Source organism: Theropithecus gelada, chromosome 4 (assembly GCF_003255815.1).
Source record: "Theropithecus gelada isolate Dixy chromosome 4, Tgel_1.0, whole genome shotgun sequence".
Classification (NCBI taxonomy): Eukaryota; Metazoa; Chordata; class Mammalia; order Primates; family Cercopithecidae; genus Theropithecus; species Theropithecus gelada.
The window spans coordinates 1,993,223-2,137,401 of NC_037671.1; the positions used below are offsets into that span (position 1 = coordinate 1,993,223).

Consider the following 144,179-nt stretch of genomic DNA (forward strand, 5'->3'; position numbering starts at 1 on the left):
CTAAGCCTCCGTTGCTAAAGGATCTGATCAGACAACACACCTAGATCAGACTGCACAGTCCTGACCCCACGTCTAGAAGGTACATAGACCAGGGAGTTCCAGACTTTCCTGTACAGAGGAATCACCTGGACATCACCTTAAGTCTCAGCTGATCTGGAATCGAGTATGAGATTTCCTACTTATAAAATGTTGCTGTTGGCACTGATGCTGCTGGTCTTCAGATCCCACTTTTGGTGGCAAGAACACAGACCAGGATTCCTAGGCTGTGCATCAGCCTCGCCTGTGGGCTTGTTAAAAAGCAATTTCTGGACTCCGTGCCCAACATTCTGACACAGGGGACCTGTGGAGAGGCCTGAGTGTTCTGTAACAAGCCCACAGCAAACCTGGTGCTCAGCCACATTTGATATCACTGAGATCAGTAGTTGGAGGATGCCCAGGATGGGGAGGGGTCTCAGATCCACATTTAAGTATTGCTTTCTTCTGTTTTTTATTTTTTATTTTTTATTTTTAAGGAGGATGTGTTTCTTTAATTATAAGACAGGATGCTGAGAAATAAATGTCATTTTCCCTACCATGGGGTATGGCCAGATAGAAGATTTAGGAAGTGGCTCACAGCTCAGCATGATAAAAAAATAGCTGAATGCTGCTCTCTGAAACTACTCCCCAGAATGATTTCACATTCATTCCTTAGAGCAAACAATTGCTTGCAAATTTCTCTAATTTAAACATAAAGGAGTGTACACATTGGTATTAGTATTCATTTTATTTTGGGGAAGGGCACTGAATTAGTCCGTTTTCACACTGCTGATAAAGACATACCCGAGACTGGGGGAAAAAAAGAGGTTTAATTGGACTTATAGTTACATATGGCTGAGAAGGCCTCAAAATCATGGCAGTAGGTGAAAGGCACTTCCTTTTTTTCTTTTTTCTTTTTCCTTTTTTTTTTTTTACATGGAGTCTCACTCTGTTGGCCCAGGCTGGAGTGCAGTGGCATGATCTCGGCTCACTGCGAGCTCCACCTCTCAGGTTCATGCCATTCTCCTGCCTCAGCCTCCTAGTAGCTGGGACTACAGGCACCTGCCACCACGCCCGGCTAATTTTTTGTATTTTTAGTAGAGACGGGGTTTCACCATGTTAGCCAGGGTGGTCTCGATCTCCTGACCTCGTGATCCGCCCACCTCGGCCTCCCAAAGTGCTGGGATTATAGGCATGAGCCACTGTGCCCGGCCAAAAGGCACTTCTTACATGGTAGTGGCAAGAGAAAATGAGGAAGAAGCAAAAGTGGAAGCCCCTGATGAACCCATTGGATCTCATGAGACTTACTCACTATCATGAGAATAGCATGGGAAAGACCGGCCCCGATGATTCAATTACCTCCCACAACACATGGGAATTCTGGGAGATACAATTCAAATTGAGATTTGGGTGGGGACACAGCCAAACCACATTAGGCACAAAACCAGGTTTGAGGCTACACAGCCAGGAACATAATCCACAGCCACCCTAATTCAGATCTCTCGTAGAAACCACTGCCCCTGCTCCTGGGCACAGATGCTACTACTTATACCTCTGATACCCTGGTGGTGGACACCGGGCCCTGTGGCGAGGACTGCTCTCACCGCTGCTCCTGAGAACTGCTTTACCATCTTTACCAAAATGTAGTCTTCACTGTCCCAGCCTCTCTGTGTCATCTCGTCCTGGTTAGAAGCCCACGTGTGGTCATCTAAATTATGCAGCCATAGCCTCTTGCAGTGTTTAGGTGCAATAATGTTGGAGAAAGTGAATTTTTCTCTTTTGTAGAAGGAGGTAGTCCTTGCTTTCTAATAAGACTCTTCAACTTAGAGAGTTCGGGTGCTGGAGGTAGAGGGGTGAGGGATGGAAAAACAATGACAAATTTCAATTCCTAGAATCATGATCTGAGCCTAGAACTTTATCTAGTACATTGCAGGAACCTGGGTTTGGTTAAGTGTATAATAAATGACATAGTTCAACTTATTCCCTTGATAGTATTTTGTTCTGTTGTTCTATCTGCACATGCTCCTAGGAAGAGTATCTATACATTCACCAGTTTTAATGTGCCTGTCCCACAAAACCCTAAAAAACCATCCTAATTTAGATGCCGTGCTGATAACCGTACTGTTTGTAGCAGACCCAGTGACATGGTATAAATGCTCATCTTTTGCTTGACTGTTACTAGTCTGGGATGAGATAAAATAGAGGTTTACTTGCATAGTTCACTCACAATTTTTATATGTATATTACTGTGGGTTGCTAACTAACAGTCCACAGACCAGTGCTAGCCCACAAACTATACTTTGAGAGTAGCATTGGTATAGATGTACTTGTATTCCAGCATCTACCTTTGTGTCAAATTAATAGCAGGAATTAATCAGTAGTGAATGGGGATTCCATTTCCAGTAATAGGGTGAACTAGGTGTTAAGGCTGCCTCTTCCACCAAAAAAACTAAAAAAGAGATGAAATGTGAAAATCACCCAAGAGTATAGAAATATAAAAAAGGGAATAATCTTTTTGGTCAAAATATAAATGTGGGCAGGATTTAGAAAAAGAGAAGTTGCTTTTATCTTGAGGGCATTTACCAAATCTTGAAAAATCTTAGCTTTGGTTTTCTCAGCTTCATATGGTATAATGCATAGGAAATAATTCTCAGAACTTGTTTGTGTAGGGAGTATACGAGGAGACACTTTCATGTACCCCATAAAATCTGGGAAACAAAAGATGTGTTTCCTCCGAGTAAGAAACGAAAATCTGTTTCATCCCCCAACACAAGAGTATTCTAAAGAAATTTGTCTTTGATCCAGCAAAAACTGTTTTTGAGAATTTATAACCACCAGCCAGCACTCCTGCAGATTTTTTGCCCAAACTAGCTTTACCATTTTGGGCCAAAATAACTTCAAAGCATGATTTTGATTAATAATTGTCCTGGATTAGCAGTGATTCATAAATTGGAAGAAGGAAACAAAAATCTCTATAGGAATGCATATTTAACCCATATGTCAAAGAATTTGCCCAAATAATTCTGCAAGGAAAAAGCTGCTCAGAGCATGAACTATATAAAGTACAATTGGAGAAAAGTCAGTCTGATTGAGAACTAGTGGAAACAATAGATAAGAGGTTCATAAAGCTTTGATATTTGAATTATGAAACAACGTAACCAGTATTACATTTAAAATAATTATGAGCTGGGCATGGTGGCTCACATCTGTAATCCCAGCACTTTGGGAGGCCGAGGCAGGTGGATCACCTGAGGTCAGGAGTTCGAGACCACCCTGACCAACATGGGGAAACCCCGTCTCTACTAAAAATACAAAATTAGCCGGGTGTGGTGGCTCACGTCCGTAATCCCAGCTACTTGGGAGGCTGAGGCAGGAGAATCACTTGGGAAGCAGAGGTTGCGGTGAGCTGAGATTGTACCACTGCACTCCAGCCTGGGCAACAAGAGCTAAACTCTGTCTCAAAATAATAATAATAATTATTATTATGACAAGTTTGAAAACGCCTACAGAATGTATTAACCTAAAAATGACCTGTTTTTCAAAAGAACTGAATTTAGTTTTTAGGAAGTAAAATTAACCTTGATTTTAAATTTTTAATTTAGTTGAATTAAAAATTTTAAAAATCATAGTCTATTGACTTTTGCTTTGGACCATGATGGAATAACAAGGACCAGATTTACTCTCATGCCTTAAGCACAACAAACTCAAAATAATATATGAGTGGCTATTTAGCTATGTACTCAGATACAAGACAGCAGGTATCCCAGAGACTGTGATCTCTGGGAGAAGGGGAATGGAAGAGGTAAGGTTTACAGTTGTCCACCTACCTTCCTGGACAGAGTTTCCGAGGCACAGTGCAGAGAGGCAGAGCCCTAACCAGGAGGTTCACTGAGGTGAGGAGACAGAGTTGTGAATCTGGAGACTCTAGGACATCCGGAATATGCAAGATGAAGGCACATGGAAAAGACAGCTGATGATAAAAAGCACTATAAGTCTGCAGGAGGTACCCCTCAAGTCTTCAGTTAATCAGCATATTGTATAAGGGAACTACCCAAGGACAGGGAAAGAATTATCCAAAATGACTTAAGAGAATAGTACCCAGTGATATACAGGGTTGGAAATAATGCCCGTTCCCACTAACCAGACTGGAAAACCTCATAATTTGTTGAGCATTGGATAGAGTATTCTGAAGGGTCTAATGTCAGCAGTGGTAAATAATTAGCCTTGGACTAAACACTTCTTGTTTTTTTGCTAACAGATATTAAAAGTAAGACCTAAAATGATCAAACAGCTCCTGAATAACTTAATTTGTCCCAGTAAAAATAAAAAGCTTGGCTGGGTGCGGTGGTTCATGCCTGTAATCCCAGCACTTTGGGAGGCCAAGGTGGGCAGATCACCTGAGGTCGGGAGTTCAAGACCAGCCTGACCAACATGGAGAAACCCCATCTCTACTAAAAATACAAAATTAACTGGGTATGGTGGCGCATGCCTATAATCCCAGCTACTCGGGAGGCTGAGGCAGGATAACTGCTTGAACCCGGGAGGCAGAGGTTGCAGTGAGCTGAGATCATGCCATTGTGCTCCAGTGTTGGCAACAAGAGCAAAACTCCATCTCAAAAAAAATAGATAAATAAAAGTAAAAATAAAAATAAAATAAAAAGTTCAAGAATACTTATAGAATGCAAAAATATCTGGCACCTAACCTGGTAAAGTCATAATGTCTGGCATTAAATAAAAACAATCACCAGGCATATAATAAAAACAAGAAAATACAACTCATAAGGCAGAGAAAACAATCAATCTAAAGTTACCTAGAACTGACATAGATGTTAGAATTAGCAGGCAATAACATAAAACAGTTATTGTAAATGTATTCTGTATGTTCAAAACATTACACAGAGACATGAAAGATATATAAAAGGTCAAAATCAAACTTCCAAAGATGAAAATGTCAGACATAAAATACACTGGATGTGAGATGAGATTAATGGTAAACTTTATGTTGTAGATTAAACAATGACTTTGAAGACATATAAATAGAAACTTCCTAGGCTGGGCGCGGTGGCTAAAGCCTGAAATCCTAGCACTTTGGGAGGCTGAGGTGGGTGGATCACTTGAGGTTAGGAGTTCAAGACCAGCCTGGCCAACATGGTGAAACCCCATCTCTACTAAAAAAAAAATACAAAAATTAGCCGGGCGTGGTGGTGGGTGCTTATAATCCCAGCTACTTGGGAGGCTGAGGCAGGAGAATTACTTGAACCTGGGGGGCGGACGTTGCAGTGAGTTGAGATCGTACCACTTCATTCCAGCCTGGACGAAAGAGTGAAACTCCATCAAAAAAAAAAAAAAAAGAAAAAGAAAAAGAAAAGAAAAGAAAAGAAATAGAAACTTTCCAAAATTACAAAAAAAGCAAGACAGTGGAGGAAATAGAAGTATAAAGTAAAACGTTTCTGTATCTTTCTGAAATTAAATTAGTAGAAATCTTAGTTTCTGATAAGACAAAATGTATATGGTAAGTCCTACAGCAACTACTAAAAAACTGATAATGAAAAATCAATAAAGGAAGTAATGTATTACAGTAGGAGGTATCCACTTAACACATGCATAATCAGTAAAGATGTAAAAGAGGAACAAATAAGCATGAGATGCATAGAAAAGAAAAAGTAAAATTGCAGACAAAATCAACCGTATCAATGTTAAACCATATCAATCAACATTAAATGGAAATGGAATGTACAATCCAATCAAAAGGCAAAGATTGTTACACCAGTTAAAAAGAATGAGGTTAAACTATATGCGTCTACAGCAGACGTACTTGAGATTCAAGTTACAAATAAGTTAAAATTTTAAAGGTGAAAAAAAGATATGTCAACAGAAACCATGAAAAAGCTAAAGAGCCACAGTAATATCAGATAAGATAGTCTTTATAAAATGCAAGTAGAGATACACAGGGACTTGTAATGATAAATGTGTCAATCCATCAGAAAAAAATAACAATTATAAATGCACCTAATAACAGAGCACCAAAATAGATGAGCCCCCAACTGACAAATGAAGAGAAAAATACACAATACAACAATAGTTGGGGACTTCAATACTACATTTTTTTGATTGTTTGTTTGTTTAATGAGAGAGGGTCTCACTCTGTCACCCAGGCTGGAGTGCAGTGGTATGGTCATAGTTCATTGCAGCCTCGATCTCCTGGGCTCAAGTAATCCTACCTCAGTCTCCTGAGTAGCTGGGGCTACAGGCATGTGGCACCATGCCTGGAAAATTTTTTAAATGTTTAGTAGGGACAAGGTCTGGCTGTGTTGTCCAGGTTGGATTACTACACTTTAAATAAGGGATACTACAACTAAATTGTAAGAGGGCTCAAGTTTCAAATTAAGAACCTGCTGCAACAAAGTAGAACAACAACAACAAAAAGAATAACCAAACCACATTGGTGGGGATAACTGGGGGGGTCAACATACCTGGGACATCCGGATATGGCTAGGAACAAAGAAGAAGGATGGGTACTACCAGTATCAGCCATTTGGTGCATGCCACCATGGTCGTCAGTGGAGCAGCTTTCAACATTGATGCACCCAATAGCCATCACTGCTTTGGACCTTCCAGAGATGAAGACGCTGTTGTGCTACCTTGGGATTAGGGACACTACCTATCCCAACTATGTGAACATCCCACACCTGGGAGCCACAGCTGCTCCATGCATGCTTACACCTCAGACACTCTAAACACAGCAAGCTAAGCTGCATCTAGAACCTCAGTGTCACTGTCCCTCTACACATGCCTGTCCTCCAGACCACAGCTCCTGGGCCACTGCAGGCACCCAATCATTAAACACCAGAACTACTGTTGCTGTGGGCTAGCATGTGTCCTGAGATTGGCTGCTCTGTGAGAGCCTACACTGTGGACACCAGAGCCACCACTGAAGCAGGCAGGTCTATGCCCTCTTCCTTGAATAGTGGCAGCTTTGCAGAGCCTGAGCTCTGTACCCTGCCTGTGTGTACTCCACAAGCACCCAGACCAATGACACTTGGAGCCACTGCCTCAATGGGAGTATTTGCACCCTGGACCCTGGCTCCCTGGCTGCTCTACAAATACATGTGCCTTGCACACAGTTACTAATACAGCAGTGGAGGCACCAGAACTCCAGACACCAGTGCTGTCACCAACCCCAAAACTGGAGACATAGTCATTGTATGCATGATAGCATTCTAGACTGTGGCTCCATGGCTGCTCCACAGGTGCTGTACATCAGACACTGATGGCACCCCCACTGCAAGTATGCTCATGAGCCAGACCCAGTCAGTGCCAAGAGGGATTCCCTTGGTCATGACTTGCATTAAGAAGAAAAAGAGTTCAGGAGAATCATAGTAGCCTTAGCCACAGAAGACCCCAACAGCCCTCACTACAGCTGTGGGCACCCATAGCTTGGCCACTGAAAAACCCTGCAATTCTTGTCAACACAGACCTCAGCTGACAAAGCTGCATGGATGCTATGTTGCTTTGCCCTCACTGGAGCCATGGCTGCTGCACCCTGCCCAACCCATGCCCTCACAACTCACCTGTAGGTAAAGGTCTTTCCCCACTGAAACTAGCCCATAAATTCTGGAAGGGGTGGCTACCCCCCTAAATGTGCGTACATCAATGCAAGGTAACAAGGAACATGAAAAATCAAGGAAACATGACATTTCCAAAGGAACACAATAATGTTCCAGTAACTGACTGCCTAGAAATGGAGATCTAAAAATTACCTGAAAAATAATTCAAAATATTTACATTAAGAAACTTAGTAAGTTATCAGGGAACACAAATAGACAGCTTGATGATGTATGGATACAGGAAATCAATCCATGAACAAAACAAGAAGATCAAAAGTTAGCTATGAATCACTTAAAAACAAACTGAAATTCTAGGGCTTGAGAATACAATGAATGAAATGAAAGACTGCAATAGATACCTTCAGTAGCAGACTGGATGAAGAAGAAGAAAGAATCTGTAAACTCAAAGACAGGTCATTTGAAAATACTTAGAGGACACAAAAGAAAAAATAATTAAAATAAGTGAAGAAAGCTTATGATACTTAGTTCTGTCACCATTGAGAGAGCTAACTTTTGCATTACAAGATTTTCAGGAGGAAAGGGGAGAGAGAAAGGGACAGAGAACTTATTTTAAAAGGCTGAAAACTCCCCAGGTTGGGAGAAAGATATGAACATCTAGGTACATGAAACTGAAGTCTTCAATCAGGCTTAACCCAAAGACTTCCTCAAGACATAATATGATCAATGTATAACAATTAAAGTTCAAAAGAGAAGTTTAAAAGTAGCAAGAGGAAAGAGATTTCTCAACAGCCCATAAGGCCATCACTAGACTTTTCAGGAGAAGCCATCTTCCAGGAGAGATTGGGGTAATATATTCGAAGTACTGAAAGAGAGAGAGAGAGAGAAAGCCACCTGTTAACCAAAAATACTTTAACTAGCAAAGCTGCTTTTCAGAAATGTGAGAGAGATAAACAGTTCCTCAGAAAAAAGCTGAGAGAGTTTATCATCACTAGACCAGCCTTACAAGAAATGCTACGTGGAGTTTTTTAAGCTGTAATGGAAGGATACTGATAAGTAACATGAAAACATATAAAAGTATAAAACTCACTGGTAAAAGTATGTATACAGTCAAATTCAGAAAACTGTAATAGTGTGTAAGTCACTTACATCTTTAGTATAAAGGTTAAAAGACAATATTGTTAAAAATAAGTATAGCTAAAATAATTTTTAATGGATACGGAATATTAAAAGATATAAATTGTGGCATAAAAACCATAAATTGTGGTGAGGGAGAATAAAAGTGTAGGTTTTTATGCAGTCAAAGTGAAGTTGTTACCAGCTAAAAATAGACTGTTAAAACTATAAGATGCTAGTTTAAGTTTTATTGTAACCACAAAGGAAAAACTCTATATTAGATGCACAAAAAAGAAAGGAATGAAAGCACATCACTGGAAACAATTACTTAATCAAAAAGAAAAAATAATAGTAGAAGAAAAGAAAATGTTCTACAAAACAGCTAAAAAACAAATCCACAAAATGACAATAGGAAGATCTTACTATAAATAATTACTTTGAATGTAAATGGTTAAATTTCACAATTAAAAGACATGAACTGACTGAATAAATTTTTTTAGAAAGAAACCCCAAACACTCTACCAAAACACTATTAAAACTGAAAAAACAATCAGTGAAGTTGCAGGATACAAAATCAGCATACAAAAATTAATGGTACTTTTATATGCTTACCAAAAACTGTCTGAAAAAGAAATCAAGAAAACAATCTCAGTTATAACAGTGTCAAAAAGAATAAATTACTTAGGAATAAATTTGATCAAGGAGCTGAAAAATCTGTACACTGAAAACCATAACATAATTGGAAAAAAAGAACCATAATTGGGGGGAAAAAAAAAGTCGTCAAATTGCCTCTGTTTGCAAATCACAAGATCTTACATGTAGAAACCCAAACACTGCACCAAAATACTGTCGGAACTGTTAAAAAAAAAAAAAAAATCAGTGAAGTTGCAGGATACAAATTTGGCTTACAAAAATTAGTAGTACTTTTATATGCTTATAAAAAACTATCTGAAAAAGAAATCAAGAAAACAATCTCAGTTATAACAGTATCAAAAAGAATAAATTATTTAGGAATAAATTTAATCAAGGAGCTGAAAAATCTGCACACTGAAAGCCATAACGGTGATGAAAAAAAATTGAAGATGCCACAAATAAATGGAAAGATATCCTTGTTCTTAGATCAGAAGAATCAATATTTCCAAAATGTCCATACTACCCAAAGCAATCAACAGATTTAATGTAACCCCTATCAAAATTGCAATGGGATTTTTAACTGAATTAGACAGTCTCAAAATTTGTATGGAACCACAAAAGAACTGCAATAGCTAAAGCAATCTTCAACAAGAACAAAGCTGGAAGCATCACACTTCCTGATTTAACATGATATTACACAGCTATAGTAATGAAAAGAGTATGGTACTGGCATAAAAACAGTGCGTAGAATAATGGAATAGAACAGAAATCTCAGAAAGAAATCCATGTATATACAATTAACTAGTCTTTGAAAAGTTGTCAAGAATATATAATAGGGAAAGGATACTCTCTTACATATATAGTGATGGAAAAACTGGATATCCATATGGAAAAAAATAAAACTGCATTCTGATCTTAATTAGACAAATCAACTGATCTTAATCAGCAAAATCAACTCCAAATAGATTAAAGATTTAAATGTAAGACCTAAAACGACAAAACTTGTGGAAGAAAGCAGGTGAAAAGCTCCAAGACATTGGCCTTGGCAATGATTTTTGGGGGGGTATAACCCCAAAGACATATGCCAAAAAAGCAAAATTAAACACGTGAGACTACATTAAACTATAAAGTTTTTGCACAGCAACACAACAATCAACAAAATGAAAAGGCAAACCACAGAATGAGAGAAAATATTTGCAAACCTTATATTCAATAATGGGTTAATGCGTAAAGTCTATAGAACTCATAGAACTTAATAGTAAAAAACAGATAACCCAGTTCAAAAATGGGCAAAAGACCTGAATAGATATTTTTTCAAAAAAGACATACAAATGGCCAAGAAGTATATGAAAAGGTGCTCAACATCATTAATCATCAGAGAACTGCACATCAAAACTGCATTGACATATCACCTCACATCAGTAAGAATAACCATTATCAAAAAGACGAGATAATCAGTGTTGGTAAACTGTGGAGAAAGGGAACCCTTATACATGGTTGGTGGGAATGTGATTTGGTAAAGACATAATGGAATACAATATAGATGTTCTTCAAAAAAGTTAAAACATAACTACCATATGATCCAGTAATCCTACTTCTGGGCATATATAAAAAAATGAAATCAGTTAAGAAATTTCTGTACCCCCATAATAATTGCAGCACTATTCACAATGGCCAAGATACAGAAACAAAGTAAGTGTTTATTGATTGATGGATGGATAAAGACATTGTCATACACACACACACACACACACACACACACACACACACACACGAATATTATTCAGACATAAAAAGGAAGGAAATACTGCCATTTGTAATAACATAGATAAACCTGAAGGACATTATGCTAAGTGAAATAAGTCAAACACAGAAAGAAACATACTGTACGATCTCCTTTGTATGTGTAATCTATAAAGTGGAATTCAGAGAAACAGAGGTAGAAACAGTCAATTGAATTAACTTTGACCTGAGGCTGCCTGTGTACCTAAGTTAGTAGATAAACAAATCAAAACCTAAGTTAGGAGTATAACTGTTAGCTGGGGTTCACCCAATCACAAGCAGCCAACTCATCACACCATACCCAAAAAGGCAAATGCCTAGCTGTAGCCAATCAGATGATTTTTCTTCTTCTGTGTCTGGCATATAAAAGCTTACTGCGCACACTCCTGGGTGGAGCTTTCTGACCCTTTCCTGGTTCTGAGTGCTGCCAAATTTGTAAATCATTTTTTGCTCAAATAAAGTCTTCTAAATTTAGTTTGTTTAAAGTTAGTTTTTGTTTTTTGTTTGTTTGTTTTTTAGTGATTACTAGGAGTCATGGGTAGGGGAAATGGGGAGATGTTGGTAAAAGGTTACTAACTTGCAGTTATAAGGTGAATAAGTTCTGGAAACCTAATGTACAGTGTGAAAGAAAAATAAATCTCAGGTCCCCAAAATCACTAAGCCACAGTGATTTGGGCTTACAACAGGATGGCGACTGTTGGTATACTTGAAATTTACTAAGAGAATAGATCTTAAGTATTCTCACCACATACAAAAACATTAACTATGTGTCATAGATATGTTAATTAGTTTGATTGTGGTAATCATTTCACTATATGTATTTTAAAAATCATGTTGTACAACTTGAATATATATAATTCCTATTTGTCAATTATACTTCAATAAAGCTAGGGAAAAATAAAATACTTAAAAATAAATGTAATAGAAGTACAAAATTTATACTACAAGAAAACCGTCAATATATTTACAGAAATCAAAGAACTAAATAAATGAAAAGATGTTCTATTTTTATGGATCAGAAGACAATATTATTAAGATGGCAATATATCAAAATTGGTCTACAGATTCAATTCAGTTCTATCAAAATCCCAGCTGACTGCTTTGCAGGAACTGACAAGATGATATTAAAATTATATGGAAATTCAGGGAACTACAAAAGTTACAACACTTCTGACAAAGAACAGAGTTTGAGGAACTACATTTCCTCATGGCAAAACGTACTACAAAGCTGCAATAATCAATACAGAGTGATACTGACATAAAGATAGACATACAGATCAGTAGAATAGAGAGGCTAGAAATAAAAGTTTATAATTATGGTCAATTAAATTTCAAAAATACTGCCAAGGCAATTCAATGAGGGAAAGAAAAATCTTTTCAAGAAATTGTACACAACTCAACAGCAATAAAACAAACAACCTAATTCAAAACTGGACAAAGGACCTGAATAGACATCTTTCCAAAGAAGACATACAAATGACCAACATGTATATGAGATGGTGCTGAATGTAATCAGAAAAATGCAAATCAAAATCGCAATGACATGTTGCCTTGCACCTGTCAGAATGGTTATTATCAAAAAGGTAAGAGGTAATAAGTGTTAATGAGGGTGTGAGGAAAGGGAATCCTTATACATGGTTGGTGGGAGTGTAAATTGGTACCAGCGTTATAGAAAACAGTATGATCTTTCCTCAAAAAATTAAAATGGCCTTTCCTTAAAAAATTAAAAACAGAACTGCCAGTATATGACCCAGCAGTTTTACTTCTGGGCATGTATCCAAAGAAAATGAAATCAATATCTCAAAGAAATATTTGCACCCCTATGTTTATTACAGTATTATTTCCTGAAAATAATTAAAGGGTCTGTCAATTGATGAATGGGTAAAAAAAAATGTGTTTTACTCTGTTTTATGGTACTGTAACACAATATCACAGACTGGGTAATTTATAATGAACAGAAATGTATTTTCTCTGAGTTCAGGAGGCTATGGATCCAAGATCAAGGCATTGGCTACTGGTGAGAACCTTCTTGCTGCATCATCACATGACTGAAGGTAGAAGGGCAAGTACAGAGAACACACTCCTGGAAGCCCTTTCATAAAGGCATTAAACCCACCCCCAAGGGTGGAACCCTCATGATCTAATCACCTCTTAAAAGTCTCACCTCCTAATAATATTACAATGGCAATTAAATTTCAACATGCAGCTGGGTGTGGTGCCTTACTCCTGTAATCCCAGCATTTTGGGAGGCTGAGGTGGGAGGATTGCTTGAGTCTAGGAGTTCAAGACCAGCCTGGGCGACATAGTGAGACCCCATCTCTGAAGTATATATATATATACTTCAACCCATGTTGAAATATAAATGGTTTGAAACAACATGGGTTTTGGAGGGGACAAAAATTCAAACCATAGCAATGTGGTGTGTATGTATACACACACACACACACACACAAAATGGAATAATAGTCACAGAAAAAGGAAATACTGACATTTGCAACAACATGGGTGAAGCTGGGGGATATTATACTAAGTGAAATAAGCCAGATAGAGAAAGACAAATATTATATAGTCTCATATTTGCAATCTAAAACAAGTGAAACTCATAGAAGCAGAGGCAGAATGGCAGTTAGCAGGGGTTTGAGTAGGAAAAATGGGGAGATGTTGGTCAAAGGGTGCAAACTCTCAGTTATATGATGAGCAAGTTCTAGAAATCTAATGTTCACTATGGGCAGTAATGGATTTGTTAATTTGATTGCAATCATAATCACACAATGTATATGTGTATTAAATCATCACAATGTATGCCAAGAATAACTTTAATTAAATGTTTTTAAAAATGAAATGGCCAATGCTTTTTTAAAAAAGAAGTTGTGTTGATGTAACTGTATATCCACAGGCAAAAGAATGAAGTTTGACCCTACCTCATATCATATACATAAATTATTTAGCATAGACCAAAGACCTAAATATAAATGCTAAAACTATACAACTTACAAACAAAAATGTATGCAAAAACCTTCATGACCTCGGATTAAGCAATGTGTTTTTAAATATGACACCAAAACACAAGTAACAATAAATCAGACAGACAAATTGGATATCAACAAAGTTTAAAACTCTGTGTTCCAAAGAACACAATCAAAAAAGTAAAAATACTACCCTCAGGCTAGGAGAAAGTATATATAAATCTTATATGTGAGAAAGAATTAGTATATAGTACACATAAAAAACTCTTTCAAGTCAAAAATTAAAAGACAAATAATACAAGTAAAACATGAACAAAGGGCTGAATAGATACTTCTCCACAAGAGATATAAAGATGGCTAACAAGAATATGAAAAGATGATTGGCACTATTAATACAGGGAAATGCAAATTAAACCACAATGATATACCACTGCACAGTCACTGGAATAGCTAGAATAAATAAGACAGATATCAATAAGCAGTGGTGAGGATGTGGAGAAATTGGAACTCTTGGACACTGCTGGTAAGAATTTAAAATGCTGCAGCCTCTTAAAGTTCTGGAAGTTCCTCAGAGTTTGAATATAGAGTTACTATTTGACCTAGCAATTCCATTCCTAGATGTATACCCAAAGAAATGAAAACAGATGTCCATGCAAAAATTTGTACATAATGTTCAAGCAGCATTATTCTCAGTGGCTGAAAAGTGGAAACAATACAAATGCCCATGAACAAATGAATGAATAAAATGTGGTCAATCTATGGAATGGAATATTTGACCATAAAAAGAAATGCAGTACTAATCAATGCGGCAACATTATGCCATGTGAAAGATGCCAATCACAAAAGACTATCCGTTATATTATTCCATTTATATGAAATGTGTATAAGAAATAAATTTGTAGCCAGGCACGGTGGCTCACGTCTGTAATCCCAGCACTTTGGGAGGCCGAGGTGAGCAGATCACGAGGTCAGGAGATCGAGACCATCCTGGCTAACACGGTGAAACCCTGTCTCTACTAAAAACACACAAAAAAATTAGCCGGACATGGTGGTGGGCACCTGTAGTCCCAGCTACTCGGGAGACTGAGGCAGGAGAATGGTGTGAGCCCGGGAGGCAGAGCTTGCAGTGAGGCGAGATCGCACCACTGCACTCTAGCCTGGGTGACAGAGCGAGACTCTGTCGCAAAAAAAATTAAAAATAAATAAAAATAGACAAATAAATGAATAAATTTGTAGGGACAGAAAGTAGATTAGTGGTTGCCTAGGACTGAGGAAATGTTGGAGGGAAATGGGGATGACTGGGAATAAATGTGCATGGGTGATGAAAATGTTCTAAAAATAATTTTGGAGTGATGAACATGTTCTACAATTGATTGTGGTGATAGCTGCACTATGAATATGCTAAAAACCATTGAGTTTAACTGGTTGAATAATATATGAATTCTATCTTAATGAAACTGTTCTAATGAAAAGTGATGGCTCACTTGAAATAAAGTCAACATGCCAGAGCTGCCATGGCAGATTGTGGAGAAAGAGACCAAAAGGCTCAGAGCAGTGAGCATGCTGGCATAGATAGACACACTCTATAAAACTGGATCATGCACTGTGTTTATTTGGAAGGGCCCAAAGGAAACGCCGTTTATCAGGCAACAAGTAATGAGCAGGTGAATGGGGTATTAACCTAATTTTGTCCTTTATGGGCTGGAGCTGACTCTATGAGATGATATTGGAGAACTTGGTGCCCTAGCAACAATGGACGGTAGGATCCCAGAAAGCCAGAGGCCAGCTGGCAGCAAGGCAGAATCAAAATGGACAAAATTTCCGAAATAGTGAGTAATGTTAGAATGAAAGCCAGGAAATGCTGACTGCAAGGGATTTAGGGAAATTACTAAGACTATGGTGTTTCTAGTTGGGCAGCTTATAAGACTATTGTTTAATATTAGAATCAATAGATGAAAAATAGATAAGCTGAAGTCTGAGATTAATTGCTTCAATAGAAGTTTCAAATCCCTTGCCCAGTTTCCAGACATGAACCAGTTCTTAGATCCAGAATCCATTCATTGAAGGAGAGTCACGTCCCTGATGAAGTATCTGCAACACCATGACAAGTGTGTACAGTAGACATTCCCTACACCCTTCCCTAAAGGGATCAATGGCCACTTACTCAGGTATCAATACACTGATAAAGGCAAATGCCCAGATATTTTTAGGTCTATTGGATACAGGGTCCAATTTGACACTGATACTTGGGGAACCAAAGCACCTTCATGAACTTCCATTAGAGGAGAGGCACATGGGGAAAGGAAAATAATTTCCCGTCTCAGGTCCGCCCCTATCTCAGTAGATTCTCTGTGTCCACACATCCGCTTGGTGGTTATTTTTCTGGTTTCCAAATATGTAATTGATGGATTTATTTTGTACATTAGTTATTTCACTCACACCTTCGTCATTTCACCTGTGGGGTAAAGGATTTGTTGTAAGAAAGGCCAAGTGGATGCACCTGAGAGAACTTCTAATATCAACCAAAATAGAAATTTTAAAATAATGTAGTATTAGAGGGGCAATGAAATAAACTAACGTCACTCAAAGACATAAAAGATGCAGGGGTTGTGGTTTCATCATCAACTATTGAATTCGCCACTCCAGTTCTAGCAAAACTTGGATGGATGATAACAGATGACAGTGGATTAATGAAAATGTAACCTATAATTAGCCCCAACTTCAGTAGCTGTGCTGAATGTGATATGTTAAAAAAAAAAAAAAAAAAAAAAAGCAGATTTGTAGTTTTGATATATAAGGCTATTGATCTGCCTAAATGCATTCTTTTAAATACCTATAAAAAGGAGGGCCAGAAGTGAGTTATATTCACAGAGGACAAATAATAATACATTTAAAAATATATTTTATTTTTTATTTTCAATTTTTGTGGGTACATAATAGCTGCATATATTTATGGAGTACGTGAGATGTTTTGATACAGGCATGCAATGTGAAATCAGCACATCATGGAGAATGGGGTATCAAGCATTTATCCTTTGAGTTACAGACAATTCAATTACACTATTTTAAAACGTGCAATTATATTGACTATATTCCCCCTGTTGTGCTATCAAATAGTAGGTCTTATTCTTCTAATTTTTTTTTTTTTTTTCATCCATTAACCATCCCCTCCTTCCCTTCAGCCCCCCACTACCATTCCCAGCCCCTCTGGTAACTATTCTTCTACTCTTTATGTCCATTAGTTCAATTTTTGTTGTTGTTGTTTGAGACAGAGTTTCGCTCTTGTTGCCAAGGCTGGAGTGCAGTGGCGCAATCTCACAATAACTCACCACTGTCATAAGAACAGCACCCAGGGGGATGGTGTTAAATCAAGAGAAGCCATCCCCATGATCCAATCATCTTCCACCAGGCCCCACCTCCAATATTAAGGATTACAATTGAACATGGGATTTTGGTGGAGATGCAGATCCAAACCATATTATTCCACCTCTGGCATCTCCCAAATCTCATGTCCTTCTCATACTGCAAAATACAGTCATGCCTTCCCAACAGTCCCTCAAAGTCTTAACTCATTTCAGCATTAATTCAAAAGTCCAAAGTCTCACCTGAGACAAGGCAAGTCTCTCCCACCTGTGAGCTTATAAAATAAAAATGTAGTTAGTTACTTCCAACATACATTGGGGGTACAGGAGTTGGGTAAATACTCCCCTTCCAAAAGTGAGAAATTGGCCAAAAGAAAGGGGCTACAGGACCCATGCAAGTCTGAAACCCAGAAGGGTAGTCATTAGATCTTAAAGCTTCAGAATAGTCTCCTTTGACTCCGTATCTCATATCCAGGGCACATTGGTGCAAGGGGTGGACTCCCAGGGCCTTGGGCAGCTCGGCCTCTGGGACTTTGCAGGGTAGAGCCACTGTTGCTGTTTTCACGGGCTGGCATTGAGTGCCTGTGGCTTTTCCAGGTGTATAGTGCAAGCTGTCATTGGCAGATCTACCATCCTGGGATCCGGAGGACAATGGCCCTCTTCTCACAGCTCCACTAGGCAGTACACTAGAGGGGATTTCTATGTGAGAACTTCAACCCCAAATTTCCCCTCCACACTGCCCTAGTAGAGGTTCTCTAAGAAGGCTCTGCCCTTGCAGCTGGCTTCTGCCTGGACATCCAGGCTTTCCCACACATACTCTGAAATCTAGGTGGAAGCTCCCAAGCCTCAATTCTTTGCACCCTGTGCACCTACAGGCTTAATTTAACACAACATAGAGCCACCAAGGCTTACAGCTTGCACCCTTTGGAGCAGTAGCCTGAGCTGTATGTGGGGCCCTTTGAGCTGAAGCTGGAGCTGAGCAGCTGGGATTTGGAGAGCGGTTTCCTGAGGCTGTGCAGGGCAGCAGGATCCTGAGCCTGGCCCAGGAAACCATTCTTCCCTCCTAGGCCTTTGGGTCTGTGATGGGAGAGGCTCCCCCGAGGTATTTGAAATTCCTTCAAGTTGTTTTTCCCTTTTTCTTGACTATCAACATTTTGCTCCTTGTTACTTGCAGTTTTCTGCAGTTAGCTCGAATTCCTCTCTAGAAAATGGGTTTTTCTTTCTATAACATGGCCAGGCTGCAAATTCTCCAAACTTTTACATTCTGCTTCCCTTTTAAATATAACTTCCAGTTTCTGGTCATATCTTTACTCACAAATATTAGCATAGGCTACCAGAAGCAGCCAGGCCACTTCTTGAATGCTTTGCTGCTTAGAAATTTCTTCTGCCAGATACCCTAAATCGTCACTCTCAAGTTCAGAGTTCCACAGATTCCTAGGGCAGGGGCACAATGTATCCAACCTCTTTGCTAACACATAATGAAAGTGACCTTCACTCCAGGTCCCAATAAGTCCCTCATCTCCATCTGAGACCTCCTTAGCCTGGACTTCATTGTCCATATCACTATCAGTATTTTGGTTACAACAATTTAACAAATCTCTAAGAAATTCCAAACTTTCCCTCATCTTCCTGTCTTCTGACCCCTCTGCACTCTTCCAACCTCTGTCTGTTACCCAATTCCACTGCTGCTTCCATATTTTCAGGTATCTTTCTAGCAATGCCTCACTCCTCTGTACCAATGTTCTGTATTATTCTGTTCTTCCACTGCTATAAAGAAATACCCAAGACTGGTTAATTTATGAAGAAAAGAGGTTGAATTGGCTCATAGTCCCACAGGCTGTACAGGAAGCATAGCGGCATCTGATTCTGGGAAGGCCTGAGGGAACTTTTACTCATGGAAGAATGCAAAGTAGAAGCAAGCATCTACATAGCAGGAGTAGGACCAAGGCAAGTGGGTGGTCTGGGGAGGTGCTACACACTTTTAAGCAACCAGATTTCAGAAGAACTCACTATCATGAGAACAGAACTAAGAGGATGGTGCTGAATTATTCATGAAGGATCCATCCTCATGATCCAATCATCTCCCAGCAGGCCCCACCTCCAACACTGAGGATTACAGTGGAACATGAACTTTGGGTGGGGACACAGAAATGGAAACCATATTAACCCCTTTATCATTGTATAGTGACTTTGTCTCTTCTTATGTTTTTGTATCAAAATCATTACTCCTCTTTTTTTCTGGTTTCCATTGGCATGGAATATCTTTTTCCAACCCTTTACTTTCAGTCTATATGTGTCTTTATAGGTGAAGTGTGTTTCTTGTAGGCAACAGATTGATGGGTCTTGTTTTTTTGATTCATTCAGTCAGTCTGCATCTTTTGATTGGAGAGTTTAGTCCATTTCCATTCAATGTGTTATTGATAAGTAAAGACTTACTCCTGCCTTGTTATTTATTTATTTTCTGGTTATTGTGTGGTCTTCTTCTTTTCTTCCTGTCTTTCTTTAGGGAAGGTAATTTTCTCTGGTGATATGATTTGGGTTTTGCTTTTTATTTTTTAAGTATCCAGTGTATGTTTTTTCGGTTTGAAGTTACCATGAAGATTACAAACGCTACTCTATAACCCATTATTTTAACATGATAACATTGTTTGCATTAACAAACAAAAAGAAAACTAATAAAAACTCTACATCTTAACTTCATCCCCCCACTTTTTAATTTTTTGTTGTTTCTAATTTTATCTGATTTTACTATGTCTTGAAAAGTTGTTGTAGTTATTATTTTTGATTGGTTTATTATTTATTCTTTCTACTTACACACCACAGTTACAATGTTATCATACTTTGGGTTTTTCTGTGTACTTACTCTTAACAGTGAGTTTTGTACCTTTAGATGATTTCTTGTTGCTCATTAATATCCTTTTCTTTCTGACCAAAGTACTATCTTAAGCATTTCTTATGGGACCAGTCCAGTGTTGATGAAATCCCTCAGCTTTAGTTTGTCCGGGAAAGTCTTTATTTATTCTTCATGTTTGAAGGATATTTTTGCTGGATATACTACTCTAGGGTAAAAGGTTTTTTCCCTTCAGCACTTAAACATATGTCATGTCACTCTCTCCTAGTTTGTAAGGTTTCCACTGAAAAATATGCTGCCAGATGTACTGGAGCTCCATTGTATGTTATCTGTTTCTTTTCTCTTGCTGCTTTTAGGATCCTTTCTTTACCCTTGACCTTTGGGAGTTTGATTAGTAAATGTCTTGAGGTAATCTTTGGGTTAAATTGACCTGGTGTTCTATAACTTTCTTGTACTTGGATATAGATATCTTTCTCTAGATTTAGGAAGTTCTGTGTTATTATCCCTTTCAATAAACTTTCTATTCCTATCTCTTTCTCTATCTCCTCTTTAAGGCCAATAACTCCTAGATTTGCCCTTAAGAAGCTGTTTTCTAGATCCCATAGGTATGCATCATTGTTTTTTTATTTTTTGTCTCTGCTGAATGTGTATNTTTTTTTTTTTTTTTTTTTTTTTTTTTTTTTTTTTTTTTTTTTTTTTTTTTTGAGATGGAGTCTCACTCCTTTGCCAGGCTGGAGTGCAATGGCATGATCTTGGCTCACCACAACCTCCACCTCCCAGGTTCAAGCACTTCTCCTGCCTCGGTCTCCCAGGTAGCTGGGATTACAGGCATGCACCACCATGCCTGGCTAATTTTGTATTTTTAGTAGAGAAAGGGCTTCTTCATGTTGGTCAGGCTGGTCTCAAACTGCTGACCTCAGGTGATCCGCTTGCCTCAGTCTCTGAAAATGCTGGAGTTACAGGTGTGAGGTGAGCCACTGCGCCTGGCTTTGTTATTGTTAATAGTGCTGCAATGAACATACACTTGCATGTGTCTTTATGGTAGAGTGATTTATATTCCTTTAGGTAAATACCCAGTAATGGAATTGGTAGGTCAAATGGTAGTTCTATTTTTAGTTCTTTGAGGAGTCGCCACACTGCTTTCCACAGTGCTTGAACTAATTTACACTCCTAACAACAGTGTATGTGTTCCTTTTCTCCATAACCTCACCAGCATCTATTATTTTTTTACTTTTTCATAGCCATCCTTACTGGCATGAGATGATGTCTCATTATGGTTTTGATTTTGCATTTCTCTTATGATCAGTGATAATTGAGTTTTTTATATGCTAATTGGCTGCATGTATGTCTTCTTTGAAAAGCGTCTGTTCATGTCCTTTGCCCATTTTTTAATGGAGTGGGGTTTTTTTTTTTTCCTGTAACTGTGTTTAAATTCTTTATAGATGCTAGATATTAGTCCCTTGTCAGATGCAGTTTGCAAAACTTTTCTCGCATTCTGTAGATTGTCTGCCCTGTTGATTGTTTCTTTTGCTGTGGAGAAGCTCTTAAATCTGATTTGTCAATATTTGCTTTTGCTACGATTGCTTTTGTTGTCTTCATCATGAAATCTTTGCCAGATCCTATGTCCAGAATGGCATTGCCTAAGTTATCTACAGAATTTTTATAATTTTGGGTTTCAACTCTTTAAACCATCTTAAGTTAATTTTTGTACATGGTAAAAGAAAGGGGTGGGGTCCAGTTATGATCTTCTGCATATGGCCAACCAGTTATCCCAGCACCATTTATTGAATAGGGAGCCCTTTCCCCATTGCTTGTTTTTGTCAACTTTGTTGAAGATCAGATGGCTGTAGGTTTGCTGCCTTATTTCTGGGCTTTCTATTCTGTCCCATTGGTCTGTGTGTCTGCTTTTGTATGAGTACCATGCTGTTTTGGTCACAGTAGCCTTGTAGTTTGAAGTTAGGTAATGTGATGCCTCCACCTTTGTTCTTTTTGCTTAGGATTGCCTTGACTATTCAGGCTCTTTGGTTCCATATGAATTTTAAAAGTTTTCTCTAGTTCTGTGAAAAATGTAATTGATAGTTTGATAGGAATAGCATTGAATCTATAAACTGCTTTTGGTAGTATGACCACTTTAATGATGTTGATTCTTCCTAGCCATGAGCATGGGAAGTTTTTCCATTTGTTTGCATCATCTCTGATTTCTTTGAGCAGTGTTTGTGATTCTCATTGTAGAGATCCTTTACTTCCTTAGTTAGCTGTAGTCCTAGGTATTTTATTCTTTTTGTGGCAATTATGAATGGGATTGTGCTCCTGATTTGGCTCTTGGCTTGGCTATTGTATATAGGAATGTTAGTGATTTTTGTACATTGATTTTGTCTCCTGAAACTTTGCTGAAATTGTTTATCAGCTGAAGGACCTTTTGGGCTGAGGCTATGGGGTTTTCTAGATATAGAATCATGTTGTCTGCAAACAAGGATAGTTTGACTTCCTCTCTTCCTATTTGGATGCCTTTTATTATTTTTGTTGCCTGACTGCTGTGATCAGGACTTTCAACACTATATTGAATAGGAGTGGTGAGAAAGGGCTTCCTTATCTTGTGCTTTTCAAGGGGAATGCTTGTAGCTTTTGCCCATTCAGTTTTGCCCATTCAGTATGATGTTGGCTGTGAGTTTGTTATAGTTGGCACTTATTATTCTGAGTTATGTTCCTTCAACACCTAGTTTATGGGGAATTTTTAACACGAAGTGATGTTGAATTTTATTGAAAGGCTTTTTTGCATCTATTGACGTAATCATATAGTTTTTGCTTTTAGTTCTGTTTATGAATCACATTTATTGATTTGGGTCTACTGAACCAATCTCGCATTGTGATAATGCCTACTTAATTGTGGTGGATTAGCTTTTTGATATGTTGCTGGATTCAGTTTCCAAGTATTTTGTTGAAGATTTTTGCATCAATGTTCATCAAGGATATTGATATAAAGTTGTCTTTTTTGTTGTTGTTGTTATGTCTCTGCTAGATTTTGGTATCAGGATAATGCTGGCTCATGGAATTAATTAGGGAGGAGTCCCTCCTCCTCAATTTTTGGGAATAGTTCCAGTAGGAATGGTACCAGCTCTTCTTTGTACATCTGGTAGAATTGGACTGTGAATCTATCTGGTGCTGGGAATTTTTTTTTTTTTTTTTTTTTGGTTGGTAGGCTATTTGTTACTGATTCTATTTTGGAGCTCATTATTGGTCTGTTCAGGAAATCAGTTTCTTCCTAGTTCAGTCTTGGGAAGGTGTATATGTCCAGGAATGTATCCATCTCTTCTAAATTTTCTAGTTTGTGTATAGATACGTGTTCATAGTCGTCTCTAATGGTTATTTGTATTTCTGTAGGGTCAGTGGTAATATCTTCTTTGTCATTTCTAATTGTGTTATTTGGATATTTTCTTATTAGTGTAGCTAGTGGCCTACCTTGTTAATTTTTTAAAATACAACTCCTGGATTTGTGGATCTTTTTAATGTTTTTTCATGTCTCAGTCTCCAGTTTAGTTCTGATTTTGATTATTTATTATCTTCTGCTAGCTTTGGGGTTGGTGTACTCTTGCTTCTCTAGTTCTTTTAGTTGTGATGTTAGGTTGATAATTTGAGATCTTTCTAACTTTGTGGTGTGGGCGTTTAGTGCTATAAATTTTCTTATTAATGCTGCCTGAGAGTCCTTTTTCTTACGTTAGTCTGTTGTTAAAGCTCTTGACTGTATTTTTTATCTCATTCACTGAACTTCTTTAACTGTAAGATCTGATTTTTTTTCTTTAATATTTTATCTTTTTTCTATGTTGCCCAGGCTGGTCTTAACCTCCTGGCTCTAGTTATCCTCCCACCTTGGTCTCCCAAAGTGTTGGGAGTACAGGCATGATTACCCAGGCTTCTTTGGTTCTTTTATGATATCCACCCTTTGTTGGATTTCTTATTCAGATCATGAATTGTTTTTCTGGTTTTGTTGAAGTTGTCTATTTGTATTCTCCTGTATCTAGTTGAGTTTCCTTAAAATTATTATTTTGAATTTATTTTCAGAGAATTCATAAATTTTCACTTATTTTGGATTGGCTACTAAAAAATTATTGTTTTAGTGTTATCATATTTCCTCGTTTTTCATGTTTTTGCATTGTTATCTGTGCATCTTCTGGAACAGTCTCTCCTTCCAGTTGTGTAGAGTAGCTTTCATGCAGAAAACGTTTCACCTGGAGATGGGTTTGAAGTGTCAGTTGGGTAGGATGTGTTGGCCTTGTTCTGGGTGGATGTAGTAATGTAAACTCTGTGTAGTTTATTTAGCTGCACTCAACATGGGAGATGTCTCTGAGTGCCTCAGTGGCTTGGGCTGCAGAGGTCTGTGGGGCTGTGCAAACTTAAGTGCTCCTCCCCTGAGAGTGGGGCAGCTGGATGATCTATGCTGTGGGAGAAGGACAAGTTTGTTCAGCCTGTGTGTGATTATAATTAAACCACGTAACCATTAAACAAAAAGAGGTTGGCAGATTCTGTGGTCCATGAGAAAAATCACAGAGAACATTAACTATTAGTACAGCTGGCCTTCTTTTCATTTCCTCACCTTTATTACCAATATTACCAGAAATTGTGGACTACCTTTCTAGGATCATAATTTTGATTTGTATTACTAGGGTTCAGCACCAAATCCTCGACTTCAGGTCTGTATCTCCTTATAATCTCTGCATCCCTTCCTGCAGCACTGTGGGAATCTATGCAGTAGGTTGTTCTCAAGGTCACTTTTGTGGTAGGCAGACACAAAGATGGCCCCCAAAGGGCCTCATCTCCTGATATTTGTGGCCTTATGTAATCCTTAGCCTTGGAGTATAAGCTGGACCTAATGCAATGGTTATAATAAATACAATATGGTAAGTATTCTAATTATGATGGAATATGTATTTTGGAGACATCAGGGGTCAAATGTGTCAGGTTACTGTCCAAGCCAGGCTGGGAAAGCATAGACACCCCACGAAACTGATGGCAAATGGCCCTGTATTCCTTTTTTTGACCTGAGGGGTTGTTCCTCTCAGCCTCAGCCTCCACAGTCCTTGCTGTGATGCAGATTCAGAAGTAACCAATCCCAAGAAAGGACTCACACTGTATAGAGGATAGGGAAAACTATCCTTATATTAACCACCAAAATTAGGAGTCAGAATGCTTCCACCCACTGCACCCTGGGTTGCAGTTTTACCAATTGCCAAGTACCGTGAGAGAACAAACACCCAACCAGCTATATGAAGCAGGTTTATTACACACAGATAGGCAGCAAGGGACAACAGAAGCCTAGAAGCACTATGAGCCAGTCCCGTCAGGTTCAAGAAAGTTGCCAATGATGGATGGAGTCTCAACTGCATGTGCCCTAATTGCACAACAGCTGAAGGTCCCCAAAAGGTAGCCTGACCAGGGTTATATGCCTCAGGGGCATTGTGAATCACTGAAAAAAGCTTTGAAGGACTTCCTGCTTCCACAGGAGAGAGGAACAAAAGCCCAGGCTGTCCCAGGCAGTTCCTCCCTAACTCAAAATGTTGCATTCCCTAGGAGGGACAGGAACAAAGTCTGGGCTGTTTCAGGTAGTTCCTGTGCATCTCAGGATATTTACTGCATTTCCAGCACATTCTAAAGTTATTCTTGAGAACTGCAAGCAAGAATGAAGGAGAACTGTGTCAGTCCATGACCTCCTAAAGAAGTGCTCTGCATCTGTCATCAGATAGCAGCAGCAGCAGGAGGAAGATAAGGAGAGGCAGTGAGTCTGATTCGGCTGGGATGAATGAGGGATCTGGTGGTAAAGAGGAAAGGAAGTGAAGAAACAGAGACACAAATCTAACACCTGGTACGTACAAATACTCCCCCAGGGAATCCTCCATGGCCAGAAAAATGGGGAAAATAACAGTCTCCAATCTCGCTGTGCTATCCCCTGTGCCCCAGCTTTCCCTTACTTCAACTCAGAATAAATATCCCAGGGAGCCCCGAGTGGCAAACACTGTCAATATGTCTTTGCTCATCTCCAGAACAGATTATCACAGCTCCTTACTCCCCGCAAGTCCTAATCTCTCTATTCTTATTAGATAGGATATTAATTCAGTTGTGTGCAGCAGCAACCCAGATGGTCAAATAGGAAAGTAGTGTGTATGTCTCCCATGACAGTGAGGCAGACAGTCCAGGGCCACTAGGGCATCTGCATTATGAAGTTGTCTAGGCATAAGGGCTCCTTTGGCCTTCCTTCTCTGCTATTATAATAATTAGAAGGGTATTGCCCTTATTAGCATGACTTGGAGCACCCAAGACCATGTCTATGGTCCTTGAGGAGGGCAGGGAAAGCTGGGAAGGAGAAAAAGGCCTGGACTTTTAAGGGCAAAACCTACAGTTTCACATCTGCTTCATCTTATTGGCCAAAACTTAGCGCTAGCCTCAAGAAAGGCTGTAGAATACAGCTTTTAATCAGGGCGGCTATGTGCCCAGATAACTCCATTGGTGATATAGTTTATGTATTTGTCCCTTCCAAATCTCATGTTGATGTGTGATCCCCAGGGTTGGAGGTGGGGCCTAGTGGGAAGTGTCTGGGTCATGAGGGTGTATCCTCATGAATGGCTGGGTGCCCTCCTCATGAATATGAGTGAGTTCTCACTTTATTAGTTACTGCGAGATTTGACTGTTAAAAAGAGCCTGGCTCCACCTCCTCTCTTTTGCTTACTCTATTGCCGTGTAACACATCTGCTCCCTGTTTGCCTTCCACTCTGATTGAGAGCTTTGTGAGGCCCTCAACAGAAACAGATGCTGGTGCCATGCGTTGTGTCAGCCTGCAGAACTGTGAGCCAAATAAACATCTTTTAAAAATAAATTACCCAGTCTCAGGTATTTCTGCATAGCAATGCAAAACACCAGTGGTGTGCTACCAGTGGTGTGGAATAAGGATAATTTTTGCTATAATTTGCAAATTTTAAAAAATCAGGGGCAATAGAATTATCAATATCTTGTCATTATCACTATCTTTTTATCTATCATTATCAGTATCTTAAACAGAACCAGATTTGGATGTTAAAAATGGAATAATCTCAAAACATATCATTAAGTGAACATAAAGGTGCAGATTCAGTGTGGTAAAATATCTGGGAAAAAAGGGAAACCACCATCTATAATACTGTAGAAACTGGTAACCGTGGTTGTGTCCAGGCAGGGAATTTGGAAAAGCTGTTGGTGGGATAGAGGATGGAATTTACTTTTCACTGTATACATATTTTTATTACACTAAGTTTTTAAACTTTGTGCATCTAATAGATATTCAAAAATAACTTTGAGGATGGGCACTGTGGCTCCTGCCTGTAATCCCAGCACTTTAGGAGGCCAAGGGATGCTGATCACTTGAACCCAGAGTTTGAGACCAGCCAGGGCAACATGATGAAACCCTGTCTCTACAAAAAACTATGAAAATTAGCCGGGCATGGTGGTGTGCACCTGTAGTCCCACCTATTTGGGAGGCTGAGGGCAGGAGGGTCGCCTGAGCCCCGGGAGGTTGTGGCTGCAGTGAGCTCTGATTGTGCCACTGCACTACAGCCTGGGCAACAGAGTGAGACCTTGTCTCAAAATAATAATTTTGAATTACAAAGTTGATTTAGTGATGGTGGTTCTTTAGAGATGCAGGGGGTCTGAAAAGTAACAGGGAGAAATATTAAAAGAGCGTGCCCTCCCAGGTTCACAGAGAACTCAAGAGGAGCCTTTCCAGTAACATGTTTGATTTTTGTATCCAGGGATTTGCTTTCATAAACGAAGCACACGTCTGCAGGTCATCTGGGCCAACTCAGGACCTGGGTTAAAATGACCTCAGTGTTGGTCCAACCTGTGCAAGACACTGTCCAGGGAAGAGGCCTGGCTACCCGCTTTTCTTGGGGTCTCTGACCCCACTTCTGTCTTGCTAGATGACTGTCTTCTTCCCTCTTTGCTTGCAAGTTTTGATGGAGCAGAAAGGCTCATATGGCAGGGAACTGAGGTCAGCCTCTGGCCACCAGGCCATTAAGACTGAGGATGTCAGTCTAACAGTCGTCAAGGAACTTAATCCTTCCAATAATCACCTAAGCCTGGAAGTGGATCCTTCCCCAGTTCAGCCTTCAGATAGAAACCAGCCATGGCAGATATTCTGATTAAAGCCTTGTAAGAAACTCTATGCAGAGGAAGCAGCACAGCTATGCCTGGGTTTCTAACCTACAGAAAATGTGAGATAATACACATTACTATAAGCTGCTACACTGGTAATTTCTTACATAGCAATAAGTAACTGAAAAAACATTTCACAGCTTTCACTGAGTTAAGTGACCCTTAGGGCCAGTTAGAACTTCTCTCATCCCTTCCCTATGGCAGCCCTTATCTTTCTCCTAGGTTGACAACCCGCTTTCTCTTTACCAGTGTAAACGTCAAGTTCTCTTACTATCTCAGTTGCTCTCCTCTCACATCATCCAGGAGACCCCACTAGGAAGTGGCAGGAAGAATGGAGGAACTGGCAGCAGGGGCTTGGCTAGACTCCCCATCACAGTTCATTCTGTAATGCCAGTATTACCAGGGGTTCAGTTGGAAGAAGAGAAGGGGCCAGCAGGGATTGGAAGGAGATGAGTGAACACCCGAAGGCTCTCAGGCCCACATGGGCTGTGTTCTCAGACTATGAAATAAAAGGTGATGAATAGACTCTGCATGGCCACTGCTGGTCTTTACCCTTCAGCATTCTGGATAGTGCACCTCATACACCGTGATGCAAACACATTGACTCCAGGGCAGATATAACCCATCCTTTCCCCACCTGCAGCAAGAACACCCCATCAGCCTATGGGTCACCTTTTTTTTTTTTTTTTTTTTTGAGATGGAGTCTCGCTCTGTTGCCCAGGCTGGAGTGCAGTGGCACAATCTCGGCTCACTGCAATCTCTGCCTCCCAGGTTCAAGCGATTCTTCTGTCCCAGCCTCCTGAGTAGCTGGAACTGTACAGGTGCATGCCACCACACCCAGCTAATTTTTGTATTTTTAGTAGGGACGGGGTTTCACCATATTTGGCCAGGCTGGTCTTGAACTCCTGACCTCATGATCTGCCCACCTCAGCCTCCCAAATTGCTGGGATTACAGGCATGACCCACCACACCTGGCTGACTATGGGTCACTTTGACACAGGATTTTTCTCAGCCAATTGCCAGTCCAAGACCTCTGAGGCTGGTGATTCCCCACCCCCCACCCCAGGCCTCACTAGGGTGGGGGTCACCACAGGAGACGCCCCATTTACTCAGCCCATTGGGCCACGCCTGGCTTGCACTCCAGCGTGGATCCTGTGGCCGCCACAACTGTGTGCTCAGCCCCTGATGGGAGGGAGTGTCTGAGCAAGCAAGTGCACAACCCAGCCAGCCATTCCAAGCTCCAGCACAGGAGTGGGCTCTGTGTGGGGCTTGCAGCTGGATCCCCCTGGCATCCAGGTGAGGGGGTACATACAGGGTGGTGCCCAGGCAGTGGTGCCTACAACTCTGAAGCCCCCAAGGAGGTGTTACAGCATGCTAATTAGCTCTTTTAGTCCCACTCATTAACCGCTCTGTCAGCTCTGTTGCCACTTCCCATCATAAGGGGTGGCTGCCCTCAGCGGACAGAGGGCCACAGTGGATTCCCAGTTCTTGTCCCCTGTCCAAGAAGAATGAGGTTACACTGACAGTTGTAGGGTGAAGAGGGTAAAGAATAGCTTTATTGAGTGATGAAACAGCCATCAGCAGAGAGGGGATGCGAGGGTGGTTTCTTACCCCAACCTGAAGGCCGGGGAGTCCCTCTGTGTATCTGAATCTTGGACTTTTATAGGCACAGGTAGCACTGCATAGGGCATCATTCAATTGGCTTAAAAGCATTATTCAGAAAGAACCAACTGGGAAAGAGTGGGCAAACAGGAACAGAAATTCTCACTTTGAGTTGTGGGTTTCATCCAGAACAAGCAGCCCAGTGTTCAGGCTTCAGGCTGTTTTTGGCTTGAAGGTGCGATTTCACTGGGCACCTGCCCCTATCTGCCTAGGGATTTGCCTCCTGCCACTATCAACTTCAAGCCCCTCAGCTCCCTGTAGTTGCCCTCATGAGGACTGTGGCAAATGCAGTAGACTCCAGTTCAGTCTCTGTGCCTGGAGAAGAAAGGGAAGCTGGTCAGAGCCCACCGGAGGTGACTCATAGGTGGCCAGTGGACAAATATGGGGGTCAGCAGGACAGCATGGTTACTTGGGCTCAGCAGTCAGACTGTTTCCTTAGAATCATGAATCAGCCCACTGAGAGTCAACGAATCTCCTACTGACCTCAGTTTCCTTGTCTGAAAAATGGGGTTGAAAGTTGTCCCTATGTCATGGGGCTCTTGTGAAGTTTAAATGATTTAATTCCTGTAAATCCCTTAGGAAAGTGACTGACACTTTTATTAATACAGAATTCTGTAAAAGGGAGGGACCCATCCATTTAGCTCCTGTTTCCTTATTCCAAGTGTGAAGAGGACCAGCTCTCCCCAACACTTATCCTGACCCCCCTTCCATGCCTGCAGGTGGAGCGCTGTTCTGCCCCTTACAACCCACAGGGTGGGGGCAACCAAGAAAAGGCCAGGGTGGTGCCAGTATGAGGAAGTCACAGAGCAATACACACAAACACACCCACACATGCTATGCTTCTATACATCAATGTGCAGACACATACACATACAAAAACCCATACATGCTTATAAACACACACATAGATACAAATCTACATACATACAGATGCGTATACCTTATACATCTACATGTACACACAGAGACACATGCACATTACACACTCCCTTCAGATTTGCCATTTCAAGCACTGGCTTATTCCCACTTAATCTCTTATAAGCAACTTAGGAATCTGAAAGAGAAGGACCTGAGAATTTGTGTCCCATGAGAAACAGACCCATTTCCCCAGGACTCTGGGAGTTCCTGAGCCTCATGTAGCCCTGTGCCTGAAAGCTCATGGAGGAGCAGAAAAAATGCTAACTCAGATCCAGGTCCTAGTGTCAGGGGCAGCCACAGGAACTGACTTTCCCTGGGTATTGAGGATCCGGGAGTCCAGGTCTCCTTCTTCCGACCAAAGCTGTGGCTGCTCAACCTCCCCTCCATAGCCAGGGGCCCCTTCCAGGCTTTGCTGCACAGGAGGAGTCTCCACAGGGGCTCCAGAAGGAAAAGGGGCAGAAGTTTAACCCCTTCGGGTGAGGCACCCATAGGTGAGAATAAGAAAACCCAGAGTAACATTCTGCATCTGAACTCTTGTTCCTCCAGAACACAACTCCTGTAACCACAGCCCCAGTGATCACAACTCCAGCAAGCACAACGCCAGTGACTACAGGTCAGTGGTTACTTGTGGCTGGGAAATATTCCCCTGATAGGGATGGTGGGCTCAGAAGTTGGCTCTCAGAAAGGAAGGATAGGTGAGGGGTGCTGACCCCCCAGCCTCAGCCCTAACTCTGCTGAAAATCTCCAGAAGGGCCCCTCCTCTCCTTTCCCTGAGAAGTGGCTCTCTGCCTACATCCATCTCCTTACCCCATCTCAGGGTGAGGAGCCCCTCGTGCTGTACATGGCATGTTTATCTTTGCTATTCTCCAGAAGGCACCATCACAGCCACTCCCTTCTAGAAGGTTCCATCTCCTGCAGGCCTGGTGTCCACAAGCTCTATGGTCCCAATTCATTATGTTACCAGGTCAGTGTGATTTCCACAGGGCCCAGAACCCTAGAGTTCATCTGTGCACCGGGAGGCTCTGTGGAAGAGAAAGCAGAAAGGGCCCAGGCACAGACCTGTTGAATGGTGTCTACTCCAATGACAAAGGCAAAGGCACCATAACTCTTGATGCTTTGGCTGCTGCCAGGGCAAGGCAGGCAGCATGCCTGAAGGAACACAGCCGAAGCCTAGCAGGGATGCAAAGAAAGGGCCTTGGAGCTCAGTGCACACATTCTCCTTCAGAGTAAGAACCTCTTCAAAATTTCTCTTATCAAGCCACCAGTCAGTGTTTCTAGATAAATGTTAGTTACTGAGATTTATAGCTGCCGGATCTCCAGTGGGAAAGGTCAGAAGTGTGAGAAACCTTTAAGAGTCCATAAAAAAGCCCAGTGGTCTCCTGGAAGCAGTTCCATCTCATCACTTTAAAAAATGGGGCAGGTAGCACTGCCCAAGGGACGCAAGTTGGGAAGCTCCCCAAATCCACATCTCTTGCTTGTGGGGGAGCCATCCTCAGCACATCGGCCCTACCCAACCAACAGTAGATACCAACATCCCTATGATGGATGAGCTATGGGGAAGTCCCCCCAATCTGGAGAATTGGCCCCCAATGGGGACTTGGGGAGGGCTGAGTTGGGGAGCTGTGGGAGGTCATCACCAGTGGGGCTCAAGCTTTCCCCTCCAAGCTCCAAGGATCTCCGCAGCCACAGGATGCATTCCTTCTCCACTTAGATCTTGTCTGTGAAGTACCCATTCGCCTTCCATTTCTACTTGTTGTAGAATGTAGGGGGCAATGAATGAGACTGCGTATTGCAGAGGGTCCACGTCCAAGCACAGGCAGTTGTTAACTGTAGTAGCCACACCACCAGTACCTGTGGTTCCTGCCAGCCCCTCCATTGCCCAGGCCAGGCAGTGTCAGTCTGGCAGATGCACCCCCAAGGACTCTCCCTCATGGTGTCTGCTCCTCTACCCCACCCTTCTGCTCTCACAGCTGCTCCTTAGGTGACATTCACACTTAGACAAAGTTGTCTGGTGCCCTGATTATGATCTCCTTTACTTGCTGTCAGCTGTGCCTGGGAAGTGGTCTATGCTTAGTTCCAGGATACAATGAAAAAGCACTGGACGGGCAGGTGGAGTCTTGGGCTTTACCATGAACTGTGTTGTTCGGGCAAGTTGTCTAACCTCCACAGCTCTGTTCATCTTGTATATATGGGTCGGGGGGTGAAGACTATGAGCCCACAGGTCTGCTGCTTTGCTCAGTGTAACAGATTCTAAGCGCAAATCCCTGAAACAGGATCACAGTACACAACATTAACAAGAGGGTACATTATGCACAGTACAGCTTTCCTTGAGGTTCTACAGAATGCAAACCTTAAGTACCAACCCTCTGCTGAAAAATCCTCTAATGAATTTCAAGGTTAAATATAAACTGTGGAATTGTTCTGCCTAGAGTAGTCACACCCTCCTCTGGGGTCCCACAGTTCACAGGCTCAAAACTCCTGATCCAACAGTTACACGCTGCACCAACTTTCAGACTCTCTCTCCTAGTAGGCAGTGAGCCCCTAGAAGGCAGGGACTATGTAACAATGGCCTGGCAATTTTGTTGAATAGCTGCTCCTGTCAGGATCAGCTCATAAAAAGCCAAGCACTGCTCAGCTTTTATTATGCCTCTCACTGATTTATACCTTCATTTGGCATTCAAGAACTTGTTCCAATAGTGCCAAACAGTTGGGAGATATTTACTAAAAATTATTGAACTGCAGTCTATCCTCTGAATCCACTGTGCTCAATCCCACCACACACCCTGCTGCTTCCTAACTTCTAGCTGCTTGGAATGTCTTTCTTTCATTTTCTTCATCCACTCAAATGGTACACATCCCTCAGGTTCCATGCAAAGTTCCATCTCATTCATGAAACTCCCTGGTTTGGGGAGTTTCTGGCCTATGAACTTCAGCAAACTATTTCTCTGCATTTCATTTGGCATTTGAGGAGGGACTGGTCTCTGACGTCTCTTGGTATGCCTCACAGAGTCAGTAAAGTGTTCCCAGACCTATGGGTACCACCCCATATTGTTAGCTCTTTGAGGATACACACTAGATTATACTTTTCTGGTTCTCCACCCTGAGCACCCAAAAGGCAGATGATAGGTACATCTCGGCTCCAAAAAGACTGCTGAACATGGAATGAATTAATGTCACACAGAAACTGACCTGGTGACCAGTCTGGGCCAGTTCACTCACATGACTGTAGGGGCTGGCAAGTACATAATTTTCAGGTTAGACTGGCAGGCTGGAGATCCAGGGAAGAGCTGACGCTGCAGCCTGAGGTCATAGGTAGCAGTGTTGCTGGGTTGCTGCACATTCTTTACTGTTAGATTTAGAAAAACTGTCAATTTATCATTATCCTAATATTGTCAAAAATTTAGATAGCCTATTTGCTTTTGTTCTTATTGTTGGTGTGTTGTTATTCCTGTGAAAATCATAATTGTGCAGTGTTTTGATATCTATGAATTCAAAAACTTAAACAGAATATTAGGAACAGTAATAATAAAGTGACAAGCTTTGGATACCTTTTTGTTTCTGAATATTGTAAACATGAATCTTCTGGATCTCAGAGGGAACAAGGAAGCAATGACATTAATAATGAATCATAATCTGGAACACCTGATATTGTACAAAAAGCATAACAACTGGAAATGCCTTTGCAACTGCATAAGTTAGTTCAAGGAAACAATTAATTTGCATTTCTAAAATTTAAAAAATCCCCAATAACTTTTGACAAAACTCACAGATGGCTTATTATTGCTAGTAATGTCAATACTGGATGCAAATCATGCTCAAAAGCTGTGTGAATAGCCAAAAGTGCTAAGCACATTCTGTCAGTGCTCATAATTCAAGGAAAACATTAGCAAAATTCAAAGAGAAAAACTTGAAAAATATTAAGAACAGCTTTGTACAATAAAGTATTTGAAAAAAGCAACACACTGGAAAAATGCCATCAGATGTTAGTATACAGTTTAGCCAAATGTGTAATTAAATACAGCATGTTACATCATTAAGTAGAAGCTTTTAAACAATTATACATAGTGCATTTTATCACAGTATAGATTAATGGTTCTGCTGGTTGCAAACCATATTCTACATAATAAGACAACTTTTGGAAAATTTATTAATCCAAGCAATAAATCATTATCAGTGAAGTGTCAACCATTTCACACAATGTATTTTAGTTCCTTAAATACTAAACATAAGACTTACAGGAAAATGGGTTTTTGTTGATCTTAGGAACTCAAACATACCAACCTTACTCATCAGTGCTCAAGAAAAATAGCTTTAATGTGAGATAGCTGTATGATGGTACAGATAGGGCCAGTATATGCAATGAAGAAAGTTCAGGGTTTCACCAAAATTTTAGCAAAATTTCAGAGTTTAAAAATCTAGAATATTATCGCAGAAGTCACATGACTGTCTCACATTTACTCTTCCTCGTGTCCTGATCCTGCTGACTTGTCCACATGGGCAACTAGGAAGCTGGCACAACTGTACTTCTTTGTTCACTTTGGTCACCACCATTAGCTCTGCTGTTGGGCTGCCCATGTGTAGGCAGATTTCATGAAAGTATCAGGTTCCCTAAGCAACATGAACTGGGAGGCTCAGAGAGGGGAGATTTCCTTAGTCACTGACTTACTGAGGGATTGACTCAAGATTCCCAGGCACTAGACAAAAGTAGTCGGGAAAGGAATCATTTCCTGATTGCCTGTTGGGGAAAAAAGAAACTATTCTTTGGATAGAACCGTCTGGATGGACTCTTAACACAGTAAAGTGAAGGCAGTGCATTCTTCTTCTCAGAAGGACGGCAGATGGAGCACCATGCATCCCCACAGAGGGGCTGTCCTGCGGTCCTTACAGGAGTTGCCAAGCTCCCAGAATCTCCTCCTGCTGCTATCCCCACCCTGCCTGAAAGAGGTGAGGAGGATGATAGGGAGGGAGGCAAACAGGCTCGGGATAAGAGGAGTGAGTGCCCTGGTAAAACCAATTACTTAGTTAAACCTTTGGCCAAAACTCTAGGAAGGGAGGCACAAAATGGAACAGTGTTTTTTTGTTTGTTTGTTTGTTTTGCTTCTCTAGGTAAAGGTTTAACTTCAGCATGGGTAAAACTATTCTTTCCTTCTTTTTTCTCTCCCAGAGTTCTCACCACCTCCTCCCAGGCTAAACCCTTCATGTTGCAGGAGACAGAGAATCCCAGGTAAGACCTGGACTTTTTCTCCCCGCTCCCTTCCTTCCTTTTTTTTACCGTGTGTGTTCAGGATAAATTATCTTGGTTTTGTTTCTGGAGGGAAAAGGGCCGAGGCCCTGACTTGAATCTCAATCACATTTCTGCACACAGTACCTGAAGAGACAGAATAGCAGAGGGGTGGGAACAATTAACATTGCTCTATGGGCTTTAGAATGGAGAAAACATAATGCCCACTCTTTTTTCTTTTACCCAAATCCAACTTCAGTTTTCTCTCCAACTCTCTAAAACCACCACCAATCCTATTATCATATCATGTGTAGCTACTTGGGGGGTGGTGAAAGGCTGAGTGTGAATCATGTTCAGATAGCAGGGTGTTAAACGAAATAGTTTCTCACATCAATGCCCGAAGTCATCCTTGGTCACAATAAAAGAGAATAGAGAGAAAAAAGTATGATTATTGTATTAGATAGTGGGGTTGCAGGGTTTTGTTTTGTTTTTTTTTTTAATTATTTTGTTATGATGATGTCAATTTTTTAAGAAATAAAAGAATGGAAAAAGTTGACTTGGGATTTCATAATGCAAAGAAAAAAGCAAAACAAAAAACAATAAAAAGCAAACAAAATAAAAATTTATATGTAATACCAAATTTAATCCCTTCGTAACTCTGTGAAGTGGGTCAGTACTGATGGGTCAGCTTAACTAACAGATATTAGGAATAGATGCAAAAATAACCAGCCATGATCGCATAGCTTGTGGAACCCAAGTTCTCTGACACTCAGCCCAGTGTTCCACGTACAATGGCAACCTAAGCGAGGAGGGGGCCTCAGAGATGAGGTGGTCGACCCTTGCAATGTCGATATTCTCCAGCTTTCTCAGAGCAAGTGGCTGAATCTCTTTCGTGACAGACAACTCACCACCTACCAAAGCAGCCCATTTTATTAAGTCTAATTTTTAAAAAAAGATCCTTATGATGAGCACAATTCTGTCTCTCTCATACTCTATGGAAACGACCAATTTCTAACCTCTATGTCACCAAGAGTAAGTATAAATCTTCACATAATAGCCCTCCAAATATTTGAAATCTCTATAGTCGTAGCCAGGTATATTGCATCAAAATAAATGGCTATTTTCTGCAGGAGGGTTGGTCCAAATGTCCTAGCCCACCATTACTAGAAACAAGAAGTCCTCCCTATTTTTTGAATAACTATATTTATTTGCTCAAATCATACTTATTAGGGGCCTGCTATCTGCCATGCAGTGGGGATGCAGCAATACACATGTCAAATAGACATGCATTTGGAGTGTGGAAGTGGGTGCCCACCCTAGTCGGGAAGCATCTCAGGATGTCCTCCTTGAGGAGATGACATGTCAACTGAGCCCAGAGAACAACAGGAGTTAACAGGGAAGAGTATTTCCCAGAGGGAGAAGCTGGAGGCAGCTGTAGTGAGGTGCTGATGGGTTCTGGCCACCACCTGGACCACCTAGATTTCATGTTTCTCCACCCCCACTTAGTTGTGTGACCCTGGACAAGTTTCTCACCCACTGCATGCTTTAGAACCCTCACTGTGAAACAGGAGATATGACAGGAATGTTGTGAGGATTGTTTGAGTGAATACATATGAAGGACTTAGGACAAGCCTGGCACATTGTTAATGCTCAATCAATGTTTGCTCTCGCGACTGGAGGGAAACAAGGTAGCAGGCAGGAGCGGGGAGTGTGCAGACAGTTCCTGCTTAGCCTTTTAAGTCATTCACGGCCCAGCACTGTAACCAGAGAAGTGAGGATGAGACTTCCACTTTGAGAAAGGCCTCTCTGGCCGCAGCATGTAGAGGAATGGGAGGGGATTAGAATGTGTGTGCATGGACTAGGTGGGAGGTAACTGCAGGGCCAGCACCTATGGCACAGATTATCTCTCTTCATCCTGAACCCCTCCCTCTTCCCGTCTTGAATCCTTTTCCCATTCCTGACAACATCCTCCACCTGTCAGAAGTCACAGGTGTTAAGGAAGAGATTTCTGAGCACACTTTGGACAGAAGTCATGATGATGGGGCCCATGACTAGGAACCTGCTGGGAGAGGTGGCCTGCAGTGTGTCTGGAGTACACGGGGGACCCTGGGAGCATCTTCTGTGGCCGTGGCCCAGGCAGGCCTGCATCACTTGGTGCTGTACCACTATCAGATCCACCACGGGAGCCATGTGCTGTCCATTCCACAAGGAGCTCTTTCAACAGGGAGACGTCAGGCCCAACTGGATTCTAGCCACCTTGGTCTCCAGTCTCCTACTCTCAAGCCCATGAGTGACAATCCAGCACAGGAAATTTGGTTCTGTGAGCAGCATCTATTGGCAGGATGACCAGCAATTCTTGTGTGTGGTTTGCAAAGATCTTACGGAGCACAAATGTTACGTAGTGCTGCAGAAGAACAATGCTAGGTTCCACAGGTAGTCTGTCCTTTTGTTGTCTTGTCTACACCACAGAACCTTTGGTCGACTTGCCTTATTATTGGTTTCAGTCCTATTACAAAACAACAACAACAACAAATTATTGTATTCTAAACACAGTTCTAAATGCAACAATAGTTTATCTTTTAATCCTGTATTATACAGTTTACAATTACTTGCAAATGCATAGTACCTCACTCCAAAAAACCTCAGGCATCCAGGCATCACAATTTCTCTCTCTGCATGACACATAAACTTCCATGTCACTAGAGGATTTCACAATCCATATACAAATCCCCTGAAGACTTCTAGGTGTAAAGGAAGCATCACTGGACACAACACTGAAAATGGCAATAGGCCAGGCATGGTGGCTCATGCCTGTAATCCCAGAACTTTGGGAGGCTGAGGCGGGAGGATCACCTGAGGTCAGGAGTTTGAGACTAGCCTGGCCAACATGGTGAAACCCCATTTCTACTAAAAATACAAAAATTAGGTGTGGTAGTGCATGCCTGTAGTCCCAGCTACCAGGGATGATGAGGCAGGAGAACTGCTTGAACCCTGGAGGCAGAGGTTGCAGTGAGCCAAGATCGCACCACTGCATTCCAGCCTGGGCAACAGAGTGAGACTCTGTCTCAAAAAAAAAACAGGCAACAAAAGCCCTGGATAGATAAGGTTTTTTTTTTGTTTTTTTTTTAGGTGAGCTATAACATCTGGGCAAATAAAAACACTATGTTATTCCTAGAAAAATGATATAAATCTAACTTAACCTTGTCAACATGGGGATTCATTATGTTATTCAGCAAACTAAAGGAACAGTAAGAATGTAACTGCATCTCAGGTACAATTGGAACCAGGGATTTGAATGCAACTAAGACTCCCCACCTTTTATTTTCTCTTCTCTAGATTAGCCCAATTTTTTACACATTTCCTGTATGAACTATAACTATAGCCATTTCTAGATTAATATCTCTTGTCAGCAAAGCAAGACAGAGTTATTCTCTGGTCATGAAGAAGAGAATTCCAGAAAAGAGCTCTGAGTCAAAGGCCAAAATCCTGGCATATCTGGTGCTGTGCAGAGCTGAGAGACTGGCTGAAGAGTGTGTCAGCAGTAAGCTATCCTAGGCATAGGGCCTGACCTAGAAATCAAAAACCCTAATGTAGCAGTATTGCATCATCTATAGCCTAGATTATGCTGCAATGATATACAACTCCCATATCTCACTGGTATAAACCAAAAAGGTTTCTTTTTCATGCTACCTGTTCATCAGGAGTTGCTGAGGGGGTCACTTGGAGTCACTTGGAGATCCAGGCTTGCCAAGCAGCCACTGTTTTCAGCACCAGCTATTGCCCTGCTAGTGGGCAAAGAGGGAGCTCTGGAAGAACATAAACCAGCAGTTAAATTCCCAGTCCAGAAGAAATACACATCACCCTCATTACAGGGCACAGATGATGACAATAATGACCTCTCAGGCTGAAGGACCCTTCAACTCTGAGAGAGGATATCTAGTGGTCACTCAGTTGCTATCCTGTCTTTCCCTCAGGTGGAAGTGGGTGCGGTTTCCAACACCCCTAGCTATGTCCCCTGTCCGTGACAAAATCTTTGTAATCAAAAGTTTGAAGTATTTTGGAGTTCACAAGGGTATTTGTTTGCTGTTAAGACTCTTGCTCTCACTTCTACCTGACAAGAGAGAATTTGTATAGACTATTAGACATGTGACTATTTTTTTAAAGCACTAGGTATTTGGGGCAGGTCAACATGTTTCCCTATCAGAAATCACTCATAGATATGTTCTTTGAGGTCATGAATTCTATGAAATAAAAATAAATAAAGTTATTGAGCCTCTCTTGGATGCCAGCACCATGCTCAGTACTTTCCTTTTTTTCAGTATACTCACATTACTGATTATCCTTCATTTTAGTTATGATCAAAGCAAGAGTTGAAGGAATGTCCTTGGTTTAAGGCTACACCCTAGGAGGCAGAGTCAGAATTTAAATCCAGCTTTCTTTCATTTGAAAGACTGTGCTCTGTGCTGGACCACACTGTACAGTTTTTAAAGTGATCTAACAACGACAGCATCCATCAGTGAACTTTGAGTTTACCAAACAGGAAATTGCTTTTAATGGGTTCATCTAATGGCAGGGCTAGCTCAAGGCGAAATTTTTTGCCTCCTCTCCCTCTTTTTCATTCGATACGATTCTGCTCTATCATCCAGGCTGGACTGCAGTGGCATGGTCACAGCTCACTGCAGCCTCAAACCCCTGGCTCAAGTGATCCTCCCTCCTCATCTTCCCAAGTACCTGGGACTATGGGCACATGCCAACACACCTGCTGTTTAAAATTTTTTGTAAGGATGGGGTCTATGTTCCCTAAGGTGGTCTCAAACTCCTGGCCTCAAGCAATCCTCCTGCCTCAATCTTCTGAAGTGCTGGGATTATAGGTATGAGCCACCATGCCCAGTCCCCTTCTCCCTCATTAAAAATATATTTTTAAATTTTTTTTCACTATTCAACTTCTATTTTAGGTTCAAGGAGTAGATGTGTAGGTTTGTTATATAGGTAAACTACAATGCCATGGGGGTTTTGTATACAGATAATTTTGTCGCCCAGGTCATCAGCATAATACCCAAAAGGTAGTTTTTCAGTCTTTACCCTCCTTTCGCCCTCCACCCTCAGGTAGGTCCTGGTGTCTATTGCTCCCTTATGTCCATGTGTACTCAATGTTTAGCTCCCATTTAAAAGTGACAACATACAGTATTTGGTTTTCTGTTCCTGCATTAATTGTCTTAAGATAATGGCCTCCAGCTCCATCCATGTTGCTGCAAAGGACATTATCTCATTCTTTATAGTTGTGTAGTATTCTATTCCATGGTGTATACACACATTTTCTTTCTTTTTTTCTTTTTTTTTTTTGAGACGGAGTCTCACCCTGTCGCCCAGGCTGGAGTGCAATGGCATGATTTTGGCTAACTGCAACCTCTGCTTCCTAGGTTCAAACGATTATCTTGCCTTGAGTAGCTGGGATTATAGGCACCCGCCACCATGCCCAGCTAATTTTTGTATTTTTAGTAGAGACAAGGTTTCACCATGTTGGCCAGGCTGGTCTCAAACTCCTGACCTCGCCGAACTCCACCCGCCTCGGTCTCCCAAAGTGCTAGGATTACAGGCGTGAGCCACCACGCCTGGGCTTCTAGGTTGATTCCATATCTTTGCCATTGTGAATAGTGCCACAGTAAACATATATGTGCATGTGTCTTTATGTAGAACTATTTATATTCCTTTGGGTATAGTAAAGGGATTGCTGGGTTAAACGATAGTTTTAAGTTATCTGAGAAATTTCCAGACTGCTTTCCACAATGGCTGAACTAATTTACATTCCTATTTGCAGTGTATAAGCATTCTCTTTTCTCCACAACCTCACCAGCATCAGTTAGTTTTTGACTTTTTTAATAATAGCCTTTCTGACTGGTGTGAGATGGTATCTCATTGTGGTTTTGGTTTGCATTCCCCTAATTAGTGATATTAAGCATTTTTTTTCTTATGTTTCTTTTGAAAAGTGTTCATGTCCTTTGCCCATTTTTTAATGGAGTTCCTTTTTGCTTACTAAGTTCCTTATAGATTCTGGTTATTAAACCTTTGTCAGATGCACAGTTTGCAGATATTTTCTCTCATTCTGTAGGCTGTTTACTCTGTTGACAGTTTCATTTTCTGTGCAGAAGCTCTTTAGTTTAATTAAGGCTTACTTGGCAATTTTTGGTTTTGTTGCAGTTGCTTTTGGAGTCTTCATCATGAAGTCTTTGCCAGGGCTGATGTTCAAAATGGTACTTGCTAGGTTTTCTTCTAGTATTTTCATAGTTTTAGGTTTTACATTTAAGCCTTTAATCCACTTTGAGTTGATTTTTATATATGGTAAAAGATAGGGGTTCAGTTTCATTCTTTTGCCTATGGCTATCCAGTTATCCCAGCACCATTTATTGAATAGGGAGTTCTTTCCCCATTGCTTGTTATTGTCAATTTTGTTGAACATCAGATGGTTTTAGGTATGTGGCTTTACTTCTGAGTTCTCTAACCTGTTCCATTAGTCTATGTGTCCGTTTCTGTACCAGTGCCATGCTGTCTTGCTTACTGTAACCTTATAATTTGAAGACAGGTAGTGTGATGCCTCCAGCTTTGTTCTTTTTGCTTAGGATTGCTTTGGCTATTTGAGCTCCTTCTTGGTTCCATATGAATTTTTGAATGTTTTTTTCCTAACTCTGTGAAAAATGTCATTAGCAGTTTGAAAAGAGTAACACTGAATGTGTAAATTGCTTTGACCAGTATGGCGGTTTTAACGATATTAATTCTTCCTATCCAGGAGCATGGAATATTTTTTCCATTTGTTTGTGTAATCTGATTTCTTTGTGCAGTGTCTTGTAAAATTCTCGTTGTAGAGATCGTTCACCTCTTTGGTTGGCTGTATTCCTAGGTATTTTATTCTTCTTGAGGCTACTGTGAATGAAACTGCATTCTTCACATGGTTCTCTGTTTAGATGTTACTGGTGTATAGAAATGCTACAGATTTTTGTAAACTGATTTTGTATCCTGAAACTCTGCTGACGTTCTTTTTCAGGTCTAGAAGCCCTCAGGAAGAGACCATGGAGTTTTCTAGGTATAGAATCATTATCTGTGAAGAGAGATAATTTGACTTCCTCCCCTCCTATCTGGATGCCTTTTCTTTCTTTCTCTCACCTGACTGCTCTGAATAGAACTTCCAGTACTATGTTGAATACGAGTAGTGAGACTGGGCATCCTTGTCTTGTTCCAGTTCCTAAATAGAATGCTTCTAGCTTTTGCCAATTCAATATTATATTGGCTTTGGGTTTGTCAGAGATGGCTCTTATTATTTTGAGGACTGTAACTTCAAACCTAGTTTGTTGAGGGTTTTTAACATGAATGAATGTTGAATTTTACCAAAAGCCTTTTCTGCATCTACATGTGGTTTTTGTTTTCAGTTCTCTTTATGTGATGAATCACATTTATTGATTTGGGTAGGTTGAGCAACTCTGCATTCCAGGGATAAAGCCTGCTTGATCATGATGGATTAGCTTTTTGGTGTGCTGCTGGATTTCATTTGGTAGTATTTTGTTGAGGATTTTTGCACATATGTTCATCAGGGTTATTGGTCTGAAGTTCTTTTCTTCTGTTGTGTCTCTGCCAGGTTCTGGTATCGGAATGATGCTGGCCTCATAGAGTGAGTTAGGGAGGTGTCCCTCTTTCTCAATGTTTTTGGAATAGCTTCAGTAGGAATGATACCAGCTCCTCTTTACATGTCTGGTAGAATTTGGCTCTGAATCCATCTGGTCCAGGACTTTTTCTGGTTAGTAGGCTTTTTATTACTGACTCAATTTTTGGAACTTGTTATTGGTCTGTTCGGGGTTTCAATTTCTGGTTCAATCTTGGGAGGTTGTATGTTCCCAGGAATTTATCCATTCTTCTGGGTTTTCTAGTTTGTGTGCATAGAGGTGTTCATAATAGTCTCCAAGCGTTTTTTGTATTTTCGTGTGGTCAGTGACAACGTCCCCTTTTGTCCGGAGCTGCACGCCCCGGCCATAGCGAATAATAATTGACGATTAAAAACGCCTGAGCTTTGTTCATTTCCACCTTGCACCTCCTCCCTATCTTTGCCTTTTCCCCTGTATTAATACCTCATAAAAGATGGCGCTCTTCCTGCTTCTTCTTCACCCATTTTTCCCGCGCCCGCGAAAATTGCTACCTGACAGCGCAGGCGCCACATGACGTTCGATCAGAGAAACCAATACCTACTTGGTCACACCCACCGTGATGAGATCATCTCTGCCTCTGGCCCAATCCCTTCCCCTCCAAGTGTATATAGGGCACTGCATTACCGCCATTAAAGAGAGACTTGATCAGAGCACTGTCTTGTCTTCATTTCTCGTATCTCTTGTCCCCCAAATTCCCACCCCCTCTTCCAGGGCCTGCAGTGACGATCCCGCGGGCCGGGATACCCTTTGTCATTCCTGATTGTGTTTATTTGGATTTTCTCCCCCCTCTGTTTATTAGTCTAGTTAGTGGCCTATTAACTTTATTTATTCTTTCAAAGAACCAACTTTTGCTTTCTTTGATCTTTTGTATGGTTTTTCTCATCTCCATTTTGTTCAGTTCAGCTCTGATTTTGGGTATTCTCTTCTGCTGGCTTTGGGGTTGGTTTGCTCTTGTTTACTTAGTTCCTCTACATGTGATGTTAGGTTGAGATCTATCTTTTTGATGTGGGCATTTAGCACTATTGTTTTCCCTTAACACTGCTTTAGCTGTGTCCCAAAGATTCTGGTATGTTTTTATCTTTGTTTTCATTAGTTGTAAATAATTACTTGATTTCTGCCTTAATTTCTTTTTGTTTACCCAAAAGTCATTCAGGAGTAGATTAATTTCCACTTAATTATATGGTTTTGAGAGATCTTCTTGGTGTTTATTTTTATGGCACTGTGACCCAGGAGTGTGGTTGGTATTTCAGGTTTTGTTTTTGTTTTTTGAGATGAGTCTCACTCTGTCAACCAGGCTGGAGTGCAATGGCATGATCTCAGCTCATTGCAACCTCCTCCTCCCAGGTTCAAGTAATTCTCATGACTCAGCCTCCCGAGTAGCTGGGATTACAGGCACATGCCACCATGCTTGGCTAAGTTTTATACTTTTCAGTAGAGATGGGTTTTCACCATGTTGGCCAGGCTGGTCTCGAACTCTTGACCTCAAGTGATTTGCCCACCTCAGCCTTCCAAAGTGTTGGGATTACACGTGTGAGCCACCACACTCGGCTGGTATTTCAGGTTTCTTGAATTTGTTGAGAACTGCCTTCTGGCCAAGAAAGCAATTGTGGTCAGTTTTAAGAGTATGTACCACCATGAGCAGCTGAGAAGAATGTATATTCTGTTTTTGTTGGATACAGAGTGCTGTTTCTGGTTTTCCATTTGCTTGATAGATCTTTCTCCATCCCCTTACTTTGAGGCTATTGGTGTCTCTGCACATGAGATGGGTCTCTTGAAGACATACAGTTGGGTCTTGCTGCTTTGTCCGACTTGCCACTCTCTGCCTACTAATTGAGGCATTTAGCTCATTTACATTCAAGGTCAATATTGATAGGTGCAGATGTGATCCTATCATCATGTTGTTAGTTGGCTGCTACGTAGACTTCATTGTTCATTTGCCTTATAGTGTCAGTGGTCTATGTACTCAACTGTATTTTTATGACGGCCAGTATTGGTCTGTACATCTCAGGGTGGCTTAAAGCACTAGGAGAAAGCATGCAGAACAGCCCAAGGTGAAGCTCATTTGGCAGCTGAGAGTGAGTTCACCCCTTGTACTCTAAAATGAGGAGGTGCTCTTTTCTTCCCACTCTAATTAAAAAAGACTGAGAAACCCTTCAGCACTTCACCGCCCCCTCCCCCCCACCCCCATCCCCGCTACCGCCACCAACTTTGTGGTAGGTTCCTGGCACTTGAGCTCTCCACAGGCCCAGGAGAAAACAGCTTTCTTGAGGTCCTAAGGATACCTGATAATCATTCTCAGAGTTAATGGAATCTTCTGTATTTTCTGTGGATTTTGATTATCAACTTTTTTTTCTAACTTCTATGAGATTAGAGAATTGAAAGGCTGTCATATCACTGGAACTCAGTCAAAATGTGGTGTCTTCTCCAATATTGTCCAACTAGAAGATGTGGGAATCCCACCTGATATAAGAACTAAGAAATATGACTACAAACAAACTAAAGGGAAAATAAGAGACGAACTTAAAGGAGTATATTTGGGAGTTTTACGGAAGTCATAACTGTATTGAGCTAATGTCATCCATATGTCCAAGGGAAAGTGAACCTAAATTTACAGGGCAACTTCTGTGGGCCAGGTTCCTTCACACATAATTTCAAGTCATGCTAAAATGAATGCATCCAAGGAAAATTTTATCATATACAACTTATGATAAGGAAACTTATGCTTAGGAAGATTAATTAGGAGGTTAAGGTCACCAAGCCTCTAGACTGTTTAGCCAGGACCCAACCCAGGTCTGGCTTCTGTTTGGTTTTGGAGTATGTGTTATCCCCACTCCATCATGCTGCCTCTCCAACCTGCAGCCCAGTGCCCAGGGAACAGGGGTCAGGCCAAGATCAGAACAGGCACTAGCACCAATAGGCCTGGCAAGGTGGGAAGTACAGGGAAGGGGTGACTCCAGCTTACTCTTCTCTCCCTCCCAGAGGGACCATCAGGGCCACTGGCATTGTGGGTGATAGAAGTTGTAAATAGGAGGTAAGGGACAGGGATGAGATCATCTCCATGTGAGTATATGATATGAGTGGCAGGCCAGAAGTTAACAGCCGCATCCAGGGAGCCAAGGATACAGTTCCCAGTAATGGGGCTTGTGTTCTGCTCTCAAGGCTGATGCAAGAAGATGGAAGTTGTACTCTCTGTTTCTCTACTTCAATAGAAAGTAAGCTAAAAAGAGAAACTGGGAGACAGAGGTTTACAGAAGGAAATTTATAATGGGGTCATATCAAGATAATTCAAGAGGGAAAATAAGACAAGGTGACTCCTTCCCCAAATTGGTGACACAACACTAATCACTGTCCCCACAGAGTGGCTGGGCCTGCCCCCAACTACAGGAGCTCAGCTGTCTCTACCCTCTGGGCGTAGACAGGAGGCAGTGGTCATGCTGCTGCAGCCTAATGATTTGAGATTAGAATTGCCCACTGCCCCGCTGCAGGGTGTGTGCTCAGCACACTTTGACAACTTCATTCTCTCTTCAGTCTTGAGAAAAAAATAACACTAAATAAGGAAGGTGAAGCTACAGAAAGTCCTGACTGTCAGAAAATGTTAAGATATCAGGGTGAGGAAAGACTTTAGAAATCATTCCAAATTTCATAATCAGGGTAAATCAATTGTAAGGGCCATTAAGGTTGTCAAGTGGCAGAACATGGATGCAAACCTAGGGCCCTTCACTCCTCCTCCAGTGCACTTTCCACCATGCCAGGAGGAAGGGTAAAGAGTAAAGGTGCCAGGGGAGGGGCTGAGGCTTGTCTCCTTCCACTTCTTTTCCTCACTGAAAATGTAGGATACAAATGGAGCCAAAAATTTAGGTCACTGAAAGCTACAGGTCTGCTCCAGATGGATCTATTCTTTTTCCTGGGTTCGGTGAAGTTATTTGGCCATGAAGCCCTAAGCCATGTATAATCATGACATTTTAAGAAATAGGAGCCAGGTATTAGAAGGTTCCGTTTTCTCTAAAAATAGTTCAAAGTATCTCAATGACGTTTAGGTATCAAAAAAATAAAAATACCCCAACTTTTAAGAGCATTATGAGTAGTAAAATAAATACTTATAGCAATGGGGGTTTCAGGACAATTAACCTCTTGAACATAAGTAGATATGCTCAAGAAGGCTATCCCAAGGACAGGGCTGCATGCACAAAGATAAGAGACCAAGTTAAGTTCCAGTCAAAACAGACAGCCCTATTTCCTTCCTAGTAGCATCTGTACAGCATAAATAGTGAATGAAGTCATGAAAAGATCCTCAAAGGTCTGTGTTAGAGCAACTGTGGTTAAAATAGGAGAGTAGGAAAAGTGAGATTCTCCCGTTAAGTTACTAATAATTCAGACTTAAGACTTTTTAGAAAGATGATCATCTTTTATTTCTTTCAGGAGCCATGGCTGTAGACCTGGAGAGAGGCCAAAAAACACCTAGGCTTTTTTCAAAGGTTGGGGTATCCACATCAGTCAGCAGTGGCTTCTGCAGCAGCAGCCACAGAAAGTGAGTAATGGAAATTAAAGGATAGAGATGTACAGGAAGTCCTCTTTCCTCACCCAGAGAAGGAAGAAAACAGCAAAAAAATAAGGTCAACCCCACAATCAAGGTAGAGCTGCTCTAAAATCTGAGGTAGCCAATGACCAACACAAACCACCTCGCCCTTCTGAGACTTAGCTCTCCTGTAAAGGAGAAACCACACTGACCCTGGATCAAAATCCCCAGACAGTAGAAGTGACCTTGGATTTCAAGAAGGAGCAAATTACCTCTGCTAATGCAGATAAAGAGGCCACCATTTTTGGTTTTCAGAATTTCACAGCGAAAATAGTCCCATTCTTTGGCCTCTATTAGCCAGAGGCCCAGATGACCCTGTGTCCCTGAGATTGGACATGGCTTTCCCATGGCCTCTTATGAGAACCTGCCCAGAAATAAGTGTTTTGTTGTTGTTGTTGTTTGTTTGTTTGTTTTTTAGACAGAGTTTCACTCTTGCTGCCCAGGCTGGAGTGCAATGATGCAATCTCGGCTCACTGCAACTTCCACCTCCTAGATTCAAGTGATTCTGTCTTAGCCTCCTGAGTAGCTGGAATTATAGGTGCCCACCACCACGCCCAGCTAATTTTGTATTTTTAGTAGAGACGGGGGTTTCACCATGTTGGCCAGCCTGGTCTTGAACTCCTGACCTTAGGTGATCTGTCCACCTTGGCCTCCCAAAGTGCTGGGATTTCAGGCATGGGCCACTGTGCCTGGCTGCAGTAAGTTTTTAATTACCAGAGTCAGTGGTTCCTATCATTGATTGAGCTTACTGATTGGACAATAAGAGGGTCATATGTGGCTGTCTCCGGCCATCACATTAAGGTGACACTTGAGCATGACATGAGGGCTGCATTCTCTACAATCAACTGGATTTGTCCCACTGCTTCCCAGCAAGAGCAGAAGCATGCTTGTGCCAGTTCCTAAACACCATCATTTCATTTTCAGCCCACATCCCTCCCCTGCTCAGATTTCCCACCATCTAAAGCAGCAATCCTCAAATGCTAGTGTGTACAAGGATCTAAGGCACTTGCTGAAAATGTAGATTCCTGCACCAACCCCAGAGAACCAGAAGCAACCCCTCTAGGGTAGAGCTTGAGAATTTGCTTTGAAAAAAGATCTTACATGTTTTTGGATAACACTTAAAGATGGTCCTAGAACAGTGCTTCTGGAAATTTTAATATGTAAGCAAATTAAGAGCAGCTTGTTAAAATGCAGACCTTTAAAAACTTTGTGCGGGCTTGAAATTCTGCACTCATATGTTCTCCCAGAGAAGCTGAAGCTGCTGGTTCTTTTGGCCATACTTTGTGTCACCAAAACCCAAAGGATTTCCAGCCTGTATCTGGGTCTAAGAGAGCAAAAATGTCACAAACACACATAGTTTTAACCTTCCCTGATTATCTGTGGACTAGAATCTCCTCCCTTACCTCCAGTCAGACAGGTCCCCATGGATGAGGGGGTACTGCTCTGCCTTGTATGTCCTCAGTTTCCCTCTATGGAACTCTGTTCTGATCTCAAGCTCCCACTAGACCTGCTATTAGAAGTGCTGAACACTGATTTTCTGTGAGTATAAAGTAGTTAAGAGAAAAAAGAAACATATGTGAGGCTGTAGAGTTTCCATCTGTAGACATCAAGAAATGAGTATGAACTGTTAGGCATTCCCCAAGATTGTTGTTCAAACATCCTCCCAAGTTTGAGACCTCAGATTCTTTCAGGTGATATTCATATCATTTACTCTTTTTTTTTGTTTTCTTTTAACTTAGAAAGTGAATTGCAGCAAGCTTTCTCCTGAAAGAACTGCAAAGATGAACCGTGACCTCTTTCTATATTCATAATTTTTGTCTTAGGGTTAAAAAGACTCCTCCAAGGACAGAAAATTGTACCTAATGATACAGCCTACGGCGCATGCTGTTCCTTTTGTCTACAGTACCTTCTACCTCTGGCTCACATGCATTCTGGTCACTGATGCACCTCCAGTTCTCACAGCTTAGTAAATTATGGTGTAGTGATCACGTCTATGTCCCTACTTCCCCAATCAAATTCTCTGAGCTATGCCAGGGTGAGGATCTGGCCCTTTTCATCTTGTAATTCCCAAAAGTCTGTGGTGGAGTGCAGAGATGACCACTAAATGAAGGAATCACTTGTACTGGTTGAAACAATATTAATAAATACCTTAGGCTCTGTGGTGAACACAGATCAGTAAATAAATGTTGGGCAATCTTCCAGACTCTCAGTGACCCACAGGATATTTGTTCCCCCATAGGGAGCACAGCTAGAGGTCCTTTACCTACCCTGCAGAGACACTGATTTGCATGGGGAGGCCTGGTGCAAGGCCTCTGCTGGGTATGAGCAGCAGTACACGCTTTTGAAGAAGCAGTACACGCCTTTGTGTGCTGTTCAGAACTTGGAGCTGGTTGGGGGCCTCCAATGCCCTGTGCTGACAAGCTGGCCTGGGGCTTCTCCTCGCTAGGGTCTTCTCTCAGTGTCTCAAGGTGTGCACATCTCTTTCTGGGCACACAGACATGGGCTAGACAAGCATCTCTCTCCTCTAAGGCTTGTCACCAAGCATTCCTTCCAGGGGGTGGGGTTTGGGAATTCCCACTTAATATAGCCCACCTTCTGTCATTTGATATTTTCTAACACTGGAGTGGTGGTTCCCAATCTCTTCACCATCAAGGAGGCTTAGTTTCTACCCTCTCTATTTTAATACGGTTTTAACTACCAAACAGAATCCTCTAAGTGATCATTTGTTTTCTTATACTGTTCATCAGACAGATGTAAAGAAATAAGTGAGATATTGAGATCCTAGTCTGGGCTAGCTGAGTTATGGGGGCTGCTAAAACTCTAGTAATAGGAACAGCTGTCTGCCTTCCATTCTCCTGCTATGGCAGACACTTATTTCCTTTAGAATCAGACCCCCGAGATACACGATTCATAACCTTATGGCTAGAAATAAGAGGACATGATCATTCTACAGGTCCCTTGCTCTCTTGAATTACCTCTCCTGGGCCCATTAAGAACAGGCACATGAAGAAAGAAATCCAGGGTTGAGCCACAATCGCACAAAAATCTGTCCACAGATAACACCTCAAGGAGGTAGGGCCTGCCCACCTGAGTCACTGTTGTCAACATAATGCAACCTAACCATCCTGTTTTGCATTTAGCTATTCAAGACTTTTATAACCAGTCCCTGTGGTATGGGTTCTGTTTTCCCAATTGTACCCCGACTGAATCACTGGGTATCATGTCAGAGGAGTGGGACCTACTTAACCTCTTTTCCCTGGTGTCCTGGAGCCCAGGGGCTCCTATGTGGTGATGGGTGCCAGATACCTTTCCTCAACTAGGAAATAGGGGTCCAAATTTCCATAATATGTACAGATTGATTTCTTTAAAACTTATTTGTTGTCAAAATACAAATACCCTGGGCTTAGGAAGAAATTAATACTTACCAAGACTATGTCAAATAAAAACAACTACCACTAACTGAAACTGCTTAGTTATCAGATATATTATACATATTACTCTATGTAATCCTCCCAACAAAATGATATCAGCTAAGAGATGAGAAACTGGTGCCCACACCAGTGAAGCCCCATGGCATAAGTCACACAGGCAGGAAATGGTAAAGCAAAAATCCACACCTAGGTCTTCCTGGGCTTTGCCACAATGCACACTGGCTTCTTCACTGTGGATATTGCCTGACAGAATGAGTCTCAAGTAATTACAAGGATTCATCAGAAGGGAAAAGCTGACATGACCAGAACTAGAACACAGCCCAGGGAATGCAAATCTGGGTAGATCATGGTACTCGAAGCCCAAGGATCATTTGAAAGAGGTCAAAAAAAAAAAAAAAAAAAGGAGCAAAACGCACAAGTGAAATGGAGGTAAAACTTAACTATAGCTTAATTTTTACTTCAAAGACTGCTCAGCTCATTTTGGGAATGTGAGGGGAATTAAGAAGATTCTGGATAGGTTTGTAGAAGAGGCAAGGTGTGTGTGGTATATGTGGGGACAAGGGGAGCAATTATATCCTAGACCGTATCCAATAATTTTCTGGGACGAAAGAGAGCAAATGTAGACGTGAGGAAGTAGTAGCTTGAGTGGTGTCAGGTGCCATAAAGGAGACCAAGGGAAAAACCTCTGATGACCATGGGGATAGTGTAAATTGAGTAGCAAAAGAAAGGAGGACTACAGAAGTTCAAGAATGATGAGAATTGAGGAAATGAAGACAAACACAGACAACTTCACTGCAGCAAAAGAGAAGATGGTGTTACACAGGTAAACAGGATCAAGAAATGGCTTCTTTTTTTTTTTAATTCGGAGTCTCGCTCTGTCACCAGGCTGGAGTGCAGTGGCGTGATCTCAGTTCATTGCAACCCCCGACTCCCTGGTTCAAGTCTCCTGCCTCAGCCTCCGGAGTAGCTGGGATTACAGGCATGCGCCACCATGCCTGGCTAATTTTTGTATTTTTAGTAGTGATAGGGTTTTGTCATGTTGGTTAGCATGGTCTTGATCTCCTGACCTCATGATCTGCCCGCCTCAGCCTCCCAAAGTGCTGGGATTACAGGCGTAAGCTACCACCCCGGCCTGGCTTTTTTTTTTTTTTTTTTTTAATGGAGTCTAGCTCTATTGCTCAGGCTGGAGTGCAGCAGTGCAATCTCAGCTCACTGCAATCTCTTGCCTCTCAGGTTCAAGCAAGTCTCCTGCCTCAGCCTCCTGAGTAGCTGGGACCACTGGCATACACCACCGCACCAGCTAATTTTTGTATTTTTAGTAGAGATGGGGGTTTTGCCAATTGGCCAGGCTGGTATCAAACTCCTGACCTCAGGTGATCCACCCGCCTTGGTTTCCCAAAGTGCTGGGATTACAGACATCAGCCATCGTGCCTGGCCAAGAAATGACTTTTAAAAATGCTGATTTGAAAGCAAAAGAGAAGGAAATGGAGAGAGATTTATGATTTTAAGAAAAAAGAGGAATATGAAAATATCCAACTTAAAAAGAGTTATGATCAAAACTATAGTTGGTGTGGAATAGGCTGTTTTCCTAGAGAAATATTTTGGAATCATTTGTCTGTCTTCCCAGATATGGGCTCAGCTTCCTATAACAAGAGATCATGTTGGTCTTGATTACCCTATATCCATGGGAACTAGCACAATGTCTAACACAGAACCTTAATAAAACTTGTTTCTTAGGAACTCTTTCAATATTTGGAAAGTGAACTCTTAATGGGTATCTTCAATGCTCCACGCCCTTCCTCTATTGCAGAGCTATAGGGTAATTTCCATGAGGAGTTTGTAAAGATCTGGGTTTCTGAAGAAGGTGCTGTCTCAGGTCAACAAAACAGAAGGATCAACTTTGCTCTTTTCACCAGCCAAAGGGCAGATTCTAGAAAGATGGTTTTAAACCTTCTCTTTCTGCATTTGTAAGTGCACAAAGATCCCATGCCTTTATTTCTCTAGAACTGGTTTTTCTTCCTCACAAGTCTCTAATCTATAACCTTAGTCCAGTCCAATGGACAAGACCATGAGGAACCTCAAACGCCTTTCCAAAGAGATTTAGATTTTACTCAAGAGGTGAAGGGGAATCATTAAAGATGAGTAGGGGAATACTACAGTCAGAGTTTTTTGTTAGAATATCACTGAGGAGGCCAAAGACTGGCAGTGTGACAAGGGAGTGAGACCAAATGCTCAGATAAAGGTAGGGAGGCAATTGTTATAGTCCAGAACTGAAACAGGACAGTGGAAGTGGAAATGGAGGGAGGGGACAACAAAGACATGTTTAGAGATATCAGAAATTGACAATTAAAATAGGCATACAGGAAGGGAAAACATATCTCATTAATTAACAAAGCACTGGCATACTGGATACCAACAGCAAATAGCTAAGAAATTGCTGTGTGTGTGTGTGTTTTTCTTAAGGGAAAAAAATGAGGATAAAGGGAAAAGAAAGTGATGTTACTAGCCCTCCATGTAATCTCCAAATATCTCTTCCCAGTAGTTCCATAACTGAAAGGTCAGGATCTCCATTCACGGATCTTTCTGTGGTGCTCTAAAGGGGCAGACTGAGGACTTTAAGGGCTATCACTTTCAGGTGGCTTTCTAAGCACGAGAATTCGTGGGATGAGGAGGACATGGTTATTCTTTACAGATTTACTGAAGTGAATCTGGGGGCTGCTTGATGACAACACCGTGTCGATCACAGAGATAACAAAGGGGCTGAGTGTAAGATAATGGAGTTCCTGAAACCCCTATGATGAATATGTCCACCCTTCCTTTTCATCAACTGCTGGTCCCTATCTTATCCTTCTCCTATCCCAACACCATTATTCCTAAATCAGAGCTCAGGCTTGCCAGCACCTCTAGGAGTAAATCACAAGACTGAGACCAGAGCAACAAGCAAAGCAGAGATAAATGACTCAATAAGACAGCCACAGGAGGCAGGGCAAGGTGGCTCACGCTTGTAATCCCAGCACTTTGGGAGGCCGAGGCAGGCAGATCACGTGGTCAAGAGATTGAAACCATCCTGGCTAACACGGTGAAACCCTAGCTCTACTAAAAATACAAAAATTAGCTGGGCATGGTGGCATGTGCCTGTAGTCCCAGTTACTGGGAGGCAGAGGCAGGAGACTCACTTGAACCTAGGGCGTGGAGGATGCAGTGAGCCGAGATCATGCCACTGCACTACAGCCTGGTGACAGAGTAAGACTCTGTCTGAAAAAAAAAAAAAAAAAAAAAGCCAAAGGAAAGGGACTAGAAGAGAGAGAAATACAAAAGAATAGAAAATCTGGGCCAGGTGTGGTGGCTCATGCCTGTAATCCTAGCACTTTGGGAGGCTGAGGCAGACAGATTGCCTGAACTCAGGAGTTCGAGACCAACCCAGGCAACATGGCAAAACCCCATACAAATACAAATACAAAACATTAGCTGGGCATGGTGGTGCATACCTATAGTCCTAGCTACTTGGGAGGCTGAGGCATGAGAATCACTTGAACGTGGGAGGCGGCGGAGGTTGCAGTGAGCCGAGAATTCGCCACTGCACCACTGCATTCCAGTCTGGGCAACAGAACAAGGCTCTGTCTAAAAATCAAATCAAATCAAATCAAACTCTATCACCATCACCTGGGTAGTTCCTTCAATTCTCCTATGACTTCCAATAAGTCATTAGCAGGTCACCTATCATCTCTTTAATTTCTTCAAAAACAAAATCTCAAACTTGCATTTGGGAAACTGAGAAAATTTCAGGAAACACAGAAACACGTCTTCAGGACCTTGGACAGCAGGAAACAACAAAAAAAAGGGCCCCCGGCCCCAGCCCAAAGCAGGACACTCACACCAGCAAGACTGCTGAGGAAATGTGACATCTCAACATGCTGATGAGGGAAAGAACGAATAAAGGGCCATACAGTCATCAATGGAGAGTGTTCAGGGGAGGTATGAAGACTCAGGCTACAACAGTCAAGAGGACCCCTGGGCCCTACAGAATGCCTAGTCCGACTTCCTAATACTCTAAGCCAGAGAAGGACATTCTCTACACCTACATTACAGCCAACTTCCCTCTTCAGACATTGATTTTTAAAAGAATATATAGAATAGAATATTGAGACTTTTTCAAATTCCTTAGGGAAAAATGCATAAAAACAGAACTTGCAGTTCATGGATCTAGAAATAGCCTTACAAATGATAAAGAAAATTTCACAAAGGTAAAATATCTCACCAAGGTAGAGTAACACAAGAGCTGTTGACCCAGGATTAGTCCTTGGACAGTTTTTTTAAATTTATAGTTGGTGAGTGGCTAAAAATCTGGATGATTCTTCTAGCTCTGCCACACACCAGATGTGTGACCTTTGGCAAATTACTCAATCATGCTGGGTTCCTTCTTTGAACTGAGCCCCCACCTCCACCCCATGTGTTAGGCACTGTTAGGGAATGAAAAACAAAATCAATCTCCATGCTAAAGTAGCTCTCCAGTGTAGCACAGTTCAGACATGAAAATATCAATAATCCAACAATACTAGTTAAACATATAAAAGTAGTATAGAGAAAAACATTAACAACCTGACGTTTAGAGCAAGATTAGGAGGGCTTCACAATATAAGCAAAGGGAAATCCAGGAAGAAGAAAGTAAAAGCATCAAGCGGTGCAACAGGGCATTAGATTTAGGAAACCATCAATAACTTAGTTTTGATGGATGGCAATGGTGGGGAGAGATACAGGGTAATGAAACCTATCATATACTGATGTTGTGGAAGTCAAATGAAACAAGTCACTATAGATAATCATTAGCTACTATTATGCCAACAGCTATCCCTATGAGAAAAAAATTGCTTAATTTAATATTTATAGAAAACCTATTTGCTCACTATACTAGGGGCAGCTCCTTTCGGTCCCTTCCTAAAGAAATAGAGCCAGTTTGAAAAACAGGGAAATCAAGTTCCATACTTTCCTAGTCTATGAAACACCAGTCAAGAGGTAAAAGTGCTTCCTCTATCCATATCCTGATTCTTCCACTGAAATGTCAATTAGTGGAGCACATCTTTTACTTGTGTGATTTGAAAACAAGGCTTTGCCTATAGACCAGGGTATGCAAGGGATCACCTCTGGGACGATCTCATGGCACTGAGCACTCAAGCAAGGTGGTAACGTAAGAGTCAGACTTGATAAAGTCCATTTCCCAGGACCACTTGACAATAACGGCACAGAAAAGTGGTCTGAGGAATAATCTTCATGCTATTACCATTTTCAGCCTCTTGTGCTTAATACTAATTTTCTTAGTTTCCTATAATTAGATATGTACACATGAGCTAGTAGCAGCCACAGTCCTACAATCTGACTAGTTCATGCCCAACTCCATGCCTGCATCAGGGACATCTGGCTATTGTAGTGTCACAGAAAGTCTCTTCTCTGGTGAAGAGTATCTAGAGACACCCATGAATTTTAATATCTATACCCTGTACTGGTTTGAACAGTGTCCCCCAAACTCAGGTCCACCCAGAACCTCAGAATGTAATCTTATTTGGAAATAGGGTCTTTGAAGATACAATCAAGTTAAGATGAGGTCATACTGAATTAAAGGTGGACCCTTAATTCAACAACTAGTTTCCCTGTAAGAGGGAAACTTGGATGCAGAGAGACACACCCACAGAGATGGAGGGAGAGATTGGAGTGATGAGTCTACAAGCCAAAGAATGCCAAAGATTGCCGGCAAATGCCAAAAGCTGGGAGAGAGGCATGAAACAGATGCTCCCTCAGACCCTCCAGGAGGAACCAACCTGGCTGACACTGATTTCAGACTTCTGGCCTCCAGAATTTTGAGAGAATACATTTCTGTTGTTTTAAACCACCCAGTTTTTGGTAGCTTGTTAAAGCAGTCCTAGGAAATGAATGTATACCACCACCACTCCACAGTACATCTATTTGCCTTCTATGTGCCCAACTTTTTTATCTTCTCAGAGGATGGTTATAAACCCTAGTTATTGTATCAACACACGGGAAGGGACACTGAGCAGAACAGCAGGAGAATGAACAATTAGTATCAGATTAGCAACTTCACAGGTAAGGTAAAGGGCATGAGAATTTACTTCTGAAGGCTCTATAATATGACACTCTTTAAAAACCTTGTGGTTTTTGTATATACATCTATGCGTTCTTTGATATGCTTCCTTTGAAAAGGCAGAGCCTAATTCCCCTCCCTTTGAGTGTGGTCAGTGCTCGATGACTTGCTTCTAACAAACAGAAGTGATAGATGTGAATTAGGTCATTAAAAACACTGTAGCTTTCTCCCTGCTCTCGCTCTTAAATCACTTGCTCTGGAGGATGCTAACAGCCATGCCATGAAGACACTCTAAAAGGAGATTTATGTGACAGGAAACACACCTGCTGCCTCAGGCACACCCAGCACACTGCCAGGCACATGAGTGAACCACCTTGGAAGAGGATCCTCCAGCCCTGCTCACACTTTCAGAACTGCAGCCCCAGCTGATATCGACTGGAACCACATTAGACTCTGAGCCAGAGCCACTCAGCTATGCCATTTCCAGATTCCTAACCATGCAAACTGTGAGACAAGTTTATTGTTTTCAACCATTAATCTTTGGAGAAAAACAGGGCAACAGATAACTAACACAAGAACCTTTAACATAGTCTTCAAGTCCCTGTAAGTACTCTTCCTGCCTACAAGATACCCACTATGTGATTTCTTCCTGCCTCTAACATACCTCTGGAACAAGTGCAATTCCAATTCCCTTAATCCAAGCTACAGCATAGAATTCACAGGACCTATGCCTTTGTCCTCCTCCAGCTCAGACACTGACGTCCATATCATGAATGCGCTAAGAAAGGGAGAATCATGAGTGGAATCCAGTATCAGTAGCTGGGAGCAAAGGACACTTGAGGTAAGGGTCCTCGGGTTTTTCACTGTGCCTGTGAAAAAAATTAAAGTAGGAAAGAAAATTTAATCATTTAAAACAAACATTCATTGAGTATATTCAGTGGCAAGCATAGTACCAGACAGCAGGCATAAAAATGGTCCCTGCTTAGAAATTCACAGGAATGACAAATAGGTTTTGTAACAGAAGCTACTGCTTAAATAGGTTTTGTAACAGAAGCTACCATTTATATTCCCTTAGACCAAGATCTGGCTACAGAATTTGTGAATCCCTGTGCAAAACAAAAACGTGGGGTCCCTTGTTCAAGAATTTCAAGCGGATAGCAGTAGCCCAGGAAACCAACTCCACAGGTATATGCCCATGGAGCTAGCCCTGCCTCAGGCATTCACCGCTGTGTGAAGGCTACTAACTGCTCTTTCAGTAAACTTTTTTCTGGCTGACTGGGATGCTTAATTTGCACCAAAGGAAAGCTTAATATCCCTGAAAGCAGCACTCAACCAACGGCAAAATGGCAGTTGGCAAATAAATGCTCCAGCTTCTTCCCCCCTTGGATGGTATAACTGAGAACTATTCCAGTGTTGAGTTTTTCAGTGGGATTGAGATACACATGTCCACAGTGTAACTGGGAGATTTCTTAAAATCACCTCTAAAATAAACTACTTATACTCACATTCTTATCTCACAGTCTGCTTCTTGGTAAACCCAAACCATGACATCTTTCATCTTTTGAGCCAACTCTAACTTGGAATACAGTACAGTGAAAAAAATCTAAAGCTGCATCTCATTCAACAGGAATGAATGTAATATAGTAACACTGGTCCTCACCATGGCAAGGAAAGTGGTGGCTCTTCAAATCTGAATGATGAAAGACCTGTGTTTGGACTTTGAGACAAAAAGCTGTTAATGAAGGCTGTTAACCAGCAGTTACAGTGTCTTATTCGTTTTAGAGTTACTTCTTTCCATAATGTACAAGTGGATCAAAGGGTGGCAAGACTGAAGGTAGGAAAACCAATTAGGAAGTGAGAAACTCGCAACTGGTAAATAGGACAGGATATCTACCTGAATGACCACCCACATCATTGACCAAAATGGAGAAAGCACACTAAGTTATCAAGAATAAATCAATCTGTGTTGCATAAGTGGCCACAAGTACTGGGATCACCTACCCATTGAGCCCCTAAATTTAACTAGCAAGGAGTGGGAAATAAAGAAGGCCAAGGGACCAATGATGAGCACCGGGAACTGATGGCTCTTTTTGATACTAAGACCAAATTAGGAACGCGAAGCACTGACAATGCTGCCCCATCCACCACTGATTTTTACCAAGGAGTACTTAGCAAAATCAAAAGAAGAACTTGTATCCTAAAGATGGTATCACAATGGGCCTACTGAAAACTAAATCTTATGACTTCTTAGGAATTTAGAGATGATCACTCCACGAGACACTGAAATAGTGTCTAGCTTGGCAAGGTAGAAGTCTGTTTCTCTGACATGTGATGGTCTTGTTGTAAGTAGTCCTGGACTAAAATGCTGTCAGCAACATAGACTTCCTCAGTGTTCCTGCTCTGGAACTCCCAAGGCAGTGGTTCCCAAACTCTGCTGCACACTGAAATCACTTGATTTTTTAAAACAATGATATCTGGCTTCCACCCTGAGACATTCTCATTTGATTGGTACACATGGTGTGACCTGGGAACTGGGATTTTTAAAGTTCCCCAGGTAATTCTAACATGCAGCAAAGTCTGGAGATGACTACCCTAAGGAACTGGGCCCACCACATGGTCTGACAGGGCTTACCGCCATACCTGCACTGCACTCCAAACAGTGGGACAAAGCAAGGGGCATGAACCAGAAGCTGCACACACCATCTCTGCTCACCCTCACTGGCCAGTCACATGGCCATACCTGGTTGCATGAGATTCTGAAAAATGTAACTTGTATTCATCCAGCCATGTGCCCAGCTAAAAATTTTTATTCAGCAAGAAGAGGAAGGCAGGTATTGGAAGATAACCAGCAATCTCTCCCACCCCGACACTTGTCTTTTTCAAACAGAAGCAGCCCAATGTGGCAAAAGTACTGATCCTTAGATTTGGAGACAAAACTCAACAACGGGCTTCTCTGACTTTTGTCAGACATCTTACACATCACATGTAGATATAGTCAGAGACTGTAACGAATCATTGCCAGTGGGAGGAAGATACAAGCTTGGAGATATGCATCAGAATGACTACCCATGCAAATTCCTGAATTTGAGTGAGGTGTTGGAGGAATAAATTGTTCTATGGGACAAAATCAGGTGCAATATCAAAATTCCATGTACCCACTCAGTTGACTGAATACAGTGAAACATTTCCAGTACAACAATATAGGAAAACCTCAAATAATGGAGTATTCTCGAAATTCCACTAAACACATCATCTCTGGCCTGAAACTATCTTGTTAAACTACTTGTTGAGACTCTTCAGTCTAGATTTGCTTGGTGCTGCCTTTGCATTCAAGTCCTGTTTTCCAGAAGAAATACAGACATAATCCAATTGTAATTTCATCACCATGCATCTTGGATGCTGCAGTTAGCCTAAATAAAATATACTAATCATATGAGTGACAGTGATTTTTTTTAATCATAAAAAGTATTATCAAGCTCTTTATAAATAACTTTCATATTACAAATATGGCATTAACTAAACCATTGCTTTACAGAAAATCACTTTTATGACACTAGTATTATACACTGTTTAAAAGTTTAAAAAGGTAATTTGTTTGAAGTCACATAACTAGTAAATTACTAGTTATAACTTAAGAATAAATTGAATTAAGTTATAACTAGTAAAGGACTAAACTTCTAGACTTGAACTTCTGATGGTCTGACTTCAAAAATCTCTTATTTTTAAAATTATAGCATGGAGCACCGTGTATATCATGATATAGCTATATTACTTTTCAGGGTTTTCATATCTAAGTAATTTTCTCCTCCTGTTCCACTTCCACCCTCCCATTCACTCTCTTCTCTCCTAGTAGACAAAGTCCTTACCTGTCTGCCAGTCCCCAACCCCATGCATGCATTACCTCATGGAAGGACGGAAGGCGGGCAGGGAAGAGAGGACCTCCTAGCCCGCCACCTTCCAACACACCTCTGCAAAGCCCAGGCCCTTTCAGGCACCCCAGTCACAGCCACACCAAGCTTCTAGCTACTGCTCAGCACACACTTACACCTGGTTTCCCTGTACTTCTCATTTGTAGTTTTGGTTTTTAGTCTAGTTCAGACATTCCTTCAATTCACATTAAGTATCCATTTCCTCTCTGATAGTCTTGTCTCTGGTCCCTTTTTTTATCTTATCCATTTGGACTTCTATTCCTAAGCAAAATATTCTAAATTCTATTTTCATACTCTTACTCCTTAGCTCAGATCACCAGAAGTTCCCTACTATCAATACAAATTGGAAAATCTCTGGTGTGATTATGAGATCATTCAGTATTTTCTTTGACACTATTAAACAACATTGAGTTTGCCTAACGTCAGTACTAAAGGCCAGGTTGTAAAATAGTAAAACCTGCAGCAGTCTCTAAGGCAAGTAGCTGTTTATTATAGTAGTTATGCGTTGGGGAAAGGAAGATTTAAAAAATCTTCTAAGGAACATTTTTATAGATCTGTTTACTTAAGTAAAGCATATACAGGAAGATGCAGGAATCATAACAAATGCTTATGAGGCAAAACTAAATGCACTGTACTACTACATCCAGATTCACATACAAAGGACAAAGAGCCTATATCCAGACTGTATGTGTCTGTTTTCGCACTGCTATAAAGAAATACCTGAGACTGGGTAGTTCAGTTTATAAAGAAAAGAGGTTTAATTGGCTCACGGTTCTGCGACCTATACAGGAAGCACAGTAGCTTCTGCTTCTGAGGAGGCCTCAGGAAATTTACAATCATGGCCAAAGGTGAACAGAAAGCAGGCACATCTTAAATGACAGAAGTAGGACAAAGAGAGAGAGCGGGGAGGTGCTATACATTTAAGCAACCAGATCTCACAAGAACTCACTATCACAAGAACAGCACCAAGGGGAAAATCCACCCCCAAGATTCAGTCACCTCCCACCAGGCCCCACTTCCAACATTGGGGATTTTAATTCGACAGGAGATTTGGGAAGGGACACAAATCCGTATTACAGACTGTATGAAGAATCCCTCCAGTCCAGGCGTAGTGGCTCATGCCTGTAATCCCAGGGCTCTGGGACGCCAAGGTAGGAAGAGTGCTTGAGGCCAGGAGTTTGACACCAGCCTGGGCAACATAGTAAGACTCTGTCTCTACAAAAGGAAAAAAAAAAAAGGAACGCCTCCAGGTACAGGGGATGCTGGATACAGAGTCAAGGGTGATTATTCCCCAGTTTTAAGATTTAATGTCTGCCCTCTTAGGCTTTGGACTTGCTTGGGGCTTGTTAACCCTTTCTTTTGGCTTACTTTTCCCTTTTCAAATGGGAATGTGTATCCTATGCCCATCCTGCCATTGTACCTTAGAAGTAGATAACTTGTTTTGATTTCACAGATGGAACTTTGGACTTCTGAGGTGATGCTGAAACAAGTTAGGACCTTGTGGACATGGGGATTAAATAAATGTAGTTGTATGTAAGAAGAACATGGGTTTGGGGGACCACAGGCAGAATGCAATGGTTTGAATGTCTGTTCCTTCCAAAACTCATGTTGAAACTTAACCTTCAATGTGGCAGTATTGACAGGTGGGGTCTTTAAGAGATGTTCATGGATTAATGGGTTATCATGGGAGTTAGACCAGTGGCTTTATAAGAGGAAAAGAGACTTCAGCCAGCTTGCTCTGCTCCTTTGCCATGTGATGCCCCGTACCACCTCAGGATTCTGCAGAGTTCCCATGGGTAAGGAGGCTCTGACTAGATGCATCCCCTTGACCTTGGACTTCCCAGCCTCCGGAACTGTCAGAAATGAATGTTATTTTTTTTCTAAAAAATAAACAAAAAACTCCTTCATAAGAAAAAGGTTGATGACTCAATGGAAAAATGTGAGCAGAAGAGATGTTTCAGAATAGAGAATACCAAATGGCCTATAAACATAGGACAGTATATACTATCTTATTTGTAATCATAGAAAATACTCAGTAAAAATGGCCAAAATTCAAGTCTGAAAACACCAAGAACTGAGAGAATGTGAAGCAATGGGGACTCTGCGCTGCTTGGAGGAGCTGCTGTGAGCCGACACTAGGGAGAATGAATGGATCTGGGAACAGAGATTAACATGTAAATAGTTCTCTTTGACAGTGAAAGGGTCTGTTCAGGTGTAAGTAGTTCTGAGTCTTACAAAGGAGGGCAAGAAAAAACAACAGTTCCCCTTGGTGGGTGTAGATCTCAGGCAGATAAAGAAACTTCAACTTATTTGAGAGAGGAGGTAGGGGATGGGGAGGTCCCAGAGAACTTTGGGTTTCTTCAGTTCACTATGCCACAGCACCATATTTCTGAGTATGAGTTCTGAGCCCCACAAACAGCACTTAACCATAGACATAGTGATGTAAGTATAAAATATACACTAGGTTTCAAAGACTTAGTATACAAAAGAACATAAAATATCTTATTTGTAATTGTTTAAAATTGATTACATGTTAAAATGATAATACTTTAAATATAATGGGTTAAGTTGGTAAAATAAAATATATTATTAAAGTTAATTTTACCTGTTTTTCTTTACCTTTTTAAACGCAGCTATAATTAGAAAACCTAAAATCATACAAGCAGCTTGCATTATATTTCCTTTTCTGAGACAGTCTCGCTGTCACCCAGGTCGGAGTACAGTCGCGCAATCTGGGCTTACCGCAACCTCTGCCTCCTGGGTTCAAGTGATTCTCCTGCCTCAGCCTCCCAAGTAGCTGGAATGAATTACAGGCTTAAGCCACCAGGCCTGGCTAATTTTTTTGTATTTTTAGTAGAGATGGGGTTTTGCCATGTTGGCCAGGCTGGTCTCAAACCCCTGACCTCAAGTGATCAACCTACCTTGGCCTCCCAAAGTGCTGGCATTACAGATGTGAGCCACCGCACCTGGCTCGCTTCCATTGTATTTCTATTGGACAGCACTGCTCTGGAGAAAAATTAAGATTCTCCTTTTATATGATATTTTTAAAAACAAATATTTAAATGTAAGGAATAAAAAATATTGTAAGAAAACCCAAGAAAGCAAATTAGAATCTGGAGGTTAGGATGGATTTCTTAATGAGGACAAGTAGGGGGGTGTGTGTGTGTGTTTGCATGCATGGACACACGGATAGGGCAAGCACACATGCATGTGTGCAAATGTATGCAGACTGATAAAATCAACAATCCAACACGAAAAATGGTCAAAGGATAGAATTGAAAATGCACAGAAAAACAAATCTGAATGGCAAACAGTAACATAATCAAAATTACTAAAGGAAGAGAAAACATAATTAAAAGTAACTAAGACTTCTCTTTACTGGCTGGAAAAAATAACATAAATAATATGTATCTTTGCTGGGCAAGTGGGAAGGGGGCAGGATCATACATTGTTGTAAGGAAGTGTAAAAGTTAACAGCCTACTGAGAAAGCAATATGGCAACATCCATCAAATTAGAAATATGCCATATCCTTCAACCCAGAAACCTTTTTCACAAAAATCTACCAGCACATGACATGTCTTCAGAAAGGTATTATTGTAGTACTGTGTAGCAGAAAAAAGAGGCAACTAAGTATCAATAGGAAATGAAGGAAATAAAAGTAGGAAATGAAGTAAATGCCTATCTACTGACAAAAGGTTAAAAAAATTACCTGCAAAACAAGATCTGCTATGGAATTATTAAGGATTATAAATAAAAATATTAGCAAATTTTTTTTTTTTTGAGACGGAGTCTCGCTCTGTCGCCCAGGCTGGAGTGCAGTGGCCTTATCTCAGATCACTGCAAGCTCCGCCTCCCGGGTTTACACCATTCTCCTGCCTCAGTCTCCCGAGTAGCTGGGACTACAGGCGCCCGCCACCTCGCCCGGCTAGGTTTTTTTTTTTTTGTATTTTTTAGTAGAGACGGGGTTTCACCGGGTTAGCCAGGATGGTCTCGATCTCCTGACCTTGTGATCCACCCGTCTCGGCCTCCTAAAGTGCTGGGATTACAGGATTGAGCCACCACGCCCGGCCACAAATTTTTAAAAATATGAAAATATCAGCAATAGCACCACTGTAGGAAAACAGACTACAGTAGTTCCCTCTTATTCTTGGGAGATATGTTCCAAGATCCCTGGATGTCTGAAACCACTGATAGTACTGAACCCGACTGCTGTCAATAGGAACTTTTTTTGGTGATGTTTCCCACCCACAATTTTAATGACTTTTCTATCTTAACTAAGTGCTTAACATGCACTGTGGCTGCAACTTTTTCATTTTGAAGTGTGACAGCAAAACTAGCAAAAATTTCTTTTTCCTTTATAATTTCGGGGATAGAAGATTTGTTCTGACCACGGATCTTAGCAAACTCAGCATTTTAAAAATTTCCTTATTAAGTCAAGAACTTTTACCTTTTCACTTAAAAGAAGCACTTTATGGTTTCTCTTTTGTATATCCAAGTTGCCACCATTAGTACTCTTGCACTTTGGGGCCACTATCATGTAAAATAAGGGTTCCATGAATATAAGCACTGTGATACTTAGGCAGTAAAACTGATAACCAAGAAGGCTATTAAGTGACTAATAGGCAGGTTGTATATACAGTGTGGATACTGGGCAAAGGGATGATGCAAATCCTGGGGAGGGATGGAGTGGTATGGCATGAGATTTAATCATGTTCATCAGAATGGTGCGGTGTGCAATTTAAAACAGGAATTGTTTAGGTGCCCATTTAAAACTCAGAAATTATTTCTGATATTTTCCACTTAAAATGTTCAGATTGTGGTTGCCAAGAGTAATGAAACCTTGAGAAATGAAACCGAGGATAAGGCGAGGACTACTGTATTTCATGATATGCTGGTGTGGATCAAAATAGGTGCAACCTTACTGAGGCAAGGAAAATCACCTGTTGACCACTGAATAGGCCCCACAGACAAAAGCTCCTTATCTGAGGAATTTCGAGGGGAACAAAGACTACCTGGTGACCACCGAATGGGCCAGACTGAGGCGAAACTCCTTTTCTGGGAATTCAGAAGTAATTAAACTTTCCTAGTATCTAAAGTCTGGTTCCAGGCCTCTTTCAACTTTTACAAGTAACTAAAATTTCCATATATCTCTGAAATGCCGTGCCAAAACTCATTTTACTATCCTAAGCTCCTGCCTTAAGGTTCATAAATACCTCTAAAGAAAAATCCAACGCCTGGCGCAGTGGCTCACACCTGTAATCCCAGCACTTTGGGAGGTGGAGGCGGGCGGATCACGAGGTCAGGAGATCGAGACCATCTTGGCTAACACGGTGAAACCCCGTCTCTACTAAAAATGCAAAAAAAAATTAGCCAAGTGTGGTGGCGGGCACCTGTAGTCCCAGCTACTCGGGAGGCTAAGGCAGGAGCATGGCGTGAACCCGGGAGGCGGAGCTTGCAGTGAGCCGAGATCGTGCCACTGCCGCCAGCCTAGGTGACAGAGCGAGATTCCGTTTCAAAAAAAAAAAAAAGAAAAAAAGAAAAATCCATGGCAGCATACTCAGTCCTCTTGCTGAGACGCGCCACTACACTCTTCTGCAGTGTTCTGTTACCGCCTAAGGGGTTCACCTTGCCCCTGCCTAGACAGAGTCAATTCTTCGAGACAGGGGAATTGTGATAGAGAAAGTGCAATTCACGCAGAACCAGCAGTGTGGGAGACCAGACTCCCTGAGCATGGGGGCGCAGAGTTTTAAAAGATAACTTGGTGGGTGGGGGTAAGTCAGTGAGCCAGGAGTGCTGATTGGTCAGGGATGAAATCACAGAGAGTCAAAACCGTCTTCCTGCACTGAGTCAGTTCCTGGGTAGGGGCCACAAGATCAGATTAGCCACTTTGGGCAGCCAAGGTGGGTGGATCACCGGAAGTCGGGAATTGGAGACCAGCCTGGCCAACATTATGAAACCCTGTCTCTACTAAAAATACAAAAATAAAAATAAAAAAATAAAATTAGCCAGGCGTGGTGGCAGGTGCCTGTAATCCCAGCTACTCAAAATTTTGGCTGAGACAGGAGAATCACTTGAACCTGGGAGGCAGAGGTTGCAGTGAGCTGAGATCGTGCCATTTACACTCCAGCCTGGGCGACAAGAGCAAGACTCCGTCTCAAAAAGAAAAAAAAAAAAGATGAGCCAGTTTATTGATCTGGGTAGTGCCAGCTGACCCATCAAGTACAGGGTCTGCAAAATACCTCAAGCACTGATGACAGGAGCAGTTTAGGGAGGGTCAGAATCTTGTAGCCTCCAGCTGCATGATTCCTAAACCAAAAATTCTAATCTTGTGGCTAATGTTAGTCTAGTCCTCAGGTAAGAAGGAAGTCTGCTTTGGGAAAGGGCTGTTATCCTCTTTGTTTAAACTATAAACTAAGTTTCTCCCAAAGTTAGTTCAGCCTATGCCCAGGAATGAACAAAAACAGCTTGGAGGTTAGAAGCAAGATGGAGTTGGTTAAGTTAGAGCTCTTTCACTGTCTCGGTCATCATTTTGCAAAGGCGGTTTCAGTTCTTCCTCTCTAATAAACTTTCCTTTTTTCAAACCTACACTGTTTGTATGTATGGTAAATTCATTTTACCAACCTGTGAGTTGACCACTTCCCGGTGCCACGGCTCTGACACCTTGCCAGGCACTTACGGAAAGATAATTGTAAGAATCTAATAGAATTTTAAATTTCCATGCCTTCCAACCCAGCAGTCAAACTTCCAGGAATTTATCCTACTAATATAATGGCACGACGATCTAAAGATATATTTGCAAGGATGTTCTCCACAGCCTTTATTTAATAAGATGTGGAAAGAACCTTAAATGTCTACTCAAAATTGTTGAATAAATCACGTCTACAAAATGAATAATGCGGACTTGAAAAAGAGTGAGGTAGCTCTATGTCACCAAACTGGAACAATGAAAGATAGCCACTATAAAGTATAAAAAGCAAGCTGAAGACTGTCTCTATGTTTGAAATTTTTCATAATAAAAAAATGAAAAAAAAATGGAGGACGATTAGATATATTGCCTTTTCATGAGTAAGAATCTCACAAGTCTTGGACAATTAAACCCCGCCTTCATCCCTCCCATCTCATCATATCTGACCTCAACCAGTTTCCTACCTACACTGCTTATATGCCCATTTGCTCTATATGACTCAGTCATTTCAAGATTGCTTCTGTTTTCCCTTCTTGATGTAAAAACAGTATTAAAAATGTATATTTAAAATTCGTTTAATTACATCCCATTATTACAGTTCATTTTTGCATATTCCTGTGTTGAAAATCCTTTGGTATAAATCAACATCCAAACTCAGTGTTATTCCACTTTTCTTGAACTGTAATCCTTTTTAAACAAGGAATATAGCCTTCCTTGTTTAGAGAATGTAAGCACATTCATAAATCTTGGCAACTTTGAAAGGCCATAACAAATTTGTGGTAAGAACTCAGATCCCCTTTATTACTGTAGTAAATAGGCAGATGAAATTAAGAGATTATAGTTTGTTTTCACTTTCCCAATTACTATCGCTTGAAAAATACTGGATATTTCATTACTATCCTATTGGGAGTCGGCAAACTACGGTCTACTACCTGTGTTGGTATGAGTCAAAACCTAAGAACGGTTTTTACATTTTTAAATGATTGGGGAGGGAGGGCCAGAATCCAAGGGGAGTATTTCATGACATTTGAAAACGTTATTAAATTCAAATTTTAGCATCCATAATAAAGTTTTATTGGAACACAGCCATGCTCATTTGGCTTTTGTTTTTGGAGACAGAGTATGGCTGTTGCCCAGGCTGGAGGGCGGTGGCCCGATCTCGGCTCACTGCAACCTCTGCCTCCTGCGTTCAAGCGATTCTCACGCCTCAGCCTCCCAAGCGCTGGGATTACAGGTGCGCGCCACACGCCCGGCTAATTTTTGTATTTTTAGTAGAGACAGCGTTTCGCTATGTTGGCCAGGCTGGTCTCAAACTCCTGACCTCAGGTGATCCACCCGCCTCGGTCTCCCAAAGTGCTAGGATTACAGGCGTGAGCCACCGCGCCCAGCCTTCATTTACTATTGTCTAATGATGTTTTCATACTACAAGAAGAAAGTTCAGTATGGACCACAAAGCCAAAAAGATGTCCTCTCTGGCTCTACAGCAAAGATTTGCCAAGCCCTGTTATATACTATTTGCGCTTCATAATTTTATAGTTTTACCTAGGCAGTCTCCATTTTTTCCTTCCATATTCAGCGTAAAATCCCCTTAATATCAGTCTCTAGGCAAGCTCATTCTTCATAATCCTTAGAATTGGACCTCCTCTTGTTAATTTCCTTAGTCTAATCACAATCCTCCTGGTTATTTACAAACCGAACGCCAGAAAGGAGGGTTATCAACATCTTAAGCGCCACAAATTAACAAATCAAAACCAAATCTCACTCTCCCTCCGAAGCCAAGGCTAAGGAGGCTCACTGCCCAGTTAGTGGCTTTCAAACTACCCATACAAGTGAGGCATCTTGTGAATTAGAACAAGTGCTGCTGCTAAAATCCCTAATGGATACATAGCAACGTGAAAAAAGGTATCAAATGTAATTTTCTCAAATTTAATCTTCAATTGTTGGCACAAAAAAAGGAACAGTAAAGGTAGACAACTGTAATTAGCATGTGTGATTCCAAATCTTTATACCTTAGATACTGGATATTTTCTGCAAGTAAATAGTTTCTGGCTTCCAAGATGAGAGGTTAAATAATGCAGGGTGTTTGTAAACAGCAGCACAACTTACACCGGAAATTAGGGCACTTTCTCACCAAGGAGAGTACATCAAAATTTGCTCATGTCTTTCAATCAATGTTCTCCAGGACTAGTGCTGGGGGCGGGGAGGCAGAGCAAGCTATCTTTTCTACCAGCCGTGTCACACCCCTCCTAGCACTAAACCCTCCTCCTCAGCCTCTTCACACCTCTACCCACTACTAACCCCTCCCCAGCCCCATCACCGCTTCCCGGGCCCCTGACACCTCTCCCAGCATACTCTTCCCGGCCTCATCACCTCACCCACTTCCTCCAAAATCACAAGACCTGCTAAGCTTCCAGCAGCAAGCGCGCAAAGCAGGGAGGCTGTAATGCAAAAGTCCGCAGTCCCTACACAAACACTATCTGCTCCTGCGGAGAAACTCAAGTCACAGCCCCAGAAGAAAGAACAGGCCTGGGCTCTCACCCAGTTAACGAGCGTTTATCCAGCGCACGTGTTGCGGTCGGACCCCATGCGAAGGAGCTAAGGACACAAAGGTGAGCAGCAGAGTCGCGGTTCCAGCTCTCTCCTGGCCCCCACTCCAGCGGGGTAGGTAGACAATTCCGGTAAACTTCGCCAAGCAGGGGCAGGACAAAGAGTATTTGAAGTCTACCCGGGGGACAACTTACCTAATCCTTGAATGTTAAAAGGCTAAAACTCCACTAGTCGGAAGTGACGTGCCAGCTGAGCCCCGCAGGTCCGCCACGTAATTGGCCGCCGCCACAGCTAGCCACCCTCTCCCCGGACTGGCCCGAAGAGAGGAAAAGTGTGGAAGTCCACAAGCCGCCCTCGCCCCGCCCTCTTCGTCGACTTTCAGCTGCACCGGGGAGCGGCGGCGCCTGGCCAGAGCCGGGGCCTGGAGCCTGGACGGGACAGCCTCGCCGGCCGGGGCGCCCGTCCAGCGCCCTGCGGGCCATGGGCTTCAGCGCTCGAGCACGCGCATGCGCGGGCCTCTATCTCCAGAGGATTCCTCGGGTCACCTGGACGCCAGCATCTCAGCCACCTGCCCCTCTGGGTCCCTTCTTGTCCTTGATTCCTCCTGCTGGTTCTCATCGCCAGCCCTCCTCCACCTCCTCCTTCCGCAGCCACCGCTAGACCCCGCCGCTGCCGCCTGCCGACACCCCAGCTTCCACTGACACGAGCCTCGGCGCGGCTTCCGCTTCCGGCGAGTATTGTGTGTCGCGCCGCGGGGCGGGGGCGAGGGGAGGAGGAAGGAGGGAGGCAGCGCTCCGGCGGCTCCGCGCCCCGCACTCCCGGACCCGAAGCCGGGAAGGTAGGTGCTGTCCCGCCGCCGCGCCCGAGCCTGGGGCCTGCCCCCGCCGGCCGGCTCCGCAAGTCGCGTCCCAGCGCCCCGCGACTGCGTCACCGGCCCCCCGCACGTAACCACAGCTGCCTCCGCCCGCCTCGGGCCCGGGCGGACGTTTTGCCGCCCCGGCGACGTCAGCGCGTCCGGCGTTGCTTGGCTACCCCGCCGTTCCCCCGTCCCGCTGCTGCTCACCTCCCCGGGTGAAACTCTGACGCAGTCACCGCGGGTCTCAGCTGCGTCATAGCGGCGGGCATCCCACCTTCACGTCACACCTCTTCCTCACCTGGACACGCATCCCTCCCTACCCTGCTAGCCACGACGTTTCCTCTTTCCCCTCTCCAATCCCCCTGCCCCATATCTGGCGGAAGAAGATGGAGACGGGGGTGGGACAGAGTTGTGGACAACCTCTCAGGAGAGGGTCGCAAGGTGGGACCCTGAACAGTGGTTGAAACAAAATGAGATCGTCCCTGAAGTTTGCCCTTCAGCTGAGACACAAGGAGTAGAGGGAGACGAAGGACTAACCCAGAGGCACTCAAGGTCTCACTATGACTGTAGTTTAGAGTCCTCTCCATTTTTCCCTAACCCTTTCCCCATTTCTTTCACCACTTCTTTGCCAGTCTAGATCTGTCCTGGTGCCTTACTGTGCATACAGTTCTACTCATCTCAGGTGAGGGGACCACCTAATTTGTAAAAGACTGAGGAAGGGGTAGGGTCACCGCAAGTCAAAGTTGGATTCCCACAGGTAGAGAGAAATCATCTGAACTTCTCTCCTATTGCTGACAGAGAAAATTCAAGTCCAAAGAAGTTATCAGCTCCTACTCCAAACACATTTGTGTGTGCCAACAATATATACAGGAACAATTGCTGTTAACCTACCTCATTACATGGCCACTTATCTCTCAGCACATAGATCTACCAAATTTCCTTTCTTCCAGTAGGTCCCTAGAGAAGGATGGGGGTCAGGAGGAGAAAGGGTTATGGGGATAGATACATCAACTTACCCATGGCTAAAAGTATCGACGTTTTAAGATGGAGTGGGGGACCAGCGTTGTGTTTTATAAATCTCTCTTATGCATTTCCAATTCTTCTGAGGCTGCACTTGAGGGAGATCTCATTGCCTCTTTTCTGTCTCTTAATTCCCAACCACTCCAGAACCTATTAGTTGGAGACACAGTATGCCCAGGATGTTAGTTATCAATAGCTATATTGAAAGATTCCAGTCACTATAAATAGACTTGTTCTCTTTACAAGAAGTTGTTGGCCTGAGCTCAGTAATGTACTATTTAATATAGTTGCCATAATTTATCAGTTTTCAGCAGTTCTGAGTGTCCAAATGAACACAATAGAAATGGAATGTTGCATGAAATATGTCATTCCAAGAAGAGAGCAGACTTCCTTTAGGCTAGTCTGATGGATAAAAGGAAGAATAATTTCAGATTTTCCTGGAAAGAGAAGGTTGCCTTTGCTTCATTCATTCCATTTGTTAGCCTTTAGAACACTGGTATCTAACCTTTTGAATGGGAGGACTCTTTTTACTTATCTGTGGTGGCTGGTAAAACAAAAATTATGCATGGACCTTTTGTGGTGGCTGATAGAACAAAAGTTATGCGTGGACTTTTTTTTTTTTTTAGCTTATCAGCTGTCATTAGTGTCAATGTATTTTATGTCTGGCCCAAGATACTTTTTTTTCCAATGGGCCCAGGGAAGCCAAAAAATTGGATATTGTGATTTAGAAGAATGAGAGAACAGTGTCAGAGAATCAAGCTTAGACTCCAGTGGATTCATCATAAAGCCCTTATAACATTAAACTTTAAAGTATGCTTAATTTAAGAAATGTTAATATTTTTATGACATTTTTTACTTCTCAGATTCCTTTCTTATCTATTAGAAACGTATGTCAAACGAGGATACAGTGGTCTGGAACTATTGGTTCTAAGATACAAGTGGAATGAACCTGGATCAGGAGAAGTATGCTGAGCTAGAGTTGAAGGAAGCTTCTCTTTCTAACAAGAGAAAGCAGAGGTAAGAGACAAGATAGATAAATTGGGGGTTGTGTGTCAGTTTACTAACAAGAAAAAAAGATTGATGGCTGGGAGTCACAAGTTTTGGAAATGGAGAAACAAAGAGGTTGAACTGATTGAAAGAGAAGATGGAGAATAACAAGATTGGGCAAATCTGGAGTTAGGACTTAACAGGGATAAATGTTGGGCCAGGGATGCAAAAAAAAATAAAAACAAAAAAAACCTCCAATTAATATTTTTATTTTCTCTGTCCTCTTCCCCACTCCCAAGTTAAATTATGGCAGAGACAAGTCTGTTAGAGGCTGGGGCCTCTGCAGCCTCTACAGCTGCGGCTTTGGAGAACTTACAGGTGGAGGCAAGCTGCTCTGTGTGCCTGGAGTATCTGAAGGAACCTGTCATCATTGAGTGTGGGCACAACTTCTGCAAAGCTTGCATCACCCGCTGGTGGGAAGACCTAGAGAGGGACTTCCCTTGTCCTGTCTGTCGAAAGACATCCCGCTACCGCAGTCTCCGACCTAATCGGCAACTAGGCAGTATGGTGGAAATTGCCAAGCAGCTCCAGGCCGTTAAGCGGAAGATCCGGGATGAGAGCCTCTGCCCCCAACACCATGAGGCCCTCAGCCTTTTCTGTTATGAGGACCAGGAGGCTGTATGCTTAATCTGTGCAATTTCCCACACCCACCGGGCCCACACCGTTGTGCCACTGGATGACGCTACACAGGAGTACAAGGTGGGGAAGCAGACACATGATGTCAGTGTGGGTAAAAAAGGAGGAGTGGCAGAGGATGAGATAGTCCCTAGGTAGAGATCTTAAGCTCCTACTACTCACTTTGTATTCTCAGAGCTGCATATGCAGGGGCACACAGTATGTGTGATCAGTTGTCCTCTAGCCTGAAAAAGAACAATGGTGAGAAGCGTCCTAAAATTTCTGTCTGACTTTGCAATACATATGAGTTTTATGGGTGAATATTATGAGTCTTATGGGTGAATATTGGTATGTGTGGTCTTGGAAGGTATATTTTTCATAAATGAATGAAACCACATGGAAAAGATTAAACTTAGGAGGAACTGAAAAGTCTCATTTCTTCATTCTGCCTGCCTGCTCAGAATGCTCCTTGTTTTCACATTGGTTATTGGGCATAGGTAATATCGCTTGAGACTGATACCTGCCAGACTAAGCTGAACCATTCTGTTGTTTGTAGCTTCTCCAGGTAATGGTTAATATGGCATATCAAGGCCGGGTGCGGTGGCTCAAGCCTGTAATCCCAGCACTTTGGGAGGCCGAGACGGGCGGATCACAAGGTCAGGAGATCGAGACCATCCTGGCGAACACGGTGAAACCCCGTCTCTACTAAAAATACAAAAAATTAGCCGGGCGGGGTGGCGGCGCCTGTAGTCCCAGCTACTCGGGAGGCTGAGGCAGGAGAATGGCGTGAACCCGGGAGGCGGAGCTTGCAGTGAGCTGAGATCCGGCCACTGCACTCCAGCCTGGGCGACAGAGCGAGACTCTGTCTCAAAAAAAAAAAAAAAAACATGGCATATCATTTAACTTACTGCTGAGACAAAGGAAAATGTTTGAATAAAGGGAAGAGAGATTAATGTGTTAGCATTTTATCATATACTTTGCTTAATTATGTTACTCTTGAAAACAAGGTTTCAGGTAACTTACAGTATAATAACCATGTTTTACAGTGTAATGACCATGTTTTTATTTTAGGTGGATAGAGGTGGATGGGAGGACAGGTTTAAAGAAAAATACCAGGTTACAGAAGGTTGCTTTGATGGCAATAGGCAGTTGTCTCAGTAAGAAAGTGGAAAGAGTTGAGAAAGGACACAGAGTTGGTGACAGCTATCTCAAATTCAGTAAGAGGACAGTTGGGTGAGCAGAGAAGGTGATGTGGACAGACTGTAGGAAATTGACATCCCAAATGACAGGCAAGGAAGGAAGTCAGATCAAGAGGCAGTAAGATGGCTAAGAAGCAAATAAATGGTTTAAAACAAATGGTTTAATCTCTGAATAAGAAATGTACCAGTCAACCCCAAATGTCACCTCTCCCACTTCTTCCCTACCCCTCAGGAAAAACTGCAGAAGTGTCTGGAGCCCCTGGAACAGAAGCTGCAGGAGATCACTCGCTGCAAGTCCTCTGAGGAGAAGAAGCCTGGTGAGCTCAAGGTAAAGGCAGGCAATCCCATGTAGGCTGCTCTGAAGGGTATTTGTCTATGAGGGTATTAACTATACACTATTTAATCCACCGGTTCCAGTTCATTAGTAAAATGCAGTTCTTGGCCGGGCATGCTGGCTCATACCTGAATCCCAGCAATTCTGGAGGCCAAGGTGGGCAGATTGCTTGAGCTCAGGAGTTTGAAACCACCCTGGGCAACATGATGAAACCCTGTCTTTACTAAAAACAAAAAATTAGCCGGGCCTGGTGGCACGTACCTGTGTATAGGTCCCAGCTACTTGGGCGGCTAAAGCAGGAGAATTGCTTGAACCTGGGAGGTGGAGGTTGCAGTGAGCCGAGATCGTACCATTGCACTCCAGCCTGGGCAACAGAGCAAGATTCTGTCTCAAAAAAGAAAGAAAGAAAGAAAGAACAATGTAGTTCTCTCAAAAATGATGGTATTTTATTAGGCTTGATTGTCATTAAACATTGTACTTAAATTACTTGTCATGAATTAAGTACTAAGAGGGATTTAAGAGATGAAGAACAGACAGAATATCTTACATCTGGTGAGCTGAGAGAGTTCGTGCCTCTTGGTCTCCTTTTTTTGTTAAAGCAGCAAAGGAGGCTTTCTGCTGAGAAGGCAGGGATGGGAGTTTCTTAGAGGACTTGAAGAGAGGAGAATGTGGAAGATTCACTGGGGAGAAAGGGAAAAGGAGCTGACCAAGAGTCTCAGAAGAACTATCCAATGACATTAGGACCACATTCTTAAAACTCAAGTAAGCTTAAGTATGCTAGATGATGTTGGTCCTGGAATGTTCTTCCCCTCCCCATCCTCCACCATAGGATCCTATTCTTCTCTCAGACGGGATGAAAGCCACTTCCTATGCAGCCTTTCCTGACACTTCAGAAATTAACGTTCTTAATTTTCATACAATTTTGCACCTCTTTTATAGCATTGCCTTATTTTTACCATGGTATTTTGGTGTCTTGTCTTTCTTCTGTTGAACAGTGAACAATTATCATTTGTAGCAAAAATAACTAGAATTGAGTCCTATGCATTAATTCATTAGATATCCATGACATTCCGGATTTATAGGGTTGTTAGGGTCTTGAAGTTCAGGCCAAATTGGGATAAGTGAGACATAGAGAAGCTACGAGAAAGAGATAGAAGGAACTCCTGAGGCCATCTTTAGTAAGATGTAGGAGTAAACTTAGATACTCTTTAAGGTAGGTATTATTACCTTCAGCTTACACAGAAGGAAATGGACCTTGAGTAAGTGACTAGTCCAAGATCATGAAGCCAGTAAGTGGCAAAACCAGGAATGCTAGTTCTTCGTGAATCAGTAAATATTTGTTAAGCTCCTGGTTTAGGCCAAACCCTGTATTTGACACTGGGGAACAATGATGAGCCAAAACACAGTTCCTGCCCTCCTTGAGCTTAAAGTTAAGTGGAGAAAATTAGTAATGGCACAAAATGCACAGGTGCAGGTTCATAAGAAGACAACATAGAAATTTGGCCTCCTTAAAGGTTTCCCAAAGAAGTGATGAGCTTTTAAGAGTTGACGTAGGGATCACCAGAAGCTAAATACAAGTTTTGATTCATAGAAACATGAATTTTTAAATGAATGACAACATTTCATCAGAAAGCAAGTATTATTACCTTAGTGCCTTACACATTTTAGCAAAGTAAGCATTTGAAATTTTTAAAATTTGAACCAATTTTGGTTACAAATGTGAACTTTTAGTTTTTTGTTCTTTTAGAGGCCTGAGAAATCTAAAAATATGAAAATGGTGCTTATCGCTAGTCATTAGCTTTCTTCTTCATGTTGGTCACCTTCTTGAAGGTAAAGAATAGAGATGGAAATATACTTTTTTAAAACCTTCTAAATGCTTAAACAGAAATGTCATGTGTTTTTTAAAATTGTAAATTGTCATGTCAGTGATCTCCAAAACTACCACCAACATTCCTCTTGTGACCATTTGAATTCTCCCTCCTTCTCCCTCATCAGACTCAATGCCCCTTTTAGAAATAATTTGTAATTATGCTGAACTGAAAATTGCAGGTAAAATAACCTATGTGCATAATTTTAAATTTTAAAGAGTCTATCATGTCCAAATATAATGAAACATAATTGATGATAAAATGTAGTATGTAATATTTGGGCATGACTACCCTGAAAGACTTTACAGTGTAGCTGGTTATATGCTTGCATCTATATGTGTCATTATCAGCAACACATAAATACAAATTCAGACTGAGATGGATGTGTGCCAATGTGATTGAAACACTAAGTAGCTTAGCTCTTGGTGATATGATTTTTCATAATAATAACTTTTGGTAAAGTTCTAAGTATAACAGAATATAATCTTGTGTTTTATTTAGCTATTGCTGAAAATTTTATGTATAGTAAAACCATGTAAGAATTACTCTGTGTTTATACTGCATAAAATAGTATTCAAGCCCAGGCCTATGTTTTTGAATACCCAGCAGAACATTAGAAAATGTTGCAGGTCAGTTCACTATGCTGGATTGTCATTGGAGGAGTGCTAGCGTCATTGTCAGGAGCTTCCCCAACTATGCAAAACAAGATGTGCCCATTTCCAGAATATCCTCAGAGGGTGATAACACCTTCATTAAGAACCACTGCCCTAAAATATAGAGTGAAAAAAAGAGAAGAGATTACTGGTTTATAAGAGGAAGAGCCTTTTTGCTTCCTATTTATCACAGTCATGAATGTTAAACTTGCACCCCTACCTAAACAAACACACATGCATACACACACACACACACACACATATACATAAAGGCTGTGTTTTATTGAGGGCAAATGTGAGAATATGTTTTGTTCAGATGTACACTGAGAAGGCAGTGATGGAAAGTGAAGCAGCAAGTAGCCCTAAACTAGAAGAGCTAGTCAGCTTCTGCCAGGAACTAGCTTGAATCCACAAATGCCACGCTTGTCAGGCCCATCCTGGCTTTGCGTCCCCACCCACTCTTCACCCTCAGGCCTGCCTTTCGTTCCCTATCCACTTCCTTCTAGAGTCCCAGTCTCTGCTTCTCACTTTGCTTGACCATCAATCACATGATGCTTGGGGAATTCTTTCTTTAGGGAGATCACTATTTGTTGTAGTGTAGATGCAGAAGAGAGAATGTACTGATAATTCTCAGAAAGTGTTATGGCTGGTGTTTGAATCCTATATTACCAAATTTCAGGAATGTTAGAGGCTCAAGTCTATGTGCTGGCTTAAAGAAAGCATGTTTCAAATTTCAAGAAACTAAATTACTAACAAACTTCTGTAACCTGTTCCTGGGGTAGGAATTGCCAATTCTCTGAAGTGACTTGAAACAATTTAACAAGTTCAGCCCTGAAATCTACATAGGTATATTTTATAATAACCCATAGAATTCTTACTGATTCTTGTATTTTCACAGTTCTCTGGTTTTTATCTGGTGGATGTGTTGCAATATGCAAAAGATGACAATCTTATTTTTAACTTTTTAGTATTTGTACTTTCCTTTTCGTTTCGTTGTTTTTCATGTTTGTTTTGAGACAGAATCTCACCCAGGCTGGAGTGCAGTAGTAATCACAGCACACTAACTCAAACTCCAGGGTTCCAGCCATCCATCCTCTTGTCTCAGCTTTTTGAGTAGCTAGGACTGCAGATGTGCATTGCCACGCCCGACTATTTTTTTTTTTCTTTTTAGTTGAAACAAAGTCTCACTATGTTTTCTAGGTTGGTCTTGGACTCTTGGCCTCAAGTGATCCCCTCACCTGGGCCTCCTAAGCACTAAGTTTACAGGCATGAGCCACCATGCTCAGCCTGTACTTTCCTTTTCTCGACCGATTGAATTAACTAGAACTTTACAGTTGATAATAACACAGATATCTCTGATATCTGTAATAGTGCATGTCATCATATTATTGAGTTTTTTATCTTAAGTTAAAAATATATATATATGGCCGGGCGCGGTGGCTCAAGCCTGTAATCCCAGCACTTTGGGAGGCCGAGACGGGCGGATCACGAGGTCAGGAGATCGAGACCATCCTGGCTAACACGGTGAAACCCCGTCTCTACTAAAGACTACAAAAATCTAGCCGGGCGAGGTGGCGGGCGCCTGTAGTCCCAGCTACTTGGGAGGCTGAGGCAGGAGAATGGCGTGAACCCGGGAGGCGGAGCTTGCAGTGAGCTGAGATCCGGCCACTGCACTCCAGCCTGGGCAACAGAGCAAGACTCCGTCTCAAAAACAAAACAAAACAAAAAATATATATATATATATATGTCCCCAGTGGTCTTCACTACCAAGTCATCAGTAGGGGAGTGATAGTGATGGAGCCATTCTTTACAGAAGGAAATTCCAGTGGAATAAAACATGAGTGTTCTGTTAAACCATTTTCTCTCATTTTCTTTCTTCCTTTCTGTCTGTCCGTCTTTCTGTCTCTTTCTGTCTTGTCGTTCTTGTCTTTGTCTTTCTTGTCTTCCCTGTCTTGTTAAACCATTTTCTCTCATTTTCTTTCTTTCTTTCTTTTTTCTTTCTGTCTTTCTGTCTTTCTTTCTGCCTTTCTGTCTTGTCTATTTTTTGTAGAGTTGGGGTTTCACCATGTTGCCTAGGCTGGTCTCGAACTCCTGATCCCAAGCAATCCACCTCCCTTAGCCTGGAATTACAGGCATGCGTCACCACACCCAGCCTTTGTTAAACCATTTTCAGTGAAACTGGAAGTCTGTGTTAATTCATACATATGGTGGGTGAGAGAAAGGCTTCCTTATACCACACTGACCCTGCTGATATAACATCTTCCCTCTTCTCAGAGACTAGTGGAAAGTCGCCGACAGCAGATCTTAAGGGAGTTTGAAGAGCTTCATAGGCGGCTGGATGAAGAGCAGCAGGTGTTGCTTTCACGACTAGAAGAAGAGGAACAGGACATTCTGCAGCGACTCCGAGAAAATGCTGCCCACCTTGGGGACAAGCGCCGGGACCTGGCCCACTTGGCTGCAGAGGTGGAGGGCAAGTGCTTACAGTCGGGCTTCGAGATGCTTAAGGTTCGACCTTTGCCCCTGCATAGCCCCTCAGGCCGAGTGCAGTGTAGCTTTGCATAGGCTGTTTTGTCAGCCTGGGATACTCATTCTTCTGCTCTGCTTCCCTAAATCCCGTTCTTTCTGCCAGGTGTACTTAAAGGGTCTTTGCTACAGAAAAGCTGATCTGATTTCTCCCATCCCCTTCTAATCATTTTTGTGTTCTTATCTCTTGTCAGCAATTATGTGCTTAATCTGTTCCAAAGAAAAGATTCATTCTTTTGAAAGGAGGGAAGTCTAGCCTGAGTTAGTGAAAAACTATGCATTAAAAATTTTGTAAATGCAGTTACCATTACTTTTAAGTCCTGAAATTTGATTTATGTACTGCTGAAAAAGAACAGAAACATAGTTTAAAGGATACAGGCATGCCTCAGAGATATTGTGGGTTCAGTTCCAGACCACTTCAATAAAGCGAGTATCTTGATAAAGCAAGTCACATTAATTTGTTGGGTTTCCTAGTGGAATAATAATCTTTTTGCTGGTGGAGGGTCTTGTATCAATATTGACTGATCAAGGTGGTGGTTGCTGAAGATTGGGGTGACTGTGATAATTTCTTAAAATAAGACAACAACGAAGTTTATTTTCGACTCTTCCTTTTATGAAAGATATCTCTGAGCATGTGATGCTGTTTAATAGCATTTTACTCACAGTAGAACTTCTTTGAAAATCTTTGAAAACCCACATTTGTAGTTACTTACACCACTGAAGTCTTGAACCCCTAAAAGTCATCCATAAGGGTTGGAATAGACTTCTTCTAAATGCCTGTTAATATTGATATTTTGGCCTCTTTTCACAAATCACGAATGTTCTTAATGGCATCTAGAATGGTGAATTCTTACCAGAAAGCCTTCAATTTACTTTGCCCAGTTCTATCAGAAAAATCACTATTTATAGCAGCTTTATGAAATATATTTATTAAGTAAGACTTGAAAGTCAAAATTACTTCTTGATCCATGGGCTGCCAATTGGATGTTGTATTAGCAGACATGAAAACAACTTGAGTCTGATTTTACATCTCTATCAGAACTTTTGGGTGATCAAGTGCCTTGTCAATGAGCAGTAATATTTTGAAAGGAATCTTCTTTCTGAGCAGTAGGTCTCAACTTAAAATTTTCAGTGAAGGGTTGAGCACAGTGGCTTATCCCTGTAATCCTAGCACTTTGGTAGACCAAGGCAGGTGGATTGCCTGAGGTCAGGAGTTTGAGACCAGCCTGGCCAACATGGTGAAACCCCATCTCTACTAAAAATACAAAAATTAGTTGGGCATGGTGGCGGGCGCCTGTAATCCCAGCTACTTGGGAGACTGAGGCAGGAGAATCACTTGAACCCAAGAGGCAGAGGTTGCAGTGAGCTAAGATCATGCCATTGCACTCCCGCCTGGGTGACAAGAGTGAAACTCCATCCCCCAAAAAAAAATTTCAGTAAAGGCTAGGCACAGTGGCTCACATCTGTAATCCCAGCACCCTGGGAGGTCGAGCCAGGAGGATTGCTTAAGGCCAGGAATTCGAGACCAGTCTGGGCAATATAGCAGGACCTCGTCTGTACAAAAAGTAATTTTTTTTAATTTAAAACATTCAGTATACCAGGCTTTGTTGTTCCATTTCTAGAGCACAGGGGAAGTAGATTTAGCATAATTCTTTTTTTTTTTTTTGAGACGGAGTGTTGCTCTGTTGCCCAGGCTGGAGTGCAGTGGCCGGATCTCAGCTCACTGCAAGCTCCACCTCCCGGGTTCACGCCATTCTCCTGCCTCAGCCTCCCAAGTAGCTGGGACTACAGGCGCCTGCCACTGCATCTGGCTAATTTTTTGTATTTTTAGTGAAGACTGGTTTTCACCATGTTAGCCAGGATGGTCTCGATCTCCTGACCTCGTGATCCGCCCGTCTCGGCCTCCCAAAGTGCTGGGATTACAGGCTTGAGCCATCACGCCCGGCCAGCATAATTCTTAAGAGTGTTGGGATTTTTGAAATGGTAAGTGAGCACTGGTTTCAACTTAAACTCACCAGCTGCCCTTGCTTCTAATAAGAGAGTCATCCTGTCCTTTAAAGCTTTGAAGCCAGGCATTGACTTCTCTCTAACTGTGAAAGCCCTGGATAGCACCTCCTTCAATAGAAGGCTGTTTTGTTTACATTGAAAATGTGTTGTTTAGTGTAGCCACCTTCATCAATAATCTTGGCAAGATCTTCTGGATAACTTGCTGCAGCTTCTGCATCAGCACTTGCTGCTTCTCCTTGCACATTTTTGTTACAGAGATGGCTTCTTTTCTTGAACCTTTTGCCTTCAAACTAATACCTAACTTTAAACTTTTCTTTTGCAGCTTCCTTACCTCGCTCAGCTTTCATAGAACTGAAGAGAGTTAGAGCCTTGCTGTGGATTGGGCTTTGGCTTAAGAGAATCATGTGATCTTATATCCAGATCACTAAAATTTTCTCCATCTCAGCAATAAAGCTGTTTCACTTTCTCACCATTCATGTGTTCACTGGAGTAGCACTTTTAAGTTTCTTCAGTAACTTTTCCTTAGCATTCACAGCCTGGCTTGCTGTTTGGCACAATAGGCCTAGCTTTTAGCCCATCTTGGCTTTCAATGTGCCTTTCTCACTAAGCTTAAACATTTCTAGGTTTGATTTAAAGTGAGAGACATGTGACTCTTCTTTCACTTGAACACTTAGAGGCCATTGCAGGATTATTAATTGATATAATTTTAATATTGTTGTATGTGTCTCAGGGAATAGGGAGGCCAGAGGAGGTGGAGAAAGATGAGGGAATGGCTGGTAGTGGATCAGTTAGAACACATAAAATATCATATTTATCAATTAAGTTGTTTGTCTTATATGGATGCAGTTCACAGTGCCCCAAAATGATTACAATAGTAACATCAAAGATCACTGATCACAGATCATACTAGATATAATAATGAAAAAGTGTGAAATATTGTGGGAATTACCAAAATGTGACACAGAGACACGAAGTGAGCACATGCTGTTGGAAAACATGGTGCCAGTAGACTTGCTCAGCACAGGTTGCCACAAACCATCTAGCTGAAAAACACTCAGTGTTAACAAAACACAATAAAATGAAGTGCAATAAAATGAGGTATGCCTGAAATTATGTTTAAATAATATATTGCTTTTGTTATGTATATATCAATAATACCTCTAAAATATTTGAAATACTTTGTTCTCTTCAGTAAATGAATGGTGTTAGCAAAACTGTAGGGAACATATTTTTTATCTTAGAGATTAGATTACCAGCATTTGAATCAGTGAGGCTTCATTGTACACTTATTTTTGTGTTACGTATTGCTTGGTGTTTGTTCCTGTGTCCTTTCATGTATGTGTGTTCTGCCTTCCACATTAAACTGGGAAATCCTTGTGGGACAGAGATTTGTCGTCTTTGTCTTCTGGATCCCAAATATTCACAAATCAGTATTAGCACACAGTTATTAATGTGTTTATTCTTCCTTTTTTTTTTTTTTTTTTTTTTTTTTGAGATGGAGTCTTGCTCTGTTGCTCAGGCTGGAGTGCAGTGGTGCAATCTTGGCTCACTGCAACCTTTGCCTCCCGGGTTCAAGCAATTCTTCTGCCTCAGCCTCCTGAGTAACTGGGATTACAGGCACACACCCCCACACCGGCCAATTTTGTATTTTTAGTAGAGACAGGGTTTCACCATGTTGGCCAGGCTGGTCTTAAACTCCTGACCTCAAGTGATCCACCCGCCTTGGCCTCCCAAAGTGCTCGGATTGCAGGCGTGAGCTACTGTGCCTGGCCAGTTATTAATGTTTATTAACTAATGCAAGACAGGGAATACCAAACCGTAACAGGAATGTGTGATTTGTTCCTATGCCACCAGTCTGGAACTCTATACTGATCCTCCAGGAGACTGAGATATGTGGTTGGTACTTGGGGGACCAGAGTAAAGAACTGTCACAATCCCTGTCCCCGGTAGGGAGCTCCCAGCATCCTTGAGGAGCAAAGACAAGCATAAAAGAAATCATTTGGAAGTGATATAAATGACCAGGCTTCATGATGACCGAAAGTTGAAAGTAGGGATTAGGTTGGAAGAAGTGCACTTAGGTCCCCCTGGAGCTCTTCTTGCACTGTGTGACCCTCAGTTTATCCTATGCCTATTTTATAGCTGTGGAACTTTTGGGAGGAGGGGGAACCTTTTGCCTTCAGGACCACTGAATACCAGGACCAATACTGCTTTCTTTTCTCCTTCCTTCTAGGATGTCAAAAGTACCCTGGAAAAGTAAGTGATTGTTGTATCTCTTTGAGTGAGTTAGGTCCTGGCTTAGAGAGGAGTACAGTCAAGAGTTTGGGTTGGGGGTAAGGTTGGGAAAGTCATGTAGTGTCTGAGCAGGGTATGGGAGAATGTTCATTGTGCCCATGATGCCAGGTAGAGAACAAATTATTGGGAAGAACAATCCCTTTTCCCCTTTGAACATCAGGACTTCTTGAGAAGGAGAATGATAAGGCAGAACCAGATTCTGCTTGTGCCAGTGGGTGGAATTATGTCCAAACAAGATGGAAGGAGGAAGGGGTTGGGAGAACAGGGAGGGCAATCATCCATTTGCATGAAATATAGGAATATTCCTAGAAAGTTTAGAGGCTCATTCTCAAAATGAGGATCTGTCCACGGGATCATAAAGCTCTCCTTGGATTAGTAAAAGAAAGCAACAGGTGAGCTCTTCAGGGAGGAGGAAGAAAGTGGAAAGATGGAGAATTTTCATTTCTCCCTAAAGATGTTAACATCTGAATAGTCACTTGGCTGGAGCTTCTCCCTAACCCTGCCCTTTCTTCCCCTATCTCCCTATCCCTCCTAGATGTGAGAAGGTGAAGACCATGGAGGTGACTTCAGTATCCATAGAGCTGGAAAAGAACTTCAGCAATTTCCCCCGACAGTACTTTGCCCTAAGGAAAATCCTTAAACAGCTAATTGGTGAGTTGTTCCCAAAAGGAAACTAGAAGGAACCACTAGAGAGAAGAAAGCTTTTAGGTCCTGCCTTATATGGGTTTCAGTTATCCCATCTCTCTTTTCTTACTCCCACCAACACCTACCCCTTTATCTGGCTTTTAGTCTCACCCTGAGTCACAGAACTTGGAGTGAGAGGAAGCCTTAAGTGTTACCTACTCTTAGGTGCATACTTTTTCAAGGCCCAGAAAGGTTAAATAATTTGCCAAAGATCGGGTAGAGTGATTATATAATTTACCATGTAAACTTGCATAACCTTGAATGGCCGGGCGCGGTGGCTCACATCTGTAATCCCAGCACTTTGGGAGGCCAACACTGGTGGGTCACTTGAGGTCAGGAGTTTGAGATCAGCCTGGCCAACATGGTGAAACCCCATCTCTACTAAAAATATAAAAATTAGCCAGATGTGGTAGTGGGCGCCTGTAATCCCAGCTCCTCTGGAGGCTAAGGCAGGAGAACTGCTTGAACCTCGGAAGCAGAGGTTGCAGTGAGCTGAGATCGCGCCACTGCACTCCAGACTAGGGGATAGAGTGAGACTTCATCTCAAAAAAAAAAAGAAAAGAAAGAAAGAAACTGAAAGGGAGTGTCATTATATTAAGGTGAATATGCAGGGATAAACAGTCATAAACCAGGCCAGTGACACATGGTCACCCTATCCCTAGACCATATGCTGTCTTGCTCTGCATCCTTAACATTTTCTGTTTTTTCTGCCTCTCAGACTACACCTTGTACTTCTCTATGTAGTTAGATAAATGATAATATCAGAGGGAGATGAAGAGAGGACCAGGCGGGAACCTACATTACCAGCCACTGCAGACTCAAGAGATTATTGTTTACTTTAGGGTCAGTTTGAGAAGTGAGCCATTGCTTTCTCCCCTCCCTTAGGTGACACCATGGATTGAGAAAGTTAACCAAACCGTGTTGTTCTGGGGACCTTTAAGGGACCAGGCTCTGTAAAGACAGGCTGGAAGAGTGAGGCAGGGGCATTTAGCTATTCCCATCCTCATCTAGCTCCCCACTCTGGCTTCTCCCGCCAGCGGATGTGACCCTGGACCCTGAGACAGCTCATCCTAACCTAGTCCTGTCGGAGGATCGTAAGAGCGTCAAGTTCGTGGAGACAAGACTTCGGGATCTCCCTGACACACCAAGGCGTTTCACCTTCTACCCTTGCGTCCTGGCTACTGAGGGTTTCACCTCAGGTCGACACTACTGGGAGGTGGAGGTGGGCGACAAGACCCACTGGGCAGTGGGTGTATGCCGGGACTCCGTGAGCCGAAAGGGCGAGTTGACTCCACTCCCTGAGACTGGCTACTGGCGGGTGCGGCTATGGAATGGGGACAAATATGCGGCCACCACCACACCTTTTACCCCTTTGCACATCAAAGTGAAACCCAAGCGGGTAGGCATATTCCTAGACTATGAGGCCGGCACACTGTCTTTCTACAATGTCACAGACCGCTCTCATATCTACACCTTCACTGATACTTTTACTGAGAAACTTTGGCCCCTCTTCTACCCAGGCATCCGGGCTGGACGGAAGAATGCTGCACCACTTACCATCAGGCCCCCAACAGATTGGGAGTGACAGGTTGGGATGTGGGAATAATTGGGGTGAGGCAGGGTCAAGTGCTACGGGCCTCCTTCCTGTGTCCTGCTGGAACGTCTTCGTGTCCACCTGGTTCCAGTCCTGAATCATCATGGAGAAACACCTCGGTTTCTAGGATGGTTTTGTGTGGAGGGGGAGGTAGGACTGGGCTGGATGAGACAGCACAGCTGTGACTCCCTCCTAACTGTCAGGGTGGGGAGCTGGTTCCCAGACGATTGTCTACCCTGAAGTCCATCAGGTTTTCTGTTGCACAAGGACGGGTTGGAAAGGAAGGAGAGGCTTTTCCAGAAACAAAATCTGTGAGGGTCTGACTTGCTCAAACCAGAGGAGGAAACAGAAACCCCTGCACATCTTTTTAGGGAGTTCTTTGACCCAGGATAGTCTTGCTTCTTGAGGTAGATTACAGGGGTCTGTGTACCTCTAAATTCAAGAAAGATGAATGACAGATGCTCTCATGGGTCTAGATGTTGAGGAGTTTTTCTGAGGGCAGAGATTGGACATCAACAAGGCTAGAAGGAAGGTCAGGGAAGTGGGCTAAAGGAATAGATTCCTAGAGATTAATGAAATGGAGGGAGGTTTCTTTGGTCTTCTATTTTAAAGGTAAGATTGCCATTATGGGTAGGATTGACCAGAGGTGGGAATGTGGTGAGAAGGAGAGGTTGAAAGGAAAGCAGAGAACCCAGGTCCCTGCCTCAGCCTTCCACAGAGTTGGCTTATTGCCTGCCTCTTTATGCCAATAAGTCAGTCACTTTGCTCCTCTCCAGGGGCAAGGTGGAAGAGATCCTGCAAGACACATCTATCCTCTCACGGTGTTCCCAAGGGAACTTGGAAAGGAGAGTCAGGTATTAGAGGAAAGAGAAGGGTATTTGTATCCAAAGCCCTGGCCTTAAAGAATGTTACTAAGTAGCTACCCCCAAATTGTCAGCCTTGTTACCTGGCCAAGGTGTCCAAGCCAGAAAGGAAGAAAGGTAGTGGAGTCTTTCTCACCCTAAGACAGTGGGAGAGGGTGGTACATAGGGAAGGGCCAGATAGGCAACTTCCTTTGGCCTGTGTGCATCTGGCCTGGAACTGGTGTTAACAAAAGCCAGGTTTTTGCTTGTTTGTTGCCATCCCTCACCCTTTGCCATTTCCCTTTTCAGAGAATGTAAATGATTTTCATGTTAGGCCAAAATAAACAACTTATAGGGTACATATGTTGTCATAAAAGGTAAAAAGTGATGCATGCCAAACCAAACTAAACCAATTTGGATTATCTGCTGTTCGGGTAATCTTCACAGAAATGACTGAGAGAAGAATCTGCAGTTTATTGAGGGCATTTCAGTTCCTCCTACCACCTCAACAGGACTTTGTCCAGACTCTCCTCCTCTTACCTTTGTGCCTTGACTGTGGTTCTTTGTGGCAAGATACTTTGGTTGGTTAAAATAATATGGAACAAAGGATCCACTGAAGTGATCTCTGTGTTGTGTGGTAATTTGGTGACAGCCTTGTACTGATGTGTAAGAATCACTGGGTGTTCACATGCATGTTCCTGGGTCTCACCCTTAGTGGTTAGTCAAGGTCTGGGGTGGGCCTGGGCATCTACAGTTTATTTATTTATGAGACAGAGTCTCACTCTGTCACCCAGGCTGGAGTGCAGTGGTGTGATCTCAGCTTACTGCAACCTCCGCCTCCCAGGTTCAAGCGATTCTCCTGTCTCAGCCTCCAGAGTAGCTGGGACTATAGGCATGCTGTACCACACCCGGCTAATTTTAGTAGAGACAGGGTTTTGCTATGTTGGCCAGACTGGTCTCGAACCCCTGAACTCAAGTAATCTGCCTGTCTCCACTACCCAAAGTGCTGGGATTACAGGTGTGAGCCACCGCACCCAGCCTACATCTACATTTTAAACACACCTCTCTCATTTGAGTCTGAGGACCCTTGTGAAACTAGTTCCAGAGGAGGTTTCAGCCTGTCCTTCCTCCCAGCTGGAGCCCTGCTTGTCTGCCCCCGCCTGGCACCGGGTCTGAGAGTGGAGAGAAGTCTTATCCTCTCCTGACTTATGCTGCCCTCCCCATCTCAGGGTTCATTCATCTTCTCCAATTCACGTCCCTCTGCTTCTCACTTCAGTAACTGATAGTCACTGTGAGTCACAGGACACCAGACAGAAGAAATGAAAGATAGAAGAGGTCAGAGGGAGGGGTGTGAGGTGAAGTTTCAGGGACAGGGGATGCTGTTGACAGATTTCTGTGCTGTACCTAAGCCTAGAAACCATTCACTCAGAAAGTGAAGATCACCGACTGTGTGTCCAGCACTGCATAACAGGAAGTGTGTTTCTTTGGTAGGTGGAATAGTAGGAGTAAACTGCTTTCTGAGGACCAGGAGCCCTTTTCCCTCCCTCCAGCACCCTTATGATCCTTCCCACTTTCACCCCCACTGGCACCAGTGCTTTTTTTTTAAATGTATTACCTCTGTGCTGTCCCTCTGTAGATCTTACAGGCATCTGCCTCTGACTTCAGGAGAGTAGAGCAGAAGCTCTAGCTGGGTATAAATTGCACATAACCATCTCCCTTACCTAGCTACATAAAGAGACCAGCCTTCTGTCCTGAAAATGTCTAGCCGATGTAAGATCCTCACCTGCTGCACTAGGTCTCTACGTGATATAATTGGTCATGAGCTTGAGGAAGACAAAAGCACTGAAAACTCATAAAGGGACCCTGGGCATGGATTGCTGGGGATGGATTTCGGAACAGATGAGTCTGTGAGGCCTGGGGGAGGCGCCCGAGGGCGCGGGGACTACGCTTCCCAGGAGGCCTCGCGCGGACGCCCGGGCGGGGCTGTGCGAGGGGCGGGTCTGCGGGCGGCCCTGGAGCGCGGCGCTGATGGCGGGGTCGGTGAAGGACCGCGAGGCCTTCCAGAGGCTCAATTTCCTGTACCAGGTGAGTCTGCGACAAGCGCCCCAAAGGGGACGGTGCTTGGCGCCCCAGAGTGACCGCTCCCCTCCCGCAGGCCGCCCATTGTGTCCTTGCCCAGGACCCCGAGAACCAGGCGCTAGCGAGGTTTTACTGCCACACTGAGAGGACCATCGCGAAGCGGCTCGTCTTGCGGCGGTGAGACATTCACTGGGTCGGCGGCGGGCGGGACGCGGGAGGAACGCGAGAGGGAGCGGGGACGCCGGACCACTGTCCTCCTCCGCCCCCAGGGACCCCTCGGTGAAGAGGACTCTCTGTCGAGGCTGCTCTTCCCTCCTCGTCCCGGGCCTCACCTGCACCCAGCGCCAGAGACGTGAGTGCTCCAGCCGAGGTGGACGATTGCGGAGCATTGTGGGCGGGGCGGGGGGGAGAGGGCCCACTGGAGGCCAACAGCGCCTTTCTCGCTCTTGATGGGTGATGGGTGTGGGATTCGCAGGAGTCTTCCTTCTTCGGGTTTGAATTAAGTTGCTAACTCCACTTGCACAAAGTAGGATTTGGGCTTGGCTTTTTTTCTTTCCAATGTGGGCAGTAGAGAATAGCTGTTACTTTAAGAGGCATCCCCACCCATGCACAATAACAGATGTTATTTGGCTTTGTGGATGACATGATTCCCATCACCATTCATCACCATTAAGCAAATACTTACTTTCTAAAATGTGTCAGGTACTGTGCTAGATTCATTATTCTCATTGAAATTATGGATTGATGGGACAGACTAAGAAACAAAATGGAGTAGAAAAAAATTAACTAGGGGAGTAGAATGCTCACTTACTCATGCCAGTGGTGAAGTTCATGATAAGCAAAGGGAGTGAGAGATGGAAATTCTAGGCATGTGTGAAGACTCTGAGACAAGAGAGCTTGTGGTGCTGTCAAGGAAATGAGAGTTCAGGAGGCTGGAGTTTGAGATAGGAGGGCAAGACATGAGACTGGAGAGGGGAACAGGCCGGTTCTTGAAGTCTAGTTAAGGAGTTTGAACTTTATCTTAACGGGTTCCAGGAAATTGATGGAGCTTATGCCAGGGCCTGACACCATCAAATGTGCATTCAAATTGGGGGTGTGGTGGGGGAGCGGGGATACCTACTGAAAAACACTGGAGGCAAAACTGGCAGCAAGAGACCGTTACTTCTGAACCTGGACACGCTTTTTCCCATGTTCACCCTAGGCTGCAGGGGACAGCGCTGGACAGTACAGACCTGCCTAACATGCCAGCGCAGCCAACGCTTCCTCAATGATCCCGGGCATGTACTCTGGGGAGACCGGCCTGAGGCCCAGCTCGGGAACCAAGCAGGTGAGAGATGAGGGAGAAAATGGAGGACACCTCAGAGGATCGGGACAACGGAGAACATAGAGTGAAGAGGACCCATGGACAGGTTCTGGGTTGGTGTGAGAGGTACCACAGTCAGAAAACTAATTCCGCTCCTCTGATTCTGCTCATTTACCCAGATTCCAAACCACTACAGCCCTTGCCAAACACAGCACACTCCATTTCAGACCACCTTCCTGAGGAGAAAATGCAGATTCAGGGTTCCAGTGACCAGTGATGGATTCACCTAGTCTCCCAAATAAAGTTTACTTGTTTTACATTCCATGAGTCTGTTCTGTGGGTACTTCAACTCTTAATTCCCTTTTCTTCTGTTTCTGTCTGTGCTTCTTGGTCACCTTTGTAATCCCACCATGCGGGGAGATCATGATTTGCATAGACCACTTGGCCTCACTCAGCAGCTTGCATTTCCAAGGCCATGCCCCCAGTTCCCTATCCATGTCCTGAGCCACCTTAGGGCATTCCATGTTTGGGCAGCCATAACTGCTGACTGAAGAGCTGGAGAGAATGATGCCACTGCTGCTGTTTTTAAATAAGGGGAAAAATATGGGGCAGCAGAGAATGTTCATATCCTCTAGGCCCATTCAGAGTCAGAAAAGACTCAAGTCTTTTCCCAATCTCAAAGTTATCTTTAATAAAATTCTAATAAAGGAAATGGCCCACACCTGAACTAACAAAGTCAAAGGTGCTAACAAAGGACACCAACAGACATTTCGCAATTGTGTCCCATAGGTAAACTCTCAGAGTTTTCTTAATAAGCAACTAAAATGTTTTCTTCCATATCCCTAGAAAGCCTACTGAAGTACAGAATTCCTAGACTGACCTTTTTGCTAATTGCCAGCTAATCAGGTTATGCCAAAAGCGTACAAACCAAATTTACTATTCCCAGAATGCAGTTTTATTTCTCTTACAAACCCTGTGTTTGCTTATCAATTGCTGTATAAAAAAATCACTTCATGTTGGAGCTTAAAACATAATGATTTATTTCCTCTGGTTCTGTGAACTAGGAATTCTGAAAGACTTTGAATGGGTGGTTCTTCTGTTCCATATGAAATCAGCTTACATACCTGCATTTAGCTGGCGTCTGGTAGGTGGTCTGGAAGACCCAAGAAATTTCACTCGCATGTTTAGCACCTCATTGCTTCTCCAGGTATCCTTGCTCCCTAGCTAGCTTTGATGTTCTCACAGCATGGCTGTCTCGGAGTAGTTGTATTTCTTACATCCCCTCTGGCTTCTGCCAAAGCATCCCAATATGTAAGTGTTTGGGCGCAGTGACTCATGCCTGTGATCCCAGCACTTTGTGAGGCCAAGGCAGGTGAGTTCAGGAGTTTGAGACCAGCCTGGCCAACATGGTGGAACCCTGTCTCTACTAAAAATACCAAAAAATTAGCAGGTGCATGTAATTCCAGCTACTTGGGAGGCTGAGGCAGGAGAATCACTTGAACCCAGGAGGCAGAGTTGCTGTGAGCCAAGATTGCGCTGCTGACCCTTATCAGATACATGATTTGCAATATTTTCTTTCATTCCATGGATTGTCTTTTTACTCTCTTGATAGTATGTTTTGATGCATAAAAGTTTTTAATTTTCATGATCTTGCAGCTACTTCCTGAAGAACCGAACTGTCTCTCTCAGACCTTATCTTTTGCCTCCATCCTGATTCTTTTTGGAGCTTGTTCTAACCCTGGCCCTGCTCAGTGTGACCTTGACACTACTTAATTAGGACCCCCTCACCTCCTTTCAGACCTGGTGCCCACAACTATATCCTGCCTCACTCTGCTTTGAAAAAGGAAAATGTTCCCCCTGGACTCTTAGAGTAGATGTTGGTGTCTGGGTTTCCCTTCCTAAAATCCTTTCCTTCTTAGGGCGATCAGTGAGCCCTGTTGAATGGCCTATGGAAGGGAAATGAATGTTCTAAATTTCCTCTGACCCTTTTCTTCAGATCCCCAAAGGTACTCCCCATCAGCACCCACTATGACCCCATCTCTGACTGTAATATCACCCTGAGGTGCTGGGCCCTGGGCTTCCACCCTGCAGAGATCACACTGATCTGGCAGCAGGATAGGAAGGACATGGAGCTTGCAGAGACCATTTTATCTTTTTGACAATGTTTTTTAAGCTCTGTGTACTATATATAAATCTAATTCAGTGTTTCAGACTGTCATAGATTATGCTTTTAAAACATTTTGTTTATCTCTTTTGAATAGTCAACTAGTTTGCTTCCAATATATGTTACCATATATATCTCTGTAGTAGAATTCTAGACCATGGACCTATGAGAGTGGGCCTCTGGAGCACTTATACACAATTACAAATTGGATTCTGGGTTTTTGTATATGGAAATTACCTGGGGAAAGACAAACTTTCCTTCAGCTTCCACAGTCTACACTCCCCAGCAATATACCAAGTTCATCTTTCTTTACATGCTCAGTTGATTTTAACCGACTTCCTCATCTTTGTCACAATCTAATCAGTATCCATTGTTTCCCTTTCTTGTAACCTGAGTTTCTCTTATTGCCAGTGATACTGCATAGCTTCAAATAAGTCTTCAAATAAGTCATTTTCCTCTTTCTTTGAACTGCCTATTCAAATGTTTTCCCCTATTTTTCTACTGGATTTCATGGTGTTCTTTTCTTTTTGATTCGAAGGGTGTTATAGGCTAAATGTTTGTGTTCCCCCAAAATTCATATGTTGAAGCCCTAACCCCCAGTGTGGTGGTATTTGGAGGGGGTACCCTGGGGAGGTAATTAAGTTTAGATGAGGTCAGGAGTGTGGGGCCTCCATGATGGGATTAGTGCTCTTTTAAGAAGAGTGAGATTGGAGCTCTCTTTCCCTACCTTGTGAGGACACTGAAAGAAGGCAGTCATCTGTACACCAGGAGGAGGGTCCTCACTGGAACTGTATCTGCTGTCACCTCCAAAACTGTGAGAGATAAATGTCTTGTATAAGCCACCCAGTCTGTGGTATTTGTTATAGCAGCCAGAGCTAAGTAAGACCTAAGGTTTTTGGTTTTTGTTTTTTCTTATAATGGAAAAGAATTATTTTAGAGTTTTACCTGGCACATTTGTGCCTTTAATACATTTTGAGTTGATTTCTACAGATTGTGTGAAGTAATTTGTTGGTTCACTAAGGCTTGAGTGAATGCCTTCTCTCCCAAGCTGTACTTGAGTCCTCCCAATTGCCTGGGCCTGGAGCTTCTTATGAAGCCTCATCTCCAAGCAGTGGTCAATGGCAGTTTCTTTCAGGAGAGAGCCTGCCTTCAGTCAGTCCTGACAGACAGCATGCTGGAAGTGTCACCCCTTCCCACTGCCTTTGCTTTCTGTTGATGACCCATTCTTCATGGAGAGTGGTGTTTCTCTTGTCCTTAACTAAACTATAACTTTTCTCTTTTTATGTTTTTCTTATTGCCATGTAACTTGGGGCAGAGAGTCTTTGCCCAAGCGTGAACGTATTGTGCCATCCTGACCAAAGCCTGTCATTTAGGGATCCTGTCCTGCTTTGTGGTGGGTCATTCTGAAATTACCTGTTTCGGCCCAGTGGAATTTCACCAAAACTGTGGGATTGAAACTGTCTCTTGAAGAGGAACTGTGGGGAAAATGAACAAACCAACATTCAGTCTCAGTTGGAGTATGCTTTTAGGCTTTCCCAGATTATGGAGTATAAAGCTAATTGTTGATTCATTCTTTCTTGGCTTTACAGTTGTAGAAAGAGATCTGGCCTAAAATCCCTATAACTGGGACGGGCTGAGTCCAGGCTCTGACATTGGCTAGCTGTGCGACTGGGCAATATTTTGTTTCACTCTCTAGCCTCATTTTCAATAGGTAATACATGCAAGTAGTAGGAAATTCAGAAAGTATGCAAATAGATAGGGGAATTAATTTTCCAGCTACCCATTTTATCTCCCAGAGGAGAATACTGTAAAAACATTATGGATATTTTTATAAATATATATAAACAAGTTGGTCTTGATTTAAATTTTTCTTCCATACAAATGGTAGAATACTATTATATGGGTCATATACTGCTTTTTATTTAGCAAAAAAGCTTAGTGCTCTTACCATTTTAGTATCTAACATCAGCTTCATTATTTTTCATCACTGCATAATATTCTATTATGTGGATATACCATAATTTATTTAGTCTGCTCCCTGTTGAGTATTTACATTCTTTCAAGTGTTCTGCCCATAAACAATATGTAAAGCTTAGGTATGGCTATACATCCAACATGGATGAGTCTTCAAAACATACTATTCAGTGAGTGGGTGCGGTGGCTCACGCCTGTAATCCCAACACTTTGGGAAGCTGAGGCTGGTGGATCACCTGAGGTCAGGAGTTCGAGACCCACCTGACCAACATGGAGAAACTCCGTCTCTACTAAAAATAAAAATTAGCCAGGTGTGGTGGCACATGCTCGTAATCCCAGCTACTCAGGAGGCTGAGGCAGGAGAATTGCTTGAACCTGGGAGGCAGAGGTTGCGGTGAGCCATGATCACGCCGTTGCTTTCCAGCCTGGGCAACAAGAGTGAAACTCTGTCTAAAAAAAAAAAAAAAAGAAAAAACAAACCAAAAAAAAATACTCCACATATTGTATGATTCCATTTATGTACTGTTCAAAAACAATAAAATATTAATATACATACAGACATATAATTTACTGTTTAGGAATCTCTACTTAGGTGGGAAAACTTTGAAAATAAAACAAGAAAACATCACCTGAAAATTCAGGGTAGTAGCCAATTGGGAGGGTATGTGATTGCTGGAGTAGAGGCACCTGCGCTGCCAGCAGCATTTAATTTCTCAAATAAGATAGTAGGTACATTGCATGTATGCTTCATTTAGCTGTACTTTTTTGCATTTATGTTATTGTTCACGATGAAAACTTTAAAGTGAAGTGAAAAGAGTACTATGCTTAATATTTTTGCTCACATTTTATTTTACACCTGGGTCTGTATCCACATGATAAATTCCTAAAGGTTAAATTGCCAGATCAAATACTTTTGCAGTTACATTTTGATTGAAAATACCAGTTGCCTTTCACAGAAATTACATCAATTTACTCCCCATACAAAACAACACACAAAATATTGTCTGATTACGTTACCTTCACCAACACAATAAGGCATCATCAAATCTCTGGGTTTTGACCACCTGATAAATAAGTTTCTGTGTGTGTGTGTGTGTCTGTTATAGGGCCCTAATCATGATTTGTGTAAATGTGTACAGAAGTAACTCTTTCAAGTGGTCAGGCTCAAATGGGTGGGAAACACCTTTATAAAAAAATCAAGAAATTTGGTAGTCTTATTCCAGCTTAAAGTAAAAAAAAAAAAAAAAAAAAATCAAGAACTACACAAATGTGATTTATGGGTATTGTATCCCAAACTGTCCCATCTCTACTTAACAAATGGATTGCCCCATCCTGATTTGTCTATTTTTTTATTTCCTAAAATAAACGAGGCTTAACTTCTCTGACCCAAATTGTCCTTGCTGTGCTTCAAGGGGACCCTAGGCGAGGATGTGGGTCAGGGATAGATGGACTGAAAATGTGTGCAGTGAGTGAGCAAATCATGTTTTAGGAGATTGATGTGGTTCAGCGATAGATGGACTGAAAATGTGTGCAGTGAGTGAGCAAATCATGTTTTAGGAAGATTAAAGTTCCTGAGACAGAGGACTTCTAGGCAGAGATGGCAGCGAGCTCCCCAGCTCAGGCTCTTAGCACCGCCGACTCTGGTAAAAGCAGCTGCACCCATCTCTTCCCTTCACTCTCACCTCCTATGTTCTTGGGCATCAAACGTAATTTTGCTTCTTAGCTCAAGGGCAGTGCAGCCTAAGGAAAACTTGTAAGAATTCCTCAGTCTTGAAGTCCTTTGCCTGAGACCCAAGGAGAAGTCAAGGCCTAGGGAGAAGAAGGGGAACATTCTCTTTGGAATGCTGGGTATTTCTAAGCAGGAGTAGGGGGCCCTGCGCTGAAGGGTAGGTTTGCCTTGAACTGCTCTGCCTGCGCCCTGCCCCAAACTCTGCACTCTCCAGGTCCTAATCCAAACAAGTAAACAGGAGGCTGAGTTTGCAGTGGCGAGTGAAACAGCATGATAGTTACAAAATTGTCAGGACTTGTATGTGGTGGGATGCTATTGTTTTTATTTTCTTTCATTCACTGTTTTCTGCAGTTATCACTTTTGCCCAAATACATTTAAAGAATTGTATCTCTACTTTCAATTTAAAACTAGTATTTTTCTAACACATTAAAATAAGGAACCAATTATGTATTAATATAAACAAAAAACTAAATTAAAAACTAACTTGGGCCATGTGTGTCTATAATCCTGGCACTTTGGGGGGCTGAGGCAAAAGAATCACTTGAGGTCAGGAGTTTAGGACCAATCTGGGCAACATATTGAGGCTCTATCTCTACAAAAATTAAAAAAAAAAAAAAATCAGCTGGGCCTGTTGGGTGCATAGTCCCGGCTACTTGGGAGGCTGAGGCAGGAGGATCGCTTGAGCCCAGGAGTTCCAGGTTACAGTGAGCTATGATCTTGCCACTGCACTCCAGCCTGGGCAACAGAGTGAAATCCTGTCTTTAAAAATAAGAAAAACTAATCTGTCATTCTGCCAAATAAAGATGCCTCTGGGAAATCCAACTGTGAGCGATGTCTCAGCTATCTTCTACACATCAGTTCTCAAGTGAACCCCCTTCCCTCAGGACATGTAGCAATGTCTGGATATATTCTGGGGTTGTCACAATCAGGAAGGTGTTGTTGTTACAGGCATCTAGTGGGTAGAAGCTAGGAATGTTGCTAAACATCCTACAATTTACAGGACAACCTCCACAATAAAGAGTTATCTGGCCTGAAACATCAAGTACTCACTATAATGCTGAGGTTGAGAATCCCTGCTCTACCCAGATCCTCGGCGCCTGATGCTCCAGGCAGGTTTCCTTCCCTGTAATACCCACAACACCTGCATAAATTGCTGTGTTAGCTCCTGTCACACTGCAATATCATTGCATTTATTTTCTCCTCTTTACAACTGTGGGTTCCTGGAAAGCGGGGGCTGTGTCTGATAGCTATGTTTTGTTAACTATGTGTTTTATGCCTTATATTTTTCTCAGCACTTGAACATTGCCTGGCACATAATATTTGCTCCATAAATGACTGCTAGAAGCATGAGTTTAGTTTTGAGATACCTAGGAAACAGCAGAAATTAATGATTAGTGAGATAAAGAGGTTATTAATAAAGCCCTCCCTTTATTACGTCGGTCCTTCCTAAAACCCCAGTGTGGATGATAACATGATTACATCCATTTTATACATAAGTTAATTAATGCTTAGATAATTTACATGACGTGTCCAAGATCTCATGACTGGACAGCAGACTAGTTGAGACTCTCACACAACTTATCTGACTTTAAAAGTTCAATTCTCCTATTACTATTGCAAAGATTGCCCCTTAAATATACTGCTACTAAAAGACTATGAGTGGCCGCGTGCGGTGGTTTGTACCTGTAATCCCAGCAGTTTGGGAGGCTGAGGAGGGCGGATCACTTGAGGTCAGGAGTTCGAGACTAGCCTGGCCAACATGATGAAACCCCATCTCTACTAAAAACACAAAAATTAGCCGGGCATTGTGGCGTGTACCTGTAGTCCCAGTTACCTGGAAGGCTGAGGTGGGAGAATCGCTTGAACCCGGGAGGCGGAGGTTGCAGTGAGCCCAGAGGGCACCACTGCACTCCACCCTGGGCGACAGAGCGAGACCCTTTCTCAAAAAAAAAAAAAAAAAGAAAGAAAGACTATGACAGACGCCTCTGGCCTCCAGGTGGCCAACTGGACACAAAAGCTTTCCTCCTTGCCTCTTAAGATATTATTAAAACGTTATTAGGGCAACTGAAATCCAAATTGTAAAGAAGGATGAGTCCAGTGGTGAAAAATTTCCACAAATATTAGAAAAAAACCCTTACTGATCTGTGAAAGAAAGCAGAAGTCCCAGCGCATAAGAAACGCTAGAGGGGGCTAGGCTGGGCGCGGTGGCTCACGCTTGTAATCCCAGCACTTTGGGAGGCCGAGGCGGGCGGATCACGAAGTCAGGAGATCGAGACCATCCTGGCTGACACTGTGAAACGCCGTCTCTATTAAAAATACAAAAAATTTGCCGGGCGTTGGGGGCGGGAGCCTGTAGTCCCAGCTACTCGGGAGGCTTGAGGCAGGAGAATGGCATGAACCCGGGAAGCGGAGCTTGCAGTGAGCCGTGATCACGCCACTGCACTCCAGCCTGGGCAACACAGCGAGACTCTGTCTCCCAAAAAAAAAAAAAAACAGAAGAAAGAAGGGAAGGGGAGGGGAGGGAAGGGGAGGTGGGGAGGGGAGGGAAGGGGAGGTGGGGAGGGGAAGGGAGGGGAGGGAAGGGAAAAAGAGAGGGGAAGGGAAGGGAAAAAGGGAGGGAGGGAGGGAAAGAGGAGAGAGAGAAGGAAAGAAAGAAAAAAAGGAAGAAAAGAAAGAGAAAGAAAGAAAAAGAAAAGAGAGAAAGAGAGAGAAAGAAAGAAGAAAAAAAGAAAAAAGAAAAAAGAAAGAAAAAGAGAGAGAGAAAGCGAAAGAAAGACACAAACGCTAGAGGGAGCTGTAGCCCAGAGAAAAGCAATCAACCTGCTAAATACAGCCGCAGAAAGAAACCTCCTCGCCCCTCCGCCTTCCTCTCTGTTCCTGCCGCTCTTCCCTTCCTTCTTTGGAAGACTCCGCCCTTCACCGAGGCTACCTACCAAATCCGCTATAGGGTGTGGTCCAGGCTCGAGTTATCACAGACCTGTCTCCCCAAGGTCCCCGCGTCGCGTATCTAGGCAGAAGCGCTGACCTCGCATCCCTCCCTTGGGACCCCACGCGCTGCCCCAGTGAAATGAGATCCTGGTGCTTGTGGCGTGCGCTGTGCGGTTCCACTCCGCTGTGCCTTCCTTTCCGCCCGCCCCCGACGGCTGGACGCCCCTCTGTCGCTTGGAGCGGTCCTCAGTGCTACGTGTCCTGGGATCCCCAAAGTTGACCGCCCCCACAGGGTGTGCCAAAGCTTATCAAGCGCCATTCCAGTCTCAACCTTTATCTTTTACAATTTAAAATTTATTTATTATCCATATAGGGAAAATAACTGATACACTCAGCGCAGTTCTGCGTATAAATAGGCCATAACAGGAAATGAAGCTTGCGTGACACTTTCGATGAAAGCACTAGCACCGAATTGGAAGTCAAACTGTATCTTAGCTGATCTGAAGAAGAGGAAACGCCTTGCCAAATGCGTCTTCCCAGCAGGATGCAAACCTACTTCAGCAAACACCGAGTCAATCTGGGAGTGCTGAGACATAGTACAATGCGAGTTTTCAGTATAATTGAAAAAAAATAACCAAATTAAGATTTTCTACTATGTTTTCAAGGACAGTACCGAGGCAGAAAGTTTGCAGAGTGATATTTTTTATTTTTTATTTATTTATTTATTTATTTTTTTTTTTTTTTTGAGACGGAGTCTCGCGCTGTGTCACCCAGGCTGGAGTGCAGTGGCGGGATCTCGGCTCACTGCAAGCTCCGCCTCCCAGGTTCACGCCATTCTCCTGCCTCAGCCTCCGAGTAGCTGGGACTACAGGCGCCCGCCACCACGCCCGGCTAGTTTTTTGTATTTTTAGTAGAGACGGGGTTTCACCGTGTTAGCCAGGATGGTCTCGATCTCCTGACCTCGTGATCCACCCGCCTCGGCCTCCCAAAGTGCTGGGATTACAGGCTTGAGCCACCGCGCCCGGCCTATATTTTTTAAAAATGCTGTAAGAAACTATAAAATCAGCGGGAGATATTCTGTTGACATGTGTTTTCCTACAAAGCAGAGTCACAAAACCACAAGCTATGCAGTACACAAATAAAGTGGAAGCTGTTGATACAGGTACAAATATAAAGGATTTTGCTTACACAAAAAGTATTCCAATATCTCAATATGCAACATTGCTGAACAAATATGGAGCTAAACAACTGGCTTCTAATTAATTATTCTAATAAATTTTACTCTGATAAATTACATACTTAAAATATTATATTTAAAAACAAACTGGAGGCCGGGCGCGGTGGCTCACGCCTGTAATCCCAGCACTTTGGGAGGCCGAGGTGGGCGGATCACAAGGTAAGGAGATCGAGACCATCCTGGCTAACACGGTGAAACCCCGTCTCTACTAAAAATACAAAAACAAAATTAGCCGGGCGTGGTGGCGGGCGCCTGTAGTCCCAGCTACTCTGGAGGCTGAGGCAGGAGAATGGTGTGAACCCGGGAGGCGGAGCTTGCAATGAGCCAAGATTGCACCACTGCAATCCAGCCTGGGCGACAGAGCGAGACTCCGTCTCAAAAAAAAAAAAAAAGATTTGATTTGTTTGTAAAAAAGATTTGATTTGTTTGTAAGATTTGTTTGTAATTTTTTTTTTAAATAAATGCAGGAGAGAAGTGCGTGATTGGAACAACCACCCCGAGTAAAACAGCATTTCTTCTCACCATACAACAAAACAAAAACCCCACTTGCTGCACTTCAGTTTAGAATTTATTGTGTTCGCTTTAAGCAGGAAATGCATCAAAACTCAAAATTTAGCAGACGTTTTAATGATTTAAGAACTATTATAGAAAATATTTTTTTCCAGGAATAAGTTGCTATATCTTTATTACTAAGTAACCTCAATTCCTATTGCTTTTAGAACTTCCCAGTTTGCTTCAGAGTTCAACAGCCCAGTGTGCAAAACTGACTGGTGAATTTTGTAGGTGAGGTGGATTCACCTGTCCAGCAGCAGTCTGCAGCACTGGCTGAAAAAACTGTTTCTGTGGTGCCTGATGAGAGACTTACACTTTTGACAATTGTATACCTAGATACATCACCCTGTAGAGACTTCACTGCTTCCCAATCCACCCCTCACTCCCACCTAATCCCTGACCAGGAGTAAACCCCAAGATGAGCTTAGAGGCTCCTGTGGCTAAGGGCAGTGAAATCCACCAAAGTGTGTCAGGGCTGAGAGAATATCAGAATTCTGCAACTGTGCCCCGAATTCAGGATTCTCTATTCTCAGTGCATCATGGCTCTTGTGGAGCAGGGGCTACATATTGTGGGTAATCTGTGGGGTTTCAGTTACCTATTGCAAGACGTTGTTTACTCTGCTCACTCCATGTCCTTTATATGATGCAGTAAGACTCTAGTGGGGGCTGCTGGTGTTGAGGGCGCCTCCTACCCAGCTGCTGCTGCTGCTGCTACAGCTGAGCTCTGGAAGTTTGCTGTGGGCCATGGATTAGGTAATGTGTGTCTAGGTTCTATGTAGGAAGGCTGACCACTTCCACCTGGAGCCATAGCTCAGGAAGGAGGCAGATGAAGCAGATGAATAATCACCAGCGTGTCTGGAAAGAGTGGGATGGACTCAAGGGACAGTGTTGGTGATTTATTGGAGGTTTGCAGTATCACAATAGGAGGGTTTCTCAATAGGAGGAAAACACGATCCAACTGAAGAAAGGGCCAGAAGGAAGAAAAGAGGAAGATGGGCTCCAGTGCTAGAAAAGAGAGACCAAATACAGTCAAAAAAGCAGAGGAATGTATTTTCCCTCAAGTTTTTCTGCTGTCACTTTCACCGCAGATCTCAGCTTTGCTTTCCCAGAGTCCCTCCTTTGGCACTGCACTGCAGCCTGCTAGCCGACTGAGGGCAGCTCCTGTTCTCTCTGCAGACTGCACATCCCTGTCCTCGCTCAGTGCTCCCCATCTGCTGTCGCTCCTTCCAAGTGCACGAATACTTAGAGCTTAATCCCTGCAAACTTAGTTTGCGTTGACAGTGCCCCAAGCCGGGAGACCGGCCTCTCCTTTCCCTCTGGACCTCTAACTGACCTGCAGCAGTGGGCTTGGTACTCAGCTCAGCGCCCTCCTGGTCTCTGGTTCAGCCTTCTCTCCCACCTAGGCCTGTGGAGCTACTCCATGTCAGGCTTCTGCTCTTGTCTAGGGTGCGAATCACAGAGTGCGGCCACTTCCCTAGCTCAGATCATCATTGCCTGTCCCTGGGATTGCTGCCAACATTTCCCAACACATTTCTTTGCCTTAGTCTTGCTCTCCTCCAAAGACTGCCTGCAACCAGAGAGATCTTTGTAAAGGAAAATGTCATCTGTCTCTCCCCTACTTCAAAACTTTCATGGTCCACATAATCATCTCGATTGACACAGAGAAGCATTTAACAGAATTCAACACGCTTTCTGCTAAAAACATTCAACAACCTAGGAATAGAAGGAAACTACCTCAACACAATCAAGGCCATATATGGGAAGCCCATCGCTAACATCACACTCAAGGTGAAAGAATAAGGAAGGCTTTTTTTTCTTCCATCAGAAACAAGACAAAGATACCTACTCACCACATGTGTTCAACTTAGTATTGGAAGTTCTAGCCAGAGAACTAGGCAAGGAAAACAAAGTAAAACATCCAAAATGGAAAGGAAGAAGTAAAATTATCTTTGTTAGCAGATAGCATGATCATATATGCAGAAAACCCTAAGGATTACACACACACACACACACACACACTCAGAGAGAGACAGAGACAGAGTGAGAGCACTAATAAACCAATTCAGCAAAGTTGCAGGATATAAAATCAACATGTAGCAGTCAGTTGTATTTGTATACCATGCCTTGCAACATGGTGTTTCTTCTAGTCCTAAAGAGGCAAGTTGACCCAGTCCAGGTTAGAGCACCGACTTAGAAAGAGAAAGAAGGAAACAGCTGAAAAAATCTGAGAAGGCATATCAACTTGTGAGACAAATATAAATCATAATGTGTGTTAGATTGATGAAGTGTACTTTCTCATAGTAATACAGTATTTCTAAGTTCTGCTCAGATACTCTGTTACTGTGTAGGTTTCTAGAAAACACAGCCCCAAATCTGCATAGTCTTGAATACAAAAGAATCAAAAGCCATCAATATGTAGTATAAATCCTCAAAGCATTTTAATTGCTAAAAATACATGCCAAAGTCACAGTAAACAACATTGCTCTTCTAACTGTAGGATATAAATAATTTGCCTCTCTATAATAATTTTACTCACAAACTACTACCTGAGTAATCTCGTTAATGGCCCCTAATCTCATCCTAATTCCCAGAAACTGTGAGTGTTGCCTTATTTGGGAAAAAGGACTTTGTAAATGTGATTAAGAATTTTGAGGCAGGGCGCGGTGGCTCAAGCCTGTAATCCCAGCACTTTGGGAGGCCGAGACGGGCGGATCATGAGATCAGGAGATCAAGACCATCCTGGCTAACACAGTGAAACCCGTTTCTACTAAAAAATACAAAAAACTAGCCGGGCGAGGTGGCGGGCTTCTGTAGTCCCAGCTACTCCGGAGGCTGAGGCAGGAGAATGGCGTAAACCCAGAGGCGGAGCTTGCAGTGAGCTGAGATCCGGCCACTGCACTCCAGCCTGGGCAACCCAGCGAGACTCCGTCTCAAAAAAAAAAAAAGAATTTTGAGGCAGAGAGATTATCTTGGATTTGCTGGGTGGGCCCTATATAATCACAGTGGTCCTTATCAGAGGAGGCAGGAAGTGTCAGAGTCAGAGAAGAAGGGGATGTGATGATGCCAGGAGAGACTGAGTGATTCATTTTGAAGGTGGAGGAAGGGCTTATCAGCCAAGGAACATAAACAGTCTTAGAAGCTGGACAGGGTTAGGGAATGGGTTCTCCCCTACAGCCCACAGAAGGAACCAGCCCATCTGACATCTTGATTTTAGTCCACTTTAGTCCACTAAAGTCCACTCAAAATTATTTTAATTTGCTGATTTCAAGAGCGGTAAGTGAATAAATATGTTTTATATTAAGTCACCAAATTTGTGGTAATTTGTCATAACAGACAAAGGAAACTAATATACTACTTTGGTAAATCTGTGGATAAGATATTGGGAACTTCTGAAAAATGTTAGTAGGGCTATGACTGGAGAATTTTCACAATCTTAACAAATCTTGCTCATTCAACAAGCCCTTGGAGAGCCTTCATGGGAACCTGTGAAAAAGAAACTCCTCAATGTATTACATGGAAAATAACAATAGCAACAACTATAATAATAATAGTGGCTGCATTTAAAGGGCACTGGCTGTATTCTAGGTATTGGCTTAAGTACCTACATAGGTTATTTCGTTCAGTATTTATCACAACCATATGAAAAGAATGTTCTTATCCACAATAAAGAAATGAAGTTTAGGCTGGGTGTGGTGGCTCACACATGTAATTCCAGCACTTTGGAAGGTTGAGAAGGGCAGATCACCTGAGGTCAGGAGTTCAAGACAAGCCTGGCCAACATGATGAAACCCCGTCTCTACTAAAAATACAAAATTAGCCAGGCGTGGTAGCACGCACCTGTAATTCCAGCTACTCAGGAGGCTGAGGCGAGAGAATCACTGGAACCCGGGAGGCGGAGGTTGCAGTGAGCTGAGATTGCACCATTGCACTCCAGGCTAGGCAAAAAGAGCAAAACTCTGAAAGAAACAAGACAGACAGACAGACAGAAAGAAAGAAAGAAAGAAAGAAAGAAAGAGAAAGAGAGAAAGAAAGAGAGAAAGAAAGAAAGAAAGAAAGAAAGAAAGAAAGAAAGAAAGAAAGAAAGAAAGAAAGAAAGAGAAGACGGGAAGGAAGGAAGGAAGGAAGGAAGTCTATAAGGTATAGGTAACTTGCTCAAGAAAATTAGGTTCAGAAAGGTTAAGTAACTCGCCCATGGTAACACAATTATGAAGATCTGAGGCCAGAATTGAGTTCCAGGCAGTTTTGTTCTAGATCTATTGCTCTTCAGCCACTATAGTGTCATGCCAAGACTGGCCTAAACTCGTCTCCTCTGCTCAAACAGGCCCTTCTATGGTCATGATCATGAAATACATGACTAATAAAGTATTAGGGGCAGGAAGAGGGGCGAGAAGAATGCAGTATTTGAGACTATGGTCACTGACCATATTTAAAATCACAATTTCATGACTATTAAGATTCCTCTTAAACTTTTCTCCCTCATGTTTCACGGTATCCAGGTGAAAGAAGGTCTGGCTCTCTACATCCCAGGACGTGTAGAACTGTCCATGGTTCTGAAAGACAAACAAGCAGGTTCCACCACCTTCACAAATGGCATTCTTACTGTGGAAAATTGCACTAGTGAAAACTCTACATATGACTTTGTACATGCATCACTTACAAGGATTCAGCAATCTTTGGAAAGATGACACAGAAAGACCCACAGAATATTCCCTTTATATGCCCTATACTAAAATATGCAAAACAAAATCAAATTAGACGACACTATGACTTAGAAGTTTATCTTGAAATTTTAGATCAGAATGTAAAGAAAAGAAATCCAGCATTATTCTATGGACAAGAGAGAATGGATATAGATTTTAACTAACTATATATTCCCTCAAAACACATATACTATCCTTTTTAACCTCACCTTAATTTAAATTTAACCACACATTTACTTTCATTTTTGTTTTTTGTTTGTTTTGTATTTATGTTTTCTTTTATCTTGTATCTTACAACCAAGATTTCCCCTTTTGCCTGAAGCATATTCTTTAGAACTCTCTTCAGTAAAGGCGTGTTTGTGCCAAATTGTCTTTGGAAAAAATCCATTGAGACTTGATTTTTATATTATTATATATTCATTTCTAAATGTTATATATTTGTCTTTTCAAATTTTCCTGAACATTATTTGTAGTTTCTGATTAACTGAAAGTCTTTTAAATCATGTTTTTTAATCGCAGTAAGCAGAGCTATTTTATATCTTATTCTTATTATTCTGCTGTACGGTGTTTCTGCTTGGTCTTTCATAGTGACTTGTATCTTGTGAACAGTTTTGTTGTTGTTTTCGTAGTAAGTGCTCATTTTGCTTATGGAATAATTTTAGGGAATTTTGGAAGTGTGGATGATGGCATCTTCCTCCAGAGTGGGTTTGTGTTTGTTTCGCGTATTATTTGCATTTGTTTTCTGACAGGTTCCCAGGTTCCTTGGAGCCTGGCCCACTATAAACTGAATTCACAACCTGATGATTGTCAGACAATCCAGGTAGTGAGAACTTGGGCTGCAAGTACATGTGCAGGGCCACTGTGTTTACTCCCAGTTCCACTCAGCACCAAGGCGGCTGTCCCTGCAGTCCTTTGAGCATGGGGCATTTCCCTTACACTGAGGAAATGACCTCAGGGGTCCCAGCAAAATGGAGGAGCTCATCCTAGGAGATTTTCCACTTTGAGTGCTATTTGAGCTTTGCCTCCTATTCCAAATGCCTTATGAGGCCATGGAAACTAAAGCTTAACTTGTCTACATTGAGCAAATGAGCTCAGGACAAAAGTAAATTCAGAGCTCCCTGATATTTATTAGACAGTTTTCACTGACGTGAAAGCCTCTCAGTGCTTTTATGATGTATTTTATCTTTTGATAACCCATTTTTTGTTAGCATGAGAGTAGGTGTGGATACCTAATACGCCACATTAGTGGTTCACACCTTATTCTTAAAGCTCCTTATCACAAACCTTCCCATCTTGTTCCTTTGAAATCATTGAATATCTGAGCAAACTATTAGCCACTACCCATGCATTGATAAGGATCTAACAATAAGACATTTCTTTAGGCAAAATGAACCTCCAGATGGTCTGATTGAAAATCTTCCTGCTGGAAGTACTTTCCTTTCCACTCTTCTTTATGACAATTCCTGAAAAGGGCTGTAATGCTGCAAAGTACACTTTTGGGTATTCAAAGCATATTCAAATTTCTTCTTCTATAGTCAACAGTCCTTAGGGAACTCCTCAAGACTTCAAGGATGAGACAAGGGAGAATGGATTTACCAGTGGTAATAAGAATACTAGGAATATAGTACACATTATGAGGCAACTTAGCTGGCCTTGCTAAGGACCAGCTCAAGTCTGATACTGTATGTATATACAGTATATTTATCCACTGCCTCCTGATGACTGAGTGCTGGTGACCGACCATAAGAGAATAAATAAAATCCAGGTCATGATGGACATCTCAAGTCACTTGGTTCCTTGCTGTATCATGATCATGGCATTCAGAATCTACCAGGGCCCAATAGCAAGCCAAGAACTGTTATTTAGTGGAAGAATAAAGAATAAAGCTTTTCTTCAAAGCTTAGAAGTAGTAGTGAACTTGAGTAGTGAGCTTCTATGCCTGTTTCTCTCTCTCTCTCTCTCTCACACACACACACACACACACACACACACATATATCCAAGGAAGCATTTAGGCCAAATGGCAGATATGTTTGATGCCTGCCTGGATCAGAATGACATTTCCATTTCTTATGGAACATTTTGCACTTGTACTAACTTACCAGATTTTGGTTCAGAGAAATCCCCTCACAAGATAAGAAATCACAATTTTTCTTTCTTGAAATTATTTATCTTCATTAACATTTAATAACACCGGTACGGTTATTTTTCAAAGAGCTTGTACTCCAATCTTGGAGGAATTCCTTAAGTTGAAAAGCCCAGGGCCTGAATAATGAGGAAGTCTCATTTCCAACAGCTTCCAATCAGCTTAGGATTGAATGAAGACACATGTGATTGCATGGTTTTAAGAGAGGGTAGGGGACATGGGCAGTGCTTGTTTCACACTTAACTGAACTACTTCCTTGGCCTCCATTCAAATTTAACTGCAGCATTGGTGACTTGATTTACAGAGTCAGAAATTTCTCAGGTATGGAATGTGCTGTCTTAAATCGTAACGAGGCCAATCTATATAGACTGTCCTTCTTTATCATTGGGGGTCATATAAAGTCAGTGATTCCTTTAGAAATTTGGGGTTACAAACACAAGGCCTCAACTCACTTCAATTTGAAAAACCCGAACAAGGAATATCTGATGCCTGGATCCTTATTTGTCTCACAAAACTGAATTGTGAGCTGTGACATTTTCTCCCAAAAGTCTCTTTTGGGACAGAACTTCTGGTAATGGCAACATGAAGAGATAGATCAGCAAGTGTTCCTCTAAATAGCAATATGAAAACTGGACAAAATACTAAAAATAATTATTTGAAGTCACTGGAAAACAAGAAAAGGCAAGCAGAAATGTAATAGCGCTTTGATCTTGAGAGACTACTCTATTGGGTAAAAGCTGTAAATTGGTGGCCTTTCCTCCTTACCTATGAGTTCACTCCAACCTCATAGCAGGTAACTGCAGCCCTAATGGCTCAAGAGGGCAGTTTATAGAGCTAAAAGTCAAAATAAGCTAAAAATGTAAAAGACAATTTTGAAAGAGATCTGCTGAAGAATTCAGATTCAAAATCTGAATACAAACTATGCTCACATCCATGTGTTCTCATCATTCAGCTCCCACTTATAAGTGAGAACAAGTGGTATTTGGTTTTCTCTTCCTGCATTAATTTGCTAAGGATAATGGCCTCCAACTCCATCCATGTTCCTGCAAAGGACATGATCTCATTCTTTTTTATGGCCACATAGTATTCCATGATGTATATGCACTACATTTTCTTAAAAGCGAGCAGGAGTAACTATTCTTATATAAAACAAAAACAGGCTTTAAAGCAACAACAGTAAAAAAAAAAAAAAAAAAAAAGACAAAGGACATTATATAATGATACAATGATCATTTCAACAATAAGATATCACAATCGTAAATTTATATGCACTTAATAGTGGAGCTCCCAACTTTATAAAACAATTACTACCAGACTTAAGAAATGAGATAGACAGCAAGACAATAATAGCAGGGAACATCAATACTCCACTGACAGCTCTAGACAGATCATCAAGACACAAAGTCGACAAAGAAACAATGATCTTAAACCGTATCCTATAACAAATGGACTTAACAGATATTTACAGAACATTTCTTCCCAACAACTGTAGAATATACATTCTTCTCAACAGCACATGGAACATTCTCCAAGATAGACCATATAACAGGCCTCAATACAAGCCTCAATAAATTTAAGAAAATTGAAATCCTATCAAGTATCTTCACAGACCAGAGCGGAATAAAACTGGAAATCAACTCCAAAAGGAAACTTAAAAAACTATATGAGTACATGGAAATTAAATAATCTATTCTTGGATGATTTTTCAGTTATCAATGTAATCAAAACCTCTGGGATATAGCCAAAGCAGTGAAAATAGGAAAGTTCATAGCATTAAGTGCTGACATCAAAAAGTCTGAAAGAGGCTGGGTGCAGTGGCTCACGCCTGTAATCCCAGCACTTTGGGAGGCTGAGGCTGGTGGATCACTTAAGGTCAGGAGTTTGAGACCAGCCTGACCAACATGGTGAAACCCCATCTCTACTAAAAATACAAAAATTAGCCGGGCTTGGTGGCACACACCTTTAATCCCAGCTACTCAGGAGGCTGAGGCAGGAGAATCGCTTGAATCTGGGAGGTGGAGGTTGCAGTGAGCCGAGATCGCACCACTGCACTCCAGCCTGGGCGACAGAGCAAGACTCCAACTTATAAAAAAAAAAAAAAAAAAGTCTGAAAGAGCACAAACTGAAAACCTAATGTCACACCTCAAGGAACTGGAGAAATATGAACAAATAAAACCCAAAGCCAGCATAAAAAAAGAAATAACAGGCTGGGTGCAGTGGTTCACACCTGTAATCCCAGCACTTTGGGAGGCTGAGGCGGGCACATCACGAAGTCAGGAGATCGAGACCATCCTGGCTAACACGGTGAAACCCCGTCTCCACTAAAAAATACAAAAAATTACCTGGGCGTGGTGGCGGGCGCCTGTAGTCCCAGCTACTCAGGAGGCTGAGGCAGGAGAATGGCGTGAACCCAGGAGGCGAAGCTTGCAGTAAGTGGAGATCATGCCACTGCACTCCAGCCTGGGCGACAGAGCAAGACTCCGTCTCAAAAAAAAAAAAAAAAAGAAATAGCAAAGATCAGAGCAGAACAAAATGAAACTGAAACAAAAATAATATAAGAGATAAATGAAACAAAAAACTGGGTGTTTGTAAAGGCAAACAAAATTGATAGACCATTGGTGAGGTTAACCAAGAAAAGCAGAGAAGATCCAAATAAGCTCAATTAGAAAATAAACTGGAGATATTACAACTAATACCACAGAAACACAAAAGATAATTTAAGGCCACTATGAACACCTTTACACACACCAGCTAGAAAATCTAGCGAAAATGGATAAATTCCTGGAAACATACAACCCTCCTAGACTAAATCAGGAAGAAACAGAAATCTTGAACAGACCAATAAATAACAAGCAGTGAGACTGAAAAAGTAATAAAAAAATTGTCAACAACAACAAAAAAAAGAGTCCAGGACCAGATGGGTTCACAGACAAATTCCATTAGACATTCAAAAAATTGGTACCAATCCTACTGAAACTATTCCAAAAGATAGAAAAAAAGGGAATCCTCCATAAATCATTCAATGAAGCCAGTATCACCCTAATGCCAAAAGTAGGAAATGACATAACAAAAAAAGAAAAATACAGACCAATATCCCCAATGAGCATAGATGCAAAAATCTTCAACAAAATACTAGCTAACCAAATCCAGTAGCCTATCAAAAAAATAATACATCATGATGAAGTAGGTTTCATCCCAGGGATGCAGGGATGGTTTAACATATGCAAGTCAATAAATGTGATACACCACATAAACAGAATTAAAAACAAATATCATATGATTATCTCAACAGATGCAGAAAAAGCATTTGATAAAATCCAGCATTGCTTTATGATAAAAAACCTTCAACAAAATAGGCATAGAAGGGACTTACCTCAAAGTCATGAAAGTCATATATGATAAACTCACAGCCAACATCATAGTGAATGGGGAAAAGTTGAAAGCATTCCTCCGAGGACTGAAACAAGACAAGGATGTCCATGTGCATCACTTCTATTCAACATAGTACTGAAAGTCCTAGCCAGAACATCAGGCAAGAGAAAGAAATAATGGGCATCCAAATTAGAAAAGAGGAAGTCAAAACGTCCCTGTTCACTGAGGATATGATCGTATAACTAGAAAATACTAAGACTCATCCAAAAGGCCCCTAGAACTGATAAACAAATTTGGTAAAGTCTCAGGTTACAAAATCAATATACACAAATCAGGAGCATTGCTATACACCAACGACGACCAAGTGAGAATCAAATCAAGACCTCAATCCCTTTTACAACAGCTGCAAAAACAAAAAGCAACAACAAAAACCTCCGAAAAAACAACATCCCCCAAAACCTAGGAATATACTTAACCAAGGAGGTGAAAGATGCCTATAAGGAAAATTAAAATCATAGATGACACAAACACATGGAAACACATCCCATGCTCATAGATGAATAGAATCAATATTGTGAAAATGACCATACTGCCCAAAGCAATCTATACATTCAGTGCAATTTTCATCAAAATACCATTGTCATTCTTCACAGAACTGGAACAAACAACCCCAAAATTCATATGGAACCAAAAAAGAGTCCACATATCCAAAGCAATACTAAGCAAAAGTAACAAATCTGGAAGCATCACATTAACAGACTTCAAGTTATACTACAAGACTATCGTTACCAAAGCAGCATTGTACTGGTATAAAATAGGCACTTCAGCTGGGCACGGTGGCTCACGCCTGTAATCCCAGCACTTTGGGAGGTAGAGGCGGACAAATCACTTGAGGTCAAGAGTTCAAGACTAGCCTGGCCAACATGATGAAACACCATCTCTACTAAAAATACAGAAAATTAGCTAGGCATGGTGATGGACGCCTGTAATCCCAGCTATTCGGGAGGCTGAGGCAGGAGAATCACTTGAACCTGGGAGGCAGAGGTTGCAGTGAGTCGAGATGGTGCCATTGCACTCCAGTCTGGGCAACGAGAGCAAAACTCCATCTCAAAATAAAACAAAATAGGCACTTAGACCAATGGAATGGAATAGACAATCCAGAAATAAAGCCAGATGCTATCAGCTAACTGATCTTTGACAAAGCATACAAAAAAAACAAATTGGGAAAAGCACATCCTATTCAATAGATGGTGCTGGGAAAACTGGCAAGCCACATGTAGAATGAAACTGTATCTCCATCTCTCACTTTGTATAAATGTCAACTCAAAATGGATCAAAGACTTAAACCTAAGACCTAAAACCATAAAAATCCTAGAAGATAACATTTAAAAACCCTTCTGGACATTTGCTTAGGCAAAGAATTCATGACTAAGAACCCAAAAGCAAACACAACAAAAATAAAAATAAATAAATGAGACCTGGTTGAATGATAAAGCTTCTGCACAGCAAAAGAAATAATTAGCAGAGTAAACAGACAACCCACACAGTAGGGGAAATTATTCACAGTCCATACATCCAACGAAGGACTAATATCCAGAATCCACAAGGAATGCAAAGAAATCAGCGAGAAAAAAAAAACAAACAATCCCATCAAAAAGTAGGCAAAAGACATGAATTGACATTTCTCAAAAGAAGATATACAAACAGCCAACAAACATGAAGTGCATCACAGAGGTCTGTTACTGTTCCGACCCCAAAGCTCAGCACCCCGTGCGGCACGTGGCAAGACTTCAGCAAATACATCAGTTGGCTGGATGAAGGAGGACAGGTGTGAGCTGACAAGGAAAATCTTGTGATTTTTGTTGGCGGATGAATGTAAAAGTGTTGATGTACCTCCCTTGTAAGGAGATAGAAAGGTAGAGAGCAGACAGATGCATGCATGGATGAATGCATGCATGGATGAATGCATGTATGGATGGAAGGATGGATGGACGGACGGACGGACGGACGGATGGATGGATGGATGGATGGATGGATGGATGGATGGATGTTCATTTTCTGTGTGTGTTTCTATCGCTGTTCTGCCTTTCTGTTTTGTCTCTGGCTCTGTCTATGTCTGCCATTGTCCCTTCACAATCGTGCCTTCATTATTATCAGTAACATCTTTTACCTGGTCTTACAGGATCTTGCCTGTGTTGTATTAGTAGTCACAGGACAGAAAAAGGAAAGAAGTCTGTGGAAAACAAAATAAGGGAAACAGATGCTTCGGACATGGGGCAGTGGGAGGATGTGTGGACCTGAGGCCCCCAGGGAGACAGGGGCTGCACCTCACTGCAGAGTCAATCCTGCTGAACACAGAGGGGAAAAGCGCTCAGACAGCCGTGCCCGTGCTGATCAGAAGGGAGGGCTGCGCCTCCAGATCCTTCTCCTTGTGTTCTTCAGGGCCCAGCCCTGGGAGTTCCAGGGTCCCACTTTCTGAGTTAGGACCTCAAGGCCCTATCAGAGTCCAGCCCCAGGAAGCCTGCAGTCATAGCACTGGCCTAGTCCGAGTTACTGCTATGAAAAGGGATTTGATAATTCCCAGAGGAGCCTTTCAGCCTCTTTCCATGGCTGTTTCTGCCCTTTCAAAGGCACAGCCAGAGACATCAGAAATGAAATTGTGTATAATTACATGGACTTTTCGACAATCATTGAAATTTCTGTAAGCCCCAGTTACATTTTGGCAACCCCATCAAAGCCAGGTGTGCCCAGGGCAGTCAACTCAGGCCCTGGACTCTCATTCAGATTGGATTCTATGAGAACCGTATTCGCGGTGAGAATTCTAGAGCCAGATCTTGCTACTCCACAATTGCCTCACGTTGCAAGACAAGCAAATCTAGCCTGAGTCTGCAGATTCCAGGGCTGCCTAGGAGGAACTTCCATTCCCGCGTGGATGACCTCAGGCTCCGAACCCCTGCCCCACTCAGTCCTCACCCAGTGCTCGAGTGCTCTCAATCAGAATCCGAGAGCAGCGCAGCGGCGCCCCCGTGTGGCCACAGAGCCGAGGACAGAGGATCCCGCTCCCCTTTCTCACCAGCCGGGACCTCCAAGGCTCTCCCTCTCCTCCCAGCACCTGGACAGGGCTCTGCACGCAAGGGGCCTCTGGGTCTCAAGTCAGGCTCTGAGTCCATTCGGCTTCCCAAAATCCATGTTGACAATGACATTTCCTCTCACCACTGAGTGAATGGACTTTTGCCTCAGGGCAGAGAGAGGCCTCCAGGGCAAAACAGTGGGATCAGATCTGGGGATGACCCACCCCAAACCCTTGCTACCACAGGACCCAGTCTCTCAGCCACCAGATGGGGCCTTGGCCTCCCGTCCCCTCCTTTGTTCCTGCTGCTGTTCCTGCAGGTGGAGGCTGCTCATCCCAGGGATCAGCCTGTGAGCCTCCAACCCTGGGGTCCGGGGACAGCAGCTCCCGGTGCCTCCGTCCAGGAAGAAGGGAGCCTCCAGAGAGCAGAAGGGAGAAAAAATGGATCACAGGAGAAGAGGGCAGGGGGGAAGGAAGAGAGTGAAAGGAGCCAGGGAGGGGAGAAAAATGGAAAACATCCTATTAGGAGTGTGTGTGTGCGTGTGTGTGTGTGTGTGCATGTGTGTGTGTGTAGACCAGGAGAGTTTCTAGGGTTCTGAGGAAAAGAGAGCTGCTATACAGATGCTAAGGGGCCCAGCCTTGGGAGTTTCAGGGTCCCACTTTCTTAGCTAGGATCTTAAGGCCCTATCAGAGTCCACCCCCAGGAAGCCTGCAGTCATAGCACTGGGCTAGCTGGACGGCTGCCTCTTCTTTGCCTTTGACAGCAGGAGCTGCCATGCCAGGCCCAGGGGCCCTGGGGTCATGGGCAGAGAGCAGGTCCCTCTGCTGGCAGCCAAGGAGATGTTGTTCTTGGAGGGTGCGTCAAAGACTTACTTAGCTGGGAGTCTGAAGGTGGTCATGGGTTACAAATCGCTCAGCGGTGAGCCTGGCCCAAGCTTCTGACCTCTTTCTTTGGATCTCAAGGGCTCATCATTCCCTATTCCCAATGGATCTCAAGAATTTGCCTATTTACCTCCTGCCCCAGACCCTCCCCACTTTGATACCTTGGGACGCAGGCATCCTCTTTCCTTCTCCTCCAGCTACCCAAGCACCTCCAGGCCCTACTCTCTGCCAACCTGAACTCCAGGACTCTGCAGCCCCACCCCCAAATTGCTAGATAATATAGTGATTCTATTTTTAGTGTTTTGAATAGTCTCTATACTGTTTTCTATAGTTGCTGTACTAATTTTACATGCTGTGTGTAAGAGTGCCCTTTTCTTCAGATCTTCACAAGCATCTGTTTTTGCTTTTGTTTTTGTTTCTGTTTTGTCTTTTTAGTTGTACCCATTCTATCTGGGGTAAGATGATATTTCATTGTGGTTTTGATTTGCATTTCCCTGAAGATCAGTGATGTTGAGCATTTTTCAAGTACCTGTTGGCCATTTGTATGTCTTCTTTTGAGAAATGTCTATTCATGTCCTTTGTCTACTTCTCAATAGAATTTTTTGGGTTTTTTCTTTTAACTCTTGAGTTGATTCCTTATATATTCTGGATATCAGTCCCTTGTCAGATAAATTGTTTGAAAATATTTTCTCCCATTCAAGATGTTGTCTCTCTACTCTTTTGATGGTTTTCTTTGCTGTGCAGAAGTATTTTAGTTTATTATAGTCCCATTTGTCTGTTTTGTTTGGGTTGTCTGTGCTTTTGAAGTCTTAGCCAAAAAATCTTTGCCCAGACCAATGTCCTAGAATGTTTCTCATAAGTTTTCTTCCAGTTGTTTTATAGTTTTGGATCTTATATCTAAGTGTTTAATCCATCTTGAGTTGATATTTATATAGGATGAGAGACAGGGATCTAATTTCATTCTTCTACATATGGATATCCAATTTCCCCAGCACCATTTATTGAAGAAGGTGTCCTTTCCCCAAATGTATGTTCTTGGCACCTTTGTCAAGAATCAGTCGGCTGTAAATATGTGGATTTATTTCCAGATTCTCTGTTATGTTGCATTGATTGACATGTGTTTGTAGAGACGAAGTCTCAGTATGTTTCCCAGACTGGTCTAAAACTTCTGGGCTCAAGTGGTTCACTCTCCTCAGCCTCCCAAAGTGCTGGGATTACAGGAGTGAGCCACAGTACCTGGCCTCTATGCTGTGTTTTGATTCATCATTATCTCCTAAGCCCTTTCCCCACATTGATATTCTAGTAAACATCCCATGATTAAATTATATCTCTACACCTTGAGATAAACAAAAAATTATTTAAGCAGTAAAGAAAAATATGAAAAAATAAAACTACTACCAATGTTATTAGGAGGATAACCTTAAAACATTTCAGTAAGAAAATTTTTCTTTCATTTTTTTTAGCTACACCTGCTGGAATGGAAAATATTTCTTAAATGAGACAAATATATGAAATCGAAAATGCTTAAACTTCAAAGGACTTACATTACATATATAGTCATTCTTTCTTAATGATGAGATAGGTTCTGAGAAATGTGTCCTCAGGTGATTTGATCTTATGTGAGCATCATAGAGTGTCCTTACACAAAGCTAGATGGTATAGCCTACTGCACACCTAGGCTACATGATAAAGCCTATTGCTCCTAGGATACAAACTTGGATAGCATGTTACTGTAGTGAGTACTGTAGGCAACTGTAACACAATGGTAGGTATTTGTGGATCTAAACATATGCAAACAGAAAAAATACAGTAAAAATGCAGTAAAAAGATTTTTTAAATGGCACACCTGTATAAGTTACTTACCATGAACAGAGCTTACAGGACTGGAAGTTGCTCTGGGTGAGTCAGCAAGTGAGTGGTGAGTGAATGTGAGGGTCTAGGCCATTACTGTGCACTACTCTAGATTTTATAAATGCTGTACACTTAGGTTACACTAAATTGATTCTAAAAGTCATTTTCTTTCTTTAATAATAAATTAACCTTAACTTAGTGTGACTTTTTTAACTTTATAAACTTTAATTTTTTAAACTTTTCAGTTTTTGTAATAGCACTTAGCTTAAAAGACCAACATGTTACAAAGCTGTACAAAAATATGGTACAAAAATATTGTTCCTTATATTTTCATTCTAGAAACTTATTTCTATTCAATTTTTTTTACTTTTAAATCTTTTCTGTTAAAAACAAAGACATACATTAGCCTAGGCTGACAAAGGGTCAGGATCAACAATATCACCATCTTCAGCCTTCACATCTTATCCCACTGGAAGATTTTCAGGAATAACATACATGGAGCTGCCATCTCCTGTGATAACAATGCCTTCTGGAATACCTCCTAAAGGACCTGCATGAGGCTGTTTTAAGTTAACATTTTTTAATAATTAGAAGGAGCACACTCTAAAATAACAATTAAAAAGTATAGTAAATACATAAACAAGTAACAGTCATTTATTATTATCAAGGATTGTGTATTGTACATAACTGTATGTGCTAGACTTTTATAGGATTGATAGTGCAGTAGGTTTGTTTACACCAGCATTACCACAAACATATGATTAATGCATTGTACTATCACATACAATGTCACCTACAATGTCACTACAGAGAAGAAACCCCCAAAATCTGCACTCCTAAGCTGCATATGCTTCAGGTGATACTCTAAGAAGCCCACCAGAGAACAGTTGCTTGGAGATTGCATGCTAAGTAGAAATGCCAAAGGCTTTGGAGTATGAGGAGATGTTGGAATTCTAGCCCAGCCAAACCTGGGTTGAGCCAACAGGGTGGTGAAGCACTATGAGTGAGGACCCTTGCTTTGGAGGAAGGACCACACTGAACTAGACTCATGTTAACAAAGGCTAAAATCAAGCCTAAGTAGAATCAAAGTGGGTCTGATTTTTATGATAATTAATGACCTGTCAAGCAGTTAGCAGTCTGAGGAGGAAGATAGCAAAATCCAGAACCTCTATAACGCATCACCCAGAATATGTGGCATACCAAGCAGCAGAAAAATGCAACAAGTAGAGATAAAATAATCAACAGAAGCACACTCAGATGATCTGGATACTGAAGCCAGCGAGCAAGGACATTCTTTAAAATATTTATTATTAATATGTTAAGGATAATAGAGGAAAAGATGAGCAAACTATTTCACAATCCCCAGAAAGATCAATCACAAAAAGAGAAAACACAAATGAACACTGTGAGAAGGGACAACTTATAAAACCACAGATTGTATTAAAACAAAAATAAGAGAATATTAGACACAACTTCATGACAATACCTTTTAAAATTTAGGTGCAATGAAATGAATTCTTGAATAACACAGCTGAATAAAGCCAACAGAAAACTAGGTAGAAAATATAAATAGTCCTCTATCCATTAAGAAATTGAATTCTAATTAAATTCCTTCCCACCAGAAAAACTTCTTGACCACATTTCTTCCCGTCAATTCTTTCAAAAACTTAAAAAAGGAATGTCAGTCTTATATAGTCATCCCTTGGTATACTTTTGGGATGGGTTCTAGGACCCCTGCAGATACTAAAATCTATGGATGCTCTGGTCTCATGTATAAAATGGCCTAGTATTTGCCTACTACCCATGTGCATCATCCCATATACTTTAAATCATCTTAGATTACCTACAACACCTAGTGCAATGTACATGATTGTAAACAATAGTTACACTATAATGTTTAGGAAATAACGACAAGAAAATGTCTGTACATCTTCAGTACAGATGTAACCACTGTAGGTAGTCCTAACTACATAGTACACATCTGCAGCAACACAACATTTCCAATCCTCAGGCAGTTGAATTCACAGATGTGGAACACACAGACATAGAGGACAGACCGTCTTATATTTTACATAATGAAGAGTGGCCAGGCGCAGTGGCTCATGCCTGTAATCCCCATACTTTGGGAGGCCGAGGTGGGGAGATCACCTGAGGTCAGGAGTTCAAGACCAGCCTGGCCAACATGGTGAAATCTCATCTCTACTAAAAATACAAAAAAATTAGCTGGGCATGATGACAGGTAACTGTAATCCCAGCTACTCAGGAGACTAAGGCAGGAGAATTGCTTGAACCTGATAATTGCTAGGCTTTGAGTAAAGTAGATTGACCTCTATAATGTGACCCTCCCCAAACAAGATAGAACTCTGCAGCAGACGTCCTGGGATTTGAACTGCAATATCAGTCACCTGACCCACAAAGAGCTGGTTGGTTTGTGTACAGCATTTGCAAGGTGAGTGGACAACATCCTGTTTGGAAGTCCACCCCTTTGATCAAAGAAGTTAAAAATAGGACAGTTTTTTTTTTTTTTTTTTTTTTTGGTTGAATTGCATGATGTTTTCTGAGAAGTGATGAAAGAATTGAACAATGACAGAAGTGCCTATGTTTTAGTTTTTCTGACTTATGGGCAGTGACTGATGGCCTGGCCATATAATGAAGAGAGCAATGAAAAACTGGCCTATGAAAAGAAAACCCACATAGGACACAGTCCTATGGAAATCACTATGGTAGTCTGAGGGGTGCATTAATGTAAGACATGTTGATGTCTGATATAAATTGGATGTTGTCCCCACCCAAATCGCATGTTGAGATATAATCCCCAGTGTTGGAGGTGAGGCCTGGAGGGAGGTGATTGGATCATGGGGGTGGCTTCTCATGAATGGTTTAGTACCATCCCCTCAGTGCTGTTCAATGCCCCTCAGAATAACTTCCCTCCAGGTTTGGAAGGTGATTGAAATCAACAAGCATTTATTTCTAAGTGCTTTCCGGGTGTACCTGTAATTCCGGCTACAAGAAGAGCTGAGGCAGAAGGATCTCTTGAGCCCAGGAGTTTTAGTTTTGCTTCAGCAACTTTTGAGTCCAACCAGGGAAAATATCAATACCACATCTCAAAAAAAATCCACGTTTGCTTGTGGTGATCACCTGATTCCATGAAATAAGTAGACACTGAGGGCTGCAGCAATGCAGAGATGGGCTGAATCAAGACATATTCCTTTTACATCCTCCACCTCACAGGCACGAAATACCCCTAAGGACTGTTCTGTTTAAGAAGAGACAGAGACAGCATATGGCTATGTGGCAGATTCTCTCATGGGAAGGGCTTGGAAATAGATAGCTGGCAAATTAGACTGATACCAGTATCCCTAGGAGGCAGCAAATGGGTCTTGGCAGGAATAGATACTGACCCTGGAGTGAGCATTGATCAGCTGGTGGTAGATATGTTATCAAACTGAACTGGGGCCCACTCGCCTGGTGCAACAAAGGTAAACGTCCACACTGAGATTTTGTAGTGGGAGAAAGGAAGGCATTTATTTGCAAGGCACCAAGCAAAGAGAATCGGGCAGCTCACACTTAAGACCTAACCTCCCCAATGGCTTACAAGCAAGAGTTTTTAAGACAGGGGTAAAGTTCAGGAAAGCAGAGTGACAGGCAACATCAAAAATCAATGCATAGAAATTACACACTGGTTTGGCCTAAAAAGGTGGGGTATCCTGATGAGGGATCTTACAGGTCATAGGTGGATTGAAAGATTCTCTGATTTGTGATTGGATAAGGAGCTAAAGCTTTGTCTACACACTTGAGGGCAGAAGGGAGGAATGTTCAGGTATGGTCTGTGGACCTGATTCTCTCCAGGCCCTTCAGGAACAAATTTAGAACAAAGAATCACAGTCAGCATTGAGTCCTCATTTTCCCCTTATCTGAGGTCTCCTCATCCCTGGCTCTGTTTGGTGAGAGGTTGGATTCTTGAAAAACTACTCAAGATGTTAAGATGTTCTCTTTAGTTTCTATAAAGAATCAAACATCTTGTAACTCTAGCTCCCTTGGCTATTGTTTTAAGCTATTTTTACCTGCTTGCTTACAAGTTCACTCACTTGCTTTTTAGGGCTGGCTAGATGCCTGGAATTTCTCTTGAAGGAACTCAACATTTTCCTTTATTTCCATGTTAGGGAAGCCTGGCAGGCTTCTAAGAGAAATCCCTACTTCATCTCAGATGCAAATGCTTCGAGTACTATTATAGAACCTGGATGGGAGATACTGCAACCATTTGCATCACTGAGTCACATTTCTTCACAGCAGGAAACACACTTGCCCAAAATGTCCAACAGTGTTCAGAAAAATATTTTGCTCAGAGGAATAGTTTCATAGAGAATAAAAATGGTCAGTTGACCCGTTGCTTTTATAAAGCAGGAGTGGGGAGACATAAGCATGAAGGGCGGGCTTACACACCTTCATGAGTGTGCTCACACTGGACACAAGTGTGGACAAAGGAGTGTCCCCACTGGAGAGTGTCCTCTTTTTTCCTGCTGGATCAGGGAAAGGTGCTGGTGTGACTCCACATACAACTTTTCCCATGGCAAGAGGACACTGGAGCGATGACTATACTTCACCTCAACTCTCCTTTCTCACACCTGATGCAGTGGTCTTACGACTAGGGATGCAAATAAAAGTTCCAGAAACAGGAATTATTCCTAAGCAAGAAACTGTAAATATATTTTAAAACCATTATGCAAGAATTCCTAAGGGCCTGGAGGAGTAGGTTGTGCATTCACTGCATCTGGCAAAGTTGGGGATAACACTGGGTGCAGCTGTATTGCCTGGGGTCAGATAGCCGCTCAGTTCTCCACCTGCATAACCCTAACCTCTACAAACTGGAATGGACTGACAGGAGACACTTGCTAGAACAGTATTGCTCCCTTCAGTCTAGGCCAGCACGGTAGCAGAACCTGATGTTCCTTCCAAAACTAGAAATGTTTGGTATAAATGAAGAGAAGGAGGATTAGTAGCTGAGGGTAAATGAATGAATGAACTGGTTGTGTAATAAGGAAAATCCAATGTTACATGAACTTCTAAAAAAAAAAAAAGAGGTATAAGCAAGAGATGATACTGTCTCTTGACAGTGATGGTGCACCCCATCTCCATGGGGACAGAGGGTTCTGTGCTCAGGGTGCTTCCAGACGTCACCCCCTGCACTTCATCTGGCTGCTCATTTGTATCCTTTAAAACTGCTATTGTTTGAATGTTTCCCCAGAAAAGCATCTGTTGGAAACTTAATCCTCAATGCAACAATGTTAAGAGATGGGACCTTTGAGAGGTGATTGGACCATCAGAGCTCTGCCTTCATTAATGAACTGATTAAGGCTGCCCTCATTAAGGCTGATCATAAAGGACCTGAGCCTGTGAGTTCGACCTCTTACTCCCTTTAGCGCTCACCATCTCTTGCACTTCTCCCTTCTGCCAGATACAGTCCCTTGATGCTGGAATTCCCATCCTCGACAACCAAGAGCCAATTAAATTTTTGTTCGTTGTAAGTTATCCAGTCTCAGGTGTTCTGTTATAGTGGCATAATTTAAACCAGGGATCTCTAACTCCCCTGCAGTGGACCGGTACAAGTTTGTGGCCTGTTAGGATCCAGACTACACAGCAGGAGGTGAGGGGTGGGGGAGAGAGCATAAGCATGACAGCCTGAGCTCTGCCTCCAGTCAGATCAGTGGTGGCATTAGGTTCTCATGGGAGCACGAACCCTACTGTAAACTGTGCATGCGAGGGATCTAGGCTGCACGCTCCTTTATAAGATTCTAATGCCTGAGGTGGAATTCTGAGGTGGAACAGTTTCATTCCAAAACCAATCCCTGCCCACTTGCGCCACCTGCCCTGGTCAGTGGGAAAAGTTTGTTCCATGAATCCAGTCCTTGGTGCCAAAATAGGTTGAGGTAAGCTATGATTACTGCTGATTTAAGCTATGACAATAATAAACTGCAATACTGAGTGTGAAAGAAAAATAAAATCTTGGGACCCCAAACTCACAATGCCAAAGGGAAAAGTTAAGTTTGGGAGCTGAGTCATGGAAAAATTGCCTTTCTTTTGTTCCTAAACAAATACCTGCAAAGATAGAAGACCACATATCTCCCCACGTGGCCTCCCTCACAAACTGCTCACAAGGTAATTCCTTGTGGGCCCCAACATCTTTACCCTAAAACTGCGTTTTGTTGAATTTCCCCCAACAATGTAAATTGACAGCTTATCTTCACAGGTACAGGACAAACACAAGACTAGAAACCATCCCTCCACCCACCCGGAGACAAGTGCGTATTTGACTACAGTGTATTTACTTTAGCTTATGTAAAATGCAGATTTACTGAGCACAAGATGAATGCAGAGTTGACCGATTTTTCCCCTTCTGCCTGCTCTTTCCCCTGTAAGTATTGAAGTCCTCAAAACCCTCTCAGGAAAAAGCATGGGCCACAGATGCTAGTGGTTTGTGTCTTTTTTTCCAAGGTGTGTCTTGAAACGGGAGACTGGAGGGACCCATGGATCCCAGCCCTGGACCTGGTTCCCCCAGTACGAGCCATGAGCCAGTTGAATCTGAATGCAAAGATAGAATGAGGACTGACTGGAGTCACACTGACATCAACCCCCATAACATGGGGACAGATCAAGAAAACCACACAGGAAGCTGAGAAACTGCTGGGGGGCCAGGGTTTCACCTTTTGCTGGAACTCAGAAGTACCATCGATGCTTAATGGACTGATGCTTTCTGACTGAGCTCCTCTCTACCCTGAATACAGGAGACCCTAATAGTTAGGCAGGAATATCATCGCCCTTATTCAGTATGAAGAAGTTGCAGAAAACAGACCTTCATCCTTCTGCAACCCTTAGGATTAAGGGGCCTCTTGTAAAAGGGAAGGGGGAAATATGTAAGAAGCATTCAAACCCCAGCGACTCCATTTTGAATAAGGGCTAAGAAAAATGAAGCTGGATCACCAACCGGCAATTAAAAGCTGCACAGCCTGCAATTGCGTTGCTCAATTAATTTAAAAACAAAAAGGAGGAGATGTTGGAGGCCACACGAATGTTTCGTATGATTAGGCACAACTGAAGCCTGCCAGTAACAATATGAACCTGTGATCAATTAAGCAGCTGACCAATCATTGCATCCTCCTCCTTGCTCTTGTTACGCAATAAATATGAAGGGCTGAGAAGCTCGGGGCGGCAGTCTTCGCTCACTAGAAACAGGGAGCTCTTTTCTTCTCTTCTCTCTTCTTCCCCATGCTAGCTTTTCCTTAAAATGACTTAGGGTATCTGGCAGATAAAATTTCTAAGCAGCAAAGCATTCAAAGAGTGACTTGGGTGCTCTTAAAAGCATTCCATTTTAAAAGGGAAACAGAGCATAAAAGTTCAGAAAATTTACAGCCCTGCAATGCAGTAGAAAAGAAAAACTCATTTTTTGAGGAGAAACTCAAGCTAGCTGCAGAAATTTGCATAGGTAACAATGAGCCAAGTGTTGATCCCCAAGACAATGGGGAAAATATCTCCAGGGCATGCCATAGGTCTTCATGGCAGCCCCTCCCATCACAGATCCAGAAGCATAGGAGGAAAAAATGGTTTTGTGGGTCCCACCCAGGGTCCTCATGCTGTGTACAGCTTAGGGACTTGGTGCCCTGCGTCCCAGATGCTCCCACTGCTGCTAAAAGGGGCCAAGGTACAGCTTGGCCCATGGCTCCAGAGGATGCAAGCTTTAAACCTTGGCAGTTTCCACATGGTTTTGAGCCTGCAAGTGCACAGAAGTCAAGAATGGAAGTTTGGGAACCTCCACCTAGATTTCAGAAGATGTATGGAAATGCTAGGATGCCCAGGCAAAGTTTGCTGCAGGGGTAGGGCCCTCATGGAGAACCTCTGCTAGGGCAGCGTGGAAGGGAAATGTGGGGCTGGAGCCCCCACACAGAGTCCCTACCAGGGCACTGCCTAGTGGAGCTGCGAGAAGACGGCTACCGTGTTCCAGACCCCAAAATGGTAGATCCACCAACAGCTTGCACTGTGCATCTGGAAAAGACACAGACACTCAGGCCACACTGTGAAAGCAGCCAGGAGGGAGCATATACCCTGCAAAGCCACAGGGGCAGAGCTGCCCAAGATACGGGGACCTACCTTTTGCATCAGCATGACCTGGATGTGAGACACTGAGTCAAAAGAGATCATCTTGGAGCTTTAGAATTTGACTGCCCCACTGGATTTAGGACTTGCATGGGCCCTGTAACTCCTTTGTTTTGGCCAATTTCTCCCATTTGGAATGGCTGTATTTACCCAATACCTGTACCTGCATTGTATCTAAGAAGTAACTAGCCTGAGTTTGATTTTACACGCTAATAGGTGGAAGGGACTTGGCTTGTCTCAGATGAGATTTTGGACTGTGGACTTCTGGGTTAATACTGAGATGAGGAAAGACTTTGGGGGATTGTTGGGAAGGCATGAAGGTTTTGAAATGTGAGGATATGAGATTTGGAGGGGACAGGGGCAGAATGATATGGTTTGGCTCTGTGTCCCCACCCAAATCTCATCTTGAATTGTACTCCCATAATTCTTACATGTTGTAGGAGGGACCCAGTGGGAGATAATTTGAATCATGGGGGCAGTTTCCCCCACACGGTTCTTGTAGTATTGAATCAGGCTCACAAGATCTGATGATTTTATCAGGGGTTTCTGCTTTTGTATCTTACTCATTTTCTCTTGCCACTGCCATGTAAAAAGTGCCTTTCACCTTCTGCCATGATTCTGAGGCCTCCCCAGCCATGTGGAATTGTAAGTCCAATTAAACTTCTTTTTCTTCCTAGTCTTGAGTATGTCTTTATCAGCAGCGTGAAATTGGACTAATACAGCTGGCTTCATAGATTGAATTGAGAAAAGCTGCCTCCTTTAATTTCTGAAAGGTATGTGTAAAATTGATGTTATTTCTGAATTATATGTTTGATACAATTCATCAGTAAAGCCTCCTGGAGTTTCCTATATGAGAAGGATTTTGATTACAAATTCAATTTCTACAATCAATATATGGCTGACCACATTATCTATCTCTTCTCAGGTCAGTTTTCATAAGTTTTCCCTCTAAAGGAAATGGTTCATTTCATTTGCTTGTCAAACTTATTGACATGAGATTATCAATATTTCTTTTTGAGATCTAGAGCGTGTACTGATGTTCTCTCTACAGAGAAAAGAGACTCGAGTTGAGAACATGTCTGTATCTCAACTAAGAAATGTTTTTGTGACCACAAAGGGGAGGAAACAGGAAGATGTGGTCAACTGTGGCAGAAGTTAAGGCTAAAAAAAAGAGTGAAACAGTGAATTTAAAGATACTAAACAGACATAACGACAAAAATTAATAAATGCATCCCTTTGGATTGTGATTTAAACACATCCATTTTTAGAAATGGTCATTTATTGTAATTATGAAGTTCATAAAGTTCTCTTAGAGCCACATTTTAAAATATTTACTGATGAAGTATGACTGAAATGTTCTTCAAAATATCCAGCATGTATTGGGGGTGGGAACCAGTTGAAGGTATAAATGATGCAAGATTTGCTATGAGTTGATGATTATTGAAGGTAATTTGTGGTCGATACATATGTGATGGTTCATTGTACTATTTTCCCTACTTATGTCATACTTGAAGTCTCAATAATAATATTTTTCCAAAGAAAGACGCTGAAAGCCAAGATCCTTGAAAATCATATACCTTCTTCCAGGGACAAGCTCTATGAGGAAATATGATGGGATCATTCCTGAGGAGGTCTACTAAGGAGGTCTAGTGAGATGAGGGGAACCTCCGCTGAGGGCCCCAGAGGTATAATTTGCCCACCTGATTGGACAGTTTCACTCCTCTTGTACCCTGATGACATTTTCACAACTGTGTGCTCAGAAAAGCATCCTTGCAGGAGGAAGGTTCAGTCACATGGAGGGAGAAGGGAGAAATAATAGACAAGGAGAGCAGAAACTCCCACGTAAGATTTCCCAGCAACCTCTGAGAAAGAAGGTCAGGAACGAAAGGTCAGCCTGGGCCTTCCCCCGCCCTCCCCAGCCTTGGTTCCCTGATTAGTGCTCCTGATTCAAGGAAGCAAGCTGCAGGGCCTGGCACTGTCTTCTATTTGGAGCTGATTATGGCAACGTACCACAGTGTACTATTGCTCAGACTAAAAGTGGTTTCTTATGTTTTTTAATTCCCCTTGAAAATCTCTTGTGACCAAAAACAAAAAAACAAACAAACAAAAAAAAGGTCTCTGGGTATACAGAAAATAGATTGATAGATTGTGCCATAACTGTAACTAATGTGAACTTCCAAGATACAAATGTATTCACAACTTTATTTTTCCAGTGATTCATTCTAATGCCTCTTGAGGCTTCCTGTGAAATGTCTAAGCACCCTACAGCCAAAGGGGATACTCACAGTCTCCTTCAGTCCTAAGAACCGAAAAGAAGAAAGGAAGCTGTTGCCCTTCTCTGCTATAGGTGTTGCTGTTGAAAACTCATCCCACACAACTGATGTTGATAATTTTTCACTGCCTTAGTCACCTAAAAAGGCCTTGCTGATCCACATTCCTGTCCAGATTACTACGATTCTCTAAGGGAGGGACGATTGTTGCAACTGAGTGATGGAAACACTTTGCTGTTCTTTCTAATTTTTTATGTTTAAAGTTTTCCATAATAAAAAGTTAAAAACCAAAAATTGAAAGAATCTGACAGGCTGGGCACAGTGGCTCACGTCTATAATTCCAGCATTTTGGGAGGCCAAGGCAGATAGATCACTTGAGCCCTGGCATTCAAGGCCAGCCCGGGCAACATGGAGAAACCCCATCTTCACAAAAAACAAATACAAAAATTAGCTGAGTATGGTGGCAGGCTCCTGTAGTCCCAGCTACTCAGGGGGCTGAGGCAGGAGGATCACTTAAGCCCAGGAGGCAGAGGCTGCATTGAGCTGAGATAGTGCCATTGCACTCCAGCCTGGGCAACAGAGTGAGACCCTGTCTCAAAACAAAACAAAAACCAAACACAAACCACTAAAATTCCATAAAATAAAGAAAGTAGAAAAAATTAATAGGACCCAGTCAGAGGCCACAGGAGATGTGGCTAAAGGAAAAATTTTGGGTTGGGTGAACTCTCCCATGGGCTCTCGAACACAATATCCCAAGGATCTCAGGGATTAGCGCCCTTCATATTTACCTGCAGCCTGGGAGGAGCTCCCTCCTTTTCCACCTGTTGGAAGAAAATGTCCTGTGAGAGGCCAGGGAAGAGGCAGGGCCATGACGTCCTAGGCCATGAGTCCTAGACTTGGATCCCAGAGAACTTTGCAGAACTGTGACTGCAGACCCAGGGCAATGTCAGGAAACATCAAGAAAGGTGATGTGGGTCCTGGACCAACTGCCTTCCTGAGGTCTGTCCTCAGCCGGAACCTTTCTCTAACTTGTGACTGCTGAGATCAGGTCACCATCGCTACAATCATCAAGGTAATAAATTTGTCCTTCATTTTCACAGGTGGTTTACAAAAGAGTAAATGCTGGCACACAGGGTCCCAGGCTGGTACTTCCAAGTTACAAGGTAGGGCACACCTCTACCTGGCGCTGTTAGAAGTAGTAAATGTGGTTTTTCCATTTTTTGTGTGTTTTGCTTGTTTGTTTATTTGTTTGTTGAGACAAAGTTTCACTCTTGTTGCCCAGGCTGGAGTACAGTGGTGTAATCTCGGCTCACTGCAACCTCTGCCTCCCAGGTTCAAGCGATTCTTCTGCCTCAGCTCCCCGAGTAGCTCAGATTACGGATGCCTGCCACCATGCCTGGCTAATTTTTGTATTTTTAGTAGAGATGAGGTTTCACCATGTTGGCCAGGCGCATCTGGAACTCCTGACCTCAGGTGATCCAAAGTGCCTCCCAAAGTGCTGGGATTGCAGATGTGAGCCACCGCGTCCGGCCAGATTAAATGTGTTTTAATGCGTCAAAAGCACCTAGAACAGTGCCTGAGACATAGTAAGTTCTAGAGCTTCTATTAAATAAATAAAATATATACAAAAGTGATGCTAAATTCAAGGTCCTGATCCTTTGAAACACCCAACATGTTTAGAATTGTGTTCAACTTCCACTTACACATTCACAGTGAAATGTTTCTGGATAACTGAATGATCTGTGTGAGGTGTCCATCTTTTACATTAAATTTGGTACAGCATACAACAATATTCTCTTATATCATAAAAAATAATTTACCAAGCTAACACAAGCTTGCTTTTTTGAATTCTTTTTTTCCACATAGCATAGAATTACACTGCTATATTTTTAAATTACAGATAATTTGAAAATATTTACACTGTAGTGCCCAAATATGATAATTATGATATATATATTTATGTATATAAATAAATTTTATTTATATACATTTATTTAACATAAATAAATATATGTATATATTTATTTAACATAAATAAATATATGTATATATATATTTTATAAATATATGTATATATTTATTTAACATAAATAAATATATGTTTATTTAATTATAAATAAGATAATTGTAATTATAAATATTATAATTATAAAATTGGGTAAAATGTTTGCAAATTAAAAATTATACTTAGAATAAATTTCTCACTTTACATCTTGAAATACGCTAGTAGTTACAGTGTCTTTTCCTTGATGTATGTTTTATTTTATCATGGGAAGTAAAGGGAAAAGAAGGGAAACTTCATAAGTGAAAACAGGCGCCTGTCAGCCCAGGTACCTGGATTTTCAAAACCCTTTACCCAGGTGTGAGCCTTCTGACTTCCTGGATTCTCCACACTCCAGCACCGAGTTCCCTCTCCTATGATGAACTGGGGTCAGGAGAGGAGACGGACAGATGGGCCAATGCTGAAGGGCAGTCAGTCACCTGTGCCTGCAGACGAGAAACCGCAGCCGAACCTGACGGGACCTCATGCGGAAATGAGTTTCCACGGACGGCCTCCAGCTCAGGGTTTCCATCCCAACTCGAGATCCCTAAACACCGAGGGCTCTGCCCAGTGTGGTTTGATCATGCCCCTCCTTCCCCACACTGTGGCTTTCCCTCCCAACTCCACACCCCCGGATGCTGGTACCAGGCTGGTACCAGGTGTTCATGGTGGACACCGCTCCCTCCGACATGGGAACACTTTTGATCCAGCCGCTTTGACAACCTCGTCCAGTCTCCTCTGGAGAGAGCCACCCAGCCCTTTACTGAGGAGCTGGGACTGACAGGGAACAGCGTTGCGATCTCGGATGGGGTTGGGGATGGACACCAAAGTCATCTTCTAACCACCAAGTGGGCTCTAACCACGGAATTCGTCTCTAACCACTGACTCCTCCAGAAGAGGAAGAAAGAAGCCTCTCTACACTAAGCTGAAACACTTAACACACTAAGTGTTACATTAAGTACACTAAGTGTTAAACTTAGTACTAAGTGGTACACAAAGCTGAAACAGCAAACTGCAGCCATGGCAGAGGAACCTCAACTTAAATAGTGCGGAGCTGCCACTTGGTTTCAGCGGCTTGTAGGCGAGGAGGAAGCGCGAGGCTTTAGCGGCTGCAAGATCCAAGCGCACTCCCGCCCAGCGGTGGCCCCGGGCTCAGGGAACCAGGGCTGCTTCTCTCCGAGGCGGCTCGTCGCCTGAGAAACCCTCCGCTCCGAATCCGGGCTGGCCTCTCCGGGAAGCCTTGAAACTCAGCTCCCGGGTGGGCCAGGAAGGCTGTCCAAGTTGGGCAGCGCCGGCCCGGGGCCTCCCTCAGAGCCGAGCTGCTCGCAGCCCTCCAAGGCCCAGCCGAGCCTGGAGGAGAGACCAGGTCTACGCGGGTGGGGCCCTTGGTGCCTGGCGACCCCATGAGCCCCCACCCTCCAGCTTGGGGCGGGATAACCCAATCGGATGCTGGGGGTGGGGGTCCGTTTGGAAACCACTCTCTGCTTTGAGGACACGCGGGGAGCTTCCCTGGGAGGAGGAGGCTCTGAAGGAAGAGTGGATGAACACTGGGCAGGCCGAGACCATTCTGCCCCAAGAAAACCTGGAGGTGAAGATGCCTTTGGAGAGAATAATAAAATGAAAAAGTCAAGGTGGATTGTGCCATCCCCTAAAAAGTCCAGCTTGTCAGTTAAACTTTCCCCAGGAGGATGGTGCCTGAACTAGAACGGGCCTCCTAAGATCTTATCTAGCTCCTCTCCTCTAAAAGCAAGTCTCTCCTCCTCTTGAAAAATAGCAAACACCTAGCAGAGGATCCCAGCTCCCAAGCCACTAATTGAGTTGCCAGTGTCCTGCCACTCTGATTAATGAAACACTGCCCAGGAGTTTATAACAGCTGGAGAGGGTCTTAAAGTTAGAGCCAGGAAAGGTGTCCTGGGGAAAGGTGAGTGAGTACAGAGAGACACCGGAAGTTGGGTTTTTCCCTGGGGCGGACAGGCATGCAGGCTGTCCAGCAGGTCCCCACCAGACAGAGTCAGGAGGTGAAAAGATTTGTCCTACAGAGGATAAAGAGGCATCGGAGGGGAAAGGCATGTTTGGGGTCACCTGGATTCTGCTGAACCAGAGAGGGAGGTGGAGATGGGAAGACACCCCAGACTACAGAGTAAAAAGAGATTATGTGTTTTAGTCACTCAAGGTTTTCTCAGTCATGACAGGAGCCCAAGAGGTAGCTTCCCTGTAGTTTGTGGTGGGAAGAATGACAAGATGGGAAGAATATCACCAGGGAAAGGGGTCAGTGGTTGGGAGTGAGGAGACAGGAAGGGAGTAAAGAAAGAACTAGGGGCTGGGTGACAGCACCAGTCTCAGAACCAGGTGCTGGGTTCTGCTTCATCAGGTTATAATCACGTTGGTGAGAGACTCCAGCAAGTGGAGAAATGGAAGCTGTGAGACCAGCCAAACGTGGGCTCATGATGGTATTCCCTGGCCCCATTCCTCTGCCACACTTGCTAGCAAGGAATCCGGAATCCTGAATCCTGGGATCCCTCTGTGTGCTGACACCAACCTGCCCTCCCTCCTCTTCTCCTCTCACCCTTTCCCTCCCTCCTCTGTTCTCCTGGCCTGGAGCCCCACTCACAATGCCTCTCCCTTCTCTTCCCCTCTGATAGCTTAGGAAGAACCAGATGCAGGCTGAGGTCAGGTGTTTTAATAATTTACTCAGTACTCTCTGAAAGTGTATTTGAGCACAATGACATTGTCCTTGGTCTCAAAGCATTTTCCCCACATCTGATCCTCAGCTATGAGAAGGCCATCAGATTGATGCAATGCCTGGGGAAGGAAACTTTGGCCCAGAGCCTTAAGGACGCTTGCCTGAGTTCATCCAACCCTTCAGCTGAACCTCCAGAACAACATCTTGCAAGAACCCTAACAGTAGAAAGCCCAACTTTTAGCTCAAAACAGTAGACTCCAGCCCCTGGTGTTTTATTCTGCTGCCTGCTGGGGAAATTGGATAGGAATGATTTAGATATTTTGTGCATCAAAGAGGCCACCTACGCCCTTGGAGGAGCTTCTCCTGTGGCCCCAGTTGCTCCGGCCAAAGATGACCTCATCTCTACAATCCATCTCTGTAAAATGGGAAGAAATTCAAACATGCAATACATCAAGAATTGAATCCTTTTTCAGGAAATTCTGGATATGTTCCAGAAAGGAAGACCTATACCCAAAGAGGGAGATTTTGGATCTGGGGAACTGCGGCACTGGTAAGAGGGGATGAAACTCACCAGAGAAGTAGGTGGGGGTAGGAGAAGAGTTGACAAGGCAGCAGGCCCAGAAAGTGACAAGCAGGCCCGGGTGGGTGGGAAGGCAAAGAGAGTCTTCCCCAGGAAAATGACCTTGACAACAACCTCCATGAGTTTGAAGATACCGAGAAGAGATTTACTCAACTAGGGTAGACTTGGGGGATACATTTATTAAAGTAGAAGAACATGGTAAGTAAGAAAATGAAAACACCAGATAATTATTAAATCCCTGGAAAACATCAGTATGTGTGCATGGAAAAGATAAGTGAAGGGAGTTTAACATGCAGCTCAGGTTTGGCTAATATTCACATGCATAAATAATTGTATCTCTGACTCCCAATCAAGTCAAAATTACCATATATTCACTGAGAGGATGAAATTGTATATGTTGGGGCCAGATACCAAGGGTGAAAGCAAAATTGAAAAATCAGTACAGAGTGCCTAAAACTGAAATGTTTTAAGTCACTCCAATGTATGCTGTTAAGAGACATGGAGAGAAAGAAGAAAACGTAAGCCAAAAGTCTTGAAAGGGGCTGTCTACTTGAAAGGCAGTGGGTGGGAATGGTTGAGAGGGAGTAGAGGGGAACCAGTATTTTGCAACTGGTAAAAAAAAAAAAAAAAAAAAGCAGGCAACCTCTGGAGCCTCAGAAAACAGGGTTCCAGGAAGTGCTGGCGGGTCCCTGAGATCCCAAATTCTCTGTCTGTGCATGGCAGAAGAGAAGAAAGATATTCCAGGTGAAAGGCTTACTCTAGTCTCCCTCACGGCTCCTTTTCCAAGCGTTATGTGACAAATTCTTTCTAAATTCATTTCCCCTTGAGTGGAATTCCTCCCCTCATTTCCCATACCCACACCACCAACATTTCATCAAAATGTTGTTCTGCACATACTCTGGGGTTTATTTTTACCAGTTGGTGACAAGGGCGCCTAGCCCAGCCAGAGCAGGAGTGCATCAGGGACTGCCCCAGGGACCAGAGCTCACCACGTCCGGGGCTCCAGGTCCACAGTGAGGGTGTCAACTCCTAGGAAAAATTTTTCTGTGGGTGGAAAGGAAAAGCCAGAATGACAAAGCTATCCCTTGTTTCATAGAGAGTGCAAACATCATGGGAAAACACAGAGAAACATGAAGAAATTACCTCTAAACAGAAGCAGGCTTAGTCAGGATGGTTTAGGGGCAAGGAAGAAGGTGGTGATGGGGGAGACACATGGCTTCTGGGCCCTGGCGGGGTGGGCATGGGTGAGGGGTGGGGGTAGCAGGTATAACTCTTGACTATGAGATGGATAATAGAGGGTTCAGAATAATTACTAAATGAAGTTTACATACATGTTTTAAGGACTTTGATTATATAAATATAATAACCTTGATTTTCCTCTTCCAACTCCGGACCGGCAGATCCATATGCCAATCAAGCTCCGTGCACACCGCTGTCTTGAACTTGGCAAAACCTCAGGTCCAGTAGTTCTCCAAGATCTCCTCCAGACTCCACTAGAGACCCCCTTCTCCCTACTGTTGTGCTCTTTGCTAATAAGCTTGAACTGATTGGGGAAATTGAGCTGAGACCTCAGAAAAAATTGAGAATAAACACCAAAGTCCTTTTCTAACCACAGATGCCTCCAGAACAAGAAGAAACCTGTAGGTTTTTCCTTTTACCTGCAGTGTCTTTCCCCTCTTCTCTCATGCACAGACTCATAAACACTCAAATACCACTGAAGTTTCATTCCATGTCTTTGCTGTCCTTTGATCTCTTCATTCCTTCATCCCTATTGTAATGAAAAAAAGTAGTCCTCCCTCAGTGGTTTTCCCTTGGCAAACACTGGATGTACTGTACATTGCCGTTTGGAGGCCCCAGGTCCAGCTGCAGCCATCTGCTGAGGAACCAAAAGCTCAACATCTGTAAAGCTGCCCACTTGGCTTCTGCGGTTGGTAGCTGAGGAAGAGCGGGTGACAATTTAGCAGACCTAGGATCTGAGGGCCACTCTAGCAGCATTTGGACCTGGGCTCAGGGAACCAGGGCTCCTTCTCTCTCAGGCTGAGTGGGGCTTGCAGCATGGGCAACACTTCCACTCCAAATTCACGCTGCCCTCTCCAGGAAGCCTTGGAACAGCGAGACCAGGTGGACAGAGGGGCTGGGTGGGCTGGGATCTCCTGCAGGGCCCAGCTGCTTGTGGCTCACGGAAACAGAGGAGAACCTAAAGAAAGATGCAGTCGGTGTCCAGGTGTGAAGGGCGGTGCAGCTCCCAGGGGCCTGGAGACCCCATCATCCTCACGCTTTGCCTGGGGACCAGGTACAATCAGGTGCCTAGGGTACTGGATCCGCATTCCAAGGGTTTGAGAACCAGTCTCTTTTCCAGGACAGACACTGGGCTTCCCTGGGAAAAGCCTGTGAAGCCTCCAGCACTGTGAAGGAGAAGTGGGAGACCTGTGGCCTCTGGTCAGCCCCGCATCAAGGCCAGGCTTCCCTATTTCTATTTCTGGTCTCCAGGTTTGTCACAACAGTGAACTTGAAAGGACTTTCATTCTGCTGCTCTCTCCAGTACCCTCTTTCCCCTTTGGTGATCAAGGGAGCAGACCTCACTGGTGGCTTCAGGGTGTGGGTGTCAGTGTGGGCCACAAGAAAGAAGTGGGAAACCTCTCTTGGTTGGCCCTGGGGTTTGGATCTCCGATCCTGCGGGCAATCTCTGAAGAACACTCTATTGCCCAGATGAAAAAAGGCAAGGTCAGGCCACCCCCATGCCCACGGAAAGAAGCCTGGGGGTGACAGTGTCTTTGAGAATGGTTTTTTTATTTGTGTGTGTGTGTGTGTGTGTGTGTGTGTGTGTGTTGGTTTGGTTTGGTTTTTTTGAGATGGAATTTCGGCTCTTGTTGCCCAGGCTGCAGTGCAATGGCATGATCTCAGCTCACTGCAACCTCCACCTCCTGGATTCAAGTGATTCTCCTGCCTCAGCCTCCCGAGTAGCTGGGATTACAGGTGCGTGCTACCACATCCAGCTAATTTTTGTATTTTTATTAGAGACAGGGTTTCATAATAGTCAGGCTGGTCTCGGACTCCTCACCTCAGGTGATCTGCCCACCTCAGCCCTCCCAAAGTGCTAGGATTACAGGCATGAGCCACCGTGCCCAGCCAAGAATGTTTTTTTTTTTTTTTTTAAGTCCAAGGTGGTTTTTGCTTTCTTCTATTGAATGCAATTGGTATATTAACTATTTCCAGGGGGAACAGTGCTTAGACTATACCTGGCCTCCTGGGTTCCCATCAAGAGCCTTCAACATAAAGCATTAATCATAAAAATGATTAGGATATGGATATGTTTGGGGGCCATTATTTAGCTATCACACTAGCCTTGTGGGCTAGCATTCTCCTAGCAAAAAAAAAAAAAAAAAAAAAAAATGCTCTCCTAGAAGTACATCCAGGGCTGGGCGCGGTGGCTCATGCCTGTAATCCCAGTACTTTGGGGGGCCAAGGCAGGTGGATCACAAGGTCAGGAGGTTGAGACCATCCTGGCTAACACAGTGAAACCCTGTCTCTACTAAAATTACAAAAAATTAGCCAGGCGTGGTGGCGGGCGCCTGTAGTCCCAGCTACTCGGAAAGCTGAGGTAGGAGAATGGCGTGAACCCGGGAGGCCGAGCTTGCAGTGAGCCGAGATCGCGCCACAGCACTCCAGCCTGGGGAACAAAAAAAAAGAAAAAAAGAAAGAAAAAAAGTACATCCGATGTTTGCTAAGGGGAAACCACTGAGGGAGGACTAAATTTTGTCGTTACAATAGGGATGCAGGGATGAGGAGGTCAAAGGAAAGCAAAGACATGGAATGACACTTCAGTGGTCTTTGAGTGTTTATGAGTCTGTGCATGGCAGAAGAGAGGAAAGATATTCCAGGTGAAAGGAAAAAGCTGAGTTAATGGCCCAGGTGCCAGAAAGTATATAATGTGCTTTGAGGACAGATTAATTAACAGAATAGAACACTTGCCTGTAGAGTTGATGGTGCATTTGGAACCTAAGGCAGCTTTATGTATGTATTTATTTATTTAGAGACAGGGTCTCCTTCTGTCACCCAAGCTGGAGTGCAGTGGCATGATCATAGCTCACTGCAGCCCGGACCTACTGGCCCCAAGTGATCCTCCCACCTCAGCCTGCTAAGTATTTGTGACTACAGACATGTGCCACCAAGAACAGCTTGTTTATTTATTTATTTATTTTTATTACAGAGGTGAGGAGTTACTATTTTTCATTTTTGTTGGGGTGTGGGAGTTGGGGAGAATCTCACTATGTTGCCCAGGCTGATCTCGAATCAAAGTCTCAGCTGGGATTACAAGCCTGAGCCGTCTTACTAGGCCCTAAGGTACCTTTTAAAGGACCTAAGGAAGGAATCTGGTTTTAACCATTAAACAATACAAGTGGATTATGACTGAACGCCTCTAAGTCAGAATCCCACCAAGGCAGAATGAAGCCACAGCAGGGAGCCTTGGTTGGACCTGGGTAGCCAGTGCCCATCTCCATGATTGTGCAGGAGCCAATTCAGTGCAAAAACCCTTCATCCTGAGACACAAGGCTAGACCAGAAAGGTGGCCTCTCCCTTGCCTATCAGGCAATTTGCACCTTGGTGGGGAAACCTGGTCCTGAACCTTTGTAGAGGACCTGCTTCTGGGTCAGGGCTCTCAGGAAGCGGAGCAGCTCCCTTGCTGCAGTCTATGGAAAGTCAGCCCTCTGCACCAGGGATTGTCCAACTGCGCCTGTCCATTCCATCATTCCTCCACTCCGGAGCAGGCTTCTCCCATCGCCCCCTCCCTGCTCGGCCTGGAGCAGGTGTCAGGCCTCCCGTGCACTCACACACTTGCCCGACCATGCTGTCAGGAGGCGCCCCTTTTGGCCCATGGGCTGCTTGAGGGGACAAGGGATGTATTTGGTAGAAACATTTCTCTCTTGGGAATTTTACCAAGCCCAAGTTGCAGTGATAGGAAACAATTTTTAAAGAAAGTCATAGGTGTGCACTATGCACAATAGCCAAGATTTGGAAGCAATACAAGTGTCCATCAATAGACAAATGGATAAAGAAAATGTGGTACATATGCACAATGGAATATTATTCAGCCATGAAAAAGAATGAGGTCCTATCATTTGCAACAACATGGATGGAACTGGAGGTTTTTATGTTAAGTGAAATGAGCCAGACACAGAAAGACAAACTTCACATGCTCTCACTTATTTGTGGGGCTAAAAATTAAAACAATTGAACTCATGGAGATGGAGAGTCGAAAGATTTTCTATTTTCTCTATTGCTACCTGCGTCCTCTATTTATTTGATTTCTTTTCTCATATTTATGATTTCCTTCCTTTGCTTACTTTAGGTTTGTTTTTGCTCTTCTGTTTCTAGTTTCCTAGAGTGGAAGTGATATTAGGTCTTTCCTCCCTTCTAATGTAAGCACTTAAAGTTTCATATTTGCCTCAGAGCACTGCTTCAACTGTACTCCACACATTTGGATATGTTGTTTTTGTGATTATTCAATTCAAAATATTTTCTTAATCCCTGGTGATTTTGTCTTTGGCCATTCATTTATATAGAAATATGTGGTTTCATTCCACATATTTGGAGTTTCCAAAGTATCTTATTGGTATTAGTTTCCAATTTAATATTATCAACGTCAGAGAACACACTCTGATGACTGTTATCAGACCCAGCATCTGCAAGGGTTTAAAAACAAGACCATGAGTAGATCATACTATCATAAAATAGAATCTGTTTCTTGTGATTCAACATGAGAGAGCCCACCTCATCCCCCAAAATAGGTACTGAACGGAGGTTCCTATCCCCAGAACCCCCCTCCTCCGCCTTTAGATCCATCCCTGAGATTGCAGAATGCTTCTGGCCGAAGGCAAAGCCCCATCTTTATGATTCCCCTCCTCCTTCCTCCACCTCTCCAAGATCCAGGCTTCTTCCTCATGCCTCAGACTCCAGGGCCTGCTCCAGGGTCAGGATCATCAGTTCCCTTCTTCAGAGAGGAACTCTTTTGTTATTTTTTTTTTTTTTTTTTTGAGACGGAGCCTCGCTTTGTCGCCCAGGCTGGAGTGCAGTGGCCGGATCTCAGCTCACTGCAACCTCTGCCTCCTGCGTTCAAGTGATTCTCCTGCCTCAGCCTCCCGAGTAGCTGGGACTACAGGCGCCCGCCACCTCGCCCGGCTAGTTTTTTTGTATTTTTTAGTAGAGACGGGGTTTCACTGTGTTAGCCAGGATGGTCTCGATCTCCTGACCTTGTGATCCGCCCGTCTCGGCCTCCCAAAGTGCTGGGATTACAGGCTTGAGCCACCGTGCCCGGCCCAGAGAGGAACTCTTAATGAAGCTGACCCAATTTCCTCTGGAGATCACTGGAGGCACCCTCTAAGCCTCTCCCTTCAGTGGAGAGAAATTTCGGTGGAATCCCAGAGACTCTTGGCAAACCCACTGCAGACTACGCTGCTGAATCCATCTTCACACTCACCACTGCAAGGAAACTTCAAACTGAGTTCTACTAAAAAGCAATTTTGACTCTTACACTTCCTCTTTAGTGTTCTTCTAGCTTACTAGGCAAGTAACCACACTGTGCCTCCATTAATTAATAAATCCCCAAAACACTGGTGTTATGAACAGTGTATTGATCAAGGCTCTCCACAGAAGCAGAATGAATAGGAGGCATATATCTCCAATTGATCTGATGAGGCCCACTGACATTATGGAGGGCAATGTACATTAGTCAATTCCACTGATTTAAATGTAAATCATTTTTTGAACACACTCATGGGAATACCTAGAATAACGTTTGGCCAAATATCTGGGCTTCTTTGTGACCCAGTCACATTGAGAAGCCAAATTAATCATCACAAGGAACAAATCAGATAGTATTTACGTGGATATTATTATTAGTAGTCTTTTTTTTGTTTTTTTGTTTTTTTTTTTTTGAGACAGAATCTTGCTCTGTCGCCCAGGCTGGAGTGCAGTGGCGTGATCTCCACTAACTGCAAGCTCCGCCTCCCGGTTTCATGTCATTCTCCCGCCTCAGCCTCCCAAGTAGCTGGGACTACAGGCGCCCGCCACCACGCCCAGTTAATTTTTTGTATTTTTAGTAGAGACGGGGTTTCACTGTGTTAGCCAGGATGGTCTCGATCTCCTGACCTTGTGATCCACCCGCCTCGGCCTCCCAAAGTGCTGGGATTACAGGCATGAGCCACCGCACCCGGCCTACTTGGATATTAGACTAGAGTCTTGGACATACTAAGTGCTCTGTAATGTTAGCCTTACAAATGTAAAGCGGTGTTTTAGATTTACAGAACACAGTAGATCCTAAGGTATCGCAGGCTTGTTGATTAACTCTGTTGGGAAAAGTAATACATGGGAAATTTAGTTGTGGAAATTGAATTTTGTCATTTTGTTTTTGTCTTTGCTTTTCTGTGTGAGTGAAGGAGTATCAGGCAAATTTCTGAGTACATGGGGCATGCACTAAAGGGGTTTCATTTGGCATTTGGAGTTTTGTCACACTATAGGAAAAATAAACCATTATTTAAGAACTTCCCTGCCAGCTCTCACTTTGGGGACTGGCTGGTCCATCTAGCCTGGTTGATTGATTCCAAAAATATGTGTAGGGAGGTGCAGTGACTAAACGTGAAGAATGGGGAACTCTGGAAGTGCAGAATTGAAGCCCACAAGGAAACAGAAGCCTCCCTCTACTTCACAGAAGATGAGAGGAGATGCTCATCCCTGGGATAGAAAATCCATTGGACTCAGAGACTCAGTGAGTTGTATTCCCGATCTCACCACTGGAGGGAAGTGGGAGAGGGGTATGAATGAGTGTGGAGGGGCTCAGAAGCCCAGCCAGCTAGTGTGCAGGCTGCCCTGCAGATTCTTACCGGGGCTGTTTGAAGCCCAGAGGGCACCCCAGAGGAGGAAGGGAAGGACAAAGTCTGCCTGGGGTCACAGGAAAAGAGGAGAGAGGCAGACTGAAGGAAGCCCAAGACTACAAAGTAAAAGAAAATGCCTCTTTTAGTCACTCAAGACTTTGTCAGACACAGACAGGGAGGAGTGGCTCACACCTATAATATTAGCACTATGGGAGGGTGAGGTGAGGCCGGGAGTTCAAGACCAGCCTGGACAGCAATGCAAGACCCTATCTCTACAAGAAATAAATTAATAAAAGACTTTGTCGAACATGACTAGAACCCAAGAGGTGGGCACCTGGTAGAGTCACGTGGGAAGAATGGAGCGATGGGTTTGGCAGTTGGGGTGGGGAAACAGGGAGGAAGGGAATGAAAAAAAACTCTTGAGGGTAGATGACGGTGCCAGTCTGAGAATCAAGCGCCAGTTCCATTCTACTGTGCGTCTAATCAGATTGGCGTAGACGTCCAGGCAGGAGGAGGAGCAAGCTGTGGGATCAGCTACATGTGGGCTTCCAAAGGTAATCCCAGGTGCCACCTCTCCTCTATACTTACTAGGAATCCCAGGCCCTTCCCTGAAGTGACACCATCCTGCATCCTTTGTACCTCTCTTTCCACTTCTTCTCACAGCCTTTCCCTCCTTCCTACATTCTCCTGGCCAGGACCCACACTTACCCCACTTCACCTCTCTCTTTTGATCAGTCCCATAGTTCAGAAAGGAACAGAAATGCCTGCTGAATAAAAATTTATTTAGTGCTCTCTGAGCATGTATTTGAGAACAATAACATTGTTTCCAGTCTCAATGCACTTTCACCACATCTGATTTTTAGCTATGTGAGGAAGGCCATCTATATGATCAACCCATCACCCAGTGAAGGAAACTGAGGCCCAGAGCCCTGAGGATGCTTGCCCAAATCACCCTGCCCTTCAGCTAAATCACCCAGAACAGGACCTTGCAAGGGCCCTAAGAGTCAGAGAAGACCGAAGCGCCTCGTGTTGGATTCTGCTGCCTGCCCAGGAAACTGGGTGGGAACCATTCAGATTCTTCCTGCATGAGAAGGGTGACCTGTGCCTTCGGGGATCCTCCAGAGGCCCTAGTTGTTCCTGCTGGGGATGACCTCGACTCCCGAATCCAACCCTGTAAAATGAGAAGAAATTCAGACATTGTAAGGCATGGAACATTTTCTCCCAATAGCAAAGTTGAAGGATGTACTCGGAGAGGAGGGAACATAGCAAGAAGAGAAGGAAGGAATATATATTAAAAGAATACAAAACAAAAAAAAGCAGACCAAGACGCAGAACGTATAGAATCAGGCATCAACCCATGGAAAGGTGAAAGGGCAACAGGACCAAAAGGAAGAGGGTCACCTGAGTGGGTGGACGGCAGAGGGGAAGCCATCTCCAAGAAGATGACCTTGACAACAGCCACCATAAGTGTAAAGGTGTTGAGAAGACATTTACTCATCTAAGGGACAGTTGGTGAATTCATTTATTAAGGTTCATGGAAAGTAAGAAAATGAAAATGCCAGGCAATTATCAATTCTCTGAAAACATCAACATGTATGGAAAGAAAAACTAAAAGAGTTTAACATGTGGCTCAGTTCTGAGTAGCATTCACATAAGTCAATAATTTTAACTCTGGCTCTCAGTGCACTCAAAATCTCTACCTGCCTACACGAGGAGGATAAAAACGTGTGTGCTGGGGAAGGTACTATGGATGAAGGGATATTGAAAAGTCAATACATAATATCTAAAATGGGAACATTTGAAGTGGCATAAATGTATATTATCAAGAAACATAAAGATAAAGAAC

At 42.7% G+C, this 144,179-nt stretch overlaps 2 protein-coding genes and 1 long non-coding RNA gene across 5 annotated transcripts; 2 read left to right on the forward strand and 1 right to left on the reverse strand.

The window, feature by feature from the left end:
- Positions 1–34,796: 34,796 nt before the first annotated feature.
- LOC112622211 lies at positions 34,797–71,446 on the reverse strand. The gene is made up of 4 exons (XR_003118959.1): positions 71,212–71,446; positions 39,957–40,072; positions 38,285–38,772; positions 34,797–36,413 (listed from the first exon to the last, which is right to left on the reverse strand). It is a non-coding gene; the product is annotated as an uncharacterized LOC112622211 (long non-coding RNA).
- A 2,519-nt stretch (positions 71,447–73,965) lies between these two features.
- Positions 73,966–89,376, forward strand: LOC112622174 (E3 ubiquitin-protein ligase TRIM39-like). Its single transcript, XM_025381429.1, is given in 9 exon segments — positions 73,966–74,113; positions 74,383–74,842; positions 76,190–76,285; positions 81,087–81,317; positions 85,573–85,595; positions 85,932–85,965; positions 85,968–86,026; positions 86,170–86,285; positions 87,356–89,376. Coding segments are annotated over 8 exon segments (1,560 nt in total). The 5' UTR covers positions 73,966–74,113; positions 74,383–74,389; the 3' UTR covers positions 87,904–89,376.
- Positions 89,377–90,745: 1,369 nt separating this feature from the next.
- Positions 90,746–92,458, forward strand: LOC112622196 (ribonuclease P protein subunit p21). 3 transcript variants are annotated; one of them, XM_025381469.1, is made up of 5 exons: positions 90,746–90,839; positions 90,910–91,010; positions 91,103–91,185; positions 92,035–92,160; positions 92,316–92,458. In XM_025381469.1, exons 1-5 carry the CDS (start codon positions 90,783–90,785, stop codon positions 92,411–92,413), a joined length of 465 nt encoding a protein of 154 aa, XP_025237254.1. In that variant the 5' UTR covers positions 90,746–90,782; the 3' UTR covers positions 92,414–92,458. The 3 variants fall into 3 exon arrangements, with proteins under 3 accessions (XP_025237254.1, XP_025237253.1, XP_025237255.1); XM_025381468.1 differs by having other exon boundaries at positions 90,756–90,839; positions 91,067–91,185; XM_025381470.1 differs by having other exon boundaries at positions 90,756–90,839; positions 92,035–92,165; positions 92,314–92,440.
- The last annotated feature ends 51,721 nt before the right edge of the window (positions 92,459–144,179 follow it).

Excerpts from the sequence above, each read along its gene's own strand:
- LOC112622196 (XM_025381468.1), top strand. The coding sequence starts at position 90,783 with ATGGCGGGGTCGGTGAAGGACCGCGAGGCCTTCCAGAGGCTCAATTTC. Across the intron at positions 91,011-91,066 it reads AAGCGGCTCGTCTTGCGGCG|CGGGGACGCCGGACCACTGT; the intron begins GTGAGACATTCA and ends CGCGAGAGGGAG. Across the intron at positions 91,186-92,034 it reads CTGCACCCAGCGCCAGAGAC|GCTGCAGGGGACAGCGCTGG; the intron begins GTGAGTGCTCCA and ends TGTTCACCCTAG.